The 144,179-nt window shown below is 42.1% G+C and overlaps 1 protein-coding gene and 1 long non-coding RNA gene across 8 annotated transcripts; one reads left to right on the top strand and one right to left on the bottom strand.

The window, feature by feature from the left end:
- Positions 1-56,156: 56,156 nt before the first annotated feature.
- Positions 56,157-140,081, bottom strand: SMAD2 (SMAD family member 2). Of its 7 annotated transcripts, none has more exons than XM_036078170.2 (12): positions 139,787-140,081; positions 139,399-139,482; positions 116,347-116,635; positions 87,697-87,786; positions 86,451-86,644; positions 85,482-85,616; positions 82,592-82,666; positions 73,069-73,122; positions 71,530-71,742; positions 68,657-68,794; positions 68,331-68,475; positions 56,157-64,382 (listed from the first exon to the last, which is right to left on the bottom strand). In XM_036078170.2, the coding sequence occupies exons 3-12, from the start codon at positions 116,580-116,582 to the stop codon at positions 64,259-64,261; spliced, it is 1,404 nt and encodes a 467-aa protein (XP_035934063.1). In that variant the 5' UTR covers positions 116,583-116,635; positions 139,399-139,482; positions 139,787-140,081; the 3' UTR covers positions 56,157-64,258. The 7 variants fall into 7 exon arrangements, with proteins under 7 accessions (XP_035934063.1, XP_035934062.1, XP_035934065.1 ...); XM_036078169.2 differs by having other exon boundaries at positions 139,842-140,081; XM_036078172.2 differs by having other exon boundaries at positions 71,530-71,694; positions 139,842-140,081.
- LOC118526789 (uncharacterized) lies at positions 140,079-143,653 on the top strand. Its single transcript, XR_013443316.1, has 2 exons — positions 140,079-140,315; positions 143,050-143,653. It is a non-coding gene; the product is annotated as an uncharacterized LOC118526789 (long non-coding RNA).
- The last annotated feature ends 526 nt before the right edge of the window (positions 143,654-144,179 follow it).

Here is a 144,179-nt window from a genome sequence, read left to right as displayed (position 1 = left end):
TCCTCCATCATTTCTATTTCCTCCTTTTGGTACTCTTAATTCACATATGCTTGGTGTTGATTCACTTTTCTCTCCTATTTTCTATCTCCTTCCCTTTTGCATTGCATTCCTAGAGAAATTCTTGTCTTTTCAGCACTCTTCCTTCATCCATGTTCATTTTGCAACTCAGTGCAACTGTGAGATTTTTTTTAATGTCAACTAACAAAATTTTAATTTCCATCATCTCTAGTTGATTTGGATTATAGGGATCCAAAAGCCCCCACATCTTTTAGGAGACACCTCGTGGTTGGAAGAAAGTTGCAGTGTGTCCTCAGAACGCCATCATCTGGTACCTTCCTCAGATCCTCCTATTTCCAATTAGGAAAGGAGTCCAGAACTTGTCTCTGATTCTGACATTCACTGCTGTTAACTGCACCCTTGCGAGGCAGCAGGCAATTTGCTGAGCACTTAATGTGAATCACCTTATTTAATGCTATTTATTTAACATTACCATAAGGATGGTAATATTCATATCCCCATTTAATAGATGGGCAAGCTAAGCCAGAGTAGAGTTTACTTGCCACTGATCACAGTAAAGCTAGTCAGTAGTAGAGATGAAATATGAATGTAAGTATGGCTGGTTCCAGAATCTGAGCCTGTGGCCACTCCATTATTTCACCCTGAATGATGTTGCATATGATACCACCCATCTCTAGATATCGGTTGGTGCATTTTTTAATTGTTAAAGGAGAATAGTGTAGAGAAGTGGTGCTCAACCGGGAGTGACTTTGTTCCCTAGGGAACACTTGACAATGTCTGGAGACATTATTGATGGTCACAAAGGGGAAGAGAGGAAGGTGCTCCCGGCATCTAGTGGGGAGAGGCCAGGGAAGCTACTAGCCATCCTACAACGCACAGGATGGCCCCACAACAAAGAATGACCCAGCTTCAAGTGGCAGCAGTGCTGAGGTGGGGACACTGTGGTACAGAGCATCCAGAACCTCTTCCAGGCCTGCGAGCCCATGCTGACTAGTCCAGAATGTCAGGGCTGAGTGCAGGAGAGCAGCCCAGAAAGGCTTGAGTGGGCCGAGGCTGGCCACTGCCATGACAGAGCACACTGTAAGGGTGAGGGACAGGCGTTTGTCCCAGGCCAGAGAGCGGCAGTGTCCCAGAGGTCATCAGCCGCTTGAACCCCAGACTCCACACAAGCCTCTTCGGACCAAGTTAACATTCACTGGGTAAGGCCCTTTGAGACAGGACATGTAGCATATAAATGTGGGAGTTTCCCCTTTGTTTCTTCTTTCTCTCCATCTCAGACAGGCAGCCATGCCCTAGTCCGCTTCTCAGCCCCAAGGAGTCCTGCAGGATGGAGAGCAGAAAAAGACCCAGGGACAGACAGGTGGCCAGGGTGGCAGCCAGATGTGGGGGCAGCTGCAGAGGCTGTCCCCAGGCTAGCAATCCAGCCTCTCCAAAGGAAGGCACGCCTCCAAGGGAGGGGAGCGGGGCGGAGCGGGGAGGGGGCCTACCCAGCTGGGTTCAGGTAAGGGGCTGAACTCAAGCAGCGCCCTACCTGTCTAAACTGTTATGTGAGGCAGTCCCTTGGGAAAGCCTGCAAGCAGAATGGGGAGGGGGTGTCTGGGCCTGGCTCCCCTGCACCCAGCGTGATTCCAGAGCTGCCACGCATCTGGGGCCAGCCCGGGCTGGTGCTCAGGCATCTCCCAGCCACTCTGGGCCCTCCGGCACCCATGGATTTCTCTAAAACTACCTGCCTGCCTCCCCTGCCAACCCCACCAAAATGAATGACGCACAGAGGGGTGAAAAGCAGGGAAGCCCCCCCGCCCCCGCCTTGGAACATGTCCCGGGCCCAGGGTGATCAGTGGCCCAGCAGTGGTGAGGTGAACCAACCCTCCCACTGTGCTCCTCCCTTCCCCACCTGCTGACGAGGAACCAAGGCCAGGAGGAGACGAGCGGGGCTAACACAGTCCCCAGTCTGAGCCCCATCCCAGAACCCCTGGGATCCCGCCACACCTCCCCACAGCCAGTCTGAATCCTGGTGAGCCCCGCTCTGTGCAGCAACAAATGGAGGAATGAAATCTCAGTTCATCAGTCCCTGCTCTTCAAACTCAAATCCCATGTCCCTATTGACCCACCGGAACATTTTGGAGATCGTTAATCTTCATTTCTGATTGATTTTCTGTCAATATTTCCCTGCCTCACCCCCACCCCAGCCTTTCCATCAAGTAGTTAATGAGCTGTAAACAAACACTTGGATGCGCTAGGGGGGTGGTTTTCCAGAAGCCTTCGAATACCGAATCAACGTTGGGCAGCAGGAACTGCCCCCTCTAGTTCTCCTATGGGTGTGTGTGTGTGTGTGTACATTTAGTTTTTCTCACTTGGGGTCGTCACTACTGATGAGGTGAGAATAACCTCTCCCCTCTCCAAGAAGTAACTAGCAACTTCCCATCATGAAGGCAGTGCGTTGAATAAACCCCAAATCTCTCTCCTCTGCCTCCCACCACCCTATCACTGCTACTCTGGGTTAAGGGCTCCAGAAGGAGCATCTATGCAAGAGGTGGTGGATTCAGGGGCACAATGTAGGAATCAGTTTGCCTCCTGGCAGGTCCCGGGATCTAGCTGGGTGGGATCCAGCCTGGAGAAATTAGGAGGGAAGGCCTGGGTGGGGCACCTAAGGAATGTCCCAGGGTGCCACAGGGGCCAGAATGACAGTGGGCTGGAGAAGCCACCCACGACCCCTCACCGTGGGGGTCTCAGTTTCCTCATCCATCAGATGGGGTCAAGAATTCCTTTCCTATCTACCTCCCAGGAGTGTTCGAAGGATGTGGGGACACAGGGCTTGGGAAAAGTCTAGAGGAATTACAGATGTCAGCGAGGTGACCATCCCCCTCCCCCCGAGTCCCTCTGGCCCCTACGCCCCTCTCGGGGGCCCCATCTGTCCTCCCCACCCGCCAAGGCCCTGGAGTTTTTCTGCAGCCCGCCTGAATGTTAACACGCAGGGAAAACTTCAAGGAAAACATACAGCTGATAAAAATTTAATGCTATATGTAACAAAGCAGAATGAATATTTAATCCGTGCTTTTATGCGAAACCACATAACCAACCGGCCCCACGCGGCGGCGAGGACCGCGCGGCCCCTCCCCGCTCGCGGCGCCCCGCGCCCGGCAGCGAAGCAGTTAAGCTGCTGGCAACAAGCAGCTCCTAATAAACACTCGGCTAATTCTGTAGGAAAAGCACTAATTAGAAAAGCAATAATAATCGGTGTAATTGCTCTAAATTACCCTCCTAACAGAGAACGGCGCTCGAAGCCGGGAACGCAGCTGCCACCGCCCAGCCCTGCGCCCTGCGCCCCGCGGCCCCGCGCTCTGCTGCCCCCTGGCGGCCGCCGCGCGCCGCGCCCGCCTGGTCGCCAAGAGCCGCCGCGCGAACCCCGGCGTTCGGGCGCCCCCTGGTGGCCGCGCCGGCGCACTGACCTGCGGACAGGCTGGAGGTCCCGAGCACTAGGGGACTGATACTTGGATTTTCTCCTCTGCCCTCAGCCTTTCTCCCAGGGGACTGCTGACAAGGAACCAACGTCACATTGGCTGGACTCAAGGAAGACAGAGCGGGGTCAAAATCATAACGGGGTGAGTGGACCTCTAAAGAGTCCTCGGGATTCGGGATGGTGTGTATTTGGGGCATTGCTCTGGGAATGGGGTTGAAACAGACAATCTCAAAGAACGGGGGCCTTCCGCAAACGTGGGAGCTCTATATTACAAGAGAGATGGGATGTTCTGAGAAGAGCTTCTCAGAGCCCAGCCTGGCGAGAGCATTGGAGGGTGCTCACCCTGGGTGGTCAGGGAAGCCCTCTGGAGGAGGCGTGGTCTCAGCCAGCCCCGGGAAGCTAATGCTAGAGGTTTACAATAAGGATCCTGGGAGCTTGGATGGATTCTGGTACAGCTTACCCCTCAGCAAAGGGAACAGGGAGGGATGTGTGCCAAAGAAAACTCAAATACTGCTCCCCTGTCCCCCGCCCTCACATGACCGTACCCCCTTCCTGACACCAGCACCAGCCACCCTCCTCTTCACCCCCAAGCCACGGGGGGGGGGGGTGTGCACAGTCTGGGGACCAGACTGCCTGGGTTCGAATCCTGGCTCTTCCATTGACTCACTGTGTGACCACGGGCAAGTTTCTTAACTTCTCTGTGCCTCGTTTTCCTCCTCTATACACTGAGGATACTAATAATAGTAACCTAACTCATGGGATTATTGGGCAAACTAATTGAATCAGCACAGGTAAAGGGTCTGCAGTACAGCACGCACTCAATACGGGTTAGCTATTAATATTGTCTGGTTCGTGTAATAGAGCCGGACATACCACGCTGAAACAAAGACGTGTCTGAAAACCTCTGAATTTAATGATCTCCAAGGTCTCTTCCAGCTTTAAAATTCTATGATTTTAAAATGATTTCTCTTCCTTTACTCACTTTCCCACCTCCGAGCCTCTGCTCCCGCTGGTCTCTGCCCCACACACGCCTCCTACCGGCCTCGTGGCTCGCTGCGACAGCCCTTCCCTGGGCCGCTTCCGACGCCGGCCAGGCAGAGGTGGTCTGCCCCTCCTCCCCCAGGTCCTGGCCCTCCCCCTGCCCCTCCCCATCACCGTTTGTCCCCCTCCTCTGTTTCCTCATCTCTCCTACAGGAGCCCCGGGAACCTGGAGAGCTAAGGGGGTCGCTCACCTCCCCCACACCTGGCCTAGAATAGACTGTTCCATTGACGCTACGTTAATGTTACAGATGAGGAAACTGAGGCACAGAGGCACGGCGCAAATTGCTGGAAACACCCGGTCAGTCAGAGCCAGGGGGAGAAACCAGGGCCCTGGCTCCCGGGCTGGCTCTGGGCTTCTCCTCTCGGCGGGGGGGGGGGGGGGGGGGTTCGTTCTCACCAGCTCAATTCCAGGGCAGGCTCCGGCACAGCCAGGCGGCAGACCTCTCCCCTCCGGGCATGCAGACAAGGGCCCGTGCACGCGCACGCACGCACGCGCACGCGCACGCACACAGAGGCCGTACCATCTCCGAGGGGGTCTGTGGCTATCATCTCACATCCGGACCATAGCAGAAGCTTGGACTCGGTCTCCCTGCTTCCACGGGGGCCCCCGCTCTAGCCCATTCTCCGCAGAGCAGCCAGTTGACCTGCTAAAATCAAGTCACTCCCCATGCAAGACGTCAATGGCCCATCTCAGAGTTAAAGCCAAGTGCTTCCAGCGGCTCCCACGGTCCCGCACGCTCAGACCCCAAGCTCATCTTCCCCCATGGCCCTCCCCCGCCCACTTTGTTCCAGCCACATTGGCCCATTTGATACTTTCAGACACCAAGCATAGTCCTACCCAGGCCCTTCCATCCACCTGCAATGCCTTTCCCCCGAGATGGCCACATGGCTAACTCCCTCCAGCCTTCTGATCGCTGTTCAGATGCCCCTCCTTATTTTAAAATCATAGAATTTTAAAGCTGGAAGAGACCTTGGAGATCATTAAATTCAGAGGTTTTCAGACACGTCCTGGCCACCGTATTTGAAAGAACATCCAATCATGCCTTATCCCCCTACCTATCTTGGTTTCACAGAACTTCCTCACTTGACATAAAATATATATATATATATATATTTCATTATTTTTATCTACCTGACTAGACTGAAAGCCTACAAAAGCAGGCATTTTGCCTTTTGTTCACTCGTGTATCCCCATACCTGAAGTAGTCTTTGCTGCACAGTGTGAGTTCAGTAAAGGTTTGATAAATGTTAAATTAATTGCATAGTGGTGAAGTCATAAAAAAAAGAATTTCTAACGGTGGAATTCGATGCATTGCTATTGAATGGGGCAGAGTGAATGCCAGAAAAGATTTGTAGAATGAAGTGACTTCTTGATGTCTCTGTACGCATCCGGCATCTCCCATGTTAAGGCAGGTGGTTGGTGTGCTCCTTCATTAGAAAGGCTGTCAAAGTACAATCACCATTGTGTTGGTGTTGGATGGTCGGTTTGGTTGTCTGTTTGACTGGTTTTCTGGAGCTGAGTAGCTGTGGGGCACTCCCAGTCTTCACGAGGTGCGGTTTACCAAAGCACACGCAGTAGACACCATCTTTCTCCCCAGTGGTCTCTCCTGACTCTAGGTCCCCACCCCCAATTGTTTCCGGCCCAGCCAAATGGAAAATTTAATTTCCAACTAATTAGCCCTGAATTTGGTGCCCCTTGTCAAGTTACGGGACTACCCCTTTTCCAAGGGAGGCGGTCTCCCCACCCACATGTGACCAACATTTGACACTCCCTCTGGAGGGAGGGAGACAAAGGCCCCCAGCCCTGCCATTGTCTGCTCAGGAGGTCATGGGCAGGCAGATACAAAAGCCTGATGAATTCTTCATTACCCTCTGAAAGGGTGGCTCCTGCAGGCCCCTCTATCACTGGTCACAGGTGGGCCCTTGAATAGAGGAGAAGGACTTTATCTTCTCAACCAACCCGTTTCCTTTCTTGAGTCTTTGAACAGGGCTCCCTCAACCTCCTTCCCACAGCCTCCTCCCCTTAGAGGTGCCAACCATGCAGTTTAGCTGAAACCAGAATCCCTACCACCAGGTCAAGGCAAGGTCGCCCCAGCATCCAGAGAAACTCCCCTTCCTTCCACACCACAGCCCCTGCAGCTGAGCAAGGCTTCAGGGATCAGTGGGTGAGACCTTGGTTCTTGGTGGAGCTGTCCCCTTCCCTGCTCCAAAAAGGGTTTCCAGGGAGAGATCTGCCCCTCCTTCCACATGGACAGGCCTAAGGAGGAAACACCTTCCCCCAGCAGCTTCCCTATCCCCCAGGAGTCCAGAGGCGGGACTGGGCCTGAGTCTGGAAAGAAAGGGGCCACACTCTGCCACAGCGCCCTCTGCTGGTGGATCCCTTGCGTGTGAGGACTGCAGATTTCTCGCCGGGTCGTGACTCTAGTGTCCAAACCACCGTCCCCTGCCCTCAAGTTTCCTCCTCACCCAAGAAGCCCTTCAAGGTGGCACTCCTCTGGCCAAATCTTTTCTCCAGAAATCAATGGAGGGGGAGAAAAGAAAGATGAGGCCTGGGGGGAGGGGCTGGTTTGAGTTAATGAGCTATGTGCTTTCCTTTCCCTATAATCCACGGTATTTGATGTAGTAGCCAATTTAACTTAGCTGTGGGATAATTTGTCATGGGGTTGTTAGGATGGGGGAAGCTAGAGTGGTATGAGGAAGGGTGGGCAAGGCAGGGCCAGAGAGAAGAGGGGACTCTCTCAGCACTTCTAGAAATCCTCCTAGGAGAGGCATACTCTGTGCACCAGGAGCCCAGAAAGAGAAGAGTGGACAGGCTGAGGACTGCTCGGGGCAGAGCTAGGATGGATCGGGGAGGGAGGGATGGGCCCAATGTCCGCAGGACCGAGCCCTGGGCCAGGCAGAAGGACCTGGCCTCTCCCCTGAGGACAGGGCTGTGTCTGTGTGACTCTCCAGGGCCTGGGACCCTTCATACCTATTTACAGGATCCCTATAATCCAGGGACCAGGAGATGGATTGATTGATTGGGTACAGGGACCAATGATTGAGCTCCACACAAAGCTTCTCTGCATCCCAGAATGTGATGAACCAGGACATTCTGGCCTCATTTCTGTGTCCCTGCCTTGTGCTTCCCTTATAGCCAAAAATCAGAGGATGTCAGAGTTAGATGGTCCTTAGAAGGCAACTCATTTTACAGAGAAGCTGGATGGCCATAGGTCCTGGTTTGCCCAGATAGCTGTCCCAGTTTCCACCTATTGTCCCAGGGTAATTGTTAATAATCCTCCCTTCCACTCACAAGAGCATCTTTGCAATGTGGACAGTTAACTGTATGTTCCCCTGCAGAAGAAGAGACAGGTGGTCATGCTCCGGTCCCCTCATGTCCTGTGTTCTTCCTGCTATGCTGAAGCACGGCCAAGCGCCGAGGCCCTGGCACTCAAGTCCACAAAACTGGAGGCCCCCTGCCCACTGGAACCCGCGTCCTGCAGGAAGCCCCCCCCACCCCCCGCCCGCTGTGACTGCAACCTGCAGGGACCCGCCCGCATCTGAGCCCTGCCATCCCAATCCTGGGCACAACACTGACCTGTTTCTCCACCAAAACGTGCCAGAGTGAAGAGTGTGAGCGGAGGTGTGTGGAAGAGGAGGCTGGCCGGGCAGCAGGGGCCAGAAGGCCGGGGTCTGGGACCAATCACTACACATTTCTCACTTGGCACCTGAAACTCAACAGTGGCTAAAGGCCCGACTGGGAGCTGGGGAAGCCACCCATCTAGATGGGACTGGAATTACAAGGTGGATTTGACCATTTGTGGTCCTGAGCAGAGCGGGACGGCCAGGCCCTCTCCAGTAAGACCCTACAGGCTGCTTTTCTGGTAGCCTGTTGCCCTGACGTGTGTCCATCCCACCACTGCAACCTTCAGACCCCACTCTCAGGTCCATTTGACGTCTGGTCCACCCATTTTTCTGCTGGCCTGCTTTCTGGGTGGCAGCGCCCACCAGGCACAAGCTGGAGTGCTGGATTCTCTCTCCTCCCTTCTCTTCTCGGGAGGTGTGCGGTCTCCCTCCTCCAGGCACTCCAGCCTTCCCACTTCTGGATAGACCAGGCTCCTTTCCCAGGGTCCAGAGCTGCCTGAAGCCTGCCTCTTGCGCCAGCTGCCGTCCACTCTCTGGAATGTAGCACCACCTAGTGGCAGCCTGCAGCCTAACAGCGCCCCCCGTGAAATTTCAGTGAGTCAACACATTTTTCAAACATCAACCAACTACCAGGTTGGTAGTCCAGTCCACCAGGGATGGGCAGAAGATCCAGAAGAAAAACCAAGGCAAACAAACAAACAAGAAACCTAAGACATGCTCCCTGCATCAGAAGTCAGCTACCTTTGAGCATGAGCATGAGTCAGACCATCGAGCGTTTAAATCCCTCCTACAGCACTTACTAGCTGTGTTATCCTGGGCATGTTATTTAACCTCTCTGTGCCCCAATTTCCTCTTTTGTAAAATGGTAACAATAAAACTCTCTCAAAAAGATGTTGTAAAGATGAACTGAGTTGAAGGATTAAAACACTTAGCACAGAGCTCAGCAGACAGTAAATGAGTTTTTAAATGGATGCTATTCTTCTTGAGATGATAAAATGATTAATTCAGGCTAAATGTTGTAAGAACTCAGGGGAAGGTCCACCCAGTTATGAATTGGAATCACGACAGACAGCTTAACAGAAGAGGTAAATCACTGAGTAGGGCCCTGCAGAAAATGCAGGGCCTGTAAGTAAGTCAGTAAACCTCTTTAGGCCTTGTCTTTAAATGAGAACAAGACAAAGTACTTGAGGGTAGAGAACACAAGCGGATCATCCTTAGGGTAACAACTTTCGGTGATTAACATGTAACACACATACCATGTGCCAGGCTTCGGGGCTTCAGAGACAAGGAGATATAGTCACTGACCTCAAAATCGCAATTGCAATCTGGCTCACATCACAGAGAGAAGAGGTTGTGGGCCTTCCCCACCCCAATCCCTACACCAAACTCTGAAGACAAAGGTCAGGGCCATTTGTTAGGACTGTATCCACAGCAGGTAGAATCTCCAGGATGTCACACCCCCCCCCCCGAAAGCGTGATCCAGGGGTCAGTGGGGCTGTGGTCTCATCAGATGCTTAACTGGGGAAACCCCCTTCTGGGCTCCCTTGAGTCATCAACAGCATTCATCTTCTCACAACTTATGACTGAGGCCCCAGTGTTCCTGCTGCCTCTCAGCATTTAAAGGTTTCTTTAAAAAAAAAAAAAAATTTATTTCTTTGAGAGAGAGAGAGCAAGCCAGGGGAGGGGCAGAGGAAGAAAGAAAATCCTGAAGCAGACTCCCTGCTGAGTGCAGAGCCCAACACGGGGCTCAATCCTAGGACCCTGAGATCATGACCAGAGCCAAAACCAAGAGTCGGCCATTCACCTACCTGCACCACCCAGACACCCAGACACCCAGACACCCTGACATTTGGAAGTTTCGCACACCTCCCTGCCACATGGCCCTCTCTATGGACCGTTCACACATGTGATTTTGCTTCTTCAAGACTAGCAAAGAAGTCTTTCTCTTCTAGTAGCACAGAATCCTCTGTAAAGAAACATAATCATGGCAGTGACTTCCTATCATCTCTGCCATATTCTATGGATGAGAAGCAAGTCACAGGTCCCACCCACACTCCCAGAGAGAGGACTGTACAGGAATATGGATCACTGCGTGTGTCTGCCACAGTAAGTCAGACGGTGATTCGCTTAAATCAAAGCCTTGAACAGGAGAGTCAAGATACTGATTAGCTTTTGATTTGATTAGATTAAGCATGCTTATTAAAGTTTCTAGGGTAACCACTAAAAGGATAGAACCAAGATATATAACTCCAAATTAATGGAGGGGGGAGTGGGTGAGAGTCCTCAGTACAAAAGAAAACAAAAAAGGGAGGAAAAAAGAAACGAAGAAAATTGAGCAAGTAGAAAATGCAAAATAATATAAATAAATCTGCATTTTATCAGTAGTCTTAACAAGTGTTAAGTGGATTAATTAACTTGCCAGTGAAAAAATCAAGTTCGTATTACTCGATTTTTAAATCATCTAGCTACAAGCTAACTGCAAGAGACATTTTTAAAACACAAAGATGCAGAAAGTAAAAGGGTGGAAAAAGTAAATATACCATCAAAATAGTATTCAAAAGAAAAAAGATTGGATAAATACATTGTGATGTGGTCATCAAGTGGAATATCTTCCAGCAGTGAAAATGAGTAAATCACAGCAATATTGACCAACATGGACAAAGACTACAAGAATGTTGGTTTTTTTAAAAGCAAATAAGTAAAAAATAAATAAGCTAGTCATAAAAGAATGCATGCAATATGATTCCACTCAAATTTCAAAAGCATCCAAAACTAAATAATATATTGTTTGTAATACACACCTATGATAATTATAAAGAAAAAAGAAATAAACAGAACTTTCTCCAGAGATGGGGAAGGGATTTGGAAAGGGCACAAAGAAGTTACAGAGTGATTACAATGGAAACTTGGTAATGTTTTGAATTGAATGATAATACAATACAGTACACGAAAACAATTTCTTAAGCTTAATGCACAGAGGATGCATATTCATCTTATTTGTATTTTTAATATCTTTTATAAGTTCCTGTGTATAATATTCTTTCCAATGGGTTTAAAATTCAGTAAGTAGTTAAAATTTGTTGAAATCCTGATAGTTTACTGTATTCTGGACCCAGAGGAGAAGTATAGCAATGGCACCATGAGAAGAGAGGCCTTCCCCTGGGATTGCTGCAAACTTCACAAACACCAACTTGTAGCATCCTACAAAGTCAAGTCTCTACCCACATAGCCCAATAAAGACACAGAACTGCTCATGTCCAGTGCAGCCAGAAGACACTCTCTTGCCGAGGATTTGAGGCTGGACCAAGGGATCCTTGTTCCTTTTTGTCTTTCCAGTGAACCTGATGGACGTCCACTCCATTCTGGGCATCTCAGAATTCCTGTCCAGGTGAGAAACTTCCCCACCATGCTACGTGATACTATGTGCTTGGGTCCATTTCTCATTTCATACCATTTTTGGTAACACCTGCCATGTGCCAGACCATGGGCTGACTGCCAGGGGGACCAAAATGAAATACGGCACAGTCCCACCCCCAGATGCTTAGAGCCCAGGAGCGCTGCAGACAAGCAAACGGGCAAATGCAATAGGGAATGTTCAATGCAGTGAGGGCCTGAGCTCCGTGCATGAGGGGAGAAGACGAGGAAGGTTTCCAAACTCAGAGCGGAGATAGGCAGCCTGGCTGGACAAAGTGGCATCCAAGCCTAGAAGGCAGAGGGCCTACAATGCCATCCTCCCAGCATCAACCTGACTTAGATTCAGTAATAAGAGTTCATGTATCTATCCCCCAAGGATCAAACCTTTCCTGGCTCCTACTATATAGTTCTCTGACACCCACTGGGGTGATGAGCCCCACTGTTTGACGCTGTGCTTCTCACACCGGCGCCCTCCTTTGGATTGTCCTGCAGCGTGGGGAGCACCCTGCTGAGATGGTGCCCGCAGGTGCCCACTCTGTCCTGCCCCAGGCCTTTGGCAGGGAGTCTGGCCTGTCGGCCTGCTGTATGACAAGCAGAACTGGACAAACTGGAACATGAGACTCTTGCCTTCCCACCCTGAATTCCCTCCAGCAGAAGCACACAAGGCCAGTCCAAACTCTTAAGCCCAGGGAAGCTCAACTTGGGGGCACCAGGAGAGGAGGTGAGGAGGCTGGGAAAGCTGGAGGTGTTCATCTGTAGTGGGGAGACCAGTTCCACAACTGTCTAGCTGTGTGGCTTGGGCAAGTCACATCACATCTCTGGCCTCAGTTTCCTCCTCTGTGAATCGGGCATAAACTATGCCGGCCTCTCAGGATGGAAAGAGGGTGAAGGAGCTGATTCAAGGAAGCCCACTGAGAGACACAAAGCTCAGTCTTTGTTCTCAAATCTGGCCAGAGACTTGAGACTCCATAGGCCAGAGATTCCTCCCTCTCCACCCAAGGCCACTCTTGGCACACCCTCCACCCAAACCAGACCCAGGCTCACTTGGTTCCTGACTCTGGACTCCCATGTGGGCCCCCAGGGGGCTCAGAGGAAGCTGAGTGCAGAGTGGGTGGAGAGCAGGGGATCAGACCCTTTCCTACAACTTGTCCAGACAGAAAGTTGCTGCCCCCCCTGGGGGGGGGGGTTCTCCTATTGCCCAAAGGATGCTATGCACCCCGGCACCACCAGGTGACCCCAAGGAACCAGCCACTGCTTGGATCTCCACTCCAGGGGCTCCTGAGAGACAACACATTATTGTAAAAGTACAGAAGCCTGAAGCAGAGGGACCTCCATAGAGAAAACCCAGGCCAGCCTCCTTACCTTTTTGGAGGCCACAGACCTCTTGAAGAATCTGATGAGAACTATTGACCCTCTACCCACAAAAATCCTCCAGCCCATATACTCAACTTAGGACATAGGAAAGACTTCCCCCTTGTTGGTATCCCTGGGGGCCACTCGGTCTTCTAAAGAGAGGGCACTGAGCAGAGATAAGACTTTTCTCCACATTACAAGGTCAGTTACAGGTTATTTATCCTGCAGTTGTTTACTGGGTGACAGCTCTGTACATGCCAGGCACTGTTCTGGGCACTGGGGATGCAACAGTGGCCATCAAGACGGACATGGTCCCTGTCTTGCAACCTAGTGAGAAAGACACTCTAGAAAATAATTACTCTCCTAATTAATCATGGTTGGGACAGAGGGATCAAAAAATACCATGCTGTGGGAATATATAAGGGAGGATCTGAAGGAGAGGAGAGGAAGGAAGAAAGGCTTTCTCTGAGGAAGTGACGTGTAAGCTGAGATGGGGGGTGGATAGGAGGAAGTCCAGTGGAGAAGGGAAGGACAGCATTCAGGCAGAGGGAACAGCAAAGGTGAAGGAGTGCAGCCGGTGGAAGCCAGTGTGGCTGGAGCAGCGGCCCCAGGAACATTATCAGGGGTGTTCACGGTTTCAGAGGTACCCTCGAGGCTACTGCAGGGGTCGGGGACCAGGCAGAAACACTGCCATCTGCTCTCAGAAGAGATGGGCAGATCTGCCCTGTCGAACCACAGAGAAACACCTCATTAGTGGGTATTCGCGACTAAACTCAGTTGGGTCTTACTGTTCAGAACTGCCATGGAAACATAGAATCATAGACCTAGAAAGCCCCAGTGAGACCATCTAGAGCAGGATGATGATCCTGCTGCACAATAAAATCACCCGAGACACTTGGAAAAATATTTATGCTCAGACCCTACCTATCCCAGACCAACTAAATCAGAATATCTGGGCACAAGACTCTGTCAGGGGTACTTTGCAAGGCTCCTAGATGATCCCAATGAGCAGCCAGGGAAGAGAATAACTATCTTTATTTTTTTTTGAGAGATGGAACGACTGAGGCCCAATTAGTTATCCTAGAAATGTACCCATATTCACATTATACAAGAATTGAAAGTGAAGAAAGAGAAGGGGTCATAGAAATCTCATGTTTAAAATACGGTTGAACTTAGGGAAAAGTGGATCTCACTTTCTCTTGCTTTGTCCAGAAAAGCAGTGTTTATAAGGTGAATGTATAAGTGTTATGGAGAACCACATGCAAAAGAATGAAGTTGGATCCCTTCCTTACCCATGCAAAAAATTGACTCAAGATGGATCAAAGACCTAAATGCAAGAGTTAAACAATAAAAATCATAAAGGAAAACATAGGGGTAAATCTTCATGCCCTTGGGTTAAGCAAAATCTTCTTAGGTAGGACACCAAAAGCACAAGTAACGAAAGGAAAAAATAGAATAAATGGACTTCATCACAATTACAAGCTTCTGTGATACTAAAAATACAATCAAGAAAACAGAAAAAAACAACCTACAGCATGGAACAATTTATTTGCAAATGATGTATTTGATAAGGGACTTGTATCCAGACTATATAAAAAACTTTACAACTCAACAATGAAAGGGCAAATAACCCAATTTTAAAAATGGGCAAAGCATCTAAATAGACATTTCTTGAAAGAAAATTTATAAATGGTCAATAAGCCCATGAAAAGATTTGGAACATCATCAGCCATCAGGGAAATGCAAATCAAAACCACAATGAAATGCCACTTCATACCCACTAGAATGGCCATCTCCCAAAAGACAGAAGATGTGGCAAAGATGTGGAGAAGTTGGAACTTTTATACAATGCTGGGGTCACTTCGGAAAACAAATTATAAGCTCCTCAAAATGTTAAACATAGGGTTATCATGTGATGCTGCAGTTCCACTCCAAGGTATATAGCCAAGAGTGGTGAAGACACGTGCCCACAGCCTATACATGAAATATTTGCATCACCATTGGTCAGGATGGCCAGACAATGGGAACAACCCAAAACCCATCAATTGATGAATGGATAAATAAAATGTGCTGTCTGAACACAATGCAATACTATTCAGTGATAAAAAGGAGAGAAGTATTGATCATGCTACGACGTGAGTGAATTGAAATCATTCTGCTAATTGAAAGAAGCCAATCACAGAAGACTGCATATTATATCATTTTATTTATATGAAATGTCTACAAAAGGCAAATCTATCAGAAAGTAGATTAGTGGTTGCCTGGGGCTGGGAGGATTGAGGGGGAAGAGGAGTGAGTGCAAGTGGGTACGAGATTTCTTTTGGGGTGATAAAATGCTCTGAAATTGATTGTGATGATAGTTGCACAACCCTGTGAACATACTAAAAACCACTGAATTGCACAGTTTAAGTGAGTGAATTGTGTAGTATGTAAGTTATATTTCAGTAAAGCTGTTTCTTAAAAGCAGTGTTATACCCACTTCCTTATTCTGGGTAGGATTGGGTCATTGCTTTCTTACATTTCATGTTTTCCATTCTTTTCCTCTTTCCATCTTTGTAATCCCATTCATCTATCTGGATTTGTTTCTTATGTCTGATCTGGTGATCTCTCTCCCCCTCTCTCTCTTTTGTCTCTTATCCCTCCCCTACTTTATTTCTTTCTCTCACCAAGAAGTGTTGCCTTTGCAGATTTGTTTACATAGAGAGTTGGTAAGTCATCAAGCAAGTGGCTCTTCAGTGACCTTCAGGGCTTCCTCCTTGTCACAGTTATGGGCTATCTAAGTATATTTGGCATATCACATCGATTGTGTCTTCAAAGAAGAACAAAGTGGGGAGACCTCTGAAGGCAGATAGAGCGTATGGCCAAGTTGATTCCTTGGCAGATGGAACCACTTAGGAAAAAGACTTTTCTGAAATCTTCTCTTACTTGGGTACCCTATCCCCTAAAGGGGGCCAACTCAAGTAAGGCAATGATGATGGAGGGGACACCGGAAGAAAGCAGGAAGACTGAGTGGCCAAAATGTGGCAGATCACATTTCCCAAAGGGAGGGATAACAATATTTCTGATCCCACATGCTCTTCCAAATTCTTGGACAATGCTGCTTAAAAAGTAGAATCTAATTCCCCTCCCGTTGAGTACTGCTCAGCCTTGGAGTCTTTCTTCTAATGAAGAGAATGCAGCAGAAGGGATGTTGTACTTCCTGATGCTAGGTTAGAAAAGGTGATATGGCTTCCATCTGGTGCTCTCCCTCTCTCTCTCTCCCTTTCTCTCTCCTTCTCTGTCTCTCTCTTTCCCGATCTCTCCTTCTTTCCCTCCATCTCTCTATCCCTCTCTCTGTCCCTCTCTTCCTTTCTTATGTCTGATCTGGTGAGCTCTCTCCCTCTCTCTCTCCCTAGAGACCCAGCCTCCTTACTATGAGGAAACCCAAGCCTCATGGAGAAACCACACTGTGCATTCCAGCCAACAACGACCTAAGGTCTCAGCCCACAGCCAGAATAGACCTCCAGACAAGTGCAGGAGGGAAGGAGGGCAGAAAAGAGGGAAGGAAAGAAGGAAGGAGGGAGCTTTCACATGATTTCAGTTCCCAGCTTCCACACGCACCTAGCTGACAAGTAAAAGACAGACACACTATCCCTGCTAGTCCTCTCCAAATTGCAGATTCCTGAGATATTAGTCACCTATTACTACATAACAAATTACCCTATAACTTTGTGGCTTGAAACAATATTTATGTTCCCACAGCCTCTGTAGACCAGGCATCTGGACATGGCTTAGCTGGGTTCTCTGCATCAGGGTCTTTCAAGGGCTGTAATCAAGGTGTTGGCCAGGGCTTTCATCATCTCCAGGGACCCCTGGGGAAGGCTCCACTCACTCCTGTGGTTGTTGGCAGGATCGCCTTCAGTTCTGTCACGTGGGCCTCACATCGCACTGTGGCTTACTTCATGTAAACCATGGCAATAGAGCAAAAATGGTAGCAAGATGGAAGCCATCTTATAACCTGATCACGGAAGTGACATCCCATCATGTTCGCTATATCCATTCATTGGGAGAAAATCACTATGTCCGGCCACAGATAAGGGCAGAGGATCAGACAAGGGTGAGAATACCAAGAGCCATAATCAGAAGCTGCTTTAGCACTTAGCAAAATCAATGTCTTGTCCATTTAGTCCACTAGGGTTGGGGACGGTTTGTTATTAGGTAACTGGAAAACACCAAAACACAGGGAGTCGGGAGAGCTGGGTAGGAAAACTGTATTTGTCGGATATTTACTAGGTGCCAGGATCATTTTATAGATGGGAAAATTGAGGCTTAGTGTTTAGTGACTTGCCACCACTATTGTGGCAGAATGGGAATAAAAACCAGTTCTACTGGATGCCATAGCCCATGACCTCTTCACTTTTCCTCTCTTTCCTATCCTCTGAAGAGAAACAATTCCAAACCATTTGAATATCGGATAGCATTTTACCAATGGCTTTTTTTTTTTAAATCCCTAAATTTAACCAGCAGAAATTATTTTTAGCTACACTCCCCAACCGTACTCCTTCAAATCTCAGTTATGAAGGACTTTCCTTTTAATGCAAATTCTGTATTTTATAAAGCTGGCAGAACCAACCCATTATGCTTAGCTGGATTTTCCTCCATAAAAACAAGCTTTCTGGAATACTATTATTGCTTACCCATGGTGAGGACATAGATTCCAGGAAGTTGGTTTCAAAGGCTAAAAAAAGAACATGAGGCAGACATCTGCTTGAGTAGAGAAGAATGTAAAACCCAACTCCTCCTGTTGCTGGTGTGACCAGGCCCTCCCCAGCCCCTGCCAACAGTCCCTTGGGAGGAGGTTCGGGCTGAACCCATAACAAAATCTGTGTTTGTTGATTTATAGTTCCAGGATAGGAGAGAGGCTGACTTTTAATTGCAAAACTTTTTGCACATTTTTTAAACATATAATGTGCATGCTGATTACCTTTAAAAAAATCTGCTTAAAAACTAATATCACATGAGAGATTTCTATTAAGGGAAACTGAGACATTTGCCGGGTTAGATTCCATGATTGTTGTGTCCTCCTGGGTGCTGATTCTGGGATACCCTGCATTTGGTCAGGACCAATTCCATCCTCAGGCCTGGGAACTCAACAGGGGCTTAAGGAGGCAGATGGTCCCTTCAGGAGCACCCTGCCTGGTGGGAAGACAAGGAAGGTTTTTCCAGAAGCAGCAGATAACCCAAAGCCAAACCCTCAATGCTCAGGGTTGTATGATATTCTAAAACATTAACCGGATCAGAAGAATGACCTCACTCTTCTGCAATCCACAGCAATAATAATGGTAATCATAATGCGAATTACTATGTGTTAATTGGAGTGTTTAGTCCATTAATATTTAATTATTGACATGATTGGAATTAGGTCTACCATTTTATTATTTGTTATGCTTGTCTCCTCTGTTTTTGTTTGTTTATTCCCCCTTTCCTTCCTACTTTGGGCCATATAAATATATTTTAGAATTCCATTTTAATATATCTAGTGGCCTTTTAAATATAAATATTTACATTGATTTTTAGAGGTTGCACTAGGGATTATAGCATATACCCTTGATTTTTCAGTGAATATTACACTATTTCAAATAAGATGTAAAAACTTTACAACTGTATAGTTCCATCATTTATCCCTTAAACTAGCCCACCCCCAGCATTGTTTATGCTGTACTTGTCACGTGTATTACATCTCCGTATACACTATTCTAGTTTCTTCCTAAAATAATCGTATGTTTTTTAAAGAAATCAAAAGGAAAAAATAGTTTTATATACTTACCCTGATATTTACCATTACCGATGTTCTTTATTCCTTCCTGGAGGTCCGCACTTCCCTCTGGTATAATTTCCCTTCAGCTTGAAGAGTTTGCTTTTGCCTTTCTTCCAGTGAAGATCTGCTGGCAATGTAAAAGAATGTCTACCTCGCTTTCTTTTTTGAGGGATATACTTGCTGGGTATAGAATTCTAGGTTGACAATTTTTCCCTTGGGCACTTTAAAGATGTTGTTCCACTATTTTCTGGCTTCCAGGTTGTTTCATAAGAAGTCAGTGAGTATCAAAATTACTGTTGCCCACTATGTCATGTGTTATTTTTCTCTAGCTGTTTTCAAATATTCTTTCTCTCTAGTTTTCAGTATTCTGACTATAATGCATCTAGATGTGGTTTTCTTTACATTTATCTTCTTGGGGTTCCCTGGATTTCTCGAATCTGTAAATTTATGTCTTTCACCAGATTTGGGCAGTTTTCAGTCATTATTTCTTCAAATGTTTTTTCTGCCCCATTCTTTTTCTCCTCTCCCTCTGAGACTTCAATAATGTGGATATGAGACCCATGATAGTGTCCTACAAATCCTGGAGGTTTTGTTCATTTTTTTCAATCTTTCTTTCTCTTTCTTCTTCAGATTGGATGATTTCTCTTGGTGTGCCTTTACAGTCACTGATTCTTTCTTCTGTCATCTCCATTCTGCTATTAGTCCTGAGACTAAGGCTTTTCACTATTGGAGAAAGAAGTTACAAATAAGGAAGAGAGAGAAAGGAAGGCTAGAATAAACTTGGTTGTATTAGATTAGTGTTGGAGATATCAGTAGAAACTCATTTGTGATGATGATGAGAAAGAGAGATGGGTTCACATGAGTTAGTATATATACATACATTCCTAAATCTATACACTGAAAGGATTTAGAAACAGTAACACCCCAATAGCAATGAGAACACCTAGTGTTCAGATCTTGGTTTCTAAATACCATTCTCCAAGCAAAGGAACCAGGGTTCCTTGGAGAAATGTTTGGTTCTCGGCTGGGGCAGGGAAAATCAAGATGATCTTTGAGCATCCTGCAGTACCTGAAAGTAAGGAAGTGCTCAAAAAAATTATGAGAGCATGTCAAAGGACACAGGTCTTTCTGAAAAGGCTCCCAGTATATTAGTACTGGATTATATCCCCCAATAATAAAATAAATATCTTTTGGTCCATACTGATATAAACAAATAATTGAATAAATAAATGAATGGGGGGGTGAATGAGACACCTCCTCCTTCATAAGAATTCCAACTAATAAATGTAGAATGAAGTGGAGAAATAGAAAATCACCATTAGAACATCCCAGTAACAATAGCTACAGGCAAGATCCACTAACGAATGTTCAAATTAGTGAGTGAAAGTTTAAGGAAAAAATAGGATATAGCTTCAAAATATCTTCCTCAAAATATTTCTTAATTACTGTGGTGGCATATATTCACAAATTCTTTGATACTCCTCCCTTCAGGAGGTAGACCTTAATTTCTCTCTCCATGAGTGTAGGCTGACTTTAGGCTCTCCTCTAACAAATAGACTATAAAAAGAGAAAAATACTAACTCTATAGTATAGTAGAGAAACCTGGCAGACACCACCTTAACCAAGCACTCAAGATTAATATCACCAGTAATAAGACATATTGACATCATATACCCTGTGATATGAGGCAGTGAGAAGGACATGTCACCTCTGGGGATTCTTCCCCCAAATCTATAATAGCAGCCTCCTTGTGAGAAAGCATTTTACTAAATGAACTTCAGGAAATTCTACAAAATACCAGACCAATAGTCCTAAAAAGTGGCAAGGTCATTAAAGAGAAGGACAGAATGGGGAACTGTCACAGATTAGAGGTAACTAAGGTAAATGTGAAGATTAGTGCAATGTGGTATCCTGGATTAGAGCTGGAACAGAAAAAGAATATTGGTAGAAAACCTGAGAAAAATCTACCTTTAAGATGTAAAACATCTTGAGCATCAAGACAGAGTTATTCTACATCCAAGAGCTTAGTATAAAGCTTTCAACACTGACTTCTAGATGCATTCAAGCCAGACATAACGATAGTAAAAATAGCTGCCACTCGTTGCATACTTAATGTATGTCAGATGCTCAGTTCGGTGCCTTACATACGATTGATCATTTAATCCTCTCCACAACATCATCAACTCCATCATAAGGGTGAGATGTTGAGCACAGAGACACACAGTAATTTGCCCAGTGTCACACAGCTAGTCATCGCAGGAGCCAAGAATTGAACACAGGAAGTTTGGCTTCAGCACTCACACTTTTTAACTATCATGCTTGGTCTGGGGGAATATTTACCAAATTATTGCCTTCGGGAATTAGGTAGCTTAGCTCCGCTACAAGAATACTTTGAATCATCAAAAACAAGAACTACAAAATACTGAAGGAAGAAATATTTAGATAACTCTTTCCAAAGTGGCACAATCTATATCCTAATTTCCCCGGCTGTAGTCAGCCTCCAGCCGTCTCCTTGATTCCGCCCTCACTGCCGTAACCTGTACTCTTAGTCATTTAATATCTTTTAAATCAATTCAATTGTTTTGCTTAAGTAAATTATTTTAAAAGGAAAGTGACCTCATGTCACTATTGTAAATGGAAAAGAGTATCATTTACCTTAAGTAAATGGTAACCTAAAAATAAAGACCATAGAAACAAAACAATGTCAATAAATTACAGTTAGATGTTAGTGCCTGCCAAAGGCTCTGAGCCTCAATGAGTGATGTTCTCTTGGCTGAAGCAGGGGAGATTTAAGCAAGTGTTAGAGAGGTACCAGCACCAGAATTAATCAAAAGAATTAACAAAAAACTGAAAAAAAAATGATTAAAGCTTTCTCTGTAATTTGGGATAAGGAGACAGAAACCCCAAAGGAACAATGGCTTAAGCAAAATGGAAACTTACTTCTGTCTCACACAGAAGTCCAGAGGTAGTTGGACTGGGACTGGTGTGACACCCCACAGGGTCATGAAGAAGCACGTTCTATTTTGTGGTCCCACCAGGTGTGGCTTACAAGGTCACTTCAAGGCCAAGATTGCTGCTCTGATACCAGCCATCACGTCTACCTTCCAGGGAGCAGCAAGAAGGAAAGGGGAAGAAAAAGGAACACTCCTTCTCTTTAAGAAAATGTCCTCACTGTGGCTTGTATCCTGTTGGCTAGGACTTAGTCACACAGCCAGGGAGCCAGGGAAAAGTAGCCTTTGTGAAGTGCAGCTAAGTGCCTAATTTTTTAAAAAAGGGAGGGAATTCTATCATTAGAGAAAAAGAGGGAAGTGGGTGGACAATAGCAATGTCTGTGATTTCATGGCTTTCCATGCTGCACCGGTGCGGACCCCTGAGTCAGCCCACGGCCAGACTGGAAGCAGACTGCTCCACCTGCCTCTAAAGTTGGCCTTACCCCTGCTGCTCCTTTGGACACCCCCTGAGCTGAGGAAGGCACTTCTCTTTCCCCACGAAGGTTATATTTTGTTACTAGGCCCCTTGAAGCCAGCCCTGCCCTCTGGGTCCACCTCCTACAGGCATGGCATGATGCCATCACAGAGAAAGGAGCACTGCTTACAAAATCAGTCGGACCACAGTTTGCTTCCCGGCCGGGCCCCCGACTAGCTGCACCAGCCATCGCTGATTCACCCTCAGAGACTCTCCCTCACTGAGCTTGACACCACAGTGCCAGAGGCAGAGGTCCTGGCCACGGGCTGGAAGAATCCATGGCCCCAGATCCAGTTACAGGCCGTAAATAATTCTATCCCGATGCTCAAGGAGTCGCACTTCTTACGGGGAAGGTACACCACGTGTGACACAAAGACATATTCAAAAGTCATTCTCAACACGAAGATATATACAGAAATTGCCAAGGATGATCTTAGCAACTGGCAACAAATTGGAGATGGAAACCCTTTCATAGCAGATGACCTTCAATTATAACCCAAGGAGGGAGGAGGATACGGCATGACCAGGGGAGGGAGGGAAGTTAGGGGACACAGCAGTTGACGAAGACGGATCACAGATGCTGGGCTCCCAACACCTGGATCACTGAGCCTGAGGGCACCAATCCAGTGTAGGGCTGGGATCACGGGCTTTTAGAGCAGGCAGCAATCTGGGGGCCTCAGCCCAGTTGTTCTCCACCTTTTTAGAATCAAACATGCCTTTTAATAAGACCACCCCAAAAGACTTCTATTTGAAGAGTTGTTTGCCAATTAAATTGTACAAATCATAATTAATTCATGTTTCCTGCCTTTTTCACCTAAGAGGGTCCAGTGAGCATGGGCAAGATCACAGGACCAAGCTGGGCTGACGGATGCCTGACGGGTGGGTGTCCAGCTCAGGCTCATGTTGGAGAAAAACCCACCACTTTATAAGGAAGTTTTAAACACCAAAAATAGCTGGTCAGCCAGCCCCACACTTGGCCTCTTTTACCTTCTTTGCAGATCACCCACCTCCTCCCAGTTTGGAAAGAGCTAATCCTCCCGTCCAAGCCCCTCAAGTTATTGGTGGGAAAACGAGGGCACAAAAGGGGATGTGGCTTGGCCAAGGCCACACAGCTCTGGATGGACAGCTGGCGTTGGAATACGTGTTTGTGGACCCCAGGGGCCCTGTCCTTCCCCCCTCGACACACTCCAGCCGACAGCACAGCGTGGGAACCAGCTGCGTCAGAACCAGAGTCTCAGGAGCGGGGGGGTTGCTCCCAAGGCAAGAAGTTGAGAATCATCCACACCCAAGGATACAAAGCAGAAAGGACGCCTGGATCAGAAGGCCAAGGCTGTGCCAAAATGCCAAAGGTGCCATAAATTAAGCCGCCAAACGTGCCAGACTCGTTCTAATTACCCAGCGCGCTGACAGCGTGTCTGAAGGCTGCAGTCTCTATGACGAGTCCCAGGACATTAATTTGGCTTGTTATATGATCTTGTACAGGTGATAAGTGAAAAGTATTGTTTTCCCCAAATACCGTCTAGATCCAGCTCAGAACAGACCACCCAGAAAGCAGTTGTCACCGGTCATGCTTAATAGAAGAATAAATTGCAATATGTTTTTCCTCCCAGCCCCTGAAGAACTCCCTGACTCCCTCCTATAAAGCGCCAAATATCCTGTGACAGTGTCGAGGCAGTCAAGCGTTAGCTCGGTTTTCTTAGCAGCTGTGTGACCTTGAGCAAGCCCCGCTCTCGGGGGTCCCCAGTTCCTCCGTCATAAAGGGGTACTATTAGTCCCTGGATTAGTTCGCTGTGGCTGCCAGACAGATGGCCCACAGACTGGGGAGCTTTAGCAAAAGAAGTGCACTGACTCCCAGTGCTGGGTACCGGAGTCCAAGATCCAGGCATCTGCAGGGCTGGTTCCTCCCGGGGGCGGTAGGGCATCTGTTCCATGACCCTGCCGCGGCCTCCAGCACGGTCCTGGGCCTTCCTTGGCTTGTCAACACATCACTCCAACCACTGACTTCATCTTCACATGGTGCTCTCTGTGTGTGCACCTGTCTCCACGTCTCCCCTTTTTATAAGGACTTCGGTCATCTTGGAGAAGGGCCCACCCGTCTTAACCCGTTCCATCTGCAATGACTCCATTCCCAAATCGGGTCACATTCTGAGGTTCTGGAGGTTAAGACTTTAACATATGAATTGGAGGGGGGGACCTCACTTCAACCCATAACTCTCCCCCTTCCCCCATCTCAGCAAGGCCCACAAGCATCACAGAAGGCCATGCACGTGACAGTATGTAGGGGTAGATAAAGCAGACAGGATGGAAGAGACCATGGGGTCTCTTCAGGCCACGGGCGCCCCAGGGATGCGGCTGTAGCACCTCCAAGAGGCGGGAGCCTGGAGGTGCCAGGGGTTCGTGGCCATTCTGGAGCTCTCGGCAGAGAGCGTGGGTGGGCAGCGTATCCATGCTTCCCTGAAACTCTTGGTGTAAAAAGGGAAACCCATGAAAGTGTTTTCAGAGGCAGGGCCTGTCGGTTGGTCTGCAACTGGCTGGGGAGTCTTTGCTTTCTTTCCTGCCCCAGCCAAGGGTCTGCTGCGATCTACAGCAAATTTGCTTCACATAGACTCTCTTGGTGTCCCCAGTGAGCGTGCACACACGTTAGGACTGAAACGGAAAGGACTGCTGCTAAGATAACTCAATCCCCCATGTGGCCCTTTCCTGCCGCCACAGAGAAATATGATCTCGTCCGTCTGTGCCAAGTAGCCCGGCTCAGCAGAGGGTGAGGGTCACCTGCCCCCCGGAGCTGCCCCTGCTCCCCTCTCCAGCCACCTGGGCCACCCTCTCTGCTGGCGCTCCCTCCCTCCTGGCGCACAGAGAGCCAAAGGAACTTGTCCCAGGTCCCGCAGACAAGTGGCAGAGCCAGCGTTCAGACCCGGCCAGTGCGGCTCCTAAACAGCATGCTTGCATCAGGCTGACACTGCGCCCTATGCAGACCGACGGTCCTTGGTGTGGGATGTGGTGTTAAGGAAAGGACTCCACGGAGGGGCTTAGCCTGGGAGAAGTGTGGAAGTTTCCACTTTGTGCTTTAGATTCTTCCAACTAAGCTCCTTGAAGAAGAGGGGGCAAGTCCTGGGGAGCAAAGACTGAACCCGGGACAGGTGAGCCATTTGGAGTGGGAGGAGCTTTTTTCATTAATTGATTGATTTTATCGGAAATATCAAACATATGGACAAGCACAGACAATAAAAAATCCTCCCACCACCTGGCTCTATCAGATTTAACACTAAACCATATTTACTTCATATTTTCACTCCTAAGAAGTGGAACAAGAGCTGAGCTCAGGTGCCCTGTGGACCCCTCCCGCCCTCCTTCTCCTAAAGCATCCACTGTCATGCAGTGGTCACTCCCATGAACATTTTCATCCTTTCAGTGCACACTTATGCATCCATACGCGTTTTGTAGTACTGATCTGCGGGTCCTCAAGCTTGGTCCCCGTGGTGCCATACAGAACATTCCTTGCGTGAATTGTTTCCTCCACTCAGCCTTATGTCTTTGTTTGTAACCATGTTGATACGTGTGGCTGTGGTTCATTCATTATCACTGTTACATAAACAGGCCACAAGGTCAAAATTTTATTTTCTGGTTGTTTCCCCCCCGTATTTTTTCTGTTACACATGATCTTAGAAGAAGATTCTCCTCCTGACCAGACTCCCGTGCTCCCCTGTGGCAGAGACCGAGAAGTGACGGATGCCTGGGGCAATGAGGCAGGGGCATCTTCAGCTCTTCTGGCTATCGCCGAACTGCTCGGGAAAGTGTTTCTCCAATTTAGACTCCCACTGGCAAACGTTTGAACTCACCACATCCTTGCCCACACTTAGTATTAACAGACTTTTCTGTTTTTACCAAGCTCATGGGCACGAAATGGTGACTCACGGGGATTTCAATTTGCATTTCCCCTTATTAGCAGTGAGATTGAGTGGCTTTTCACGGTTTTACGTTAAGGGCCTGAATCTTTAGGTATCTCCCCCTGTGAGGTTCCAGGGGAAGTGCAGAATAGCCTGAACTTAAATCTTTGTCCGGGCGCTCAGTAACTCCAGAAACTCTCCCAGCCCCTAGGTGAGATATTCCCCGTTGCCTGAATAGCCTGGAGTCGTTGATCTTGCGGAGGCTGAAGGGGAGGAGTGAGAGAGGAGAGGAGGCCTGTTCCAACCCATCCATTCACAGAGGCTGGGACTCCTGTGTAGCACCCATGGTGTTGACCCACGCATGGGAGGGCAGACCACTGCAGAGCTCCTCAGTGATGTACAGGAGCCCACGACAGTACCGGAACCTTCTGGAGAGAATGTAAACAAGAGAAATAGATCAAGAGACTGCTCCCCCTTGAGCAGAAACCACAGGGAAATTCTGGGTGATATGCTCTAACTAAACTCTAGGGAAATATAACAGAGGATAGAAAAGTACACAATTTTAAGTGCTCGGCCCAATTGATTTTCATAAAGTCAATGTATTTGTGTAATCACCACCCCGATCTAGAAGAGAATATCACCAGCCACCCCAAAAGTTCCTCTCATCCACCCTCCCATCACAATTCCCTCTCCCCTCCAAGATAGGGCTACATATATATTTTTTAGTCTGTTAGTCTGGCTGTTGGAGGGTAGGAGAACACAAGTTTTCTGGATCTTCCCTTGAATCTCACTAGGGAAGGTACCGAAAGTCCTAGGTCGTCATAATACCATATGAATTTTAAAATATTTGAGCGCAGAGCCTCCAAGGATAGCAAGGTCTCTGAGGTCCCTTGCTGGGGCCTACCGGAGGGAGGGAGGTTGGTGGTTGGGATAGGGCTGGAGCCCTGGGCTGGGGAGTGGCTCAGGGCAGTGATAATTTACTAACTGGGAGGACAGATAGTTCTGACATGGACTTGCTATGTGTGTAGCTGAGGCTCAGCAGAGGGTGCAAGTGACAGAAACAACGCCATTAAGAGGCCTCCGCAGTGCAGGTGAGGGAGGGTGGCGGCTTGGCATGATTGTGTAGAGAGAATGAGAGAAATGAATGGCTTGTCAGGATATATTCTGGTGGAAGAATTCACAGGATCTGGTGATGGATTGGAGGCAGGGGTAAAGGTGAAGGAAGGAGGGGTACCCAGGGTTCCGGTACATTTGCCAAGACAGAGTTGGCCCAGAGGAAGAGCAGAGTGAGGGTGAAAATCATGAGCTCTGTCTGGGACACATTACATCTGAGGTGCCTCCAAACCCAGCATGAGGAAATGTCAAATAGAGAATTAGAAATAGGGTTTTGGAGCTGAAAGAAAGATCTGGATTGAAGATTTAAGCCTGGAGTCATTGGCTTATGAAGACTGCTTAAGACCATGAATGTCAATGAGATTCCTAAAGAGAGAACCCATGGACCTAACCAGTTATTGTTAAATAGACTTGAAGTGTGTTAATGATATGAAGGCTATGTTTTTAAGAGTCCTTATCTTTTAGACAAATATACCAAATATTCACACATAAAATAATGGGTAGTATGGTACTTTACCTCAAAGTAAACCAGGGAAGAATGACTATTATGAATATGTAGGCCTTAAGTTGGTAATTGTTGAAGCTGGGTGATGAGTACATAAGGGTTCATTATACTCTTCTTTCTATTTTTATCTATGTTCGATCGCTTCTCGGCCTTTTGGCTAAGATCAAGTGTATTTTTATTTATGTTCGAAATTTTCTATACTGAAAAGATTGAAAGAAAAACAAGGATGCAACATAGAGCCTTGAAGACCTCCAGCATTAGGCAGTCCAATGAGGGAACGTGGAAAAGCCTGTAAATGAAACAGAGGAAGAAAGCCAACCAGTAGAACGGGGTCCCTGAAGTTAATGAGAGGGAGGGACCGAAGAAGGAGCGAGATGGCAACTGGCCTATTAGGGACTCAGAGGGCAAGTCGGACAGATGTTTGGTTGTGTCTGCCGGGTTTAACAACATGGAGGCCACTGGTGACCCCAGCAAAGGGGTCAGGACCCCACCTGGAGTGAACTGAGGATCAGGAGATGTGAGAGAGGGCAGGAAGATGTGTGGAAAGCTCTTGTGACAAGCCTGATTGGGAATGAGAGCAGAAGGCGGGCAGCTGGGAGTAAGGTTTTCTTTTGCAACGGGAGCAACTGAGCATTTTGATCCAAGAGAGAAGGAGAAATCAAGATGCAGGGTGGGGTCAGCGAACCAATGGAGTGAGACTCCAAGGGACCCCTCGCCTCTTGTTATAGGAGGGCAGGGGAGAAGCTGGTGTGGACGAGGCAGGCTGGAAGGCTCACAGGCCAGGGCCCAGCTGGTGGCTGTTCTTCCCTTTTCCGGGAGCAGGACACTGGTCCTCGGATGCCTAGGATGGAAGGGCACATAGGGAGGTTGGGGAGAGTGAGGTCTGCTTGAAACGGTCGTGGAGAATGAGCCGTGGGCGGGTTAAAGGAACCCTGTCAGACTGTCTCCCCCACCCTCTAGTCACCACTTTGTGAATGCAGATTTTAATTCTTGTTTCAAACTCAGAGGGCATGACTGCTCACCAATGTTGCAGGAGGACCAGGAAGAGGGAGGGTCACTGCATTCGGGTTGGAAGTCACTGTGACACCGAAGAGAGGGGACCCATGCCCTGAGAGCTGGAGGCCACCTCTGAACAAGAGACAGGGTCAGAACTGACTCAAGACAAGGCTCCAGGAGTGACGGATGTCCCCACGCTTGGCAATGATGTGTGAAAACACCGTAACTCCAAACTGGAGATATCAAAGAGCAAAGTAGCCACAAAGATCGGCTTGATTCCATATTTCAACAACTTGCCTTCTTCTGTTTATTTCACAAATAAACATTTTACTTTTTTCTCTTTTTCCATAAACTGTGTATTCATATAATCTGGCAGAAGTAAAAGAGATGGGTGACAGTTTCTGGTTAACTACTAGCACTTATCTCTGGCTTTTTCTTTATTGCTTCAGAAAATTGATCTTGACTTAAATATTTGTCATTACCTCCCCCTTTTAAAGGCTGATACACCCCGCAACTGGCTGTCTCCCCCCAGATGGCAGTGCATTTATTAAACAAAAAATGTAGCCACAAGCCCATGTGCGCACACTGCCCTGCACTTTCTAAGTCACGTCTTCAGCTGCAGCGGGTTGGAGCTTCATACAGGCTCAGTTCCATGCAGTTGGCAAGACAGGCTGGTGGTTCTTTTCATTTTTCATTTTAATCTCTACTTGCCAGGTGAAGAACATGGGGGTCCAGGGGGAGACATGATTTGCAAAGACGACCCGGCTTGTTAAAGGCAGTTTCCACTGGAGCCCATCATTGGGCTCCCTGGTCAGGGCTCCAGGAGTCAAGGGTTGGGGTCCGAGGGACGGAGAGGCTGGGGGGCCGGGGGCTGGGTGGCGGGAGGGACCCCAGGATGAGAGGGCTGGCTGGTCCTCGGGCGCCCTCTCCTGGTGTCGCATGGTTAACCAGCCGCAGCGGGTTTGAGCAGGAAGTCTTCTTGTCCCCAGAGACAGCAGCCCTCCCACGGCCGAAAGCTGTGAAAAGCTCCTTCCCTGCCAGAGAAAACCAGCAGCCTGCCAGGCTTGGGCCATCACTTAGATGTGCTCCAAGTTAGAACAGAACTCTGCTTTTCTTGAGCCAGGAGGAAAGGGCCAAAGAAAACCCTAGTGGGACCCCCAGCCCCTCACTGCAGCCTACCCCTCTGCAGAGGGACAGTGACGGATCTAGTGACTCACCCCTCCCCAGGGAGCAGCCTGTGGAGGAAATGGCCCAGGAGTGCATGGGAGGAGCTCCGTATGGACGGACCTCAGGAAGGTCCTGGTCTCCAGGAAGGAAAAACAGAAGGACTGAAATCACCATACTTGGCAACAGTGCTCCCTCCAGGGTGTGCGGGTGCCTGGTGAGCGGCCGGCGGAAGGACGGCGAGGGCCTCGGCTGCACGGGGAGCCTGCCTTCCTGGCCGCGCTGGGACGCCCCCTCTAGCTTGGTGGCGGGGACAAGGACAGACCCCCAAGGGGCCTGCCTGCTTCTACAGGCACAAGATCGTGGGACCACCGGGTCTGGGGTGATTTGCTGATCACACCTGTGGACAGAATCATTTAGATTTCACTTGTCCCAAGGCTAACATTTCTAAGGACTTTCATTTTGGACTTCTTACCAAAATAAAAGTCTGAGTCCTGATTCTTCTGTGTCTCAAACCCCATCTTCGCAGAGAATAAAGCCTAAAGTAAAAATACAAACAAGGAAACAATGCAGACATTCAAAATCATGCTCCCTTATCGCCAGAGCCCATGGAACCTCCATCCCAGACCCTGGGAGACCCGTCTGTGTTGGCTCTCGCTGTTGGCAGGGCAGGACAGAAGAGCACAAGGCCAGCTGTGTGGGGCTCTCGGGACGCTCCGGGTGGTCAGCTTCTCATCCAAGACAGGAAAGTTCCAGGATGGAGCTCCTGGGAGGGGAGCACTCTGTCACCTTTCCTGGGGCACGAGGACGGGAGTGGACGCGGGGAGACAGACGCTGCGGTGCCCGGCACATGTCCGGAAAGGCAGTCACCTCTTCCTGCGTTCGCACAGCCATTCCTTCTGCCACCTGAGGGCAGGTGCCGGGTGCCCTCAGATGCCCAACGCCAGGCTGGGCTCCGGGGGAGATGCAGAGAGCAAGGGGAAGGTCCCTGCCCACGAGTGGCTCCCGAGGCCAGAGCAAGCAGAAGCTTGAACAACCACCGCTCCGGCAACACGACGGAATACAGGCCCCAGTGTTGTCCTTGGCCCTGGGCCGTGCTGGGGGAACAGCCCGCAGTTGCCCTGCCGCTGGGGTATCTGCTCCCCCACCTCCTTCGGGGGCTGTTCCGACTCCTCTGTGCTGGAGGCCTTCCCTGACCACGCCCCACTGCCCCCTGTCCTGTCCCCTGAGCCTGCTCTATGTTTCTGCAAGGCACGTATTCCCACCTCCTGGGCTCACACTGACTGATCATCTCGCCCAGAATGCCAGTTCCATGAAGGCAGAGACACGTTCGCAGCTTGGAGTCCGCAGCTCCTGTGACGGGGCCTGGCACAGAAGCTGCCCAGTGCCTATTTGTTGGAAAGAAGGAAGGGAGGGAGGGAGGAGGGGGGAGGGGAGGCGGGCAGGTGCCGTGACTCTTCAACCCTGGCAGATCCGAGAAGGGCTTCCAGGAGGAGGTGGCCGAGGGCCGGGTCTTCGAGCAGGAGTGGGATTTCCCTGGGCGGAGAAGAGAGGCCAGGCAGTCAGGCGAAGGGAGCGGCGCCTCCAGAGTCAGGGAGACTGGAAGGAGCCATAGGCCAAGGGGGAAGAGCTTGGAGCAGAGCTGCAGGAAGGGAGGCCACAGACACAGATGGGACAGCTCCCCAACAGTCCGGAGGGTCAGGGCCGTGTCCTTGGGCTGGAGGGAATTGTCTAGAGCAGTTAAGCAGAAGACAAGGAAGGGCGGGGTGTGCTGGAACGGAGAGCTGGAGCCCGGCACGGGGGCTTGTTGGCAAAGAACTACTTGATTAACAGCTGTCAGCACCAGCAGAGCGGGGGGACATTCAGGGGGCCGGAGGGTCCCGAGCACAGAGGCGTAGCCCAGGCAGAGCCTGGGAGGCTTTGTGGAGGAGACATGCTCCGTGCAGGCCTCCGGGGGCCCCCGGACCGCACCAGAAGGAAGGTGACCTCTGGCTCAGGTGGGTCCGGGTGCCACTCGGTCAGCAGGGTGGGAGGAAGAACGAAAGGGCTGGAAGGAAGGCACCAGGGCAAGCTCTCAGCAGCCGACAGCCTCCCGGATGGGCATACTCACCCCACCCCGCCAAGACGGCTAACTCTTGCCAGGAAACCCCTGTGTAGACAGGCCCACACCCCAGCCAGCCTCCCCCTCCCTCCGCCTGGGCAGGCCTTGAGTAGCCTCTGCCCACCCCTTGCCTGGTGCCATCTCAAGGCTGGAGACTTGCCCCAGACACAACTCAGCCAACCACCCTGCTCCCGGGGCCCTCCTTGGCTCTGTCCCAGGCCAGGCCCTGCTCCCCACCCCCCCAGCCCCCCCGCCATTTGGAGGACGCTGTGCTTTGGGTCTCTCCAGGCTAAGCGGAGCCTGGGGGAGAGGAGGCACGGGGCTGGGTCTCCTCTTATCTTTTGTAGCTCCCTTAACTGTGTTGCTTTCTCCATCCCCTCCTTCCCGCCCCCACACAGGAGAGCGGGGCAAGATGCACCCCGACACGGGCACCTCCCCCTCAAGACCCACCCACAGCCAACATCAGGCTCTGGAGGCCTTGCAGAACGACACAAACACTGACAATTAGCAAGTCCACAGACGTCACCCCACCCAACTTTGGGGAGTAGGGGAGACACATTATCTTATATATAGCACTGCTCCTTATAGCTCTAAAGTCACTTTTTGGTGCAAAAACATAAAAAATGTATTATGTATGACTTGATATCACATTTGTTATATTTAGATAATTTTTCAGAAAAGAAAACCAACAAAACCTCTCTGGGAAAAAGAAATTCTGTGTTCCCCCAAATTTCCAGGTTATTTTGGGTGCCTTCCTGGCTCTCCTCTGGCGAGCCGAGGGGTCGGGCCCCCTCTCCCAGCCCCAGGAGCCCGGCTCCGGGGGGAGGCGAGTGAGCAGCTCTTCCTCGGGCACACACGCCCCACCGAGGGGTGTCAGATTGATTAACTTCTGGATGGTAGAGAGCTCCCTAATGTTTTTCTTTGCAATGTCTCGGCTCTAAACGATCGTGACCCAAGGCAATTTACAGTTACTTCCATTTTTTGTAATGAAGTCTGATTTAATAGTCGGAATGGTTAATGGCCTCGTCTGTCACACATAATAAAACAGAGCCTAATTGTATTTTAAAAAGGCCCTTTTGGTATGAACAGAAGCAACAACTTGATTGCATTCTGAGAGAGGGTTTTGGTGTGTGCTAAGATGGCTTTTCCCAAGGGCACCAGACACATCGCCCTAGGTTGCCATTCACCCTCCCTCCCCCTCCGCTCCCCTCACCCATAGGCCTTGCTTCTAAAGGAATTTCTCAATTCCCCCAGCCAGTTAAAACCCGGGGCCATCCTGCCAGCCTCCTCAGGACGCCCGTCCTGGGCTCCCAGGGCCTTACACACCCTGCCATAATTATAGCCCTGCAGGCCCTCCCACGGAAGAAAATGACCTAACACCCATTTTACACCTGGGAAAACTGAGGCTGGCTTGCCCGACTGGCCCCAAGCCCCAGGGCGGTGAGTCAGTGCCTCTGGTAGGCTCTGCCCTCAGCTCTGACCACCGACGCTCTCCCCCCCAAGCCAGACAGCCCGCTGGCTCTCCTCCCCGAGGCAGCGTGGGGCCCCTGTGAACCAGGGGGCCCGTCCACTCCGCATCCCTGTGGCTGACCCCCGAATGCAAAAGCCACAAGGACACAGAGGCAAAGAGAAGTGATTCACCCATGAGCACAGAGCTTGTTCAAAGGGACCTGAGGTGAAATTTGGGGTCCCTGAGCAAATAGCACACTTGCCTTTTATAAAATACAAAAGAAGGCTCCCTCCTTCCCAAGAGCCTGGAGCAGGGGCTCACGCACCAGCCCACGGAGGCAGGTTGTCACAGGGAAGGGCCTGCACCACGCTGGGCACACAGTGACCCTCTCCCCGGGACTGAGAGATAGCGAAAGGAACACTGGACCCGGAGTCATGAGGCCACGTGACCGTGGGTGTGTGTTCCCTCCCCGAGGGCCAGCTCTCCCTCTGGAACACACAACCTTGCTCTTCACGCCTGCCCTTCCCTACCGCCCGGCCGCGGGGTCGTCCCCTCCAGGCCCCAGCCTTCAGTGGGAGCATGGCCAAGGGCGGATAAGGGTGCCAGGCGGGCCCACAGAGTCTGTCTGGAGCGACACCAGATTCCTGTGGAAGAAGAGCCCGGCCGAGGGGGCGGCTTGGTCTCGCCGAGGCACGCACCCTGCGGTCCTGGAGATGGGGCCTGTCTGGACATTCCCATCCTGCGTTCTGTCGCCTCTCTTAAGTGCTGGTGCCCAAGTGGAGGCTGAGGAGGAGCGTGGAACATGTGGGCTCTTGTCCAGTGTCTTTGGCCAGAAGGGTGGGTGGCTGGGAGAGTCATCCGGGCAAGACCGCCGCTGTTCCCCGGGGCTGGCTGGGCAGAGGGTCTGAAGGCTGGTGCCAGAAGCTGCAGATGTGTCTGCGGGCAGAGCCCATGGCTGCAGGCTCCCCTGATTCTCTAATAAGGGGGAGGGGGTCACGAGGATGGGGAGCCTTCTAGCCCCTTGCTGCTACTACGTACAGGGGAAAAAAAACGGGCTTGGAGTCGACCAGACTGGGTTCCCGCCTGCCCAGCTTCCAAAATGTGTGTTTGGACAGCCAGTGACCAGGACGTGGAGGGGATGAGCAGACCACACAGGACCCTCCTCACCTAAGCAGAAAGCCCTATGGCTTAGGGGCAGGTAACAAACACTTGGGGGAAATGGGGAGGGAGCATGTGCTCTCTCTCCCTCTCTCTCTCTCTCTCTCCAATCTTCAAGCTGAAAAGGACAAAACAAAAGTGAGTAGCAGAAATGGCTACAGCAAAGACTCTGCTGGAAAGAAAATTAAAATGAGCCCTTACGAAGAGAAAGCTTGATGACTCTCAATATTGCCAGAAGTTTCAACTGGGCACGGGGACAATTCTCCTCGGGGACATGAGAAGGAAAGATTTCCTCCCGATTGTCTCTGGCAGCCCTCCGGCAACTCTAAGTATAGTAAGGAACCTCAGGATGAATCTGGCATCTCCCTTCCTTCCCTCCTCACCCAGCCCCAGCCTCATGAAACACACCCGGTGTGTGTTGTCCTTGCCCCCTGCCCCCTCTAGCATGGCTCTCTAGGGAAGTCCCAGTGCTGGGTAAATCCAGCGTCCATCCTGTCTGCTCCTACACTTAGGGAACAGAGCTGGAGAGAAGCACACAACCAGGCTGGATCAGTCAGCATAGGTCACGCTACGGTAACAAACAACCCCCAGACCTCAGGGCCTTGCCACTGCAAAGGCTCATTCTTCACTCAGAGAGAACAGGTGCACCGCAGGTGGGTCTTCCCCGTCGCCCTCGCTCCGGCATCCAGCTTGATGGGGCGGCCTCTGTCTGGGACAGGGCCAGGCTTGAGGCAGACAGAGAAGAGAACATGGTGAACACACCTGATGTCACAGAACTTCTGCTTCCCCTCCCAGGTCCCTGATGAGTGCAAGTCTCCTGGCCAAGCCTGATGTCATCGGGGCAGGAAACTAGGAGTTCTCCCCCAGGGAGTGCTTGTGACTATTTTTGCAAAATAATACAGTCTAGCCCACGGTGGGAGAACAGTCGCACTTGCAAGGCACGCCACGCACCTCGAATGGGCTCTGGTGCCTCCAACGGGCCTCCATCTGCCCTGTCCATTCGTCCCCCACGCCCCTAAATCTCTGTTGGATGCCTTTTGCATGCTTCTCAAATGCCCGAGCCCCCCAACACACACAATTCCACTCTAGCTGATGACTGTCCTTAAATCGCAGAAGACACTTTTCAATGCTTTCAGCACCAAAGCGACCAACATAAAGGCCCAAGCACGCGCTCCCCGCCTTCTCTCCCCTGTAGTCCTGAGCTCTCTGTGCGTCTATCCAGAGACTCTTCCACTGGGGCACCAGACTTCATCCCCTTCACCTCCTCCCGAACACCCCTCCGTCCCCCTGACACCCCCCCCCCATATTTCCTTCTCTGCTGCATCATTCTCCTTAGACTCAAACATGCTGCTTCATCTCCATCTAAAAACACTCTCTTGACCCCACACCCACCCCCAGCTCCCACCTCACATCTGTTCCTTTTTATGGCAAAATTCCTACAAAATGTTGTTCTGCTCTGTCTCCAATTCCTCAGAGGCCCTTCTCTCTGGGCCCGCTCCACCACCCACAGAAACTGGTCTTCCTGGGCACCCAGCCCACTCCACATGGTTAATCCGATGGTCAGTCTGTCCTCCCCTTTCTTGGCCACCAGCAGCACTTGGCACAGTCCTTCTGTCTTCCCTGAACCTTGCTCTCAGGGACAACGCTATTCCTTGCTTGTCCTATTCCACTGGTCACTTCCATTTGACCTCCTTACTAGTTTCAACTCATCTTTCTGACCCTTAAACTTCAGAGAATCCGGGACTTAATCCTCACCCCTCCTTTCCATCCACACCGGCTTCCTCCGTGGGCTCACAGACACACGGCATGGAGCACCACCTGCAATCCTGATCGTGTCTCCACGGACATCCCTGGCCCCATCAGCACCCCTGAACTTCAGATTCATCTGTGCAGCTGCCTGATCAACAGCTCCATTTGGACACAATTAAAATGTCCAAAACCAAACTCTTGATTTTAACCCCAAACCCATTGTTCCCGCCCCTGCTGTTGACTTAACCGTTGTCTCGGTTATTGGCAGCTCCATTCTTCAAGTTATTCGGGTCAGAAATGACAAGCATTCCTTGACTCCACATCCTCTAACTGTGCTCCCTGCTCCTGTCCTTGTCCTCCTCCAGGAGGGAATGATTCTTTAAGTCGAAGTTAAAGCAAGGCCTTCTCTTCTCAAAATCCCCCAAGGCTATCACCACAGAGTAAAACCAAGTGTACCCGCCATGACCAACAAAGGCCTGTGTGATCTGGTCCATTGCTCCTACCTCTCTGTCCCTCCAGGCCTGCACCTCAGCCATCCTGACATCCCAGAACTCACTAAGCAACTCCCACATGAGGCCTCTGCCTTGCTTTTCCCTCAGCCTAGAATGTTCTTCCCCCAGATATCCCCATGGCTTGCTTCCACGAGTCTCTGCCTAAATGCCTCTATATCAAAGAGGTCTTCCCTGATCATTCCATATAAAATAGGCTCCTCACAACTTCTGTCACTTTATAGTCCCCTGCCTGGCTTGATTTATTTTCATATCATTTATTACATGTGCCCCCCCCTTTTTTTTTGGCCTCTCAACTCTCTCCCCAAAATAGAATGTAAATGCCAAAAGAGGAGGTTTTATTTGTTCTGTTCATTGATGTAGTTCCAGCCCCTAGAGCAGTGCTTGGCATGGAGTGGGCCCCCAATAAATATTTGTTGAATAAATAAATGTGTGAATGAATCCACGGGGAAGATGGCAGAGCACAGAGACAGGAAGCAACTCACTCCCTTGCCACTCAGGGCCTAGGCTATTTTGAGACTTCTATTTTGTGAGACATTAAGCTTCTTTACTACTTAAGCTATTCTGAATGGGGTTTCTGTTCTTTTCAGTCAACAGCATCCTAACTGAACCGCTGCCACATAGACCACTGGACAGGGAGCAAGAGTTCACAAGACCCAGGCAGGAGAATCCTGTCAGCAGCCAAGCTGAGTACAAGTCCATCCATGGCAGCATGGGGTCAGGGAGCTGCCACTTCGGATATGGTTTTAGGGGCCTCTCCCCCAGCTTCACATCTGATATGGTGGGACAGTGCCCTAGACTCCAGCACTATGCTAGCAGGGCACTGCAAAAACCCACAATCACCCAGAGCTCTGGAACCCTGGGTAAGGAGCTTGGAGAGAGAAAAGGTCACACTAGAACTCTGGTACTTTCCCCATTAACCCCACAGAGCAGCCCCCTCAGCCCTGGTCCATTCTACTGCAGGGACAGATCAATGTCAGCCTCCTTCCAGAGAGAGATGGAGAAAGAACCACATAGTAGTAGGCCATCTCTATGGGCCAAGCATCCTACATGCATTTTACTATTTGATCCTCACCTGAAAGGGGGCATAGAGCGTGGGTTATCTCCTGACACTATCCTTCCTTTCTGTACTGTTAAAATTCTCTTAAACTCACTCTGATCAGGCCTTCACCCCCAGCACCCCACCAAATAAACTCCTGTCGCATTTGTCAGTGGCCTCCAGGTTGCTAAACCCAGTGATGCCTTCTCAGTCCTCATCTAACTTGACCTCATAGCATCAGCAGTATTTGACAGGTTGACCATTCACTTCCCCCAACACCACATTCACCTGCTCTTCCTGTTTCCTTTCAGGCAGTGCCCCATCATTCTCCTTTGCTGATTCCTCTTCATTTTCCCAACCTCTGGAAAGAGGAGTACCCAGAAGCTCAGTCCTTGTATGTCCTCTCTCAATATTCATACCACTTCCTTGAAGATCCCATCCATCCCATGACTTTATATTTATCTACTGTTATAGACTGAATGTTTGTGTCCCTCCCCACCACCCAAGTTCATGCTGAAGCTCTCATCCCCAGGTGTGGTGCTATGTGGAGGTGGGGACTTTGGGAGGTGATTAGGTAATGAGTGCGGAACCTTCATGATGGGATTAGTGCCCTTATAAGAAGAGGAAGAGACCATGGCCCTCTCTCTTTCTGCCCTGTGAGGGTATGACGAGAAGGTGGCCATCTGCAAGCCAGGATGAGAGCTCTTACCAGAACTTAACCCTGTGGGCACCTTGATTTTGGACTTCTTAGCCTCCAGAACTATGAGAAATAAATTCCTGTTGTTTAAGCCACCCAAACTATAGTATTTTGTTATGGCAGCCCCACAAAGACACCTGCATACTTACCCATCCAGTGTTCTTCATCCCTTTCTACATGGTATCATTTCCATTCTGATATCATTTCCTCTCAGCCTGAAGAACCTCCTTGACTGTCTTTCCTTGTGTGGGTCTTGCTAGCAACAAAGTCTCTCAGCTTTTGTTTATAGGAAAATGCCTTTATTTCATATTCATTTTTGAGAAATATTTTTGCAGGATATAGAATTCTAGGTTGACAGGATTTTTTCTTTCAGGGCTTTCAAGATTCTTTCATTGTCTAGTAACTTATTTTTCTGATGAGGAGTCAGTCATCATTCCTACTGTGGTGTGTCTTTTTTTCTCTTGCTATTTTTAAGACTTTTCCCCCTCATCTTTGGTATGCTCGTTTAGCAGTTTAACATGTGTATCTAGTACTTTTTAAAAATATTTATCTTGCTTAGGATTCATTGATATTCGTGGATTTGTGGGTTGCTGCTTTTGAGGAAACTTGGAAAATGTGGACTACTATTTCTTCAAATAATTTTCTGTCCTATTCTCTCTTCTGGAATTCCAGCTACTTGAAAGGCACACTTTTTGATACAGGTCACTGAAGCTCTATTCATTTTTTTTTCAATATCTTTTTCTCTGTGTGCTTCATTTGGATATTGACTGGTCTTCAAGTACATGGTTGAATCCAATCTTCTAAATTTTTGATTGCATATATTGTATAATCCAGTTCCAGGGTTTCCATTTGGTTCTTTTTTAGAATTTTCATATTTCTCCTGCAATTTTCCATCTCATTACCAACTAATCCATTATTCCTATTGGTTCTTCAAAAAACTTATCACATTTATCTTAGAGTCCTTATCTGCTGATTTCAACACCTGTGTTATATCTGTGTCTGCTTCTGTCGACTGATTTTTCTTTGACTATTGGTTACGCTTTTCTATTTTTAAAAATTCCTTGTAATTCTGGTTTGTATGTTGGACATTATGAATGATTTATTCTAAGGCTCTAGATTCGGTTATCTTCCTCTGAAGAGTGTTGTGTGCTATTCTAACAAGCTGTTAAATTACTGGCACATCATCTTAATCCTGAGATGGCTTAACTTTAGGATCTGTTATGGTGGGTTTATATCAGTTTTGTCCTTAGTTGTAGAGTGAATCCCTTAGTCCTGGGATATAGCTTTACTTCTAAACTGTGGGCTTTCTGGAGTTTCCATGGAAAGTCTGAAACCAAAACCCCAGTAACTTCAGTGCAATGGGAAGCTGAAATTTCTGCTCAGTTCTTTCAGCCTTCCAGTTGTTGATTTCCTTGAGGCACCTTGGGGTTTTGAGCCCCACAAACACAGCTAAGGAGTCAGGCAAGGATTTGAGAAGAGTTTATATACAGATTATAGGGCTCCCTGCCCTATGACTCCCCCTTTCCTCCTCAATTTCCAGCTTCTCTAAAAGCCTTAGCTCAGTAAGAACTCTGCTTGAGTTCTTTCACTGTGCATTGTGTGGGCCAGTGAGTACCCTCAGCAAAACACTTGTATAAACGTGGGTCTCATTCAGTGTGTTCCCTTCTCTCAAGGACCGAATCTCCTCCAGTAGCTGTTTGCGTTAGGTCACTCTCCCATGCCTCCAGAGTTATCATTATCATCAGCACAAGAGTTAGTCTGCTACAAGCTACTCTGTGATTACCAGAGGCTGGAGGTTCAATCTCTTGGCTTTAGATACTAGCTATTATCTGACAACTCTCAAATTTATATCTATACCCTTGATATCCAGACTTGTGTATTCAGCAGCTTCTATAATGTCAAATAGGAATTTCAAACTATACATGAACATAAGTAATCCCTTGATCATTTCCCTCACAAAATCACTCCATCTATAGTCTTCCCCCATCTCAGTAAATGGTACCTCCATCCTTCAAAGCAAACTTTGGAGACATCTATGCTCCTCTTTTTTCCTCACATTCCACAGCCAATCCATCAGCAAATTCTTAAATGCACATCCAGAATGAAATAAAATACCTGAGATTTGCATAAAAATAAAATGGAAAGGGAAAGGCGGTAAGAGTATAAATGAAACAAAATCAGCCACGAGATGGTAATTGTTGCAGCTGGTTGATGGGTATATGGTTACTTGTTATTCTAGTCTATTGTATAAATGTTTGAAATATCATATATATAATCAAACCACTTCTCACCACCTCTATCTTTACCACCCTGGTCCAAGTCCTCACCATCTCCTGCCTGGATTATTTCATATGGCTTCTATCCTTGCCTCCATACAGATATGTCACTCTCAACTCAAAACCCATCAATGGCTTTCAGGCTATTTACTTTTTTAAAAAACCCACGAAGACCTTAGAATAGTCTACAAGGCTCTTTGTTACCTCTCTGTGTTTATCTTACTCTTCTACCTTCTTGTGATAATTAGTTTGTAGAATGTCTCCAAATTTGAGTTTTTCAACTGTTTATCATGATTAGATTCAGGTTATGTATTTTGGCAGAGAGCTGGTGGTGGCCGAGCCTGGGTGGCAATGTGAAAAGTCATGTGTCCTCCATGGCCCTTTGAACCCCTTGTGCTCCAGAACTTCTGTGTGCTACTTTGTCTCAAGAATGTGTCTGAAGAAGAAACCATGAATCCATCCCAGTAAAAATGCCTTTGTCAGGCCCAGAGAGGAGAAGGGTCTTGCCAAGACCAAATAGCTATTGGTGACAAGTGGGTATGAGACCTTAGGTATCCTGGGTTCCAGCCCAGTGCTGACTCATTTCTAGTTATTACGGTCTTGAAACCAAATCCCATCTGCTTCCTGTCCCACTCTCCGGGACTTTACCCTCCCACAAGCCCCACCTGTTAATCCACAGGGAGCGGCAACACAGGTTCCATGACCTCTAGGGTCTTTTCTCTCTTTAGCCTTCCTTCTTGCCTGCTTTCCGCCCCTGCTGTGAAACTCAATTATCGCACCCCTCCTTCCCTGAGATCCCCCTACAAATATGCACACACATGCGCGCATGCACGCGCACACACACAGCACTAATATTCAAGCTCTCTCCAGGACCACTACAGTGTCTCCACCCGTAGGACCTCCCAGGGTGACCCGTTAGACCCCTAGCCTCTCTCTCATACACTCACCTACATCCTTTTCCACCCATCAGGCTCAAAAGTTGCACATCCTATGTCCCCATTACTGCGAGTCCTTTTTGCTAACGGATCTAATTAATAACAACTCCAGCTTGCCTTGGTAATGGGGTGTTTGTTTCATCACTGCCCTGGGTGAGAAGCATAAGGGGCAGGCTTTTCAAGCTGTTCCTTTCAGATCCACTGAGCACAGGTGCGAGGGCGCTCCCTACCACCCCACCACTGCCCCTTAAGACTCCCAGGAGGGGACCCGGGTCTCTAGACCCTATGCTAGTTTGATGCTCCCTATCCTACTCATTCTTACTCTAATATTAAACTAAGAAGTCCATGGATGAATCCTACCTTGGCCCATAAATATCTGCATGTGAACCAGAGACTTTGGGAGCCACTAACAAGAATGACTAATTATGGGAATGACAGTCACTTGGCAGGCAGACAGGAGTGTTTTTCCTGGGACAGGCTTTCACCTAATTCCAAGGATATCAAACACATCTCTCCACTCTTTTCCTGGAATGTTGCTGGCTAGAGGGGTCTTGGGGCTTAGGTAAGATTTTGTACTCTGGGAATCTTCTAGTATAGATTCTGTCTTGCTCATGCATGGACAACCTCTCAATCCCATGACACCATGTACTTCGACCTCATGACACCATGAAGAAAAGTAGAATGAACAGACCTCAGTGCGGGCGAATAAGAAGCCACAGACCTCAAGGTGGAAATAACTTGCTGTGTGCTCACAGGGGCTTGGGCTCTGAGCTCTAACGTCTCCTTCCTTTGTTCAGTGCGTTATACGGTGTGGCCACAAAGTAACACAGGCAACTATACTGAACTAAAGGCTTTATTAATAATTCAACACATGATATGTTCAATGACATTCCATGACATGTTTAATGTGCTGTCCTTCATTAGCAATGCACAGTTCAATGTGCTGTGCAAAATCACAACCAACACCCTGCTCTAATGCAACATTCCCATCCACCCTTCCCAGTGTGATCGTGACATATTGCCTCAGATAATTTGTATCTCTGATTTTTCCTGAATAAATCTGTGGCTATAGCATACGCCAAAAGAGGCAGTCTCAAGAGGGCTCAATCTGGAAAAATAAATGAATGAATGAACAAATACATAGGTAACATTATCTACATTTTCCAACTTGATGGCCCCTTTCTAGTCTCTAAAGCACTTGTGCAATCATTATCCGTTATTCTTGGTGTTTCTCTTCCATCAGCTATAGCCCGAGAAGAGAACCCAAGACTCACCATAGAAAGTGCCCCGAATACAACAGCCCAAAGTGCTGCTCTGTCCGAAAAGAGTAGAAACCATGCAGATGTTGCTTCTTCCTCCTCTCTACAAAGCCATGTCCATCCTCCACCCTGAACTTGAGGTTGTTCTGATCACCAGCTAGCCGCATGTCTCCAAGGGAGATGAAACTGTAGAGCAGGGGAGGCTAGGGGAGCAGTGGGCAGGACTAAGGAGATGGGGAAGGGGTTCCTACAGGAGGACAGCTGGGAAAACACACCTTTTGACCCTCCACCCTTCCCATCAAACAGGGGCCAAATCCCCCAGATGGTAGTGAAGGGGCTGAGCAGAGCCAGGAAGCTTCTAGTTCAAATCCCAGGTCTGTCACTCAAAACCAGGTGACTTTGGGCAGTTACTTGACCTGGCTGAGCATCTGTTTCCACACAGCTCCGTAGAGATACAAATTAGAAGACAGCCTCTGCCCTCATGGACCACAGGCAGTGTGACTTGAGTAAAAGTTCTTAAATCAATGGATCTGTTATTTTCCCATGAGAGATGCCCCTCAAAGTAGAGACAGGCAATGCAGTGTCAGGATTGAGAGCTCAAGCTCTGACATCCAAAAGTCCTGGATTCAAATCCCCACTCCACCATTTACCAGCTGAGTGGCCCTGGGAAAGACGCTTGATCAGTGTGTGACTCAGTTTCCCCTTCTGTGAAGTGGGGCCATTACTAGGAGTGTTGTAAGGACTAAGGGAAATCATGTAGGCAAAGCCCTTAGTACAGTGCCTGGCACACTGGCTACACCTAAGACTTATCTACATATCCCAGTGAGCCTTGCTCTCTGAACTTCTCTTTAAAGAATGGATATCAGAATCAATTTACAAACCACAAGGAAAAACAGTTTCATTGCCTCAGTTCCACCTTTACTGCTAACACCAAACAGCACCTTATATGGTAATCAACCCAGTCATTTGTGGCTGCTTCCAACAGTCTGCCGCTGGCCCAGCCCGTGTGAAGAACGACTAAAAGTGTCAACGACAAGGCTTGAGGAAGAGTTCTCAGTAATGTTCTCAACGCTAGCATCACTCCACGGTACCAAGTACTGTCCTCTGGCCCCTCTGCGGGAGACGGTGGTCAGTGGGGTGGAGACGCTCTGCACGGTCATGGAAATAGGCAGACTCTACGCTGCAGGCTCACGACTTCTGCTGTCTAATTTCCCTAGTCGTCCCTCTACCCCCGCCCTCCCCTAAAGCCTATGGCAGATGTCAGTTTGGTGGTAAGGGGATGTCACAGTGTTCCAGCCCAGAGGTTGGCAGGGCCAGTGGGGGGGGGGGGGCGGCACTGTATTATCCCTCCAGTCTGGAAACCGAACCGGGCAGAGGGTGAGAAAAGCCGCAGGGGATTGTAAGTGAGCCTAGCCGATCTAGCTTGGTGCACTCATGAAGAACGGCCCACCCCTGGCCCCCTTTCCCAGGGAGCTAAAGAGGATCCAGAACCAGAAAGACAATTCAGCACTCTTGCGTCTGTGCCAGGTCTCCCAGACTCCTCTTCCCTCCAGGTCAGAGCTCAAGAGCAGGGCAGTGACTCCAATCTTTTAAGAGCTTTGTTGGATGGCGTCCAATGTTCAGCCTTGTCTGGCTGTAATTCTCTTTAAATCTTCTGAGGTTTCCCCATTACTGAGCACTCCCCTGACCCTCTCCTTGCCTGATGATTAAGCATGGAGGGAGATGTTATTTATTTATTTTTCCCACCACCTACCTGTTATTTGGGTGGAGATTTCTTCTTAATTCTTCAGCCCAAGAGAACAAGCTACCTACTTCCTTTTGACTCACGGTCTGAGACATACTTGGACGTGGAGTGGAGCAGACTTGCTACAGAAAACCTTTTAAAGAGAAGACTGAGTATAATTTAAATGTGTAATAGATTTCTATCCCATTTGCCAAAAGCCATCCTAAAAGGGCTGATACAGTCTGTTAAACGCTGCTAATTATATAGTGGAAACACATACCCTTGTAGACATGAAGTCAGAGGGCTCCTGCCATCCCGACCTCCTAGACCAGTTCCCCTGAGCAGGGTCACAGAGAGGCCACTGCAAAATACCCCTGGCCAGGTAAACAGGGCCTATGGGATGGCCTATCATCCTGGAAAGAGGTTACCTGACCCAGAAATACCAGGAACCAAGCATATTCCAAACTGTATACTCATGAAAAGAAACCAAGTGGCCAACCATTCAAGCCCTGTTCATTCCAGAAGCTCTTGGGCTTTCTCCTTTTCCCCTCCTCCCTCTTCTCTACCACTCACCCCTGCACCCAACTTCCTCCACGCTCACATTCCCACCGTGCCTCTGCTCATGCTGTGTTGTCAGAGTCAAATGCTAGCTCTCTCTGCCCACCTTGGCTTGACTTAAGTTCTCCTGCTGGGACCCTCTGGCACTTCGTGCCACAGGCTCTGCTTTCAATCTTCTGACTCCACACGGCTTTATAACCTAAGTGGTTATATCCATGACACCTATCAAGGTCCTCCCAAGCAGGTAGTGCCTTTCTCTAACAGTACCCAGAGTGCTAGGCCCAAAATCAGTGCTTAAAAATGCTGGCTGACCCACCAATATATTTGATTTAGAAATGTAAATAATAGGGGCGCCTCGATGGCTCAGTCGGTTGAGCATCCGACTCTTGGTGTTGGCTCAGGTCATGATCTCAGGGTCGTGAGATGGAGCCTGGCATCGGCTCCGTGCTCAGCTTGGAGTCGGCTTGAGATTCTCTGCCTCACCCTCTCCCTCGGCCCCTCCTCCCACTCACCCGCATGTTTTCTCCACCCCTGCTAAAATAAATAAATAAATAAAATCTTAAAAGAAAAAAGAAAGAAATGGAAATAATATAACCCCATGCATCAGCAAGGGCAGCCACTGGGCTAACCCTTGAGGCTCTCACACCGTCATCTGTGCTCGGCATCATCTCCCTTGCAGGTGATCTGGGGGATGCAAATCTTGGTTCTCCTATGCTGAGACAATGTCTGTGCCGCCTTGTTCTCTAAAGACAGTAACTATTGACCCAGAGGTTTTTCTGTTAGGATGAGCACTACCATCCTCCAAGGATCCTTGCACCAAGGGGCGCTCATTAGGACCCCTGTGCAGTGTCTAGAGCTTCAACTGAGACCAGTCTAACCTCTAGCCCCCAGACCCAAATGTACAAGAAAGAAGGTAAGAACTAGTTGCTGTCTGCCTGGCTTTCAGGGGCAGGGTGAGAACCACAGAGCTCACGGCTGCCCACGTGGGAAAGCCTACACTGCTGACAGGAGCTGTCTCTGAAATCCGCAGGAGTGCTTCTGCATCCTGCACCGGGCCACTTCCCTTCCAGGCGCTAAACTGGGTTGGTCCCCAGTCCTGCCTCTCCCCACTGCTCCCACCCCAAATGCCCATTTTAAGGCTTGCCAGAAGATCACAAAACAGAGAATGAGAGCGGCTGATCAAGACGGGATCTTGTGGAAGGCAAAAAGAAGGTGGTGTTGGTGGGGAGGGGGGGAGCACACCGAACATTTCAAGGAAAACAACTTAAAAATTAATGGGCTCTCAGGAAAGGAAGGCATCGCAAGAAAATCAATCGGGCTAGGTTTTCTGAGCACCTGTCAGTCGATCAAAGACATTCACTGGCTGCCTGCTGTGCGTAAGGCACTGCCCGAAATGCTGAAGTGGACGCAGAGATGGAGCATATATATAAAAAAGAAATGTTTGGGAAAAACTGATTTTAGCCTCTGCCCTTCAGGAGCTTTAACTCAAGTGCAGGCATCAAATCTAAACCGCTCTTCCTGAAGGCCCCTATACTTACCCACTCGCTGCCCAGGATCCTTTCTCAGATGCCCGTGCCAGCGTCTCCCAGGGCCCCCCGTCGCCCAGGGCTCCCTGGCGAGTTTCCGCGCATGCGTCTCGTGAGCATCCGAGCGCGCGGCCCGTGACTGCTCTGGGGGCAGGTCATTTCCAACAGCAATGGTTAGGGAAGACTTCATAGAGGAGATCAAATTTAAATGGGGGTCTTGAAGAACAGGTAAATTTGGAAGGCCGGAGAGCTTTCCAAGGCAGAAAGGAGCTCACGATTTCGCTGTATGTTAGGCGCAGATAGGCCTATTTAGAATGTGATGAATGCTCTCTCACCGGGATAAACAGATTCTGAAGGAAGTGCTGGGAAGGGGCCTCGAAGTGAGGGAAGAGCCGGCAAAGCTCCGTGGTGGGGGTGACATCGGAACCGGGCCTTAAGGAACGACCAGTGTCACGGCAAGCTGTCAGGGGAAGGACTTTCAAGGTACTAAGACCAGAACAGGCAAACACGGAGGCTGGAAAGAGCAAGTCCGGGGCAAGAGTGTCTACGTGGGGCCAATACTTTGATAATATTAAAGACCCCATGTTCCTTGTAGATGTCTCTACCCACCGCCCCCAGTCTGTCCCCTAAAGCTAGGCCATGAAGATTAGTAATGGCATGAAAGGAAAGGAGGTATAGTAGGGTAACAACAGTCACTATTTAGCTGTGACCCTCAGAGTCTTTTATTATTTTACTATTCTTTGGCATCTCTAGGAAGATGATAAGGAGTCTTGAAAGTCAGGTTTTATTGAGAATGAAAAGGGAGTTTTACATTTTAAGAGCCCCATTCCCATACTAAATGTAAAGCTTGGACGGCTGAATGTGCAGTTTGTCTCTAAGCTGTAGACAGAGGGAACTTAGCCTATGATAAAAGCAGAGCCCCTTCGTTAGGGAGAGAGTAGAATGACTCCTAAGACAGGGAGAGAGACTTGGAAAGGAAGAGTAGGTTGTTCAGTTAGGACGCCTGTGACTGCACCTGCATTCCTGAGGCCAAACCTGGAGTATGCAGTGGGGGGCGGGGAGGGGGGCATGGGTAGGGATGGAGAGTGAGGAAGTTGCACGCTGGGGTCACGGATTGCTTTCCTAGGCACACCCAGTATGGCACAGAGACACTAGCTCAGCACTGGTAGAGGGGATTGTCTAATTAGTCTGAGAAAATACCGTTGGCTTCCCCAAGCTTGAGCAAGATGTTCAGGATGTTCCAAAGTTCCAACCTCCTTCCCCACCCCTGCCCCCAAGGGCCACACTGATAAATGGTCCTAACGTTGGAAAATGGAGGCCGTCAAAAGTGGAGACCTCAAGACCAAAGGTGATGGCAGAGTTGTGGTCAGCGGCAGAACACACCAAGATGTATGTGAGCAAAAGTCAAGGAGTCACCGACGTCAACCAGGAGATTCAGCAAGGACAGAGCCCGATGACAGAGACTGCAGCAAGACTGTCCAAGGACCTGAGCCCAAGCATTGGAGAACCCACTTCCCATAATCTCTACCCTCCCATCTGTCAGATGCCATCTCAGGGAGGAAAAGAGGAAGAGGCTCCGAGAAGCTGAGCATTTCTTCTAAAGAGGCAGTCTGAAGCCCAAGACAGACTAAGAGAATGAGTTATCTTTGGTTTGCAAGTTTAAGGCCGTCCACTTCTTCCCACCCCCTCCCAAAGCTTGATGGTGCTCATGAGAGATTTTAAATTAGTGGCATGAAATGAAAAAACTGCAACTTTGTTTGCACAGTCCGAGTCTTAACGTGTGGGAGGTGGGAAAGGGAGCAAGGTCTGAAAACCCACAGGGAACACGGTCTCATGCAGTGGTTTGCTGGCTGACAATCACTTGGAGCTTTCTAAAAATGCGGATCCCACTGTCTCAATTCCAGACCTGCACAGCCAGCCAGAATCCTGTAGGGGAGGCCAGGGAGGCTGCATTTTAACAGCTCTCCTTGTGACTCCAATATGGAAAGCACAGTGAAGGAACCAGCCTGGGACAGAGCATCTCTTCCTCTGACTCTGAGGGAAAACAAGGGCACACCACAGCAAGCGGAGGTGAGTGCAGTAAGGGGGGGGAGGGGGGAAGGAAAGGGAGCCAGCTGGGATGAACTGGTCTCAACCCATTGGATTGCACACAGAAGAGACAGGAAGTAGTTATGCAGGTTGTGAAGGAATTTTGTTTTCATTTTCCTGTTGTTTTTTTGAAGTGAGAGTCACGGAGGCTGTGTAGGCTGTGGGGACAGGCAATGGCAGGGAGAATGAAAATCTGAGAAGGAATGTCTGATCGGCAGTGATCTAGAGAAGCCTTGCAGAACTAACTAGGGCTCCGAGCACATGGCTTAGCCCCGACATAAGACACCTTTTGCTCTGCCACCAGGCTGAGTAGGGGAGCAGGAAATGGTGGTGAGGAGGATGGGATTGGAGAGTCACTATGGGAATAGCAGGGGGTCACCTAGGGGATGGTAAAGACCCAGGTCACAGGGGGGCTTCTCAGAACCTGGAGACAAGTTCAGCTTCCTTGGAAAATGTTAGCTCCCATTTCACATTTAGTACTAAGATAAAAATACCAAAAGGCATTCTTCAGGGAGGGCAGTAGAGATAGGCTGGAATGGAAGGAAATTTAATTTCTTCTTTAACTGTACCTATGGATTATTTAGAAGTTTTGGTTTTTGTAAAAAAATGTTCTTATATAACCATGTAGCTTAAAAAAAAATACCCAAAGCATATCATCACATTTTGGAATTATATGTGGAATGTATAATACTTCTGGGTAATACATTTTATAGGTTGGAAAAAAGAAGACAGATCTTGACTAAGTGCCTAACAATTTATCAAAACGTTACAAGGAAGTAATCACAAATGTTTTAATGTAATATTACTATCTGATCAACTTGGCATCTTTAATACTCCGTATGTCCACTATACTTTCTATACTCATTATATCTGAACACTTAATGCTAGCTGATCAATAAATTCTTTGGTTCCATTGCACACTTTTATTTTAGAATACTTAGACGAGACAAAGGAATGTTTTCTTCCAAATACAGTAATCAAAATATATACTCAATTTAGGTACATTAAAAAAAATCATGCATGAAAAGAATGTCTAAAATTTTTATATTTAATTTCAAACTCCAAAATTTTTTTTTAGGACGCCTGGGTGGCTCAGTCAGTTGGGCATCTGACTCTTGATTTTGGCTCAGGTCATGATCTCAGGGTAGTGGGATCAAGCCCAGTGTTGAGCCCTGAGTCGGGCTCCACGTTCAGCGGGGAGTCTGCTTAAGATTTTCTCTCCCTCTGCCCCTCCCCACGTGCTTGCTGTCTCTCTCTCAAATGAATAAATCTTTAAAACAACAAAAAAAACAAAAAAACAAGCTCCAAATTTTTTTAAAGACTTATTCATTTGAGAGAGAGAGCACGTGTGCTTGTGGGGCAGGGAGAGGGGCAGAGGGAGAGAATCTTCAAGCAGATGCCTCGCTGAGCTCAGAGCCCAATGCAGGGCTCGATCTCACAACCCATGAGATCATGACCTGAGCCAAAACCATGGGTCGGATGCTTAATCGACTGAGCCACCCAGGCGCTCCACAAACCCCAAATTTTAAGTGGACCAACACAGATCTTTTGTGTTCCTCAGAGCCAGTAAAAAGAAATTATATTACATGTCCATTATGGCTTGCTGAATGGATTAATGTGTTTTAGAGATTTTTTCTTATGATTTCTAATAGCTTTCTCTAACTGAATGTGCTGTTAGAGAAGCTTCAAACACTTCCTATTAAATACATCTACACATCCGAAGAGTGGAAAAAATATACACCAGTGTTTTTCCTGATTGTTATAATCTGGATTTTTTTTTTTTTTTTTGGTGGTCTTTTTGTATTTCACAAAAATATTGGGTGTATTAGGGGGAAAAAAAAATTTAAAAAAGCCCCCTTCACTGGGTTGCCAGTAAGACTACAAAATACCTTTGTGTATTTACATGAATGTGATAATCAAAAGGACTCCTGTGACCATTAAAGAGGAGTGTGGGGAAGGGGAGCCCATTTAAACATGTATTCAAGGGGAAATATTCAGTGCTCTGAAAAATGTAAATAAATGTTGGGACACAAAAATGCTGAAGGCTGAGGTCAACTCCACTTTCTAGGGCTACCAAGCATAGCCATACCACCAAAGAGATGCTCACTTCCTAACTTCCTCCATAGCAGAGACTCAGACTCTCCAGACTATTCTTGATTCGTAATATAAAAATGTAAGATAGAAACAGGGCACGGATAATTGCAGTGTTTCCTTCTTAAAAATCTGTGTCAGAGTTACAACATACTGTGATCGTTGCTAGTGCATGATCATCGGTGAAGCTTCCCTAAAGCACTCCACGCTTCCAAAGATGGCCACCACGGAGTACAGCAGGTGTATAGATACCATCTTTGCATTGAAGAAGTCCCAGAAATGTTCTGGAAGTGGTACTAATGAATGTAAATGCTTATCATTAAAATTTTCTCTGAAGTGAATGCTGCTTCCTTTTACCTCATTTATGAGGTGGACTGTTCACATGCGAGGCTGAGCTTAGTGGGTGTTAATTCCAGTCATGGGATAGTGGCAGGAGCAACCCCGATGATCAACCTAGAGCAGACGGAAAATATACTCGTTTGGTTCTAACTCACCTTCATGGTGTATGTTAAAATAGGCTTCTACTGAACGCTCCAGAAATTAAAAAACAAAAAAACAAAAAACACTTGAACCAAGTAGACCCCGGCTTGGGATCTGTTCAGCGTCTCCACACTTCTCACTCCTCCCTGGCAAACAGGTTCACCGGTGGGACGACACAAAGCCCGGGTGTGGTGGATGGAGTGCGCGGAGAGTCCCCATTCTTCATCCTTCCGTGTCACTGGCCCTTGGCCACTCCACTCTGCGGCCTAGCCCTGCGGCTTGCTTCTGGGGGGCGCCGGTCAGCAGGCAGCACGCAGACTCGCAAGGGGCTGTGGGCTAGAGGATGGAGGACGAGAGGGACGTGGAAGAGGGCTGAGTCACTCCAGGCAAGGCCAGCTCCAAGGTGAGGTCTGCCCAGAGCCACCCGGCCCAAATCACGGACCGGACTCCCGAACGACGTAAACGTCTACTGTTGCACGCCACTGGTCTTCCTGTTTGTCCTGCATTACTTTAGGGGCAACAGAATTGCTGCAGTAGGTTTTCATTGGACACCTCAGAGTGTGACATCTGTCGCAACTGCGAGAGAGAGGAGCTGGTGGTGAAGGCTTCACAGTTCCCTGCTCCTCCCTCTGGCAGGCCCCGCAGATTCAGTCATCTGCCCCCGAGCACCGACTTCGTGCTGAGGGCTCCTGTTTAATCCTCACAGCCGCCCTCAAAAGTCACTTCCTCATTTCGGGGGATCTGGGGAAATGAGGAACTGGAGGCAGTCTGATGGCATGGTTTATCTAAAGTCACCATCCCCTGGCAGAATCAGGGCCCAAACCCAAGACCTCGGATTCCGAGTTAGTTGCATTTTCCATGACGTCAGAAATGATAACCAAGGCTTCAAACCAGCAGAATGTTATTCTGTCCAAAGTCATTAAAGACAGAAAAAGTTTGTTTAAAGAACGCAGCGGGGGTTTTTATTCCATCATCCAAGATAACTGAAGTATTTGACCGTGACAGGGCGGTCTCCTTCAAGCATTCCACCCTTACTTAGCATTCCTGTGGCTTAAATGACCCTCAGGATACTGCTATTCCCAGCTGAGAAACACCCAGACCACCTGAATTATACAGATCCTCTATTTCCCAGTGTTATCGTAAAGGATTTTATGTTCAACACCCCTCTTCAGCCAATCACTAAATCTGTAAATTGTAAATTTGAAGATCAGTTGTTTCTTGGCGGTAGTACTGATTAGGAAAAAAGCACACCCACGGGCAAATGTTAAATGAGGGAATGCTGGACACACAAAATAGGTACCAATTTTCACAGGTGATCTTTTAAAGAACGTAGTAACCACCCAGATTCTTAGACCTCTCTCCCGTTTGTGATTTCAGTTCTTAAAAAATATAGGAACAAATCGACGAAATAGTCTAAGAGAAGGCAGTTTTTTCTAAGGGTTTACGTGCAGGGATTATAGGGGTAGAGCAGAAAAGGGGGAAACAGGACACAGAGAATGAAGCTGACATTTGGCAGATGAAAATCACACCACGAGAGGTTATATAGACATTGCTAGAAACTCCAAATTTAGTTTGCCAAATCTCACTTGGTTTTATTAACGTGTTCGATTTTATATTTATGTAAAATTTAAGCACCTGGATACTGAAATGATAAAAGACAAGAAAATAATGCTTTAGTTAATAAAATAGTTAAGCTCTTTAGAGTATAACAGTTTGTCAGTGGTTGTCATTTAGAGTTTAAAAACTGAATTTCCCCTGCCTCATACTTCTTTATACAAGTTACTTGCAGTGGAAAAGTCCTTTTTGACAACTTCAGAGCATAGGAAGAAATCACGGCGGTTTGCAGGCCACTAATTCTGTTACAGATGAAAGCATTCAATTATCTCTATAAAATTCAATTCCTTAGAAAATGTGTTTGTGATTGACTAAATACGTTTTTAAAATGTGGTGCTACCACACACTATTATTCAAGATCTTGATTTAAAAGTTGGGACGATGTAGTTTGTGGTTCTTGGGTAAAACAAAGACAACAAATCTGTTTTTCTCAAGACAAATATTTTCAATATAAAAAGGCAACCTAGAATACTTTTATTCCAGAGGTTAAGCTAGGCTCGTTTAAATCTTACTTTTTCCCACTGCAGTCCAAACATAAAAGCTTCAATCATTTCAAAGTGGGTCATCATTTGCATTAAAATCTTATTTATATGGCATTTATATTTAAAAGTGGGATCAAATCTAGTTTAGAGATAAGGTGTCTCATGAATAAAACTTGAACAAGATTTAAAATTGGAGTAAATTCTAGCTGAAGTTCAAGATAGGTGGTCTCAATGGAGAATCACTGTTGGGAAGTGGTTAAGGCCTCTGATGATTGCCACTTTTCATCAGAAAAATCTACATATACACAAAATCCTGCATAAAATTCCAAAGGGTTCTCTAGATTAATAATCTCTAGCTGTACGTGAGCAAAAAGCTGTTTCAATTAATACACACACACACACACACACATATGTGTTTCAACACCCCATGCCAAACAAGCATCCCCTCTTTGGCTGAGGCCATGGCCGGGACTCTCCCATCCTTTGCCCCAGACGGCCTGCAAGGTGGCACAATCTCACTGTCGATGATAAAACTCAAGGTGCTATATAGCTACCTCTGGCTTTTGCCTCCTGGAGACCCAGGCTCTATTATTAGGTGTGGGCTAGCAGCTACCTAGCTTGTGGCTGTCCATTTTCTGCTCACCGTACACAGCAGTAGCTCAGCGGGGTCGTCCGGCTTTGGTGCACATTCAAAGCCACAAGCATGTTTGGTTCCAAGAGTTCTCGAGTCCTCTCCATCCGTCCACATTCAATGCATTCTTGAATACCGTGCTTCGATGGGATTTTGTCCATCCTCTCACTGCACATTATTCAGAAGCACCTCCTTCCTCGGTGATCATCCTTCCCAAAGGGCTTTAAAAACTTTTTAAGCAATCTTACTTCCTCTTAGCAATAAGGTAGGTGCAGAGGCAGCTGACAAAACTACTGAAGACAGAAGGTAAATGTGGTGGTCAGTCCCTATCTCAAACTCCATCTACCCCATAACCAATCATAAGGTCACGGAGCTCACCCTGGAGCACAGGAACGCATTCTTGCTGCTTCCTGAAGGCAGGCTTAGTCTGTTGTGGCTTATCCCTGAACTTGTTACCCAGACGTGATTCAATGTTCTTGCCTTCTAGTATTGTGGTTGATTTTAAAAATGTAATTGTCTTCCTATGTGCAAACCAGCATGACATTTGCTTTTTTACAAAATAACCATTAGTTAAACCAATTCTACAAATATTTCCAAACCTATTCATCATTGCAGAAAATAGCTTTTAGGTAAGCCTTTGACTTCTTTTGGATTCCTACATTTGTGAATTTTTAATTTTCACTTTGGGCTCATCTTTATAGTCTGATGAAAAGGATGAGTCTGTTAAAAAGGAAGCTGGACAACTGCCTGCTGCAAATAGGTTCTTGAGTAGCAAATGAACACAGCCTTCACCTTGGACGTATCAGGTGCTTAAAATGACCGCACCGGAACACATCAGTTTGATGGTAACAGGACTGCTTCCAAACTAAAGGGCTTTCAATCTATTTTGAAGCAAGGGGGAAAAAAGGATTTGCCAAATGGGGATAAAAACCCAAACGTACCACATACATCCCCCCTAGTCTTCAGCCCCTTGATGAGTATGTGCAATTATGGACACTGGTTCTAATGAGAATCTCCTGGTGCAGAAAACCAGTTTCACAACAGGTTAATGAGCAGGAATGTTCCCAGGATGAGGTGACGGTGGAAAAGGATCTCCTCTAGCCATCTGTCAAGTGCAGTGATGCTGTAAGGTTCCTTTTAGATTGTTTATATAGAGTTCTATGGTGTGGCAATTTAAGTAGGATCTGTTTACATAGGCTTTTACCAATGTACCATGGTTGATGAAGCCATGCCAGTCCCTGGGCCGTTCAAGGCCAAGCAGGGCAGTGGATTTCAGCTTCTGAGGCTCCTTGTGTTGCATCCTAGTGTGTCTGTTTTCAATGATTTGAAGAAAGCAGTCTGCTAACCAGAGAAGTATTGATCCATCCAAGGAGCTGAGCTCTTGCAAGGCACAAAGGAATTGGCTGATCTAAAAAGTTATTTTAGCGTTTTCAATTATTTCATGTCAATATAACTAATTATGAGTAAGCTGTGTCTTACCTAAGATTTTTCAATGGAAATCTTACAAAAGTTTGTTTTGTTTTGTTTTTTGCTAAGAGTGTATTTGGAGAGTAAGTGTGAATTTCACCTTCTAGTCTGTTTTTGTTTGCAGCACAGATGATGTGTATCAGAGACCATTAATTCGGCACAAGCAGGCTCCGGAATAAACTAAAATGTGTAATTTACCAGCACTGTGGGGTGGCATTACCTGTGTGTTTTGGGGGGGGGTTAATTAAGCAGTACTATCTGTCTGCCAGGGAGGGGAGTAAACTTTTTATATAACGCTAAACTTAAAAAAGATGATCCCTTAATATCATACTGCCGGTATGTGAAATACACACACATTTCTCTGTTTCTGTATCATTGAGGGCATGGACAGCAAAATGTAACCCCCTCTAAAAAAGATCAGTTTAAATTAAAATCAATTAAAACAATTAAAAATTAATCCCATAATAACATGGTAAACAACTCAAATGGCTTTTTCTTTTTAATGCTAGGAAAAATGTTCACCTTTCAATGGTGAAAGTACTGTTAACACAGGTAGAGAGCAAACAAGGTAAAAAGTGAAAGCACATACAGACAACACACAAATATATATATAAAAATTGACCAGAAATCACAGGACATTTAAGCAATGTTTTCTTAAGTAGAACTATTTTTTTTTTTTTTGTACTTTAAATAGACTAAAATATTTGGTGTGGGCGGGGGGAAGGAAATCAGTATTTCGCAATTTTAACTTGAAAACCAGCTGCAATAAAGCCTCAGCTCATCGTTTAAAAAAAAAAGTGGAACCACGTCGTACTTTTGACAACCACAGGATTAAAGCTTACAAAGAACACATCTACCGTCTACATCACAGTGCACAGAGGATGCAGGCTCTGAGGACCACAGGCAAACAACAACAGACTCTGCATCCGGCATATTGCATTACAGAATTAATGCTCTAGTAGAAAAATCTCACCTCCCGGGGTTGGTGTCCTAGCTGGTAAGCACCTGAGGGGTCGGGGGCCACCAAAACTGAGGGCACTGCTCAGTCTGGATCAGGACACCCCTCACCTGCCATTGGCTGATGCATTCGGTAATCTCAATACAACATTCACTGAGAATAAACACTACATTCTGGCTTCCTGAGCAGGACAGTCTGGGGAATGTAGCAGAGGACAGAGCATGAAAGGCCAGATTTTCCCTCAAGCGAAAAGAAATCCACAATACCACTCAGTTTTCTCTTACTGTTAAAAAGTCAAACTTCAGATGAGATTTAACCCCATCAAGACATGATTTGTACTTCCATACACACCCAAGTTCTGAAGAACTTCGCTATCTAGTTGCCTCTTCTCTGTTTCATTAAACCCCCGGTTACCTTCCCTGGATTCCTAAGTGTTTGTCTCACCACCATGTTGGGTCCATAGCAGTTATTGGTTACGAATCTCACATTCCACCCACAGTAATAAGTGATTGGAGGACGCCTATCCAAATATTGGAAATGTTGACAACCCGAACACAGCTGAACGTAATTCCAACGATTACAACGTTTAAGGGAGTGAGGGTCAATCACAAAAACACCTAGGGTGACCCTTCCTCCCAGTGTGCCCAGGACTTCCCCTGGTTTGGAACAAAAAGTCCTGCAGCCAGGGAATGTCTCAGTCCCAAGCACCCCGGGGCCGTCGGTCACCTTGGGCGCACCACTCACTCTTCCCTTAGGATCACTAGGGAAAAGAATTCTCAAGAGCAGAAAGCTACCTACGCGGGCATCAGCTCAAAAAAATTTTTGAGGACACTTACTAATGGCTAGCTCCTAGGAAGTCCACTCATACCTTATTGAACGGTGTCGATTTTAATAGTCGGTTACAGTACCCTAAGCAAATGACTGCTCAGTGTATATAAAAGTTCATTCTTGAAACCTGTTTTCAGACAAATCCTCTAAAGGTCCTTCTGGTTTTGTCCAGTTACATAGTATTTCATGAATCTTTTTGAGATTTTCAGAGCTAAATGAATAAATCAGTTTTATATGTCTTTTCATTCTCTTTTTTTAGGTGAAAACACTCTTTGCCAAGTATTTCCCACATTCTTGCTTCATATACTGAAAAGACTGCCAACTGGAGATATTCCCCTCAGACTATAAAGGCCCTGAATTGTTACTTTTAACAGCGTTCTGCCAGAAGGTCTGGCCTTGGGAAGAGATGGCAAAGAGTATTCTCAGATATGAACATTTTTATTTTGCCTACAATGCTGTGATCTAGTTCAACAACTGCACAACTGCTTTCATCTTACCCTTTAGTTTTTCTTGTTTTGCCCTCTTGTATAAAAATGGTTAGTGTCACAGCTTCACTATCACTAATAAAAAGATACAAATATTTATGCCTTAAAGGTCAGGGTCAGAAAACCAAAAATGAAGCCTGAGGTAAAGTTGGTCTAAAAGTGACCAATTTGGGTTCTGCGTTTTGCCAGAAACAGGATTAAAAAAAAAACAAAAACAAAAAAACTTATATCCATGCAGGTTACCTACTTGCTACATATGTGATTATTTCCCCCAATTTTCATTAATCTGTATGTATATTAGTTACATAAACCAAAAAATGACTACATTCTTAAAGCAGGTACATACACTCACCAGAAAAGCACCATATTCTTTCTCACCAATGTATCTTTTTTGTTTGAATAATCCAAGAATGTGAATGATGAGACTGACATATTTCTTAAGGGACTTACTGAAAAATGGAAAATCTCTTTGGGAGAAAAGACTTTAGTAAGACTTCTATCCCTACAGACAGATGCTGAGAATCAACTTGCTGCTACGGCATTGTAAAGGGTAGAACTTAATATAGAACCAGAAATATGGCAAGTTATCTAGTGACTAACAGCATAAAATAGCCAAGAGCTTTAAAGCCACAGAGAGAAAGAAGAAAAGTGGAGTGTGAGATGGAAAATACATAATGAAGTATTTTTAGAATTCTAAAACTTCACTTTCGTCCTTTTATCAATATATTATGGATTTCATTGTTCAATAAATTATCTTTAATTAGAAATAGGAAGTAAATGCCTAACCCCCCACCCGAAAGAGCAAACTGAAAATGCTGGAGAAACTAAGAGCTTTTTTATTCTTTCCTCTTTTTTTGGAGGGTAGGACATCATTTTCCAGGAACTGTTTTGAAGAGAAATCTAAAAGTCCTTTGTCTGATATTCACGAATCCTTCTCACTGCCATTAGCCATCAGCATTATTCTTCCAAGGGCCCTTACATCTCAACCAGTGGCTGAAATTTGGGGTCTATTATGGATCTCATGGCAGCAAACCAATCGATGCTGAAGTTAACCTAGGCTAACACACTCTGGTCAGATCCTCTGTGAATCAGAGATGACCCAAAGAACTTTGGGAACTCCATTTCTGTTGAGTACAGCTAAGAAAATTAGATCTGAACCACCTTCGGCCAAAACTACAGCAGAACTTGACTTGGTGGTGCTACTTCCCACGGTATCTTAAGCAGCTTAGCAATCTTAAACCAAGAGGAAAAGAACAGGGAGAGGCAATCCAACATTTAAAAAAAAAAAAAAAAGTTAATGCTAAACTAGTACCTTCCAGAGACCACTGGATATATAATAATTTAATGAGTGGGTGTCTGTTGCCGTTTTGATGTTCATGAATTCCAGTTATGATTCTTAATTATCAAGCTGCCTAAAAATGGCATACTAACTAAACCACCAAATCACGACTCTGGCAGAATAAATAAATTACTCTGTGAAGATCTGAAAGGAAAATGTCTGCAAGCATATTAGGAAACTTTTACTGAGATCAGAGATTTAAACAACAGAATCATTCAACGGTGTTAAAATGTAAGCAGATAAATGACCCCTACTGTTCAGGTTTTTCTAGGAGTGTGTATGTATACATAAATCCATACACATGTTATACAATTTATTTCCTACTAAAAAGATTTAAGGCAGTTATGCTATATATAAAGTTACCTATAATATCCAAGAAATTACATGAACACATTAGACAAGTTATCATAAAGGCTATTATGAGGCTGTCTGTCTCTAGTACAGCTGACATTTCCTGGTTGAGGCTCCAAACACAGGAATTCCACTCCAAGAGATGATTTGTCCCTCAATCCCCACGCATAAAAGGTAGTCTGAACAGATAAAATATTCATGAAAACTTGAAAAGGAAGATATAAAAGGAACTCAACAGTAGGATTCTGACTACCTCTAGAGACCACTCACTACTGTCATTACTCTTGATTGTACTAAATACAACAATCCAATATGCTCCAAGGTGGAAATGGGCTAGTATTATAGGAAAATCATTAGCTGCAACTGCTGGAAAAGTTCCTAATCCTAAACAGAACTTAAAATACAATCTATAATTCATGCCCTTTGTTAGTCACAAAGACATTTAACTGGAGGAATTTCTGAGCCATTTGTAAGATTTAAGTGATTGACCAAGTGGAACAACATCTACTTTCATGGTGAAGAAATTAGGACCCTGGGTATGAAAAGCACCATCCTTTTTGGTCTTTAGTAAAGTTCAATGGAGAGAAACATTCTGATGTCTGCAGATAAAACATGGTTGGCAAGGAAGAGGGCAACCAGCAAGACCACAAGGGATACATTCTGTTATGAGAAGGGGAGGAAGAATACAGTTCAGTTGATGAATATCAAGAATTTAGCAAAGTAAAGCTCATGAAGCAAAGAAACTGGGCAATAATTTGTCATGTCTGAACCATCGATGAGTTAGATCAGAGTAAGAGAAAAGATCATGTGTTGCTTATGTCCACAGACTACCTAGTTATCTAAAGAGATACAGGAGAAATGGTGTGGAAGGGGGGCAGTCTGTGAAATTATCATGTGCAGCTACGAAAGTATCTGAACATAAAGACAAATTTTAAGTAAGGTGAACATTTTCTGTGTTACTTTATAACTCACCATCAACCAGACCAGGAGAGTACTGAGTACTGAATAAATGCTCAAGTGTTTAATTATTAAATAATAATTAAAAAAAGGCAGAAAGATCTTAAAGGTATATTTGGACAGCTTTCGGAAGAGGTAGAGAAACCAACTGGGCATATATAATCTTTTACTTGATTTCAATTAGCAAGAGACCAGACTGATTGTTTTTCACCTTCAAAGTCTTAGTCTTGATTGAAACCAACCTAAAAGGCACAAATAAATTGAAATTAAAATTATTTTGACAAAGGAGAAAAATCTGGTAAGTTCAAAGGCAGATGAATCAAGCAAAACTGATATGGTTTAAGGTTAAGAAAAACGCTAGATATTAAACAATTTGCAATTATGTACTTAGAATACAGAATAAGAGTACCGAATAAGAATATTTTTTCAAGAAAAATTAGGGAGATTTCCTTCTGGCAGAGTGAAAGGTCCTGAGAGAGGAGTAACCCCACAGCTTGAGGGCCAGGACTAAATCCTAGCCATCTTTTCATTACTCAGCACCTAGCACTGTGGCTGGGTGAAGGGCAGACATCAATAAATGTTTACTGAATGAATGGATGACATAATGTATAATTAGTATAACTGGTCTAGGTCGAACCTCATCAGGAAGGTTCCCTGAAGTAGGAGAAAAGAACACAAGCAGGGTTGTTCCAAAAGGTGGGCCAAAGTCCACTCATGTGTTTTAATCCTAAACAGTGCTTACACAGACTTTTCAAACTTTTTTTTTTTAGCCGTAAAACTCTTTTTTAAAAAGAAATCTATATAAACTCCATTACAGAATAAAAACGAAGCTGCCACTGGTTAAACCAAAGTCAATGGGAACGTCATCAGCCTCCGATTCCCTACGGCGGCTCTCAACGGACTTGACTGCAAACCACTGTCCATCTTAGAAATGTGATGGAAAAACGTGTTCATTCAGTTCTCACATGAAACCAAGAAAGTTACCAGCCCGGTGGAGGGGGAATTCTAAATAATGCTGCTCATTTAAACAGAGACAAAATTCAACATGGAGAACTTATCACTCAGAAGAATGAAAACAACCCCAATAAAGGGGGGGGAGGGGAATCAACAAAATTTAAGCTGCAGTAGACAAAATAGAATGCAAGAAATAGCGTCTCCTAAAAAGGCATGTAAGATTACTGAACACCAGTGGAGTCAACTGCTGGACAGGTGTTAAGTGCTCAGTATAACAGGTATTTCCAAAGAGCTGAGTCCCAGTTTAATACTGTAGGGATGATGCCCAACACAGTTGTAGGGGCATACTCACCGCTGGAATGCTGTCCTCGGCACTGCTTCGCTAAACACCTCCATCCAAGACTGACTAACTGCCAGGTGCTTCTGCCACTTTCAGAGTTGTTCTCCGCCCCCAGCACTGTTCCCTGACATCACTGCAAGTTCTTGAGGAAGTTAAAGCCTTCCAAAGGGCAGAGGCTGCACTGGCTCTCTCCAGCCGGTCTGACAGTAGTCATCCGTGGGACACAGGAAGCCATCTATCACGAAGTAAGGCCACCCTCAACTATTACATATTATAGAACCCTTCTGGTCCCCAAGTTTGGATCTGGGCAGAGACTTCTGTGTAAGCATGAAGACCTAATAGCGAGTTTCCTTCAAATGAACCTTGGCATTTGATGCCTTTCTCCTTGCCGGGAGTGCCAATCTCCCAGGTTCTCCCCATGGCCTGCTCCCCTTCTCACGTCAAATGTCAGCTCAAGCATCACTTCCTTAGAGAAGCCTTCCCTGCTATGCTCCACCACAGTCCCCTGCTTATCTCCTTCACAGACAAGTGAGCTAATTAAGGGTTATAGTAACTGATGTCTCAGCCATGGCCGGAACCGGATCGAACTTGTTCACCTTTACCCAAAGCAAAGAAAGTTCCTGGCGCACACAAACAGGTGAACAGTAACTATTTGTTGAAAGAATAAAAAATTACTATACCAAGTCTGCATGACCACATACATGTACAAATATAGGAAAATGGGGGAATACCTAGTAGAAAACAATCAAATGCTGAGAGTACTGAAAATGATACAGTAGAGGCAGCTGAATATGGTTTCAAAGAACAAGTACCAAAGGTATCTATCTCCAAAAATCTGAAAATTTACTAGGAGGGGGTCAGGAGTGGCTATTTTCCTTTTCTCAAGAGACGCAAACAAGAACTATTTAAACGGCAGAGTCAACATCAGACATAAGGATTATTTGCCACCGAATGGACTACCAACAGAGCTTCTGGAATCTCCTCTAGCCACAGAGCATAAAATGTCATTGGTTATAATAGTCAACCACACATTCAGGATTAGTTAAGAACAGCTCAGACTGTAGGTAATTATAGGCTAAAAAACTTGCTCAACTGCTTCTCCCCCAATGTTTAAAATTCTGAATTCATAATTATGTAAAATAACATAGATTTTACAAATTTAATACAACATACTTTAAAAACAGATGGCCCTTATCTGCTGATCATACCTCAGCATCACTTTTGTAGGTATTCTGCAGAAGCAATTACATTTACAAAAGGTCCATTTCATAATACAATCTGGTAATGAAATCAAATGAAAACTCAGAGAGCACTAGGTCTGCTACTGAAATATTTTAAAATAGCTTTTAAAAAAGAGTGTTTATATCTATAGATTGGCTTTAAAAAAAGGATAAATATACTGAAGTAATTGTAGCATTTCCCTGAAAATAATTATACTGCCATTTGTGTTTTGATGAGGTGTCAGGATAAATCAACAGACTGCTTGGTTACACAAGTCTATTACTATCCGTTGAAATCTGATGTAAGACAAAGGGACTTACCCCAGAATGAACTCGTACTGCGCCCCAGAACTAACTGCTGCTGGCAGTATCCGAGCCACCATGACTAGTGATGGATGTCATGCTACACAGTTTTGGTATCAGGGCAAAAGTGGGAATGGAAAAGAGGTCTGGAAAGATTTTCTGCAAAGTTTCCATCTAGTGAGATTTAGCAGTAAATAACACAAAATGAATGTTTAAGACCCACTGAACACATTAAGGTCAAGGATTTCAAAAGTTAATCCACTTTTCTTCCCCCAAGGGTTTATTTTTGGTAAAAGGCAGAAAAATTAGTTTTTCTACAAGGGAAATCTGCTTCTAAATGATAATTTGAAAATCTTGATATATATTATATATTAAAAAAGACGCACAAAAATAACGGAGAAGTGGGAATAACAGATTAGGTACTGTAACTTTATAAAGGCTTGCCTAAATCAAGAAGCAGCACACACACACCTAATTTATGCGAACTAAAAATGTATATAAACAGCACAATACTGTGATACTGGATCATGATACATTACCTGTACACATAACTACTACTGTTATTAATAAACCTTTGGGACACTCAGTTTTATGCCCAACAAGACATCAGTGAAGTCTTTAAAATCTTCTCTTTCTCCTGTATGGGAGGGTATTTCTAGACACTAATTTTCCCATCTAATATTCGAATATAGGAAACTGATTCCACAAGGTGCTTTAATTGATGAGACCTCAAGTGCTGTTTTCTCTCTTGAATTTTTGGACAGTAAACAGTCCATGGGGACCACACACAAATACTATGACAGAAGAGTTGTTACATTAAGTCTTTTGATGGGACTTGAGTGGTGACGAAGCTTTATGACATGCTCGAGCAACGCACTGAAGGGGATCCCATCTGAGTTAATACTTTGTCCAACCACTGTAGAGGTCCATTCAGATGAAGCTCAATCCAGCAAGGAGTGCTCGTTACCGTCTGCCTTCTATTTAAAAGAATACAAGAAAAGAATTATGAAATTAAAAGACCATGGCGATGTTTAGCGACATGCATTAAGAATTTAGATAAATTAAAAGGCTGTATATACTAAAACCAACATTCTTTTGAACAAGTATTAAGTCAGGATAGCTATTACTTTGAAAACTATTTAATCCTCAAAGTCTAACAAAATATTTCTAATGACTTTTTTTTTTTTTTGCTTTTAAAGAAATTAACAAAAACATTCTTTTCTCCTCAAATTAAAATTAGGAGGGTGACCTGACTACTTACCATCCAAACTGACACACCTTTAAGAGTGAAGAGAGTCACTACTGATAATCAGGCTAGGACAAGACTCAAACCAGGACTGTCCTAAGCAAACCAGCAGATACAGTCACCCTACTTACTAATCAACCACAGAGCAGAGGATCCTCAAATACCAAGTAAAGTCTAAATGGAACAGGGTTCAAATTTCAAGCATACCAAAAAAAAAGAATTCTGACCGAAGCTTATCACAGAATGTTCAGAGCTAGAGTTCGGCTTTCCCTGACTAAGCCAATGAGCAACATCCCCGGCTTTTAATAAGAAACACCTCTAGTACTTCGACATAATGTGACTGTGGGAACTATAAACTGTTCAATGACATCCTGTCACTTGCACGTACTGATCTGCGTTCTGCCTTATTTATTACATACAGTAAGTCGGTGAGTCAGCTTGCTCCTTCAGTGTGACGGCCCTTCAAGTAGGAGAAAAGGCCATTATCAACTCTTCATCTCCAAGTGACACATGTTCAATAAAATTTAAAACTGTATTTCAAAGGATGTGGTTTTCTCTAGTCAGCGCCCCACTATACCCTTCAGAGTTTTCAGTGTTCTCTAGCCAACTTCCAACGGTGCGTGTCTGCCTTTCTGTGCCTGAGACCTTCTCTGCTCTGGCCACGTGTGCAGCAGACCACAAGCGCTAGGACATGAAGCTCCCCGGTAGCAGCCCCCACCCAATGACACGGGAACTGGCATTTAAATGCCCAGTTTCCTTTCCTTCTGGGTGGGAGAATTCTGCATGTTCGTTACTGTTTCCCATGTTTTCTTAGGGGAATAGCTCTAATGACCCACCCAATACAGCAGATGGCTTAATAATGCTTTTGGCTGCCTTCCCTCCCCTACCTCACTTCCCTACTTCCTCCTTCCTTACCAGTGCTTCCTCCATTTCCTGAATAAACTCCTTGCATTTGAATCCTTGTCTCAGGGTCTGAGACACACACTGTGAGACATGCTGATATGCGATCATTTCTAAAACATGATACGTGGAACATAAAAGCACAATCTCAAATCTGACCCGTACAAACTCACTACCTTATTTTGATTTAGATAGTACACTTTGGTTTATGCAGCTTAAAATTGCACCAGCACACTTCACAAGTTAACTCACATCATCCAGGAGGTAGAGGCAAGACTGACCCTTATCCATCTTCCCCTCCTCTGTTCTTCCTGTTGCTCCTCAGAGAAAGTTCCTCCTGCCTTCTAGCTCTCCCTCAGATCAGGCCTTCTGCGGGCTTATGCCAAGACCGCTTTTAATTCTGATTCTGTCATTTGCTGAATTCTGCATATTTCTCAGTTTGTCTTCAATCAGATCATTTACTACTAGATTAGCTGAATCTTCAGGAATAATTCTTTTTTTTATTTTTTATTTATTTATTTATTTTTTTAAAGATTTTATTTACTTATTTGACAGAGAGAGACACAGTGAGAGAGGGAACACATGCAGGGGGAGTGGGAGAGGGAGAAGCAGGCTTCCTGCGGAGCAAGGAGCCCGATGCGGGACTCGATCCCAGGACCCTGGGGTTATGACCTGAGCTGAAGGCAGACGCTTAACGACTGAGCCACCCAGGCGCCCCTTTCAGGAATAATTCTTAATCCAGGCCACTGAACAGGGGAGTAGGTTTCAGAAGGCTGTCACTCTTTTTATTTGGGCACAGAAATGCACCCGAGACATTATTTATCCCCTACCTATTTACTCACTTCAGTACTGACTCACTTAACTCAGGTATCTTTCTCACTTAAATATAAATTCTTGCACATCTATATTTCCTGTTTACTACATTTCCTGATCTTTATATCGGCAAACATGCCGGTATTACAGAAACTGAAAAATAGTTTTAGAAATCTACCCATTAGCTCTACCTCCTCAGCTCCAGTGTCAGTAAGGATAAAAGGTTTCTGGCAACCACCAAGAGTTCACAGATCTAGAAGTACCTGACATTATTCAGATCTGTAAATGTTAAAGGAAACTAGTTTATTACCCAAAGTAGATATAGCTCTAACTCTATACCAATAAAAACATATTGTATATTACTGCTTCTCATAATTACAGATTTTAACTTCTCTCTGGGTTTAAGAATGGCAGAGTCCGCAGTGCACGAAGGGCAGCACCTCTCTCCACCAATTAAAACTGTCCTTAGCAGGAGAGCTACAAACAGACGTGGAATTCTCCCCGCAGTTCATGCTTAATTGCACTAAATTTCTACTACCATGTTCTGTAATATTCTCATCTTGTGAAGAAAAAAAAAAAGTGTGACCTAAACGCCTGGTATCAGATAGTACCACTGGAATCTAATTTTTAATATCAACTCAGGCCAATTCAAGTCCACGGCAAAAAGCAACTCTGCATTCTTTAAAGGCATCATACCTCAAAAGGGAAATGATTAAATGAATTATTCTACTAATGTAACATCTATATTATTGTAACTTGGACAAAATAATGACAAGTCTTCAATCTAGGATAAAAATATATAATACAATATATATTTTTATAAAAGTATTCAACCAGCAGACCTCAAGTCTCACACTCTCAAGAGGCACACACCTCCCAAAATTTGTTGAAGATAGAAAATCGAGTCCAAATGAAATGAAATACATTCTGAAGGGCCCAAACTGCCAGATGAAAGAGGAATACTATTGCTCTGCTATATGAATGCCTTCATATGCAGGTGCTCAGAGAGTAGCAGTATGAGCTGGAGAAGGACTAAGTATTTTATTTATAGTTCTAGCCTTAAAAATGCTAAGGAAGTCTTCCCTTTCTCTGATGTGGAATCCAATCCATTGTTTAATATGGCAATAACCTAATCTATCTTATCCCCTGATGACAAATTAGCTTCTGTAGAACTCAATTATGTAACTGTTACTACTATCCTTGGAGAGGGTGTTAAGAGTCAAGGAGAGCTTTCTTCAAGTCCCAACTCCACCACTCATGAAGCGTCCTCGGGCAAATTATCAAATCTTTTCTAAGCCTATTTCCAAATAAGTATTAGTTTGAACCATTTTTTGCAACCGTATAAAAAAAAAAGAGCACAGAAACAGTAATTCTTAGCCAGGCTGAAATGCATGATGTACTGCATTGAAAACACGGCCCAGTGCCTGACGCAGGACAAGTACGCCCTTCTACCTACCTCTCAACCTTATAGTCAGCTGGTCTCAACTCAGCTGTCCAGCCATATTCTTCTTTCCCTTCTGAACTCCAGTCAAACTGAACTGCATTCTCGTGTCAGGATGGTAGTTTCCCAACCCCTCCTGCCTAACTGAAATGCCACACATCTTTCAGAACCTAGATCGTGTGACGTCTCTACCAGAAGCCTTCCCAGAGCCCCAGTGAAGATGTCTCTCCTTGCATGAACTGACATACGCCTTCAAATATACCCCTTTGATGGTATTGCACACCCTGCATTACGTTTCAGTGCGCGTCTGAACAGGTCTTAAATCTGCCTTCCGCAATGCCAGCCCAGGCATTTGCAGGAGTTGTAAGTGCAGAGACCTCCAACTCCCTTTTGTTATTTTGCATAAGCTCTGCTGACTCCATAACCTTAAGTAAAACAGATACATGGGAACTTCAGGAGATGGAAAGAACGGAAGAAAAAAGAATTACATTGTGGAAATTTAAGAACTGAATATGTATTTCATACCGGTATTCTGCTCCCCACCCTTTCACAAAACTCATTCTTATGGTGCACATTCTAGTTAGCTGATACACGGCTTCAAAACCCTGATTAACAGACTGAGCCAGAAGAGCAGCAAATTCCTGGTTGTTGAAGATCTTCAGATTACAGCCTATGATTGAAAAAAGTAAAAACTGTGTAAAAAGAATATCATCGTAAGGCAGTAATTTTTAAAGGGCAACAGATCTTAAAAAATGAGCATGCAAATCATCCCCCGATTCCTAAAATTAACGGCAACTAGAAAAGCTCAGCAAGTTGACAGGATGGGTCGACCGACACTGGTGTATCCGTACCTGGTGGGATTTTACACACTGTTGCGGGGTGCCACCCATATCTCTGATTGCAGTTGGGGCTCTGCACAAAGATTGCACTATCACTTAGGCACTCAGCAAAAACTTCTCCACCTATGTAATATAAGCGCACTCCTCTCCCTAAAACAAAATACATATGGGATTAGTTAATGGGATAACAAATACATATGGGATAATTAGATTAATGGGATAACATTTCCTGTTTCAGCATGACTTTGGAAGAGTCTCTTCTTGGACAAGTATTAAAATGATGGAAGCTATTTTGATAACCCTTCCCACAGCGATGCTTTTCTGAAGCCTAACTGTGAAACATACCACTCTATATTTTTCCAAGTATTTTTTAACAAAGATTTTATTGATTTCCAAATATAACACATGCTTATCAAAAGTATTTTGACAATGCAGAAAAGTACACAGCTAGTAAAATAATTTCATACAAATTATGTATTATTTTAAAATAAGTGAAAGAAATTGAGTAAAGTTTAAAGGAATTAACTCTTTGGGTAAATATGCCTTCACTATAATAAATAGTATTTCCTTAACAATCCCACTAAGGTTAAGAAAAAAAGCAAATAAAAATCAAGACATTGGAATCATTTGCCCTTTTTAAAATTATATATTAAGGTGACAACTAAATCCCTAGACAGATAAGCAGAATTAGGTAAGGAAAGAATAAGCTGGAAGATTTTAACAGACTTCTTTCAGAATCTAACAAATCAAATACATACAAAATATTTGACACAAAAGGATTTAAAAAAGCCAACCATGAAAGGCAGAGATCTAAGACAGCACCTAAGGTTCTCACCCCTGGTGTGTATACATCTCTATTAGTCAGTCAAGCATGAATCTAGGTGCCGGTGTTAAGGAGTTTTTCCAGATGTAATTAAGATCTCAAATCAGCTGACCTCAAGGAGAGGCGATTCTCTCTTGGTGGGCCTGACTTAATCAGGTGATATCCCTTAGAAAGGACTGGGCTGTCCCTGGTGAAAGCGGATTCAAAATGTGAGCGAGCGGGTTCAACAGCAGAGATTCTCCGTGGCTCACTGTGAAGACTGAGGGTCCATGGGGCAAGGAATGCTGGTGGCCTCTAGCTGCTGAGAACAGCTTCTAGCGGCCAGGCTGCAGGAAATGAGGCCCTTGGGGCTACAACTTCAGGGAAGTGGACTGTGCAACAATCATGAGCTCAGAAGAGGACCTCAAGCTCCAGACGAGAGCACGGCCCAGTCCACACCATGGTCTCCCTTTCTGAGACCAGGAGAAGACTCCTAACCCATGCCTGGACTCCTGACCCGCAGCAACTGTGATATCACAAATTTGTGTAGTTTCAGGCTGGTAAGTGTGTGGGAACGTGTTATGCGACACAAGAAAACTAACCTACAGTCCAGATTTAACACATAAACACAGAACCTGACACCCACCTCTCATGACCACAGACTATTGTAAAACCACCAAACATGTCCTTGACCATCAGGAAAAGATTAAATCCAAACAGGAGAGATTTTCCAGGCTATAGTCTCTGATCAAAACCACCCGGTAAGTTAGAAATCAAAAGTAAAAAGACAATCCAAGAATTACAGCAATCTAAGATTGTGTAGAGAAGTATATATGGTAGAGAAAACCTTCTGTTATCTGTATGCAGAACCCCAATTAAAACACAGGCAGAAACAGAACTATTTTAGTTAAGGGTCGGGTGAGTATTCAGAAGCCCTCCTTACCCACAAGACACCTAAGATTACATAAAATTTACACACCACACAAGATCTGAGAAATTCCACACAGAGCCACATCACAGCCCTGCATAGAATCACACTTGCTGTTTAGTGACCAGCATTATTTCTCACAAGAAGCGATGGTTAATTCATCAGAAACAGAAGCAAACCATTGTTAAAAGAGGTTCCTTTAAGGTAATGAGAACTATGTTCAGTTATATTAGTGGCACTCAAACTTTTTTTTTACCTCACTGCCAAAAAAATACTGGAGACCCCAAAGAGTCGCTGTTTATGTGGATTGCATCTATGGAAACTTACCACACTCGATATTAAAACTGAGATTCAAAAAAAATGTATTAATTCATTTAGAAATCTAAATAATAAACCTATTACATATTCACATAAATAACATGGTTATGAAAAATAACAATTTCCCCTCCCCCCCAAAACTAGTGAGAATAGCAATGCTTTACATTTTTGCAACTCTCTCTAATGCCTGGCTTAACAGAAGAGAGTTGGATTCCCGGCAGATCCTACATGTAGTCGCTTGCAAAATCACGTCTTGTAGCTTCTGGAATATTTCACTGTACATTCACGAGTGAATGAGAGTGAAAAAGGCTAATAGGATCTTAGTAGCATTATGAAAATAGTTTTGACCTCACAAACGTGCTAAAAGGATATTGGGACTACTACCTTTTGAGATCCCCTGATTTATTTTTTCGACTATGTATTAAATAGCAGTTCTTGTTTAAAATCTCTTGCTTCAGATTAATGGTGAGCGGATTTAATTACTTAATATATGAACTCACGGGAGGGAGAAATACTAGGAGATGTCAACAAACTGAAAAAAAAGTCATGATTTGTTAAAATCATTATTCTGAAATCTGAACACGACAATCCTACGACTGGTAGAGACTCAGCAAAGTAATTTTAACACCTTTTTTTTAACTGACGGACCTCCCAGTATCAAGGGTGCCAAATACAGAGAAGCCGGCGGCCAGAGTGGGCTCTGTGAAAGCAGCGGAGCCGTGCACGGACAACGACAGAGGCAGGCGACCGCACACAAGCCCTTGATGCGGTAAACCACACGGTGCTCCCACTATGAGTATGCGGCATCGGTTCTTCACACAAGGGAAAAACACATACCTATGTGTCTTCTTGTCATTTCTACAGTCGCATTTCGGTTGACGTTGGAGAGCAACCCCAGGCAGAACCTCTCTGAATTGGATGGATCTGTGAAACCGTCTACAGTGAGTGAGGGCTGTGACGCGTGGAAGGTCTCGCCGACCCTCTGGTTTAATTCATAATAGGCTATTGAACACCAAAATGCAGGTTCTGAGTAAGTAACTGGCTGCAAATCTGGGGAAAAAAACCAAACCCATAAAAGCAAGAAATGTTGTGTGAACAGTTCAAGCCAAGAAGAGACTGAGTATCATCAGCTATCTGTACGTGCTCTACCCCAGACTCCCCTGGCTACTGCTCAGGAAGCGCACTTAACATCTACACCACAAACTCCGGTCTCCATTAGATCATACCAGATTTCCAATGTTTCAGATTTCCCCCATCTCACACAGTCATCTAACCTTCAAACATCTTCTTTAGACTTTACGGTGGCTCATGTTCTACTAGTAGTTTTATCCAAGTTCATGTTCAAATATAAAACCATCGCAGGCAAAGTACGTCAACTTGCATAATAAAACTAATTTTGGGGTAGGATGAAGTGGAAGAAAGCTGGAGCAAGGACTGGACTTAAAAGCCAAAAGATAGAAGAAAAATTCTATCATAATAATAGGATACAAAATACGACATATTTTTGACACTGTCTATTTTAACAGGAGATTCTCCGTGAGTTACCCTAGTTACAAAAATAGAAAACCCACGCATACACAAGGAACAGAAAGTAATAAAACACAAAAAGCATGCAAGTGAAAACAGAATACGGAATCAAAAGAATTTACATATTTAATGGGAAAACTAGGGCCACATGAATTTAACTTCTATAATTTTGATTAAAAGACACAAGGAGGGGTGCCTGGGTGGCTCAGTCAGTTAAGCGTCTGCCTTCTCAGCTGGGAGTCTGCTTCTCCCTCTGCCCCTCTTGTGCTCTCTCTCTCTCCAATAAATAAATAAAATCTTTTAAAAAAAGACATAAGGAATATCATGAAAAATATGAAAATTTTTCCTAATGCGTGTAGAAACTGAAGAGACATTGTGAAATACTGAGGTAAACTGAAGGCCAAGAATTAACTACACAACGTACACACACACACACACACACACACACACACACACACACACACCTCTCCCATCCCCCATACACGTGTGTGTATATACATACATATACACATATATAGATATACACTTCATATTAATAATTGCTATTACAAAATACATCCTAAAATAAACATACCCATATAAATCTAGCCATAATAGGTCATAACACTTTCCATGAAGAATATGATTTCCACAAATAGAAAGATTAGGTCTGTATGCTCATCTATGCCAGGAGAAAACAGTTTTAATAGTATTAAGGCAAATTACCATTTTTAAAAAGCACAAATTTGAACAATCATTTGATTATTCATTGGGATCCGTTTCTCATATATATGAAAAGTAATTATCAGAGAAGACATATAATTTACTCACATAGTGTAAACCGGTGGGGGGAAAGAATTTGCAACTTACCCAAACTATGATTAACGGGGGAAAGAGTAGTAGGAGATAGTTCTGCTGGAGATCCTGAAACAAAAGGATTCAATCTTATAATAGATGTGCAAGTATTTCCAGAACTTCTGACCAAATAGTAAATAAATGAATAAAATGAGGATACATCTGGTTGTAATTAATGATCACAAATAATACAGATAAGTTACATCCTAAGAATTCAAAATACACAAGTGCTATATGGGAATTTAATTTTGAAGGTTTCAGTATATACAAGGTACAAAAGAATATAAACAGTCCCGGCTTCTAGCCACCCAGTTCCCCTTCCCAAAGGCATCCAGTGTTGCCAGTTCTTTGTGTTTATTTCTCTTCCAGAAATATTCTATGAACCACACAAGCAAATGTATTTTTCTGTACTCCCCCACCTTGCTTTTTATATACAAATAGTAACCGTTCTGAACTTTGCTTTTATTCTACTTACTGATTCAGGAATGCTGATGTGTCCTTATTTCTCTCTCTCTCTCTATATATTAGCCACATAAGCTTAAATTATGGTGTATTATGATCCTATATTGATAGATACTCAGACTATTTTCAATCTTCTGCTTTATGAACCAAGATTGCAATGACTGATCTTGTACATTTTGCATACTTTCAATCCTATCATTCTCTTAACAGAGAAACCGCCAGGTCCAAGGGCTATACAACCGTGATTTTGGTAGATTTTGCCCAAACTGTCATCTATAGGGGTTGTACCAGTTTACAGTCCCAGTAGCAACTGGTGTTACCAGGATGAATGGTGTTAGCTCATGTGTTAGCACTGATCGGTGAAAACATGGTTTCACAAGTATAGTTTTAATTTGTATTTCACTTATAAATGACATGGAGCAAGCAGACTTATACTTCTTTATATTGCAGTTCCTTTGTGTGAATAGTCTCTTGGCTCACGTTTCTATAGTGATGTGGATCACTCTTCTCACTGATTTCTAGAAGGCTCTTTATGTACTGGGGCTATTGGTCCTTTTATGTTATGTGTTGTAAATATTTGGTCATCTCTCTTACGACTCTTCGTAATTTTGATTAAGCAGAATTAAAAAAACCTTTCATGTACTTTATCAATCATTTTGGGGTGTCACACTTTGATAAAACGGTCATGACAGCTGGATATTCTTGACTTACTCTTAACTTTAAGGAGATACTTCTAGTGTTTCCCCATTAAGTATGACGTGGATTTGGGGATGAGAGATAAAATTCCTTATTCAGCATTTTTGCATCAATAATCTCAAACAGGGGTGCTTGGACAGCTCAGTGGGTTAAGCATCTGCCTTTGGCTCAGGTCATGATCCCGGGGTCCTGCGATCAAGACCCGCATCGGGCTCCCTGCTCAGGAGGGAGTCTGCTTCTCCCTCTGCCCCTCCCCCTGCTCATGCTCTCTCTTCTCAAATAAATAAATAAAATCTTAAAAAAAAAAAATCTCAAAAATACTGGTCTACAGATTTACACTGTAAGTGCAATGTTACACTGCCTCAAGAAGACAGTCTAGAAGCTTTATGTCTTTTTTATGTTCTGTAACAGTTTGGCACTGTAATAAAACATTTTTTAATAGTTTGGTACAATTCCTGTGCAAAATTGTTTGCAGTGAATAATTTTCTAGGGTTTACCCTAGGACATTGCTCTACTTCTTCTATGAAAGTTCACTGTTAAGATATTTTCTGGAGTCAGTTTTGGTAAATTATATTTCTTAGAAAATTATCCATTTCTTCCAGTTTTGGGTAAACAGGTTAAACCTAATCAAGAAAATAAGGGGAGGGGGCAGAAATACATAAAATAAGAAAAAAGAACAACCACAAACACAGAGAAAAAATAGAATTATTCAGAGACTACTTCACTCAATTCCAGGTAATTAAATTTTAAAACACATTTGTAGCAAATGTTGTTAATTAATGTAATTACAGAATACATTGTTTTCTGATCATCTTTTCTACATATCTTCAGAAAGTTATGTAAAAAAACATGCATACTTCAAATATCACAGCAATGGTGTGGCTGTAGACTAAGACAGGTCAGACCCCCACTGCTACCCCCACACCACAACAACCACGACATAAAATAGCAGGTGACACAGGTGGAATGGCAACCCCCAGATAAACAGATGAATCAAAACTACAGAACAGGTGATAATCAGAACAATCTTCCATAAGAAAATTAAGTTCTTTTTTTGTTCTTCAGTTTGAAAAATCTGTTGGCAAGTCACAACAGGTCCAACTAAGAAAGGTCAAAATATATTTAGAACAATGAACTAAAACTCACCATTTCCTGAAGCTGATATAAAATAAACAAAGCTACTGTGAGAAATGGAGGAAACTGCCCAATTATTCACATCTCTTAACTATTGATTCCTCTACTAAATACTTATCACTTATCAGAAGTGACCAGTTAGAATTACAGATTTAGAAGAATGGTTCATTATAATCATACATAAAATTTTAAAAAGTTAAACAATTCATTAGAAACTTTTTTTACAAAGACGCAAATTAATTGATAATTAACCTATTAGTTACTCATATATTCATGCTGCTACTGAAGTCTGCAACTTCTGGTTATGAGAAGCAATAAATACCCTAGTATTTAGGCAGTGGTTACTAGCAGTATTGGCAGCTAAAACATCTAGAGGAATCCTTGTGTATTTTTGTATACAAATTTGCATATAGTTGTAGAATACATTTTTCTTTTTTCTTTTTTAAAGATTTTTAAAATTTCTTTGTCAGAGAGAGAGGGAGAGCTTGTACAAGCAGGGGAAGCGGCAGGAAGAGAGAGAAGCAGGTTCCCCACTGAGCAAGGAGCCCAACACAGGACTTGATCCCAGGACCCTGATGAGCGAAAGGCAGATGCTTAACTGACTGAGCCACCCAGGCATCCCAGGATACATTTTTCAATGAGGAAACTTTAGGCCAAAAGGAATGTGTATTAAATTTTTATAACTGCCAAAGTACCTCCCCAGAATGTTTAGTCCCACCAACAATTTATGAGCTAGTGTTTCTTCACGCCGGGTCACTACCTTCTGACATTTGCCTATTTGATTGATAGGGTGAAAGAGACTACTCTATATTTTTTAATTTTTATTTTTGTTGTAAATAGTACATTCATATAGTTTTTGTCCATTTTTCTATTATTTATTATTTTTCTTCTTAATTTGTAAGTGGTTTTAAATTTTGAAATCAATTAGACTGGTCATTCGTTTGCAAGTATTTCCCCAAGTTTTTGGTTTCTTTTGATATAGCTTTCAAGGTGACATTAAATTTTTAAATCAAACATTACTTTTTAGAGCAGTTTTAGGTTCACAGCAAAAGTGAGCGAAAATTACCAAGAACTCTCATATAGCCATGTACACATACATGTATAATCTCCCCTGCAATGAGTACCTAGCACCACAACGGTTCATTTGTTGTTATAAAGGAACTGACATGGACACATCGTTATCACCCAAAGCCCACAGTTTACATGAGGGTTCATTCTTAGTGTTGTACATTCTATGGGTTTTGACAAACATATAATAATACCTATTCACCATGTAGTATTATACAAAATAGCTTCACTACCCTAAAAATCCCCTGTGCTCTCCCTATTTATCTCTTCCTCCCCTCTGACCCCTGGGTATCACAGATCTTTTTATTGTGTCTATAGTTTTCCCTTTTCCAGAATGTCATATAGTTGGAATCATAAAGCATGTAGCCTTTACAGACTAGCTTCTTTCCCTTGCAATATGCATTTAAGGTTCCTCCATGTCTTTTCATTACCTGGTAGCTCATTTCTTTCTAATGCTGAATAATATTCCATTCTCTGGAAGTACCACTGTTTATTTATCCACTCACCTATAGAGTGCTTTCAAGTTTTGGCAATTATGAATAAAGCCGCTATACACATCTATGTGCATGCTTCTGTGTGTCCATACATCTTCAACTCATTTGGGTAAACACTATGAGCGTGACTGCTGGATCATACAGTAAGAGTATGTTTAGTTTTGTAAGAAGCTGCCAATGTGTCTTCCAGAGGAACTGTACCATTTTGCATCCCCACCAGCAATGAATGAGAGTTCCTGTTGCTCCACGTCCTCACAAGCATTTGGCATTGCCAGTGTTTGGATTCTGGCCACTCCAAGAGGTGTGTTGGGGTAACATTTTAAATTTTATTTATTCAAATTTGTCAATATTTTCTCTGATGGTTTTATATTTTACATATTTCTTGCTTAGTTTATTTTAAAAATTCCTCATTGTCATGTACTAAAAATTATAGGGTTTCATTTTTTACATTTAAGTGTTTGCTCCAAATGGAATTCATTTAGTATGAGATGAATTACATGTTTAGCATTCAATTTTATAATTTTTTTGAGGAATTTTAAAATTAGTATGAATTTCCTAAGCAAAATTAATGGCTAAAAATATATTAAGTTTGAGTAAATTAGCCAACCATAAATTAATAGCACACAAGTGAAACAATAAAAAGAGAATTATTCTTTCAAAAGGCACATACAAAAGGACTTACAGGTCTTAAATTCATTCCTTTGCTTTCCTATTACAGAGAAAATCCGAAAGAACTGAAATTATCTACTATTTTGCTCTTAGACCAAAAAGGCTTAAAAAGCAAGCTTTAAAAAACCTAATTTACTGAGTAGAGACCCATCGCTTTCACAGACCTTTCAGAAAACTGGGAATCATGCTGGGGTACTCCTTCAACCTTGCCCTACCTAATCACCAAGCAAGTCCTACACCTCAGCAATGTATCTCAAAAGCATCCAGAAACCAGCCAGAGAAGTCTACTGCAGTAGTCAGGAATAGGGTGTCCAGAATCTCACATCCTAGGTGCAAATTTCTGTCACTTTTTAGCTCTTTTTTTATGATGTCCACTGCAGTGTTGTGTTTTTATTTTTAGTTTTTATAAACACTGACCCTTTTAAAATTAAGAGTATAATTATTACTAGATGAAGGAAATTACATGGAATGCTTATATTTTTTTGTTTTACCTAACTTTAATTTTTTTTTTTTTAAAGATTTTATTTATTTATTTGACAGAGAGAGACACAGCAAGAGAGGGAACACAAGCAGGGGGAGACGGAGAGGGAGAAGCAGGCTTCCCGCTGAGCAGGGAGCCCGATGTGGGGCTCGATCCCAGGACCCTGGGATCATGACCTGAGCCGAAGGCAGACGCTCAACGACTGAGCCACCCAGGCGCCCCCTTAACTTTAATTTTTTATAATAAACATCCACTTGGTATAGAATTCAAAATGTTGCAGCATAATTTCATCTGTAAAATACTCTCTTTTATTTGACATAGAATGGTAGAAATATTAGATAAAGCAAAAAAAGAAAAAAGAAAAAAAGACATTACATGTAATATGTCAATTCCAGCTCAAAAAATATACATTTTCCTCATGTTTCTTTATTACGTGTTACACATTTTCAAATTTTCAATGAGCATGAATTCTGTTTATAAGAATAAAGGTACTTTTCTTTTGCTTTTATTAATAACTTCTACAGGGTTCCCCTTATAATTAGAACGTGGAAGACTGAGAAAAACCCTGGCTCCCAAAATAACCATAAGAAAATACTGGAAACACTAAAACAATTTTATTTTTCTTTAGAGTTACCAAAAAGCTGTACACCTATTTAAGTCGAAGTGAGCTAGTTTGCAGAGGGGGATGAAGTCTTCCTATGGAAGCAGAGAGTGGGGACCATCTTCATCACTGAGAGCGCCTGCCAAGTCTGGACACAGACACACAGGACTGGGCTTGTCAAAGGAAAAACCAACTAATATTCTAATGGCCAAGCACAGGCAAATGGAATCTGAGAAGCCCAAGCATGGGCATAGTCCTCCTCTTCATCAGCCAATTGTAACCTGAGTTAGCCAATTCTAGCGGAGTACAGGGTAGCACAGGAAGTTTGGGGAAAGGCTGGAAAGCAGTGAGAGATCCTGCAGTCTTGCCATACCCGTATCTAAAAACCTGCTGAGGTAGGAGGCTGCCCCTACCTTCAGGCCTGTGGTGATCTAACATTAATTAAAACATCAAATCATCACCCATCCAACTCAACTCCTAATCATGTGGAAGATATCAGATTAAAAGGGGAAGGCTTTCCAGGGGAGAGTATTATCTATATTACTCTCTAGTATTATTTTAGACGTAATACCCAGCATGCAATTAAAAAAACAAACATGAGACGTGCAAAGTAGTAGGAAAAACTGACCCTTAATGAAAAGATAAAAGTCAACAGAAGCAGACTACATATGAAGCAGGTACTGGAATTACCAGATAAAGATTTTAAAATGGAAATTGTAAAATTAAAAAATAGATAATCTGACATGAATTCACTGAATTGGCTTAACAGCAGACAAAAAGCTAGACCCAAATATAGACAATGGAGCCAAGGTAAATCAATGGAGAAAGGAACGTCTCTTCAACAAGTAGGGCCAAAACAACTGGACACACATCTAGGGGAATGGAAGAAAGGGCAGAAATGGTAAATATGCAGGTCAATACAAAAAGTTACTTTTTAATCCTTTAAAAATTAAAAAAAAAAACCAAACCTCAAAGTCTAAAGCAAAAATAAGATACTCTGGGGTTTATATACACAGATAAGTAAGACAAATGACAAGGGCAGCACAAACAGGCAGGTGGATGGAATTAGTGTTATCAAATTCTTACACTGCGCATGAGGTTGTAAAAATATTACAACTTAACAACCTAAGCAGTCGATGATGAAATTGGGATATACGTTGTAATCATGAGAACACTCACTGAGAGAACACTACTAAGTGGTACTGTTAAAAAGTCAAGAGAGTAAATAGAATGGATTCAAACATAAATATATTTGATTAATCTGAAAGAATTCAGGAAAATTAAGAACAGAGGAACAAAAACCAGATGGGACAAATAGAAAAGAAACAGTAAAATGGTAACCCAAACTCAATGACATCAGTAAAGACACTACATAAAAACAGACTAAATATTCCAATTAAAAGAGATTGATAAGGACATGCAATGCTGTCCAGAAAGAACACATTTTACATATAAAGATACAGACAGGAGATACATTTTACAACAAGGGTCAATTAATCAGAAGGACATAATCATTCTAAATGTGTGCCGGTTAAAGACAGAGATTCAAAATACATGAAGCAAACACTGACAGGACCAGAATCAGAGCTGGAGACATTAACACTGCTCTCCATTACTGAGTACAAGTAGAAAAAAATGAGAGGATTAGGAAGATCTAAACACCACCATCAAACATGCCTTAAGTGATGTAGAGAACTCAGCAAGTGCAGAACAGACATTCTTTTCAATTACACATGGAACTCTTCTCAACACAAATAAGACATATTGTGGCATAAAATAATTTTTAGCAAATTTCCAAAGACTCACATCATGCATAGTATATTTTGGACTGTAAGAGAATTCAGTTAGAAATCCATGAAGTATCTAGAAAATCCCCACAATTCTAAAAAACCAGAGTTTAAAGAGAGTTCCATTTTGTTCTAAATTGGGGTCCTACATCAGTTAGAACTTTCTTGCCATGGCACCGAGAGAGGAATGGACAGCAGGTAGAAGACTGGTAGTTAAACCAACTTTTAGCATCTCATGAATCAAATATGCACATTATCACTGTAAGAAATAATTTATATGTATCATTTTGAAAAAGTAACAGAATTAGAAATATTAGATTAGGTTCAAAGCAAGCCCCCAAACACTGAATCCATTTTAGTTGAGTCCACTTATTCTCCCCTTCTCAAATTTGACCCTTTATCATAACCACTGATTATCTCCACCTTATTGCTCCTCCCCTGTGTCAGCTCTATGATCAAGTAGGGATTTGTGCACTAACTGGAATCCTTGTGGCCTTCCACATCTGGCTTCTTTCACTTAATATAATGCTTTTGAGGTTCATCTGTGTTGTACCACGTATCAGTACATCGCTTTTTTTATATAGTTGAATAATATTTTGACATACAAATATACCTCATTTAATTTGTCCAGTGATCATCTGATGCACAGTTGTGTCACTTCCACTTTTGGACTAGTATGGGTAATACCTAAGTGAACATTTGTGTACAAGTTTAGTGTGGAGGTCTTTTCAATTTTCTTGGGTATATACCTAGGAGTGAAACTGCTGGGTCATACTGTTTTTCTATATTTAACGTTTTAAGGAACAACAAACTTTTCCAAAGCAACCCAACCATTTTGCATTCCCAACAGCAACACATGAAGACTCCAACTTGTCCACATCCTCACCAACGCTTCCACTGTCCTTTTCTGATCACAGCCATTGTAGTGGGTGTGAAGTGCCCAAGTACCCAAGTGAAGTGGGCACTGTGGTTTTGATTTGCATTTCCCTGATGGCTAATGATGTCGAGCATCTTTTCTTGGCATTCACTTTTAAATGTCACAGTGGCAGTGGTCCATCAAAAAAGGAACATGGTTGGTTCAGGAATACCGATCTTTGGCATATACGGGTGTATTAGGAAGATATATTTAGAAAGCCAAATATCATTTGCAATAAGACATCTGCATTAAGATGTACATGTTTGATTTCCAGTCATCATTAGAATATCTACATTTATTGGTTATTTACAGTTACAAGTATGATTAGCTACAGCAGAAGCTTCTTAATCTGGGAGTCTAATAACGGAAAGATTTAAACAACAGAATTATTGTAAAAGCCAGTCCCCAGGCCCCCCCCCCGCCAATATTAATTCATTTAAAAATAACTTAGATCATAACTACAGAATGCTTTAGTATAAACTGTGTAGAAAAACTGATAGTGTAATTTGACAGGCTGTGATATTAAAGTATCCAATCCTTAAGATTACAGACAGTGTGGAACAGAGCAAACCAGACAATGACAGTGATACCACAGCTACTTCACTGGTAACCCAATTAGTTCTGGTGGATTATACATTTTATTAGATAATAACTGTTTTAAAGCTTTGACATGTGTAATATTTATTCCATGCTAAAACTTTTTCTCCACTGTGTCTGCAGTGGATAGCTAAAAGTTAGAAATTAATTGAATTAGGTCAGGTACAAGGTATTTTGTGAAAACAATCTACTATCATTCAGAACTCACTATCAAGTTAAAGGAGCACTGAAAATCTGACCCTTATCCCCCACCTCCAAATTTCTCAGAAAATCTGTTATTGGGCTCATTATGGTTTTTCATCACAAAGACATTTATTCATCGGGTAACTAAAACTTTGAACAGAAGCACACAATACTTAAACAGAAAACTACTGGAGTGCTCTCAAACTCATTTAATCTAATGAGAGGAAATTATAACAATTATTCTGCAGAGTAGCATGTGTAACTTTTTCATTGACAACAGGGCCCTCCTTTGGATGGTTCAAATATAATTACGTCAATATAGAAGGTTCTTTTTATGATATATGTCCCAACTTCTCCACACTGAAGACTCACAAATAACACTTGTGGGGTTTTAAAGAGGGCAAAAATGTCTATGTCATTACTGAGGAATTTTGAAAAGTTAAGTTTTACCTGTATCCATACTTTGGTTCAACTGTTGATCGCTTGTTTCTCCATCCTCACTGATATATCCAGGAGGTGGCGTTTCTACAAAAGTTTAGAACAAATCAAGCACAGGTGCAACTGAATGAATCTCACCACTTTTCTCCTAGCTACCAAAGATAACCAAAGAATCACTCTGAATAATAAATATGAGTATTATATAACATTATTATAAAAGATAATATTTGGTACTGAGGACTTATGATCCAGGTTCTGATCCAAATCTTACAGGTGAATCCTTAAAGCCTACTTATAATATAATCAAGCTCTCTAGGCATATTTTCTTAGCTATTATTTACATATCTGGCTCATTCCCATATGTATATTTTCTGGGGCAAGAGCCAAAAATAGAACTTCCAAGATGCCTCAGTTCTGAATCAGTATGCTTCAAAGACATTAGTACCTACTTTTTTCTTTTTTTAAACTAATGGCCATCATGGATGGGTACATCTAGGAGATGATTAAAGAACACACAACGCACATGAGATTTCGGATTACAAAGTAATACGGGCTTACCTTAGGTTCTATGGGGCAAAATATGGTAATATGTTTCAGGACAGGTCTAGTTTGAATTCCACCTAAAAAGTACATTTCTCCAGGGATTTCTAACCAGTAAATCCTGAGTGTTTGAAGGAGAAATTTAAATTCAAACACAGACTACTGCACAAACCTGAGGCAAAATACTCCCTGAAAAAAATACTCTAATGTGTCATTTCCAACATGCTTAATGAACAAAATGTTTATATTCAAGAGGCATCTGAACAGCTGAATAAGCTTCATGTAAAATAAATACATGTATATAATTTTACCAGTTAGAATTTCAAGGAAGAAAAATAAGTGATTATCAACAGTTTAGCATTTTCATGGCTGGGCAGTTTGAAGCAGTTCAAGATAATGTAATTACCAAAAGGGAGAGGGAGACATGTGGGTGAAAGGGCTCATTTGCTGAACCCTTCACACTCTCCCTTCAATAAGCTAAGCGCAAATCTGAACCTTAGTAGAGAACTCTTCATTCAGTGTCAGTACCCCAAAATTGTTACTGAGGAAATTCCAGGAATAAAATAAAATACCTTCGTAGACTCAAACAATAAAGAACACAAAAACAAGATTAATATGTATCAATATGTACTATCTTAAAGGTTAAAGCTAACAAAATTAAACAGGGGGACGTTTTGTCAGTTTCACCACCCATGTCTCAAAGGTCTAAACAGGAAGAACTACTGAACTTTTAAATACTTTATCCTGTTTTACTTTTCTCCGTTATTATCTGTAAAATAATAAAGCTATTAAGCATTTTGGAGAAAATACTAAAATTTCTCTTGAAGTGGAACAGAAAAATGAACCCTTGGCCTGCACTGTCAGTTGGCGCTGGGTAAAGCCCCGTTGTCCGGAAAAGCAAATAGGTGTGACCCACTTTTGATTTTCTACTTTATAAAATAAACCAAATCTAAACAAATAAAGAAAGGAAAATAAACCCAAACATCTCCACAAGTAAAAGCCACTAGCCACTTTGATTAACATCCTTCCAAATAATTATTGGGGAGGTGTCTTACAAGACTGTGTGCTGACACCTGGGTTTCCTGGTATTGCTGAATAATACAAATTCCCACATCAACGCCTTAAAGTGCACCCCCCACACCACACACACATAACCACCTCTGGCTAAGGCTTCTCCTGAGCAAGGGCCTGTTTCAGTCCTGCCCCCCACCCCCTGTTAGTCCTCATACCCCACCTGCTCTATACCCTTCCCTCCTGACTTCTCAAAAAGTTTGTTTCCTATCAACCTAAAAAAAGTCTTAAACCCTCTTTTGGAATAAAATAATAGTTAAAAAAAAATGCACATTAAAACAATCAGGAAACACTTTCTACCTTTAAAATTAGCTATTTTAAAAAATCCTTCTTTTTCTTATGTTTTTAAAATTGTCTTCAATAAACAAGCATTATATCCATGAGACACATTAACGAAATCTTTTTTAAATGTACTTGAAACTAAGTTCCTTATATATTTTCTGTCATATTAAAAAAAAAAAAAGTGGGGTGGAGAAATATTACAAAAGGAGAACAAAATTGAGACACTAAAATATCCAATGTATAGCTCAATCCTCATCCTAGTATTATATCTTTAGTTTCTGCTAGGAAAAAACCCAAAAAACAAAAAAGGAAAACACAAAGTAAGAAAATATTAGTTGTTCTTCTAAAAAACAATAGTGAAAACTAAAACTGCATCATGGAATATTATTACTAGGTCACATAATATAGTAATTAAAGCCATAGTAATAGTATAGTATAGTAATTTGAGAACCATGTGGTTAAATTCATTTATTTTTCAGCAGAGGTTCCTGAGGCCCAGATGAAAAAACTAAATTAGAGGATTTCTGATTTTCAGTACAGCAGTGCTCCTACATCTTAGGAATTCTATCTCCTATGGGAATGTTACATTTCTCTCAAACATTATCAAACTATCTATGAAAATGATTATTGGGTCGATTTTCAGTGACACTTGTTTTAGGAATACTTTTTTCCTGTACCACTTATTGTGCTTACATTCTGCCTCTCTCTTAGCTTCAACAACTAAGACAAAACTTACTAAGATCTTTTCTTTTCTGCTTCTCACAGTACTTTGATTAAAGCCACTGCAAAAGAAAATGAAATATAAAGTAAAACTTTTCTCCAGACAAAAGCGTTTAAAGTATGACGAGGCTTCTACGTGTCACAAAATCATCAACCCACAAAGTAGATTTTTCTATTCAAAATCCAGAAGCCCTTTAAAAAGTCAAACCACAATTTACAAATACTTGAATGTTTAGGAACAAACTTGGTATCTATCCCAATTTTCAGGAGATTCGGAAGGCAAAAATACCTGGGATGTAATTACTCTGTGGCTCGATTCCCGCTGGGAAATTAGTGTTTTCTGGAATGGAGTGGGTATAATCGTCCAGAGGAGGCAGTTCTGTCAGGATCTCAGTATGCCGCGGCACTAGTACCGGAGGCAGAACTGGAAGAGGCAGAGGGGTCCAGGTCAGCAGCAAGAAAGCAGGGATGGGCACTGGGGGTGGGGGACAGACCAGACCTTCGTCGAAAAACTTCACACACACACGAAAAGAAGAAAGTAGCCTGCTTAATTTTTAAAATTTAGGGTTCACCACTTTGGCATTATACTAGCTACTGAGAAATTGACAAATCTGATTGGTTTTAACTTGCCATGTAGTCCAGAATCTAAATTTCCAATTTATCCTGTACTTTGACGAACAAGGTCATTCTGGTAATATTATTACCACCATAAGAATTCATAAATCCCCGCTGGAAAAGGTGCAGAAAGAGCTGTGAAGTCAGATTTAGGCCATTTCTAAAAACATAGCTGTCTTCTCTTTAAAAGTTTCAAGTACACAGCTAAGTAAACTAAACGTCTTGCCATGAACTTCACTAGTCTGCTTAGATGCAATCAATACCATTAAAGTACTTCAAAAAGATGCTCAAAGAACAAAACGACTCAACACAGCTCAGGCAACAGACAGGTAAAGAGGTCTATCAGTTTAGTTCCAAGCAGACTGGGAATCTGGGGATTAGAATTTCCTAGATATGTAACTCTGAGGTCAAATAGTATGCTCTCCCAAGAAACGGACATATCTGACTCTCTAAGGGTTTATTTTTCCTATTTAAAACGTTTAAAAACTACTTTTAATTATTAGCAAATAATACACTGTATTTTTAGGTAATTTATTAGAATTTTACACCAAAGTTTCCCAGGGGCAACTGCCTATGAGTACCTAACATACTTAAGGTCAAGCATTAAATTTAAAACAAGGAAAAAAAGCCCCAATTTTTCTACCTGGTGTCTCAACTCTCTGGTAGTGGTAAGGGTTTACACATACTTCATCCTTTTTAAGATTAAAAGCATATTCGCAGTTTTCGATTGCTTTGAGCTCATGGTGACTGTGAAGGTCAGGCCAGCGCCACAATCGGCAATATATGACGTGTGGCAGTCCTTTTCGATGAGACACTTGTAGACGGCCATCCAGAGACCTGTTGAGAAGCAAGGGGAAAGAAAGGTGGGAACTTTAAAAACAAAATAGGCACAGTCGACCGGGCTAAATTAATACAATAAGGGCATAAAGAAAGGAATGACAGACATTTAGTTAGTTTCAGTGAGTACAAGGAAGAAAAATGCACTATTTAATGGGGCTGCTATAAAAGTAAGCAGCAGCACTAGCAGATGTTTCTCATAAATACGCTACATAAATGACTCGGATGTCAATGAGTGGCTAACCACTTGGGAAGAAACTGATGTTTAAAAAAGGATCATACAGTATACTTGAAAAACTTTTTGCCAACTTCTATCTTGAGTAAATCAAGCTCTTATTTAGGGATGCTTTGGAGGGCATTAATACTGTAGGTGACTGAATTATCAAAAAAAGGAACTAGTGTGAAGAATGGTAAATACCAACAATGATGTAAAGTAACTTACTCAAACTAATGTAGCTCATTACCCAGTTGTGATTGTTTTGAGTACCGAGGTGTAGTTCTATAGCTCACACAGTAATGCAGATGGTGATGAAATACAATGAGATGAAATGGACAAATACCAATATGCTCCAAAAGAGAATAAGGTGATTTAAAAAAAAAAAAAAGAGAACATAAAATGAGTTAGCCTAGCGTTAACTGTGATATAAAGGGGTTTGGTAAATAACTATGTATTTATTAGTATAAAGAAGATGAGATTTAGATGACAGCAAGAAATTTAGCAAAAACTGGTTATAGATCTACTTGAAAATTAGGCCAACAACAGATTAAAATCTAATCTCAAACTCAAATGAGAATATAGTTATCAAAGTTCCTATTTTTTAGGGGATGCAGTAATTTAAAGAAGATTCAAAACTAAAATTTCATCGATCAAAACATCAGCTGACACATTTAATATATCGTTAATACCGGCAAGCAGGTATTTTAAATGCCATGCCTTATTTACATTAAGGAAACATCCTAGGCAAAATGATACTGAGCAACCCATAACAGGTCTTCCAAAACAGCCCCCCGCCCCAAGATTGCTAGGATTCCATAGAGGGCAGAATATTCACCTGGTTTGTTCAGAGAAGCTGTAAAGGCCTGTTGTATCCCACTGATCTATCGTATTTGGTGTACTCAGTCCCCAAATTTCAGAGCAAGTGCTGTGCATAAATTGAAAAACAAAAAATTGATGTGAACATGGAAGCATGGTTATTCAAAATACCATGATGTAAAACATGGAAAATGTACAGAATACTTCCTTCACCCAGAAAATATATATATCACTTCACTTTTTCACGGGCTTTTAGTGCTAGTTTCTATATTTTCCATATGAAGGAAGCCAATAAAATGGAACATGTGACTCCAGGTAAGTTATGATTATGTTTTAAAAATGTGAACACCAATGCTCTCTAGCTTCATGAAATCATACCTATAATGCCCTTTCCAATTTCCTCTACTCACGACAAAAGACTAATACCTGTGCCTTTGGCCTTACTGAGAGTGCTTCATTTTATAATCTTGTTTTTTTTTTTTTTTTAAAAAAAACTTATCTAAAAATGGATGTCAACTGGTCTTTTCAATACAGGAAAAATTTCACCTAAGTTAGATACATATCCACAGTTAAGATTTTCACATCATTTGTTTGAGAAACTTATCTATTCAGTTTTACTACTACTACATAGGAGAAGGAAGTGCATTCTGAAGTCATTCAAACATAGCATACCACCTTAAAAGCTTTAAGAAATTGCTGTGAGGACTAAAGATATGTGAAAGCACCAAATTCTTAAAAAATGACATGAATATGAAAAATCACCTATATCTAGTTTTTCAAAATTCAATACACCTGAAGGACACAGATCAGGAAGACCTCAAGCTTCTTCTTCCACATCTCATGCCAGACCATGGGCTGCCCTGAGAAAATTCTCCCTACTTCCCTGCCATGGCTTTATGTCACAGTCACTTCTCATTGTGGGAGAAGGAAAGAAGGGCTTCAAAGGCAGTCTGGAATGGACCTTTTGCCTCTCAACAGGTCTCAGGTCAAAAGTTGCGCTTTTTACAATTAAAGTCAGAAGGTAATTTCTGAAACAAACTCAAACTCCATTTCTTACATCTTACAAAATCATCAAAATTTCAAAGAAGAAGAAGAACCATTTCAAAACAATTTTTGGAAATAAAATCAAACAACTGATTAAACTCCAGATGTACACGTTGCTAATGAACTAACTGAGTCAACATTTCAGAGGACACTGGTGGCAAGTGCTGTCTTCCTGTGGCCTGGCAACACCCCTCGAAGGGGCTGCTGGGCCACCGCAGAGCCACCGGGCTACAGACACATTTCATGACATGCCCTGGCGGCTACAGCAGCCAAACTGGACGATTTTTACAAATGCATTTGCAGACACTACCCAGCATCCTCTTAAGGTATTTTATAGATTCTCTTGCTTCTTAGGCTGTAGAAACCTTTCATTTCCCAAACAACAAAAGTCAGAAAAGTCAAGAAACTGGAGGATAATGTAAATCTTTTCTTTTTTCCCCAAAGATGTATTGACTAAAAAACCCATAACATACATGGTTCTTTTATTTAAGATATTTATCAATTATCTACCGAAAACATAGAGCACCAAGTTGTTTAAATCACAATAAAATCAACTACATTCTAGAGTGTTATGAATCTGAATTTAAACCTCAGAAGGGAAAGTATACAGCTTACTCTTCAACCTTTGAAAATAATTCGAGGAAAATGACTAACAAAAGATTAGATCAAGAGGCTATTCTGCTCTTATGAGTGTTTAATGAAGATTTCACTCAAGTAATTCTGACACGGACACAGAACCAGAATCTAAAAGAGAGCACAAAGAGCTTAAGTTGGGCTTGAATCAAGCCTTGAAATATATCAGACAATAATAAACAGTCCTTGCTCAGAACATGCAATCAATCTAGAGGCAGGCCGACCTAGATCCCACCCCCAACTCAGCCAGTTTCCAACTTCCATCACAGGGTATGGATAAGCCTCAGTCCTACTGTTTACTGTAACATCCTTCTCCAAATTAGAAGATTTACTTAAAAATATTAAATTCGCTTCTAGCTAGTAAAATTTTTGCTTGTTTATTTAAAAATGTCTTTTTTTAAAAGAATAAATTTATAACAAAATACACAAAGCACCTGGAATAAATGAAAGTATGAATGTGTCAAAACTACACAAAGAAACATTTTAATTATTATTAAAGAACACAAAGGCAAAGTAAGCAAAGAGAAAAGCATCTACTTTCCTATTCAGGAAGACATCATAGTGACATCAATTCTGCCAAAGTTACGCATTTCATGCAATCTCAATACAAATCCCAGACAAAATTACTCCAAATATAACATAGCAAAATAAATAAGAATGACCAGGAAAACTTTAACAAAGAAGAACAGAGACTGGCCCTACCAAATTCTGAAAATGTTATAAATTCTCAATAAAAACAGTATGCAATTAGCAAGAGTACACAAACAAAACAGAAGTCCTGCCTGTAGAGCAGCCTCAATTAGGCAAATCTTCCTTCAGATAAAAATGACAGCCTCTCAACAAAATATAATAAAATCAACTATTTGAAAACAGTGGAGAGAGACCAAAAGGACAAAAATCAAAAGGAAGTCAACCTTTGTAAGGGGGGAACTATAGTGGATGAGCCGCATTTAGGTGGCTTTGTATCTAAGGACAGCCCACAGTCTGAGCTTGGCAGGACATCTAGACCTTAAGCAGAAAACTGCAGTTTGACTGGCACAAACAATCAGAGAATGGACATGGGGCTGCCAGAGAGGCTGGAAAAAGAAGGAGAAAAATCTTGTAAGAAGGAGTGACAGGGAGAAAAATATCAAAATATGAGTGTGAACTCTGCCCAAATCTTTGACTGACCTCTCAACTACATATATGGGAGAGACTATACGGCCTGCTGAAAACTAGCACTTGGAAATCTAAAAACAAAATCCTGAAATCTCAGCTGTTGCTTACATCAGAGGCAAACAGTTTGGAGTTTGAGGCTGACCAAAACTATCTGCTAGAACAAAAATCAACTCTTCAGAGGAAGACAGCAGAGTTTAGAGTCTCTAGAATATTTCATCCCTAATTATTCAGTACAAAAAGCACAAATTACTAAACATATGTAGAAATAGGAAAATGTTACCCCCTAGTCAACAGAAAGAATAGCCAGTAGAAACAGACCCCCAGAATGAAATAACAGACAAGGATTTTAAAGTAACTACTGTGAATATGTTCATGGACTTAATGAACAGATGGGAATCTCAGCTGATTAATGGAAACTATAAAAATGAATCAAATGGTAATTCTAGAACTGAAAATTATAAAATCAGAAATTAAAAAATTAACCTGATGGTTGGGGGAAGACAGAAGAGTCAATATGAAGATGAGTCAACAGAAATTACCTAAGCAAAAGAAGCAAAATGAAAAAGACTGAATAACAAAATGAACAGTCTCAATAATGTACAGCCCAAGAGGAAGCAAAAACAAACCAGAAGAAATATTTGAAATAGTGACGGCTGAAACATTTTCAACTTCAGTTTGAAACTAAACTCATACTTTAAAGAAACTCAGTTAATACCAAGCAGTTTAAATACAAAGAAAATCACACTTGGGCACATCATTGTCAAAATATTAAAAATAAAAGATGAAAAGAAAATCTTCAAAGTGGTGAGAACTACAAAAACTCTTGGCATAAAGGACTCCATCTAAAGCCCTGCACTAAGAGACTTGATTAAGCTCTAGCCTGGCTTCTAGGAGCCTACGGTCAAGTCCCTGGTAGGATCCAGACCCTGTTGGGGAAAAGGTCAAGACGGCCAAAAGAATTTACCATTTGTTCCTGCCAACACTTGTCCATAGACCCCTGACCTCCTTTTAAAAAACTTGCACTTGTAAATCCTTCCACAGTCTCTTTGAGATGTACTATGTGTCTCCTACAGCTCAGGAGTCTTTTCTCAAGTACCTGAAATCTGTTCCTTTGAAATGTAATCAGTCATCCGAAAGGACAGATCTGTCTCCCAGATTACCCTCAGAGGGAGGGTAGAAGCCTAACTTCGAGAGAAACGCCATTTAGCAGACACAGATGGCCCAATCACACTGATACTGACCAACCCTCTTACCCATTTTTTTGCTAATTTTTCTCTTCCATGACTCTGCTCAAGCCTCTACTCATTCCCCCAGCCCCACTCCCATATTTTCCCAGTCACCTCTATGCAAATCGAAATTGAGCTCAGCTCTTCTACCACCATGATTACTGAATAGTCTGTTTTTACCACCTTTAATCAATGTCTGGCTTTAACTTTGACAGTAGCCAGAGTAGAACAATCCACATATGTAGAGGAATGAATACATGAGTAACAATTTCTCATCAGAAACAGTAGAAGCCAAAAGACAATGGAACACCTTTAAAGAGCTGAAAGGGGAAAAAACCAAACTCAACCTAAAATCTATACCCAACAAAAATATCCTTCATATAAGAAGTCAAAACAAAAACATGTCCAGGTAAACAAAAACTGAGAATTCATTTGTAGCAGACTATGCCCAAAGAAATGCTAAAGGAAAGTTCTTCAGGGTAAAAAACAGCAATAGATGAAAACTCTTAAGTCACTGAGAAAAATTAAGAGAACTAGAAAGCATTAAGTATGCAGATAAATGTAAAAGACAGTATTTTTCTCTTAATTTCTACAAAAAGGAGATGGCTATTATAGCAAAAATTATAACTCTAAAAGTATGTGGATGCAATTTGTATGACAACAGCCAACAGAAACAAAAGGATGTGTTAAAAACAGCTACACTGTTGCAAAGCTAAGGATTCATATTGTCACTGAGAAAGCAACCCCTGCCCAAAAAAAGGAGGAGGGACATAGCAAAAAAAGCATAGAGAAAATTAAAATGAAACACTAAAAAATAATTAACCCCAAAGGAAGGAAAGAAAAGGAAGAAGAAAAATCAGATGATAGCAGAAAACAGAGAATAAAGTGTAAAGAGTAAAACAAGAGTAAATCCACCACATCAATAATAACATTATACATAAATACACCACACATTCCAATAAGTGGCAGAGACTTGTCAGAATGAATACAAGATGTAAAATATCTACAAAAAAGATGTACTTCAAATAGAATACATTGATTAGCTGAAAATATAAGAATGGAAATACACAGTTCATGCAAGCAATAAGCTTAATAAAACATAATATCAGAAATAATAAGGCTTTAAGACTAAGAATATTACCAGAGGTAAAAAGAGACATTTCCTAAGAAGGTCAATTCATCAGAAAATATTAACCATCCTGTATGCATCTAAAAATACATTTCAAAAGACATTAAACAAAAACTAACAGATCTAAAGGAAGAAATGAACACATCAATAATCAGAAACTTCAGTAACTCTTTGGATAATTAGACTGCAAAAAATAAAAATCCATCTATCATAGAAGAGCTGCACAATACAATCAACCACCTGATCTAACTGACATAAACAGAATCCTTTTCAAGTATACACGGGACATTAAGAAAAAGAGAACCATATATTGGGGCCATAAAAAAGGGTCAATTAATTTTAAAACTTTGGCATCTTATAGATTCTGTTCTTTGGCCACAAGAGAAATTAGAAACCAATGACTGAAAGATTCTTAGAAAAGTCCCAAATATTTGGAAATTAACAACACATTTCTAAATAACCCATGGGTCAAAGAAGAAATCACAAAATAAATTAGGAAATACCTTCCATGATAATGAATCTACGATACAAGAAATTTGGGAGGGGATGCTAAATCTAAACTACTGCTTAAAGGGAAATTTATTGCTTAACAACTACATTAGAAGGAAGAAATATTTTAATGACTTAAGCAACAATGATATGATTCTAATTAACACTGTACCGGAGGTCCTAGCCAGCACAATATGGCAAGAAAAAGTGAAAAGCAAAATTGGAAAGGGAAGAAATGAAACTACTTTTCACTTTTCTTTTTTTGAAAAAAGCCAAACTCAAAGAAACAGAGAGCAGAATGTTGTTTACCAGGGGCTGGAGGGTGGGAAAAATGAATATACGCTGGTCAAAGGATACAAACTTTCAGTTATAAGAGTTATAAATTCCGGGGATCTAATGTACAACATGGTGACTATAATTAACAATACTGTACTACATATTGGAAAGTTGTTAAGAGAACAGATCTTAAAAAGTTCTCTCTCCCCACACAAAAAACGTTATGTGAAGGGATGGAGATGTTAACTAACTTTACTGTGGTAATCATTTTGCAGTATATGTATATCAAATCATCACATTGTACATGTTAAACTTACATGTTGTATTGGCAATAATCTCAAGAAAGCTGGAACAAAAGCCCTGCTTTTTTTGGACAATGATATAATTGTTTATATAGAAAATCTCTGAAGCAACTTCTAGAACTCATTAGTAAATTTAGCAAGCTGCAGGATATAAGGGCAACTTATAAAAATCCATTATATTTCTATATACTAGCAATAAACAATTTGAAAATTAAAATTTTAAATTCCATTTACAATAGTGTCAAAAAAACAAAATATTTAGACAAAAGGTTTAAAGCAAAATATACAAAGCCTATATACACTAACATCTGAAAACTGTGCTGAAAGATATTAAATAAACCTAAGTATACAAAGAGATACACTATATCTAAAGATTAAATGACTTAAGATTTCTATCTTCCCTAATTCCCTAATAATATTTGGTCTATTTTTTTTCCAAATCCATTGCAATCATGATTTCAGCAAGGTATTTTTATAACAATTGACAAGCTGATTAGAAATGCAAAGGATCCTGAATAGCAAAACAATCTTGAAAAAGAAGAATTACAACACGGGTGAGATGTATTTATCTCAGAAATACTTAGTTGGCTAAAAGAAGCTGAACATAAAAGACTAGATATTGAATGATTCCATTCACATGGAAGTTCTAGAAGGGGAAAAAAAACAAATTGAAAGCAAAAAAAAAAATTCAAACAGTGGTTGCCTCAAAAACCATTGGGAAAGCGCAGGAAAGAATGTTCTGGATGATGAAAATGTTCTATTATCTTGATACACTGTAAACGCATTTGTCAAATATCATCTTATTGTGCACTTATGATTTATGTACTTCGCCATTTGAAAACTGTACCTAAAAAAACTAACAAAAAACCCAAGAAAAAAAAACAAAAGAACTCAATTAGACAAAACTCAGAATGAAAATCAGCAACAAAAAAAATTCATATAATAATTTAGTATATGATAAAGCTCCCTATGAACTTATAGGGAAAAATCTCTAAAAATCGTATTAAGTGAAAAAAGCAAGCACAGTATGTATAGTAAGCTACTCTCTTAAAAAAAAAAAGAAATATCTACGTATATGTGTATGCCTCAGGACACACACACACACACACACACACACACACCATGAATGGGTTATCTGAGGTGGAGGAGGGGAAGAAGACTTTTCAATATATGTTTGTTTGTTCTGTTTGTATGTACACATGCATGTCTATATGTGTATACATATACAGATTTTTAAACCATGTGAATATATTGCCTTTTTCCAAAATTAAACAAATGAAACAAAAGAAATATACTGCCACAGAATTAAATGCAAGTCATCTTGACATTTCTATAAAAAGATATGCTTCTAACCTTAGGTAACTAAGCATAAGAAGTACAGACTGTTATTTCCTATTCTGCGTCATTTCAGCTCACGTTGGGCATTACCGTAGGAGACGATAAAGTGCCAGTGAGAGAGTCCTGTTCATTTTCCTCTGGCACAATGTCTTCTCTCTCTAACATAGGCCTTTGGAACCCATTTTCTTCCACATGCATTTATGTCAATAGCCCCTTCCTAGCCACCTTTTGACTTAACTACTAATTCTTTAGGTATGCCTACCAATCCAGGGCAATTTTTAAGACCTAGCAATCTAGGGGATTTAAATCAGGTGGTTTTAATCACCCCCTCCTTCCTTAAGCATTGATTTTCTATAACCACATTTTATTTTGCCCGTAAGACCCTGAGCTCCCAAAGATGTCTGTATACCTACCAATGAGCAACAAGGTGGACTAAATTAGTATTTGTTGAGCATAAAAACTGGATCACAATACTCCTAGTGACACTAAAGCATATATTTTAAATAACAGTGCAGAAAAATGGATCTCTCAGGTTTTCAGTTTGTTAACAAGGAGGGGCAAGTTACAATTTCAAGTATGGACAGTTCCTAAAAAATATTAAAAGAAACGAATGCAGGGCACCTGGGTGGCTCAGTCGTTAAGCGTCTGCCTTCAGCTCAGGTCATGATCCCAGGGTCCTGGGATCGAGCCCTGCATTGGGCTCCCTGCTCTGCAGGAAGCCTGCTTCTCCCTCTCCCCCCCCACCCCCCGACTTGTGTTCCCTCTCTCGCTGTATCTCTCTCTGTAAAATAAATAAATAAAATCTTAAAAATAAATAAATAAAAAAATAAAAGAAACAAATGCGGAAAAATGTTAAAGAGCACTAACTGTAACAACTATATAAAAGCTCTTTTATACATTCCCTATTCCAATAAATCTAGAATATCATCTATTTAAAATACATTATTTTGTGTTAATGTAAAAGAAAACACCTCTAATTTTATTTACAAGATGCATCCCAAAGTGAAAATATGTTCATCTCAGAATCAGTGAAATATGTAGTATAACAATTACTTTCATGCGTTAGCGACTACGTGTCAGGTACCGTGTAAGACTTTTACATCATGGACCTTTGTAATAACCTGTAAGCTATGTATTACTATTTCATTTTAAATTTGGGAAAACTCAGCCTCAGAAAGAAAATAAAATACCCTCACCAAGGTCATACACCTAACAAGTGGCAGGGTCAGGATTCTAATCCACATCTTACCAAACAATGCTTTCCACTCTACCAAGAGCTTTCTGAGCTTTTACTTTAATACCAACTACACCAGCATTTCTAGGACTAAAGCCTAGGGATCTGTGGGCACCTCAAATATAGTACTTTTTTCAAGGGTCTGTCTGGTTCCTACAATAACTTGATACATTTTTATTGTGAGAAAACAGTAACTTCTATATCCCCGTATCCTGGGTCACTGGATAAGCACCAGTCTTTACTGCTTCATCACGGCAGTGTCTGGGCTTGGGTCTGTTACAAACACCTCAGCGCCAAGGGTAAGTAGAGAGATTGACTTAATATGGAAATGATGACATCACACTATTTGAAAGGCCAAATGAATCAGGGTGTGTGCTATTTAAATGTTTCATAGTAGTTGCAGAGAAAAGAAGTAGAATTTAGCAACACAGGGCACAGGGTAGTACACGGACCTCAAAAGAACCCTAGTCATGGGTAGCATGCAGTACCACAATCACAAATGGAAACAGAAAATCAGTATTAACAAAAAAAGGCATCATTTGTTAAAATGACGTTAGAATTTTCTTAGTTACAGAGCTCAGTATAAATTAGCCTTTTCTGATAAGCTTAAAGTTTACACTAAATTAGTTTTTTGTTTTTTTTTTTTTTAGAATTTATCTGAGAGAGAGAGCACAAGAGAGCTCAAGCAGGGGGAATGGCAGAGGGAGAGGGAGAAGCAGGCTCCCCGCTGAGCAGAGAGCCTGACACAGACAAGGGGCTCGATCCCAGGTCTCTGAGATCATGACCTGGGCTAAAGGTAGACGCTTAACAGACTGAACCACCCAGACTCCTCACTAAATTATGTTCCTATATATTTGAACACTATTAAGGGAAGCCACAAGAAATGTCTGCACATTACTTGAATGTGAAAAGCATCTACATGCATATCAAACTGTTTACAAGTAATAATAATAGAGGATAGGTCTGAGAAGGCTAAACTAATACACACACTTGGTGAAATCAACAATATATCCCGAAGAAAGTACTGAATTTTACTATCATTAATATTATCTTAGCACTATCCCAAACACATTAGCTCAACACTTCCTAAATTTATTTGACCATCTGACTTCAGGACATTCTAAAAATTGAGTACTAAAAAATATCATATTAATGGTTAAAAACATGAACTTGTCTCAGATAAATTCCGACCGATCAAAGCTTGATATTGTTCACTAATGCAATTAACATAGAATATTGCAAACATGTTTAAATAGGATGTAATAGACCATAAATCACCTACAATGCTGTCTCTGCATCAATACACAGATGAGCAAGCATGCCCATGTGAGGATCTCATGCAAAGTCCTGCAGTCTTTGTATGGAACACAATTTCTTACAGGCAGATTATCCCCTAGCAATTGTGTAAGCTTCTTGCATATACTGACTGAATCTTAAAAAATCTGGAGAAAAGAGGTTAAAACAGCTATTACAATCATCAAGACACTAAAGTGCCAAAAAGTTTGTGTGGCACACAATGTATTACTGATCACTGGACTAGTCAGATAATTAGCTAGGTTTACTTGCTAGTAAGTCTGGCAGAAATTCTTACAGAATTTCCCTAGTAATCACTTTTATAAATATCAGTAAAATTAACGCTTAATGCTTTTCTTCATCTAAGAATAAACTGACCTTTGAAAACTGAAGTTAAAATTTTAAGTCTAGTGTACAATTTACCAACTATATACATGCAGAGGTATTTTCTATACGCATCTACATTAACATTTTGTACTTCTTTCAAACAGACATTATGTTTGTTAATATACTGTCTATATTAAGGACATGTATATTTATTTATATACTTGTTATCAGGAGACAAAAGAGAAATGATGAAAACTAAGTTCAAGACTGAAGGCTCAGACCACAGAATCCTATAAACTATGAGTTTTATTGTTCTTGTCATATTTGCATGATTTACTGCAGCAGTTCAACTACCAGTGTCAAGTAATAAACCTTACACTGTTTTACCAATTTATTATTTTTCAATACCTTCTTGCCTAAAGAGTATATTTCTTCCACAAATCAAAAGGAATAAGAATCCAGCTTGTCAAGATTATAAAGCATGCTGAACACTAAAATTAAAGGGGTTAACAAATTAGCAGAATGGTATCAGCAAAAGAAACTTCACTCGAGGCTCCAGCTCTTGATTACAGATATACTCAAGAAATATGGACTTCATGGAACAATCTGTTACTACCCATCTGTAATTATTTCTCCTTACAACAAAACACCCCTTTCATTTCATATGTAACTAGCAGGGACTAACGTTTGTATTTTAAATAGCTCAGGAATCAAGCACTGATCGTTGTAATAAAAAGACCATGTGTCTCTGTAATTACACATACTATAACTGTCTGTGTACTTCATCACCACTCTGCAGCTAAGGGGTGGGAAACAGAAAAAAAAAAAAGAAAATGCCCACCTCCAGATTTTTTTTTTTTTTGCCTTCCTTCTATCAGAAGCTTTAGGAACAATCTTGTCCTTAACAAATCAGCAAAGGGTCCAAGTGAACAATTAAGAAATTTTCATTGGTTGGGGCGCCTGAGTGGCTCAGTCGGTTAAGCAGCTGCCCTCAGCTCAGGTAATGATCCCAGGGTCCTGGGATCGAGCCCCGCATCGGGCTCCCTGCTCAGCAGAGAGCCTGCTTCTCCCTCTCCCTCTGTCTGCCGCTCTGCCTACTTGTGCTCTCTATCTCTGTTAAATAAATAAATAAAAATCTTTAAAAAAAAATTTTTTTTTCATTGGCTACAGAAAACTTTAAAAATTGCCAACACTTAGGGGTGCCTTAATTAAGCATCTCACTCTTGATTTCTGCTCAGGTCATGATCTCAGGGGTTGAAAAATCGAACCCCGCATCTGGGTCTGCGCTCATCGCAGAGTCTGCTTGGAGATTCTCACCCTCTGCTCTTCCCCACCACGCGCATGCGTGCTCTCTCTCTCAAATAAATCTTAAAAAAAAAAGAAAGAAAAAAGAAAAATTGCCAACACTTATTTTAAGCATTTGCTATGTACCTAGCATATTCAAAGTGCTCTACATATACTATCTTTTATACTCATATCAACCCTATAAAGTGAATTCACATTACCATTATTTTCAAATAAAGAAATAAATGTGAGCAGTTAAATAACTCAAAAGGTCACAGAGCTATTGAAGTAAGAGCCAGGACTTATATCCATTTCTGGCTGGCTTAAGAGCCTAAATTTTTCAAGGTACACACTTGTGCAGAATGATAGTGTAAATGAATGATTTCAAACTTTTATAGTAGTATGTACTGAGTATATTTTCTTCTTTTCTGTATTCTTAATACTCTGGCATTTGGGGCCTTGATGGGGAGGTTGTTCATCCCAGGGCTAATTCCTAGAGAGAGCAAGAGACTCCCTGGGGAGTGCACCTTTCTCACATAAAAACCAACCTCTCCAGAGCCCATACCCCTAACTAATAAACTCTCACACATCATGCCAATATTCCTCCTGCCGTAAATCACCCTAGAGCTAGGTACTGGACAACTAGGAGTGACCCCTAGTTCCAGAGCCTGCTGAAATTATTCAAGCTACCCAAACCTAATCTCTCTCAGCAGATCTACCTGGAATTGCCCATTCCTTCCCTGGAAAATTCCAACAAAGGTTCTGGGCTGTGCTTGGTCCTTGCCCCTCTATTTATCAACCCACCTTATTTTTTGATATATTAAAATTTAAGTTGCAGATTCCTCAAATCTAGACACTTAAACATACATTATTAACTAGAATTCATTGCTCACTTGTGTGTTTTTTTTTTTTTAGGTAAAATTACATAACATGAAACAAACCTTAATGGTGCCATCTTGTTTTATCCGTTGCATAAAATGTGTTAATCCCCAACCCTGACAAGAATATCCACCCAGAAAGCCCCTAATGCCCTTTTATCAGTCAATTCCTGCCATCCCCTCTCCCATCCTGAGGCAATCATGGATCTGTTTTTTTCACCATATCTTTAATCTCTTTTAGAACTTCTGCATAAATAGAATCATACAGTATATTCTCCTTTGGGTCTGGCTTTTTTGACTCAGCATAATGATTTTGAGAGTCACCCATGTGACTGAATGGTGCTTGGACTTTCCTTTACATAAACAGACCACAATTTGTTTAGTTATTTTTTACCAATGGACACCTGACCTGTTGCCAGATCTGCGGTATTATGAATAAAGCTGCCGTGAGCATTCAAGTAAGGGCATGCCTTTTTGTGGACACATGTTCTGTCTTGGGTAAATACCTAGAAGTGAAATTCTTAGAGGTTATTGGGTAGATGCATGTTTAGTTTTAAAAGAAAGTGCCAGACCTTTTCTCCCAAGTCGAAAGTACCATTTTATATTCCCTCCAATATATGAAAAGTTTCTGGTTGTTCCACAGCCTCCGCAACATTTGGTGTGGTCAGTTTACTTAATTATAGCCATTCTGGTGGCTGTGCAGTGGTATTTCATAGTGGTTTCAATTTGCATTTTCATGATGACTAACAATATTGCACACTTTCCACTGGTTTACTGGCCGTTGGTATGTCTTCTTTTGTGAGTATCTAAATTTTTTCCCCATTTTTAAAATTAGATCCTGAGTTCCAGAAATTCTTTATAAATTCTGGATACAATCCTTTTGTCAGAAATGTTTTGCAAATATTTTCTTCTATTTTGTGATTTGCTTATTCATTTCTTAATGTTTTCTGAGATCCTTTTAGTATTAATGAAGTCTAACTTATCAAATTCCTCTTCCTGCTTTCTATATAAAAACCACAATAACCTTTGCCTATCCCCAACTCACGAATATATTCTCCTATATAGGCTTTTAGATGAGAACTATGATCTGGAATTCTTTTTTTTTTTTTGAATGGCATAAGGTGGCATCAAAGTTCATTCTTCCATATGGATATCCAGTTCTTCCAGCATTATATGTTGAAAAGACTCTCCTGTCCCTATTGGATCACTTTGGCATCTCTGTCAAAAATCAAATAACCTTATCTCTTTGGGGTTATCTATTCTATTTATCTTTTTGTTTTTATGCCAGAACCACACTGTACTGATTACTGTAGCTTCATGGAAAGTCTTAAAGTCAGATAATTTAAGTCCTCTTTATTTTTTCTTCTCAAGATTGCTTTGGATATTCTAGGCCCTGTGCATTTCCATGTAAATTTTAGGGTAAGTCTGTACATTTCCACACACATGAGGAAAAAAAAAAAAAAAAGCTCTTTAGGGAGATTGATTTGGATCAGACTAAATTAGAAGAAATTGACTTAATATTCCTGAGTGTTCCAACTCATAAATATGTCAATTTATTGCATGGTAGTTCCAACATGTAGGTCATCTCAGGGTTGGTCTCCATTGGTCTCCTATTGAGATAGGGTCACATTTTCTTCGTTCTTCATATGTTGAGTAATTTGGGACGATATGCCGGACACTGATTGGTATGTGACAGAGATGCTAGATTCTGTTATTTTTCTCCAATAAGGGTTAATGGTTTTTGTTTTGGCTGGCAATTAATTTGTTTGCACTTAAACTGCAAATTCTGTCTTTGAACAATTCAAATCCATTTTTTACCTTTAGCTAGGCTGCACTAAGTCTACCCTACATATGTGTGAGTTCAGGGGTCAGCCCAGTGATTTTGGTGACGTTCTTAAGCAGAATCTGGGACTCTCGCATTCTGTTCTGTAGCTCTTTCCTTGCTAGGATTTTCCCCTCACTCTTCAGCCATTATGGTTGTCCCAAACTCCAACCTCTGGTTTATCAGGACAGAAAAAGTGGGTTTTGGAATGAAATTTTAGCTACTCTGCACATTCCGCATGGATAAAAAAAAGCTTATTAAAAACAAAATTCACCTTTTCTTCTGAGAGTCAAATCTCCTCCAAAAGAAGTCTATTTTTGTTTACTCTCTAGTGCCCTATGTTTTTCTTTTTATCTTGTGCAGTTTATAACTGTAATCTGAGGGAGTGGCATTCTGGTAAAAGCCTGTCTGTATAAGAATTCTCTCTCCATTCATCTTTAATTTCCCTCATCAGGGTTTTGAAATTTCAGTGTAGAGATCTTGTGTGTCTTTTAAAAATTTTATTGAGACTATTTTTAAGTTTGATACTATTCGCAGCACTGGTTTCTTAGTATCACTTCCATGTTTATGAAAAAATGGATTTTTAGACACTGGACCTGTAGAGTGCAGCCTTGCTAATAAATTTAATCATTTGTTTTAGATGTTTTTGTAGATTGCTTTTAAAAGGTTTCTTACATGATCGTGTCTACAAAAACCAAGTTTTGACCCAATCTTTCAGATCTTTATGCCTTTTACATTTCATATTCCACTGGCTAGGTCCTCCACTAAAATAATGAATTGAAGACACAAGAGTGGACAGACATCCTTGTCCTGATTCTGATATTGGGAAAACACTATTTTATGATTCTCTCAGCTGTCAGTTTTTCTTAAATGTCCTTTATCACACTGAGGAAATCTCTTGACATTTCTAGTTTGCTGGGGGTGTTTATCATGAATGGATGAATTTTGTCAATTGCTTTTGACCAAGTGGGGTGATCTTATGCTTTTTCTCCTTTGTTAGTGCACTGAATTACACTAATTTTTGAAATTTATAAATTAAACTTGCATTTTTGGGATAAATCTCACCTATGACGTATTCTTTTTATATATTGCTGTTTATTTTAACAATTTTTTGACAAATATTAATCCATAAACTTTCTCCTTTGGATGCTGTCTTCGCCAAGTTCTGGCACTGGGGTTATGTTGGCCTCATAAGAGAACTTTTTTTCTGAGTTTCTGTAAGACTGATATTATTTCTTGCTCAAATGTTTGAAATTACCAGGAAAGCCACCCGGACCAGTAGTTTTCTTTGTGGTAAAGATTTTAATTATGAATTCAGTTTTCTTTTTTTAAAGATTTTATTTATTCTTCTGAGAGCGAGCGAGCATGAGCGGGGGGGGGAGATGGCGCACAGAGGGAAAAGCAGACTCCATGCTGAGCGGGGAGCTGGACATGGGGCTCGATCCCAGGACCCCGAGATCATGATCAGAGCCGAAGGCAGATGCTCAGCCAACCGAGCCACCCGGGACCCCATGAAGTCAATTCCTGTAATTGACACAGAGCTACCCAAATCTTCCACTTCTTCTTGCATCAGCTAGGGTAACAGTTTTTAAGAAAGTTGACCATTTCAAACTTAATAGCATAAAGTTATTTAAAATATATGCATATTAGGCTTTTAATGTCTGTAGGACATTTCATTTCTAACAGAGGTAATTTATGCTTATGGTCTCTATCATGTTCTTTCTCACCATTAGTCTAAGAGGGGTTTACCAACTTTTTGCTCTTTCTAAAGAACCAGCTTGTGGCATTGATAATTACCTCTACTGTCTTTCTTCTAATCACTGATTTCTTATTATTTTTTTTCCCTTCTACTTACTTTCCATTTTCTTTGACTTTTGTTTCTACTTTCTTACATGAAGTCTTAGGTAAGTTTTCTAATATGGTTATTTAAAGCTATAAATTTCCCTTTAAGCACCGTTTCAGCTACATCCCACATATTTGATACGCTGTAATTTCATTATCACTTAGTCTGAATTATATTCTAATTTCTCTCATGGTTTTCTTCTAAATAACCCATGGGTCAAAGAGTTGTGTCGTTTAATCTCCATTTTTTAAGATGTTTTATTGGTATTGATTTCTAATTTCGTTCTGTTGTTGGCAGAGAATATACTTTTTTGATTTCAACCTTTTAAAATTTATTGAGACTTCTGCCCTGCAAATAGTCTTTCCTGGTATAGTTACCATGAGCACTTGAAAAGACTGTATTATACTGATATTAGATTTAGTAGTCTATAAACATCAAGTCAGTGGTTAACAGTGTAATCTAGATCTTCTATGTCTTTACTGATTTTTTTGGGCCTAACTGAACTCTCCAACTGTAACTGTGGATTTGTGATTTTGACCCATTAATTCTTCCAAGTTTTACTACACATATTTTGAAGCTTTTTTATTAAGCAGGTACACATTTATGTTTATGGCTTCTTGATGTCAGCACTTCAGAGAGGTCATTTTACAATGTACGTATCAGCACTAAGCCCTTACACATATTAAATCACTTGACCTTCCAACAACCCACGAATCAGGCACTGTTATCCCCACTGGACAAATGAGGTAGTGGAAGCACAGAGGTAAAGTCACATGTCATCATGCAGCCAGCAAGTGGCCAGAAGAGGTTGCATTCTTAATTACCAACGCTATTCTGCCTCTTATATAGTTATTAAAAACAAACAATAAAAACACAGCAAGACAAAACTAAAACAGTAACTTTAGTATAGTATCCCAGATAAGTAAAACCTTCATAGAATGTGCTTAATTATAAAAATTAGAGATTTTGCGATGAGTTAATTTTCCCAGGAAAAAAAAAAGAATTTTTTTTTTTTTTAAGATTTTATTTATTTGTCAGAAAGAGAGAGAGAGAGAGAGAATAAGCAGGCGGAGCGGCAGGCAGAGGGAGAAGCAGGCTCCCTGCTGAGCAAGGAGCCCGACACGGGACTCGATCCCAGGACTTTGGGATCATGACCTGAGCTGAAGGCAGACGCTTAACCGACTGAGCCACCCAGGCGTCCGGGGGAAAAAAAATTCTTTAGACAAGTAAATTGGCACAGCCACTCCCAAATCAAAATAGGAGGAGACAATAGAATCCCTATGGTCAAAGTCCTAGAAGGATAAAATTGGTAACTCTTATTCTTCTTTGGTTTGATATAGCTCTTAGAAGCAGAAGGACCAAGTAAGGATTGAAAAAATATTTCACCTTTACCTCTAAATGTTATATTGAAAACACTACTTTGAGACCTTGCTAGATGTTCCAACTGCCTTTGAAAAACATCTCCCACACAAATAAAATAGTCCCTATCACTGAAGTCCCTACAATTGATTTTAAGTATCAATTCTAGGGGGGCCTGGGTGACTCAGTCAGTTAAGGGTCAGACTCTTGATTTTGGCTCAGGTCATGATCTCAGGGTTGTGAGATCGAGCCCTGCATCTGGGTCTTCGATCAGTAGGGAGTCGGCTTGAGATTCTCCCTCTCCTTCTGCCCCTCCCCCACCCCCTCACACTCACTCCTGCTCTCAAATATATAAATCTTTAAAAAAATTTTTTTTAATTAAGTATCAATTCTAAAAATAGTTGCTCAAAGACTTTTGAGTCTTTTCAAGTCCATCCAAAAACAAACTTTTCACTTACGAAAAAAAAAGCTAATAATAAAATGGGCTCAGAATATTTATTTTAATAATGTAGCTAATAGATTTTCAAAATTTTTATATATTTTTTTAACAATTAAAAATGTATCCTAAATGACAAAAAAAAATCCTAATGGAAAATATAAGTACGTATCATTCCAATCTTTTAAATTAAATAGATAAAACAAGAATTAAAATACAGAATAGAATTCTGTATGACTTTCTAAGTCATACATTTTTGTGGTGCTTGTATTTGGTTGTAAAGAAAGGTTTTTTAATCTGACATTTTTAAAAATTAGCATCCTATAAAATAAAAATCAACTCACATTTGTAAACACTTTGAAGTTGACAATATGTTTTTACATGAAGAAGTTATAATGTATAGGTAATATACATAGACAAATGTATTACTTATAACTGTTAATGCAAATTATATGAGCCATCACATAAAAACAATGAGGAAAAAATTCTCTCAAGTTCTTAAAATATTTTTCATTATAAATTTTGTTCAGTATTGAACTCTGAACTTTCACACTGTCCTTAACACAAATACAGCCTCCCTTCACCTGCTCTCCTGCACTGGCCTAGCAAACTTGGAAGTAAACCAAGTCAGGGAGAAATTATATCTTCTTACAAACATATAAAATCATACAAAGAAGCAAAGTTCATAAAAGAAAAAAGTACGGGAGGTAATCAAAAATCTTACATAGTTCTAATGTAACATTATGCATGATCAGTTTCCTAAGGGCCTGAAGACCACCATTCCGCAGTGCTTCCCATAATGACTCAACAGCAGAGCTACAGCTGGATTCTGAAAGACTAGTATAACTGTTTAAAGGGGGAAAAAAGATGGTAAAAGAAGAAAACTCCAATTATAATAAAATCGCCTCTTGGGAAATAAAGCCTCATTGGAAAATCTGACAGGTATCATGGTCAATTACATTGTGTTCAGAAAAGAAGTTTCATGTGTTGTGAAAATGGTAATGTACCATCCCTTCACTCTCATATATTCTATCCATCGCCAGCCCCACTAACCTTGGACTCCCAAGTTTTCAAAAACAAGAACATAGACGGCTTCTTCGACAAGCAGACTCAGTGAACTCCGCCCACTCTCACGGCCTTTCACGCTCCAAAAAGCTCTTGTCCACCTGCTCTCCTTCCAGCAGTCACATTTTGGAATGATCCTAAGGCTGCTCGAGTCCTACTCAGATGTATGGAGTAACAGTAGATCTCTTCAGAAACTAACATGTTACCCTGCTCAAAATGAAAACTTTATCCTCCCAATCTTGCTAACCCCACCTCCTCCGGGATTCTGCAGCTCTTATTTTTAAGAGGGGGTTTTAGAGGAAAAAGGAGCAGCCTTATGGGGCCGACCAGATTGAGAGCTGATGTGACAGCAATGTGGTGCTGACGTCCTGTGAGGCTCAGAAGGCCAGTGCTGCCTCTTACCTGCAGTCAGCTCCTGGTGCAGGTACTTCCCTGGCTGGTCTGCCTGAGCCACTGCAACACTCCAGGTTGGGCCTCTTGATCATTTTGAGACAACTTCAACTACCTTAAAGTCTGGACCTTGGGAAAACTTGTGCATCTCTGATCCATCAAACTGAACATGCTGGCTCTTCTCACTGTGCCTGCTCTTCATTCTACTGATGCAGGGGCAGCTCTATCTGGCCTCTCACTTGTTAGCCATTTTCAGGTGGAAGGCAGGTACCAGTCTTTTTATTTCCCAAACCTCAGCAAGTCAAATGGGTACGTTCTCCTGAAGCCCCTCAATGTGGACGAAGGAAAGGGGAAATGCCACAGCATATACTGCGTTCTGCAAAGAAATTCTCATATGGGATCCCTCTTACAAGCTCCTGCATTTCTTCTATATAGCCTAGAAGTAAGTGATGGGTTAACCATAGCCATAACTGTCTCTGGAATCCCGTCTGCAAGTCCTGCATCTGAATGGTCTACTGCACCTCAGTTTTGAATATAGGTTACTTGCAATCTACTGATCTCAGATTTGGGGGTCTCTGAATAAATACCAGAGGAGTTCCCATTTGAACATTCTGTTACAATTCTACTTCCAGGGGCGCCTGGGTGGCTTAGATGGTTAAGCATCTGCCTTCGGCTCAGGTCATGATCCCAGGGTCCTGGGACTGAGTCCTGCATCAGGCTCCCTGCTCGGAAGGGGGCCTGCTTCTTCCTCTCCCTCTGCTGCTCCCCCTGCTTGTGCTCTCTCGCTCTGTCAAATAAATAAGTAAAATCTTAAAAAAAAAAAACAAACAATTCTACTTCCAGGTAAGATAAAAGGTCATAGCAGGCTAATGTCACTGTTGCAACAACTAGAGGAAAAGAGTAACAACAACAACAAAAATTGTGCAAAAAGACAAGAAGAGCTGCTAACATAACCAGACCAGAATGAATCGAAGTTGTAAGAAGAAGAGGGCACCTGGGTGGCTCAGTCGGCTAAGCGTCTGCCTTGGACTCAGGTCATGATCCCAGGGTCCCAGGATCGAGCCCCACATCTGCCCCTCCCCCTGCTCGTGTTCTCTCTCAAATGAATAAATAAAATCACACACACACACACACACACACACACGAAGGAGAAGGAAAATATTCTAGGTGAACTGAGGACTGCCTGTCATTCCCTTCCCAGAGCTCATATGCAGATTCTAGGAATAGGATGAAGGTCAGGCTTGGTCTGGGAAGAGAAACTCTACTGAAGAAAATAACAAAACTTTGAACAATCACAGGATTCTCCTCCCTCAAAGATGTTTGCCAGGGGCACCTGGGTGGCTCAGTCGTTAAGCGTCTGCCTTCAGCTCAGGTCACGATCCCAGGGTCCTGGGATCAAGTCCCGTGTCGGGCTCCCTGCTCTGTGGGAGGCCTGCTTCTCCCTCTCCCACTCCCCCTGCTTGTGTTCCCTCTCTAGCTGTTTCTCTGTCAAAAAATAAATAAAATCTTTAAAAAAAAAAAAAATGTTTGCCAGATTGTAAAGATGTAATCCATAGGAGGCTCAAGAGCCAAACTCAAACCATGGAAAGAAGGACAAAAGTGAATCTCCCATGGTGTTTGTGGCAGGTGACAGAGGCCTGCCAGGCTTTCAATCACAATCCCAGGGAAGCCCTATTCAAGGAAAAGATACGAGCCAGTGGTAGACTGAATCACAATAAATGGCAACCGAGCCCCAATCCTGCTCAATCCCCACTTAGATTAAGGGGATCAGCCCCTCTATCTACCTGACATAGGAAAGGTCAAATACTTTTTGGGGAAAGCATCACTTGCAGCACCTGTCATTCCCTCATACACAATAATATGGCATACCATCAAAACTACATGGCACATGAAGAGGCAGGGAAATATGATAATCAAAAGAATGAACAGACCATGATGGAAGCGGGTCAACAGACGATCCAGATATTAGAGCTGGCATACGGACTTTAAAATAACTATCATAAATATACTAAAGAAAATTCAGGAAAACAGAGATGACGAATTTCAAATGAGAGTTGGAACCTACAGTATCAAAGGAACATACCAAAACAGAAAAATACAGTATTTTAAATTAAGAACTCATTGAATGTGTTTAACAGCAGACTAAACACGGCATAAAACAGGATCAGTAAATGCAAAGTTAGGTCAACAGAAAATATCCAAATTGAAAAAGGAAGGAAAAATAAAAGAGTGAAATGAACAGAACATAAGAAACATGTGGTATCCAGTCATTTTAGCCCAAGTACCACAGAGGATTTAAAACCAGATTGCAGGATATCCTAAACTGGTGTTTTACTATTACTTTCCATCTCCATGGTCCATGTGTGGTGCTTTCTATTTCAGGTCCCTTAGCTGGTGGTACATTTACTTGTGAATCACTAGTGGGGACCACAGAGGCCTGGAAACACTCTACCGCAAGACAGGAAAGAGAAGGAGTAAACAGTACGGTTAAATGTTGTCCCCAATAATTACGATCTTCCCAGAATGTGGTTAGTAACACAGAAACGGTCTGGGCAAGCTGGAATGGCTCCAGATACAACTGGAAACAGACCAAGGATGCTGGCAAAACAAAAAAATGGTTGTAATTTCTTAAATGCCTATTATTTTAGCTAGGTTGATGAATGTATTCTTTAAAGCCAAGACAGTACATTAACAGGGCAAGAAAAGTGGAGAGGATATTTAGTGCATCAGGTGTTAAACATTACATTTACAGAGATTAATTAATCTGGGTACAATTCAGTAATTTTATGAAGAGACAAAATTCCTACAGCAGGGTGTTTTCCCTGATAAGGTAAATAAAAATGTCCTATGTAAGAATATATCCTCTACACAAAAGAGCTCTCAATACCAGCATCCTGCAGCAAGAGCATCCTCAAAACACCTAACTGTAAATGTAGGTACGAGATAAAGGTTAAAGCACCTTTCAAACTTGTTTCACAGGGCCCTACACCTTCCTCAGAAGGGCTTGCACAGCTTACACACAGAACACACAGAAAATGACAAACTGGAGGCTGATAGAGGATAGCTGTGACCCGCAATTTCAAAGTTCTCATTTGCAGCTATAAAAAGTTTCACTGTTCTGATTTTATGAATAAATGTTATACATTTGAATAAACTAAATTCTACATAATGCAATATCACCTGGCAGAAACTTCTTCTAAGCATAGACAATACAATTTAATGTCTACAATTTAAGTCCTCTTAGAGAAACTGGAAGGAGAATGAAGACATGGAGTATCTGTGAATAGCTCAAATAAATCACATTCATGATTATAGAGCTTCACAATTCACAAACCAAATTTATATTATTTCAAAGGACCCAAAAGTAGTACTGAGGAAATACTCAGGCAGTACCTACCACCCCTTTTTCACAGATGAATAGTAAAAAAGTAGTCACGTGCCTCAGGATCCACATTCACCCAGGACTGAAGTGGACTCAAAAACAGGTTACCAAACCTCAAATTTAGAGTTCTCTCACATTCTCTCTCTCTCTCTCACACACACACACACAGAGATACTAATAAGTTGTATGTACCTATCTATGAATGAGGGAGAGAGGATAATTCTTACTCTCTTCTGAAAAATTAAAAGAACTAGTTTAAGAAGAATTGAAGAATACCACTGTTTGGGTTTTTTTAAAAGACTTCTCTTTAATTCTTCCTGGGTTATACAGAAAAGTAAAAGAGTAGGAATATGAAGTTAGAAATAAAAGTTGACAATCCACATTTACTTTAAGTACTCTGATGTTTAAAACTTTAGAAGATGGAAAACAAAACCAAAAATCAGTAACAGCATTAAAAAGAAACATATTATCCTGAAAGGATACATAAAAAGTAGGTAATACAAGGATTTCTGAATAAAGTGGGCAAGGAGATGGGGGACACTAGGGTAGGGGAGACATTTCCCACTGTATCACAGGTGGGTGAATTCTGAATCATGTATACATACTACTTTTTGTTTTTAAGGAACATACTTTTTGAAGGAAAATACAGATATAAATGTATATATTTCTAAAAGAATGTTAACAAAATGGAAATTTAATTGCCCTTTAACAGAAAAATGACTTCAAAGGGTAAAAAAAAGTAAAGACAAGAACAGTTTAAGTACTGGAAAAAAAAAAAAAAAAAAGAATAGTTTAAGTATCGCCCAAAAATCCTAAACATTTAATTGTGCTGGCTATGAAAGTAAAAAACTTTTTTTTTTTTTTTAAAGATTTTATTTATTTATTTATTTATTTGAGACAGAGAGAATGAGAGAGAGAGAGCACATGAGAGGGGGGAGGGTCAGAGGGAGAAGCAGGCTCCCTGCCGAGCAGGGAGCCCGATGCGGGACTCGATCCAGGGACTCCAGGATCATGACCTGAGCCGAAGGCAGTCGCTTAACCAACTGAGCCACCCAGGCGCCCGAAAGTAAAAAACTTTTAATATATATATATATATTAAATATTAATATATTAATATATATATATACACACACACACACACACACATATTAAGAAAAAACTATAGGACATTCCCTTTTTTTAGATTATCCATAAATAACCACTATTAACAACTTGGCGTATTCTCTCTAAAGATTCATGGTTAAGTGTTAACATTTTCAGAAGTATGTTTTATCAAGTTAAGAAAATTTCTATTTCTAATTTGTTAACATGAATAAATATGGAATTCTATAAAAATCTCTTTCTAGAGGGCGCATGGCTGGCTCAGTCGGTCAAGCATCGGACTCTTGGTTTCGTCTGTCTCAGGTCAAGGTCTCAGGGTCCTGAGATGCAGCCCGGCAATGTGCTCCACGCTCAGCACAAAGTCTGCTGGAGATTCCTTCTCCCTCTCTCCCTCTGTGCCTTCCCCACCCTGCCCATGTGCAAGCTCGCTCTCTCTCTCAAATAAATACAATCTTAAAAAAAAAAAACCTTTCTAGATCCATCAAGATAATCAGAGTTGTTCTTAAATAGGACTATAGAGTATCTCATATTAATAGATTTCCTGTAGTTGAATCATACTTGCATTCCTGCAATAAACCTTTCCTAGTCATGATTTTGTCACTTTGTTTTTAGTAACTCTAGTTTCTGATATTTATTTATAATTTTTCCATCTATTTTTATAAGTAACACTAATATAAACTTTTACTATTCATGTTCAATTCTGGTATAAAATGAGCTGGTAAGTTTCCTTTATTATTAGAGTTAAGAAAACTAAGGGTCAGGATCAGGATTTTTCTAATTCTTTGCTATTACAAACAAAACTGAAATGAACACCAGCAATCTTTGACCATATTCCTGACAGTTCCCTTAGGATGAGACATCAAAAATGTGATTTCATGGTCAAAGCACCACCCGAGCCCTTATAATTTATGTTTATGAAAATGAATTCTTCATTCCTACACATTTACATATAATGGGTATTATAAAATTGCCATGTTATACCTCATAGGCCCTTACTTTTAACTTTAGAGTCTCCAACCCTACAGCAGTTTGGATTTTGCTTTATTGTAGATAATACACACTAAAAGCTTTTTCTTCTTCTGGTTGATTCATTACCCAAATATCAATGCCGTTCTCATTTCATGACTGAGTTGTCTTCCATTCCTTGGTCTCAAAAATGTTTGAGATATAAAAGCCTCATGAAGCTTTATTTGTACTATTCAGCTCATTGCAGCTTGACAGGTGAAGTTCTACCAATGAATCACTTTGTGTCACCACATTCAACAACGGGGAAGACGTAGTGACATGTGTGTGCTAACGAGTTTCTATCCCTTCAGAGACAAAACTATGAAGGCTGAGTAATTATATGAGGGGTGGGAGGGACATGGAGCCAGGACTGTTTCTGCCCTAAATTTAGTCTCACTTTATGATTCAAAGAAAGGGGGTCGAGGGTGAAGAAACAGTTAACAGTCAATACAACAGATATTTTAACAGAAAACATTTGCCATTTTTAAAAATTAAGTAATTTATGTTTCATGTTCTTCATCGGATGAACTTATTTGTATTTTTGGGTTTGTAAAACCTTAAGATTTTTTATTAACAACTTTCTTGCAATTTTAAGTACATAAATTTTTACAGTAAATCCATTCTGTATTATATGTTAAATAATTTTGCCTAAACTACAGTTTGGATTTACCCATAATGGACCTTTCCTGCCCCCACTCCCCAACCACTATTTAGTAGTTAAGAAATAACTAATAATCTAACACATATTAACTGTTCTCCTACTAAAAACAAAGCCAACTCTATAAAATATATGGGACCAAACCATAGTGTAAGAAGCTTAAACTTCTTGACAGACAACAAGCGGTATTAACAAATCTACATCTCTTACCAAAAAATCCTCCAAAACACAAAAAAACACCCACCAAATCAGACAAGCCAAGTTTCCAAGCTTCAAAGAACTTCTGACTGTAAAAAACATAATAATGGTCAACCACCACTTGACTTTCACTGTTCAGGTAAAAGAGTAAAAAAAAAAAAAGAAATTGTCTTTAATGATCGAAAAGCCCTAGAATACGGAAAAGTCTTTAAAAATAGGCTATAAGAAGAACGGAGAATAGGAAAAGAATGCTGACCCAGGTGACCTGCACATATCTGAATCATCGGGCGCTGCCTACTGTATCACTGTCTCCTTAAAGGAGGGGATGGTGCAGCTCTCCTCTCAGCACCGCTCAGGCCAGAACCGCTGCAATGCAATGGCAGCCTGAGGCGGGCTGCGCAGAGCCGAGGCTCCCCGGCTGCCGGCACACACAGCTTCTCTGGAGGAGGAAGAGAACCTACCAACCGGTCTCCCCGTGTCCACTCTCGACGGTCTCACAAACCATTCTCCTCCCTGCAGCCACATGCCGAGCTGAGACTCTTCGGTGACTCCACCTTCACCCACGCTCAGGTTGAGGTGCACCTTGTGGTTCCTTACCATCTACACAGCCTCAGCCGCGGCACATCCCGCCTCCGCTTTACAGGCGCCCAGGACACCAGCCAGCTTAGCACCCTTCAGCAGTGCCCCCTTAGCGTCACTCTCAACACCGCAGGGCCACTCTGGGAGAACCCAGCCTCTCCTGACTAAATCCCTCCTTTACACCCATCAAGATTCAGCTCTGGCATCAATCCTTTTCCAGAAGGAAACTCTCCACAAGCTGCAGGGTGGGCAAAATTCTCCTCCTCTGGACTAACTCCCTGAGCACACATCTTTCTTAACACCTATACTACTTACGAAATGATCTTCTTTATTTTGTAAAGTTTATCTCCCTTACTAGAAAGCAACTCAAGAGCAAAGACCATATTTTAACTCTAGCGAGGAAGAGCATATCACACATGTAGTGGGTGTTTTTAATAAATGTTTACCGAACTGAAATTCCAGGCACTATACAATGAAAAATTAGCAAATGTAGCTTGACTTATTCTTAGCCAATTCATTACCAAGTCCTGTCAATTCTACTCCATCAAATCTGTCCACTTCATGTGTTAGCACAGCCACCGTGCCAGTCTACCCTCCAGCATCTCTCATTTAGACTACTTTACTAGCCTCCTGATCTCCCTCCTTCCAGACCCACTGTCCAGTCTACTACCTACAAACACATACACACACACACAGCCCCCACTTCTTATATAAAAAAAAAAAACTGTTTAAAAATCCTTTTTTGCTTTCTATTATATTTAGACTAAAATTCAAACTCCCACTGTGCCTTACAATGCCGTATTATCTGACTCCTTCCAAGTTTTATACTCATTTTGTATTCCTCCATCTCTACTGGGCTCCTTTTAAAATCCTCCAATACAATAAGCTATTTCTCACCTGACTGTCTTTACACTAGCTCCTTCCTCTCCTAGAAGACTCTCCCTTCAGCTAGCTGCTACTTCTCAAAGCTGTTTAAGTGTCACAATCCAATCCAAGGCAGCTTTTTTATCCCTCAGTCATGGTCTTCTTTGTACTCATTACCATCTCAAATTATATCAATTTGCCCACTTGCTTAGTAGATCTACCAGTGTAGATCTATGCCTTAGAAGAGGAGGAACTGTGTGTGTTTTGGTCAGACTGTACCCCCAAGGGCCTAGAAATAGCGCCCTGCATTCAGCAAGCCCTCATAAGCATTTGTAAAACAAAAGCATAAACAAAAAAAGTGACTCTTATTTAAGATATACATGAAACAAGTAAAATAAAAGAAATGGATAATTAACCTACCAAATAAAGCAGTGTTATTTGTCCTACTGTCAGTATCTGCGAGTAGATAGGCTGGTGTTACTGGGATCTAGTATCAACAAGCATCCAGACTGTATTTTCCAAAGCTCACCGGGAATCTGTCAGTCAAGCAGCATGGTTCCATGTGCTGTATGCTAGCCCACATGTCTGACACCACCAGAAGTCATTTTAGAAAATGCTATACGCTGCCACTCCCCAAAACCCTGTAATGTCTACCAATAGTAGTGAAACACTTAAAAACCACTTGCTACTTTGTTAAAGAAACGGCATTTCTGACAGTGGTACTTATCTACAAGTAATTAAATTTACACTAATAAAACTTCAACCTCTTAAGTAACAGGCCCTTCTAAGACAAGAGGTAGGTAGGTCTTTGCGCCAGGTTCTAACTCTCTGGACATCTAAGAAGCTGCCCCCTAGACTGTTCTTTCTAAGAAGTAAAGCTGCAACTCAAAACAAAAATTATATAAATAAAATTCACCACAGTGTTAGCTGCCTCTGTTAACTCTTATATTGACTGGACTTTTGACCAAGGTGGGAGAAAACTCAGTCACCACTGCACTATGAGAGGAAAAGCCTTGACTCTTTATTCAAATGTTGTTCAATCACAGAAATGAGGATAAGCTGCAATGAAGCATTTAGGCAATGAGGGTAAATGAACGCAGTGAAGATAAAACAATACAACTAAGTATTTTATTTTGCTTGATTAAACTTCATTGTTCAAGAAAATGACTTGTAAAACAAACAAGTCTTAACTAGTCAAACAAAACTGAAACGCCAGGTTAAAAAGAGTGGTCATATGTTTTAATAATCACTATTTACAGGTGACTTGACAGTAAAAATTTCAGTAACTTTCCTTTGGCTTCCTTTAAGCAATTGTCAACAGTATGAGCACAGAAGTTCTGCTCTATCGACACTTACCTTGGTATGGTGACACACTTAGTATTACAATTTTGAGTGGTGATGGCTTTCTCAAGCTCATCTAATCGTCCTGTTTTCTTTAGCTTCTTCACCAAACTTTTAACTGCTTTCTCACACCACTTTTCTTCTTGTCCGTTCTGCTCTCCTCCGCCTGCTCCTCCAGACCCACCAGCTGATTTCTTCCATCCCAGCAGCCTTTTCACAACCGGTGGAGTGAATGGCAAGATGGACGACATGCTCTTACCAAGGGCCGCAACCCGCACTGAGAGAAGACGTTCCTCTACCTAACCTAGAAAAGATACGGAAGGGATCGTTTAGAGGCTAACTTTAAAATCCAGTCATAACTTCAACATTGTCTCTAAAGCAAATTTGAAAATGAGACAAATTCAGATCATCAGAGCAGACTTTCAGAAGTCATCTTTTTCTCCCACGACAATGTCTTTATGACTTTAAAGCAATTGTGGAAATAAACTCTAAAAAACAAAACCATGTAATAAGTGGACAAATACAATAATTTTGCAAGTAAAATCTTTACCAACACTGGGCAAACTTATCACTACAAATACTACTTCATTTTTAACTTTTAATAGTGTCAATAATTAAAATATTTTCACCGAATAATGAAAACCAATTCACCAAACATTAAAACTTTCACCAGAAAGTTTTTCTCACTTTTTAGGACACTTAACAAAAATATTTTTAAAATGTATTAAGTCTACTCTCCCTGAAGTTTCAAATTTTCATAACTAAGCATCATAAAGTAAAATCTAAAGTTGTAAGAAGGGAAAAGGCATCATGTGTGAAGTAAACAACAAAAAGTAAAAAGTAAAAACAAAAATTAAAAAAAATAAAGGTAAATACAGTTTGTGAAGAAATGGTTTGGTTCACTTTTATGATCCCTTGAGAAGACTTTAAGTTAGGCCTCTTTTCAAAAATATTTTTTCATTTTTATCTAAGTAACAAACAATACGTGTCCTAACTAAATTCAAATATATTTCCTCTTCTCATACTGAAGTACAATTCCTTAAAATCTTTTAACTTTGATTCTTGCTATTTATACTTCAAGTAAGAGGCTCATGATGGTATCCCTTGAAACATCAAGTTTAGGTATTATCTACTGTTTTTGGAAAATGAGGATTTACACGACAACCGCTCACTTTCCTCCAACCTGAATAATTATCTCCCAAAGGTAGTTTTGTGTCTGATGAGACTGGTAGTAAACTACTATATAATCTTCCCTTTTTGTACAACTCTTTCTTTTCCCCAGTTAATGATCTCAGTTTTTCATGTGCTTTTAGTTTTCTATGCGCCTACCATAAATTCTCCCCACACTCTTCACAAGCCCCGTAATTAAATTTTAATGTGGATGACTTTAATCTCAAAATAAGAGACAAGATCATTTACCACTTGAGGATGGAACTGGAGAGCTGAGACTTGAGAAGAATGAAGATTTAGAAATGTAGCTCTAAGAAATACCTACAGGGGCACCTGGGTGGCTCAGTCGGTTAAGCGTCTGCCTCCGGCTCAGGTCATGATCCCAGGGTCCAGGGATGGAGCCCTGTGCTGGGCTCCCTGCTCAGCGGGGAGTCTGTTTCTCCCTCTCCTTCTGCCCCTCCCCCTCTGCTCCTGCTTTGTCTCTCGCTTTCTCTCTTTCAAATAAATAAATAAAATCTTAAAAAAAAAAAATCAGCTAGAATGAAGCAGGTATTTCCAGGCTACAAAGTAAAAGGTGTAGAGGAGCCCCATTTCTAATCAGGATGTAGAAATGACAACAGACCATCATTTCACCCTAACAATCAAAACAAGCCAGATAAGGCTACAAAATCATGTTTTTTCTGAACCCATCAGAGTTCAGGATGCAAAGTAACCTAAGTGGAACTAAATTCCAGAAAGTGCTGAGCTGTGAAAGAGGCCCACAAATGGTTTCTTACCTGGTGGAGCGGCTAAGGAGGAAGAATCCCACCCTAGAGGAGGGTAAGGAGAAACCAACCTACTCTTTAATAAATTTCAATAGCAACATGTATGCTGACAAGACATACTAAAATTCCGAGGATTTCACAGAGCAAACCTGTACCACCCAACCACTCATTCCCACTACATGCTTGTCAAAGTATGCCTAAGGTAGGGAGAGAGGCCTAGAAAGCTGAGAGATGCCCTAAGAAAACTTACGGTCTCCCTCAAATGCAGGTAATCTGTCCTCTAACAAGGAGGGCAAAGAATGGGCAGGACAAGTGAGAGAAATCAACCCAAGAGATCTCAGACATTCAGCTGCCAAGGGCTGAGGTGGGACAGCAGAGCTAAGAGAAAAACTTCCATCCAGATACTCTGGACACTGAACTACCAAGGCTGGATTAGGGAAGGGCTACTGCAAGACACCCCTGGAAGGTGTTATTAGCAGAGAGATATCTCACTCTGCACAGAAGCCTGGGGTAAGACTAGAGCAAGAGGAAATCCAGAATGACCAAGGGACTGACAACTGGGCTGTAAAGCAGAGAAATCACCCCAGGTCAAGAAAGCTGAAGGCTCAGATACACAGCACAAAGAGGTAGCCGGAATTACACTCAGACAACAAATCTTCGGGAGGCAACGCCTCAATCCTGCTCTCAAAACACTTGAACTAAATCAGTCTAAAGTTGCAACAAAACCCTGAACTAGCCCAACAACACAGCTTACTGATTTAACCCCACCACCTATTAAACTAACACAAGAAATGACGGGCAGTTTTCTGGAAGTAAATACTATTTACTTCAATCTGTATGGTTTTTATATAAATATTCACCATTCAATCAAAAATTACAAGATACAGGGAATAGCAAGCCCCAGGCAAAAGATGAAATTATGAATATAATCAGATTAGAGAAGGCCCAGATATCGGAATTATTAAACTGACTAAAATGACTGAGACAAAAACATTAAAGGACCTGATGGAAGACACAGACAACACACATAAAGAAATGGGAGAATTTCATTATAGACACTGAAGCTGGAAAAAACCAATCACAGGGAAATGTTAGAAATGAAAAATACAGTTTCAGAAATTAAAAGATTTCTTTAGATGGATTTAATAACAGTCAGTAATGAACAGTGAGCTTGGAAAACAGGTCAAATTAAAGTACCCAAATTGAAACACAAAGAGGAAAAAAAAGCATGAAAAAAAACCCCAAAACCCCTGAATATCCAAGAGCAAACGTCTACTGGGTTTAATTGGAGTTTAACTGGAGTCCCAGAAGGAGAGGAAAGAGAGACTAGGGCAGAAAAAAATACATGAAGGGATACTGGCCAAGAACTTATGAGAAATGATGACAGATATCAACCCACAGATACAAAGGAAACACAGTCATAGTCAATGGGCTGAATGTTGGAGACAGAAGTAAAGATAAAGGCTGAGTGTCGGCTAGGATTGACAGTTAAGAATTTATGGAAGATCCAGACAGAAGAAAACTGCACTCATTCACAAGCTCTTCTCCAAGGGCTTCAACTGGATCTCTTCAAAGACTGGCATGGAGCAAGAGATGGGGGAGACAGCTCTTCCCCCTTACTGGTATCTCCTATGAAACAAAAGCCTTCAACTAGGAGGGGAGAATCAGGAAAGCCTTCCACACCCAGAGCCCAAGGGAAAGAATGGAGCAAAAGCTATGGTACTGTTGGGGGAGGAGGAGAGGGGGCAGAACCTACTTGCCCACCTACCACACACAAGTCTTTCACCATGTAACAATACCCACAGTCTCCTCTGCTAGAGGAAGGCAGGAGACACTGCTACCACCAGTCCCAAACATACACTGATGCTAAGGAATGAGTAGAAGAAAAAGCAACCTGACCCCGGCACAGGAGCAAGAAACTGGCTTGGACCCAAGATCCTGCACTAACACAAAGCAAAGGTCTGCTACTCCTAGATGGAAAAATCCGTAACAAATATTAGCAAGTCACATTCAGTAACATATACAGAAAAAGTAATATCACCCAGTGGGGTTTATCCCAGGGAGCAAAACTGACTTGCCATTTAAATTAAAAAAAAAAAAAATCAAGCACCTCATTTATAGTGTAAAGGAGTAAATCCTTATGATTCTCTTAACCGATGCAGAAAAAAAGAAAGCATTTGACAATATTAATTTAATATCCATCTATGATTAAAAAGTCTCAGCAAACTGGAAATAGAAAAGCAGAAAAGAGGAAGAAGTTCTTTAATCTGAAAAAAGACATCTACGAAAAACCTAGAGCTAGCAACATATGTAATGGGTGAAACATTAAATTCCCCTTTCCTTATTACTGGAAATAGGACAAGGATGTCCACTGTTGCCATTTCTATTTAATAATGCACTGGATGTTCTAGCCAGCACAGTAAGGCAACAAAGAGGAAAAAAAAAAAATGAAGGCATAAAGACTGGAAAGAAAGAGGTATATTCTCTGGTGATATGACAGTCTCCACAGAAAACTGCATGGAATCTGCACGGTAGTAAGGTTGTTGTAATAAACCTATACATTTACTAAAAAAAAAAAGAAACAGAAGTATAATTCTCAAAAAAGGACTTGGGATTCTCAAAAGACCATTCTCAAAATGGTCTCCCAACTGAAGATATTTAGGCCTTGGTATAGTTTGCTAGGAAAAAAATGGTCACAATCTAATGAATAATCCTATTCATTCCCTCAAAAGGGAAGAACAAGTAATGAGGTTAAGGTCCCCCAGCCTCAATTCAGGAGACTGTCCCAAGGGTCTCAGAAGAGGCAATATAGTATGCCAAATTTCATAAACTGATTTGGCCATGGATACACTTTTTAAGGGACATCTCCTGGAACTCCACATCACAATGCCGCCCAGGCACTCTTGATAGCCCAGCTGTGGTTTAGACACTAAAAATTTGAAAGGAGCCAATAAGCAGGATTATGGTGACTTTCTTTAGCAATACAGTAGAACTGGTGAGAAAGTGAAGTTCGCTCAGAGCTAGAGATCTGTAGGGTAAGTAAAGAACAGAGAAAACTTGAGATTAGCCCTCTTAAGCTGTCCACAGTGGTAGACTCTGCCATAATACACATCAATAAGCACTCCAGTACATAAAACTACAACTTGACAAATAAAGCAAACCCACAAAATTCCATCAAACACACGTAACAATCCACCAAAGTCGATGTTTGGGACCAGCAGGCAGCAAAAGGTATAGCTGGCTACCTTGGGCTTCTGCTGAATTCCTGCTCTGCCACAAGCATGCTGAAGGGGAGCCAGCCGTATAAACCTCAGTATCAAGTGATATAGTCTTAGCCGGGCATGGAGAATATGCTTATTAATTCAACCTTTAGAAGGGAGAGGTATCACAAAAAAGACACCAGAGCAGAAGCCTGAAAAGACAGAGAGGAGAGAACATCAGGCAGAAAGTTCAGCACGTTTTCTGGAGACAGGTAGCATTTTAGGAGTTACAAAAAAATCCTGGTATTGCTACGCTATGGGGTACAAGGAAGCAATGCAGCAGGCCACTGGGGAGAGGAAAGCCGGCTCGGATTACAGAGCTGGACAGAAGTTAAGAGTAGTATTCCTTCAGTTATCTGTGAGACAATTCACCCGTTATTGACCAAGTGGATGTAGACATTTTAGGGAAAAGGAGGATTTGAAGACAACTACCACTAAGGAACATAACTGAAGAGCATGTGATGGTAGACACATCACCACCTGGAACAGAGAAAGAGAAGCAAATCTGAAGGCTGTTACGGGGTGAGCATTATACAGGCCTTTATGTAAGTCCCCGGGATCATCACATGACCAGAAGACCACAGAGGCCCGGGAGCGGGTAGTCAGCACACATGTAAAAGTGTGCCCAAGCAAGGCAGACACTTAGTCCTGCTGAAAAACAGAGGCAGCCAGTCTCCAGGCGTGGTGTCTAAGGACCCTCCAGGTCCAGTTCTGGCCCCACACCAATTTTAGCCTTAGAACAAAACTCTTTGTGCATTCCATGAGGGATCCCTGTTCCTTGTGAAAAACTGACAGAACAAGCAAAATACAGCAAGAATTTATCTAAAAGTGTCTACACCTTTGGTTCAATTAATTCATGTATGAGGATTCAACCTAAGAAAATGAATAAAACTTAAACTTCCGTATAATCAGCAACACTGAAAGGGATTCTCAGCAGTAGGAAGAATCTGAGCAACACGTTCTCTGTGACACTTTTGTTAGGAGAAATGCTTCTTAGGAGTTCAGATGTGTTCTTGGGGACCTAAAAGTTTTCTATGAAACCTTTTAAATTTTTTTTCTTCATGGAAATAAACACATGAAAAGTTTAAGTCTACTCTGGGTCATCTGAGTGACCTCATGGCCTAGTACAACCACATGATCTCAGTGTCCCATGTCTTAGAACAGCACTTATGACCACTTTGGAACGATGTAATCACTGAAAGTTACCAGCCTCAACTTGTCATGTCTCTGTAACCATGGCTGGCTGACACCTGGCTAATTATCTCTGGAGAATTTTTAAATTATCCAGTAAAATATTTTTCAGTAATGCTGATAATACATTTCAACCAGTTGAGCGTTTTAAGTAGCTAGGATATATTTAGCCAACAGTCTTGAAATAATAGACTGAATTTAAGTTTTTACAAGGAATCCATGTCAATATGCTCCAAGCCGAAGACGAAATGGAATAAGAAAACTAGATTTATGATCAACTTATTGAAATATGAATGAGTCATTTGCAGAATATACAGATCTCCTTCCGTAATGTGGCAGCAAGCGCTGTACTGAAGTTAGAATTTTTTTTCAACATCTGCAAGAACTGAAAAACAAGTTCAGATACTAATTCTGTTCCTAATTTCAGCAATAAGTGAGACATACAAGGCAGGATTCATTAGAATAGGAAGACCTTATCTGTACAGCTCAATAAGAAAGCTTATCAAGTGATCAGTAAAATTGGGATTCAAAGATTACTCACTGGAAAGTTTCAGTTAAGTAAGAGGTCTGATTATCCTGAACTCACAAATAAAGCCTGCAAGTTATTAATCATAGTATAACATAGTTTTACAAATAGGATTCTCTACATTATTTCCTTAAACTACAGCTCATGTTCTTTGTAGTCTTCAACCCTGCTGTACTTTGCTTCTTGTTCGTATTCTGATATAAACCCTATCACTGCACATGTATTAAAAAAATCTCCAAAGCCTTACGTTTTCTCACTTTCATATACCTTTACAGTACACAAGTTTATACTTTAGAATCTTTTATGATTCACTTTGCTTCTTTCTAAAGAAACCCCTTTCTGCCCCCAAACACAGTAGAAAACACTGAGTGCTTACTCTATGACACGACAGGTTAGTCTCAGAGTCCAGGTAAGCATTAAACTCAATTCTCACAAGCACCCAGCGGGGTAGATAGCCTTATTTACAAATGAGGAATCTGAGGCATGAAGGATCCAGATCTTACAAAGATACTCCTCCCTAGATATTCTTGTGGACATTTTAGTTCTGCTTTTCACATTTAGGTTTCTAATATACGAGGAATTTGTTTTTGGTTAAGGGCTGAGACAGTGACCTAAACACCTCCTGGAAGGATAGCCCACTTTGTCAGTGCCATGTACTAAATAGTTTATCTTTTCTCTGGTAATTCACGCAGCTCCTGTCACTACCTAATCCCTATAAACCAACGTCTGATTGTGGGCTTTGTATTCTGTTCATTGTACTTGTTCAAACCTACACCAGTGTCACGGGATTTTACTTACTCCTGCTTTCTAGTAAGCTGGTTATCTGCAGAGTGAGCCCCTCTCTTATTTTTCAAATTGATGTTAGTGATCTTAAGTTTAGTTTAAGTTCCACCAAAACTCCATAGGATTTTGATTACAAGTGCAATGAACTTACATTAATTTGTGAAGAACCAACATATTTATAATACTAAGTATCCCTATTAATGAAAATGAGATGTTTCTATTTATTTTGGACTTAATATCCATCAATAAGTTGTACAATTTTCTCTGGAAAGGTCTCACACATCTTGTTGAACTTATTCTCCCAAATAGCTTGGGTTTTACTTATGGTGTTTATCTTAAAAAGTTAAATATTTCAGTCATACCAAAAAAAATATGGAAACACCCTCGGGCCTCCCACCTAGCTCTGTCAATTCTTAACATTCTGTGGTATTTGATCAGCTGTAAGAAATAAGACATGATAGGATAGATATAGCTCAAGTCCCTTATATATACCTTTCCATTCCCATTCCCCTCCTCCTTGCTTCTCAGAGATAATCAGGACCCTGATTTTCCCCCATTGTCACCTAATGGTTTTGCTACATATTGTATTCATAAATCTTTGCATTTTATAAATTTCTATGAAACTTTAATACTGTTCATGTCACATTGCTTTTTTTCACTATTATTACTATCCATGCTGATACAATATATAACCCTGAACTCTAGTTCATTCATTTCAGCTCATACTGCATTGCACTGTGTGACTATTACAGCTCACTGTCCATTCTCCTTTTGATTCCTATTTAGATTGTTTCCAATTCTCCAACCTTACAAGCTGCCATGAGTAGTCTGATGTATATCCTCTTATAGGTATGTGAGAGCTGTTTAAGGGCAGAAACTTTCAAACTTCTTGATCAAAAAAGACCCACAGTGAGAAATACATTGTACACTGCAACCTAATTCTTGGTCTCTCTCAATTAAAAGAGACATTTTACTGTATGTTATCTCTGCTATTTCTCTAAATTCAGGGCCGTGAACCATTGGTGAACATGAAATCAATTTAGTTAATTCTGAAAAATATCTTTCAAAAAGCAAAAGAAAAAATAGGCAAAAAATAATAAAACTCATAGAGTAAATAAGCCAGAATACAGTAGAAAACAGAGTACACTTATTTTAAGATTTTTACTTCAGTTTTTGTCACATGTAAAATATTATTTTCCACCAGGGTCCGTAAAAAACATATGATAGCCACTGCCTTAGGAGCTGCATAGGAGGACATCCACATATCCTTTACCAAATTCAGTCAACCTGATAAGAGCAATTGTCATTCCCACCAGGGAAGTAGGAGTTCCTACTTTACCCAACATTTGACATTATTTGGTACCTCGAACTTTTTCCAAAAGGATGGGTGTGACACAGAGGGTTGCTGATGTTTTGCACTTCCCTAAGAAGTTTGAGAATATTTTCATGTTTATTGACTTTTCAGGATTCTGTTCCTTTGAATCATCTGCTCATATTCACCATCCTTTCCTTAATTCACAAGGTTTACATATTCTGGATGATAATCTTTTGTTACACATGCCACATATCTTCACCCAGCAAGTTACTTTTGATGGCTTTTTATACTTATGATTTCACTTTAATGAGCTCATCTTTAATCAATATTTTAAATACTGTATTATGTATACATTAGGATCTTCTTAAAGATCCTTCCATATGTTGTCATCTTTTAAAAGTCATAAAGTCTGAAGTTTTGCTTTTCATCCCTGTAACTTATTTTTGTGTATGCTGTGAGGCAGGGACCCTCCCCTCCCCAACAAAGATAACCAAGTACACCCGTACCATATATTGAATCTTCCCTAGTAATTACAATGCTACTTGTTTTTCCAGGCTCTTTTTTTTTTCTTCCATTAATCTATATCCGAGGCAAATACCATCACCTCATAACTACTAAAGCGAAAGAATATGTCTTGGTATCTGATGAAGTGAATCCTCTTTCACCTCCTGGGATTTTAATTGGAATGACACCAAATATATAAATAAGTGGAGGAAAACGGACATATTAATGATAGTGTCTTCCATTCATAAACACTAGTATGTCTGCTTAAAATTTGAATTATAAGGGTGTTAAAATTTTCTCCATTAAGGTCTCACACGTTTGTTTTATTTTTCCCTAGGTATTTTGTAGTTTGTGTTGTCATTTTAAATAGCGACTTTTTTTTAAATTTTCTGTCTTGCTGGTATACAGAAATGCATGGTTTTTACATACTGTTTAAAAATCAACTTTATTGAGGCATAGTTTACATACAGTAAAACGCACAGATGTTAAATGTATAGTTCGATGAGTTCTGACAAATGTATACATCCACATAACCATCATCCCAGAAAGTTTCCTTGTGTCCCTTCCTCACCCCAGGCAGTTACTGATCTGATTTCTATCAAAGTAATTTTACCTGTTCTAGAAACTCATATAATTGGAATCATGCCTTATATACACTTCTGTGTCTGTTTTTTTTTTTAACCAACACTCTTTACTCAAATTAAGCAAGTTCTCTTATACTCCTAAGTTTTCTAAGAATGAGTACAGAATTTAATCATATGCTTTTTTCCCCTTCAACCATGAAGATTATCATATGGCTTTTCTCCTTTGATGTGTTGATTTCATTTACGGGTTTTCTAATGTTTAATCATCTTTACATTCCTGAGACACGCCCTTATTAGTCATGGTATTTTTTAAGCAAATACTAACATTTTACCCAAAATTTCTATTGCCACGTTCATTAGTGAGATGTGGCCTGTTCATCTCCCTTTGCATACTACACTTGTCCCACCCAGAGTATCAAGATTACAGTAGCCTAACAAAATAATTTTTTGTTATTTTCTATAACATTTTGTATAAAACTGGAATTACTGATTCTTCATGTTTTTTTTTTTTAAGATTTTATTTATTCATTTGAAAGAGAGACAGCACACACAAGCAGGCAGAGGGGCAGAGGAAGAGGGAGAAACAGACTCCCCGCTGAGCAGGGAGCCCAAAGTGGAGCTTGATCCCAGGACCCTGGAATCATGACTTGAGCCAAAGGCAGACACTTAACCGACTGAGCCACCCAGGTGCCCCTCTTCATATGTTTTATACAACTTGTCCATCTGGGGTTTTCACTTGGGATTTGGGTTTTTGGTTTTGGGTTTTTATTTAATCTTATTTTGCTGTAGGTAGATGTCTAATTTAAGTCTTTAAATTATAATCTTGTCAGTACCCCTGGGTGGCTCAGTCGGTTACACACCTGCCTTCTGCTCAGATCCTGATGCCAGGGTCCTGGGATCGAGTCCCCTTCACTGGGCTCCTTGCTCAGTGGGGAGCCTGCTTCTCCCTCTGCCTACCACTCCCCCTGCTTGTGCTCTTTCTCTTGGACAAATAAAATCTTTTAAAAAAATAAATAAATTATAATCTTGTCAGGTTTCTTATTCTTAAGCCAATTTTGGTCATTTACTTTGCAAGAAATTGTGCATTCTATCTGTTTTCAAGTTTAAAGACAAAAAGCTCCACAGTGTTCTCAGTTTTTAAATCTCAATTTGTCTGTAGTCATATCCCTTTTTGATTTCTAATACATTTGCGCCCTTTTGTCCTCCTCTATCAATCTTGGCAAATGTACCTTTCATTTAGTTGATCTGATTAAAACTTTTTTTTCATTAACATTACTCAAATTTATTTCTTTTCTTTTCTTTTACATTGTATAGTTAGCTCATTAATTTTTAGTTCTTTACTAACAAACATCTCCTCATGAGTGGGATTAGTGTCCTTATAAAAGAGACCCTAGGGAATTCCCCTGCCTCCTTCCACCATAGGAGGTGACAGCAAAAAGAAAGGTATCTATGAAGTTGGAGGAAGCAGGTCCTCACCAGATACCAAATCTGCTGGCACGCTAAATTTGGACTTCCCAGCCTCCACAACTGTGAGAAATAAATTTCTGTTGTTTATAAGTGTCCCAAGTCTATGGAATCCTATTATGGCAGCCCAAGATGGATTAAGACATAGATTATGTCTAGTGTATATTTTTTTTATTCCTTTACTTTGAAACTATGTCATCATACTTTTAGGTATGTCTACTAATAAAAAGCATTTAGTTTTTTTTTTTTTTTTTTTTTATGTTTCATTCTCTTTTACTCAGCAAGCTTTACCTGAAATTATGTATTAGGTTTATGAAAATACCTCACTAATTTTTATCATCTTATTTTGTGTTTTCTAATTCCCAAGCATCTTCTTTGCTTTTTTTCCCTCCTCTTCTGCCTTCTGTTGGAATGATCAAATTTATTTCCACTCCCTCATTCCGATTTGAAGTTATACATTCTAATTCTTTCAGAGAGTTATCCTTTAAAATTTAATGGAAAACTTTAATCAGTAGGTTGCAGGTGAAAACAGCAGCCTATTAAAAACCATAATAAAACAATTAGAAAAAGCAAAAAGAATCTCATGAGGATAGAGAGAAGGGTTAAAAAGAAAACAAGCAAAATTTTGGTAACTGGAAAACAAATGGATGAGTAGTCACTGTTGAAGAGATCAGAGAACTACTAACTCTAGGCGAGGTGTGGGGAAACATCCTGATTTTCACAGCAGAATCCTCAAAGGATTAAGTAAAAAAAACAGCACCAGTCACAGCAAACACTGAGGGCTGAGAGAAGAGATGAAATAGGCAGGATTGGGTGAGAGTTATTTGAGAAGCAATGACATCCTCAGACCCGCTCCCCCACTTTGTCACGGGGTCCTGTTCCTCTCCCTCTACGGAAGATTGAATGTTTATTCTCAGCAGAGAGTAGAACAGTCTCACTGGACTAGGAGACGGCCTGGGGACCACTAGGAAAAGAGAGGGAGTAAAGGAACAGGGGGAGTACATTGTATGCTAAATATGGACTCCTAACCCCTTCCTCCACTGGGTTCTGGCTCCCAAAATACTAGCAGCCAGACCTTTACCCATTTAGTCAGATCAAGACTCTTCTCTGGGGTACCTGACCAAACCCAGGAGGGAAGACGTACAGATACTAATACTGAGAGTTTACCAACAAACAGCCCCCACATATCACTCTACAATGAAACTGAAAGGAGACAAGACTCACCCACGTGCTCAGTTTCCAAGCAGTTTTTTGGACCCCTACCTTTGTAATTAGGGATGACTCTCATTACCTAAGGGAAAAATGGCTAAAAACAGAAAAATGTAACTCAAGAAATCTGAGACCATACAGAGAAAAAAAAAACATTGTAAAAATCATCAACATAGCTATAGAAACAAGAGAGAGCAACCCTGAAGAGCAGCTTGCTTTACAAAAGACACATTCAAAGAATAAAAGAGTTCTAAGATAGCTTGATAGTTTTTGATAGCAGAGATGGGAGGGGCAGGGGGGCGGGGGGGGGGGGGCGGCGGCAGGGAGGAGGCATCAATAGAAGGGTTGAAAAGTAAGGTAGAGGAAATCTTCCAGAAGGTAAAAAAAACTGTAGGATGGAAAATAGCAAAAAAAAAAGTGAAGAAAACTGGAGGACCAATTTAGGCGGTCCAATATCCAAACAGGACTTCAAAAAGACATCAGAGATTGCCGTGGGGGGGGGGGGTGTTGTCAAAGAAATCTAGATATAACCTCTGAATTGAAAGATGGGAGTTTCCAGATCTAAAGGGCCAATCAAAGATCAAGACCTCAGGACAAAAGAAGAAAACATACCCACATCCAGGCTGGTGGGGGTGAAACTTCAGAATGCTGAAGACAAAGGAAAAGCCTAAAGGCTCCTGGGAGAAAGAGCAGGTTATTTAGAGAAGAATCAAAAGAACTTTGGTTTTCTCAAGAGTAACACTGTAAGTGAGGTCAATAGACCGATGCCTTCATAATTCTGGAGAAAAAAACTACTTCCAACCTAGAATTCTATTACCCAACCAGGGCAGAATAAAGGTATTTTCAGGCATGTAACATCTCCACATATTTACTCAACACATTCTCTCCCAAGGAAAGTCTTGAAGGGTATGTTTCATCAAAAGGAGAGAGAGCCAAAAGAATAAGAGATCTAATAAAGGAGAAAGTGAAGAACGCTGGAAGAGGACAATGAAGAGGAATCCCAGGATGACAGCCATGTCCTAGGTGTAGAGGCAACCAGTGCAAATTAGAGTAGGTTCAAAAACATAGAGCCAAGAATAATGTCAGGCTTCTCTCCAAAGTGCACAATGACTTTCATTGATGAGACCCACAATGATCATGGTAAATGGATAAGAGTAAATGAGACAGTGAAGAACTGCCTGATATGTCTCTTTTAACTATCATCTCAGCAAGAGATTTATGCTCCCACAGACTACAATGCAAAAGAAAAAAGACCTGCCTGAGAAGAGAAATTCTCATATATTCCTACATGTTTGTATCCACATGGAATTTCTTTAGGCCAGTGCTGCCCAACAGAAATAGGATGCCATCCACACACGCAATTGTAAATTTTCTACTAGCCACATTAAAAACCTAAAGTAAAAATGTTAAATTAATCATTTAAATAATTTAATTTATCCCACTATATCCAAAATATTATTTCAATGTGCAATCAGCATTAAAAATTAAAATACATTCTATTTTTTTGTACTGTTATAAATCTCCTGTGTATTTTACACTTGCAGGCCATATCAGTTCTGACTAGCTACATTTCAAGTATTCAGTGGCCACATGTGGCTAGTGGCCACATGTTGGACAGAGTAGCTCTAGAAGGATACACAAGAAAGAAGCTCATTAACGGTGGTTCCATTTCTGGAAAGTGTAACTGGGTAGCAGGAGGTAGATCTTTTTTTTTTTTTTTAAGATTTATTTATTTATTTGAGAGACACAGCATGAGCCGGGGGGCGGGGCAGAGGGAGAGGGAGAAGCAGACTCCCCATGGAGCAGGGAGCCAGATGCGGCACTAGATCCCAGGACTCTGGGATCATGATCTGAGCAGAAGGAAGATGCTTAACGGACTGAGCCACCCAGGCGCCCCAGCAGGAGGTAGATCTAAGGGAGACTTAGTTTTCACTATTTACTATTTTGTTCCTTTTGAATTTTGCACCATGTGCATGTACCACCTACTTAAAAGGAAAAAAAAAAGGAATAAAGTACATTCCCTAAAATAAATCATACAAATGTAGATATCCTTTAACCTACTTCTAGAAATCTACCTCATGCATGTATAGAATGATGAATAAACAAAGTTTACTTGTTGCGACACTGTTTTTAATACCACAAGACTAGAAATAACCTAAATGTCCATCAATGGACAACTGGTCAAATACATTATAGGCACCCATTCAAAGAATACTGTAAAACTGAAGTAAAAAGGTACTTATTATGTCCTGATGTGAAATAATCTACAAGATACACTGTTATGTGAAATATATGACCATTTGTACTAAAAGGTAATATATACACAAAGTTGCTCATATATGCACAGAGCTTCTGGAGCATTACACAAAAACCTAGAAATACTACTAGCCTTTGGAAAGGCAATTGGGTGGGGCAAGGGACAGGCTGACACAGACTTTTCACCATAAATCCTTTTGTACCTTTTGAATTTTGAATGACAATAATGTGTTACCTATTTTAAAAGCCCATCATTCTACATCTAGCTGGTATCTGCTTTTTATTTACCATGCTTGACCTTCATATTTAAGTCCATCTATAAAGACTAGTGGTTACTACTAGTTCCTTTATGAGGTTTGAGTCTTGTTTTTCCCAGAGACCACAGATGTTTTTTATGTTTTTTATTGGAATAGTTTCTAGACACACACACACACACACACACACACTTAGCATATAGTTCCCTGAGTCCTAGCATTACAACTCCATCCCTAGCTGCTGGATTCTTATCTAGTAAATTCCCCCAAAACCAGTTTTTCCTTAACACAGACTGATTTCCAAATTTCTGGTACCTGGGAACATTTCTCTCCCTCTTCTTTCCTCTCCCTCTCCCGCTCTAGATCAACTATATACATAAGAGAAATAAAGTCCATCATTTCATTCAGTATTTGTAGCAGGTGGAATGGGCCTAATCTGGGTCTGTTTCAGCAGGCCTGTGAGATTTTTAAGAAACCTAGGTAGAGAAGAGTATAGTCAATAGTGGCAAACACTGAAAACAACAGTATAACTGAAAAAGACTGCTAAACTTGGCTGTTCAGAATTCACTGGTGACTTCTGAAAGGGAGGTAAGAAACGGAATATGAAAGAGTAGCAAAAAAACATTTCGCAAGGTTCAAGTCTAGAACAAAGGAAGTGATTAAATATAGAAAACAAATGCAGGTTTCAAATATCTTCAAATTGCAAAGACAAAATATTCCCCAAATACCTATATGAATTTTTATTTCAGATGAAAATCAAGTTAGATATTTCAACATAAAACACTTGAAATGTGATGGTACTATCTCAAAGAACACCTAAGGTCCTTCTAGAAATAGTGTAAAATCACTATTAGATTTTTGGCAATTCATGTTCAAACGTATACCACACAGGTAGAGAAAAAAGCAAATTACTAATGGCGTGGATTTTTACAATGGTTTTCGTCAAAGAAATGAGGATCATAGAAAGCATTAAAAAAAATAAAGATACATAAAAACTAACTGAAAAACAGATTCCTCAATTCTCACTGTTACTATGCTTTTTTCCAAAGTTGTAAGCTAGTAAGGAAAGACACTGCCATTGGAAACCTAAGGTGGCCCCACGGGATGGAGAACGATGGGCACCTTTTAAACTAAAGCAAATAGAAAACATTCATGTATTCAGTTTTATGGACTCTCAAAACCTAATGTGAGAGCTTGAATTTAACCCTGAAAGTAGGTCATTAGTTCAGTGCAAGTCTACATTACATAGGGATTGCTGTGTAAAGAGACTTGACTACCTGATCTTGGGAGTTCTATTCCTTTCACCTTGAATGAGTTGTATGGAATCTATAGGTCTATAATCAGCTTGTAAACATAAAATTACATGCTGGTTTTATCATTTCCAGATTATTTAAAAAAAAAAAAGAGGGGGCATCCAATTATTAGGGGACCACACAGGCCCAGGCCCAGACTTAACTCAGCAGGAATATTCAGTACTCCAACTGCCCTTCAAACTCCCAGAGTCTGTCTTGACCTTCTGCTGAAGCAGCCACTTCAAGTGGGTACAGTCCTCAGGCTGTGAAAGTGTAATCAAAGCCAAGTCTAGAATAGGGTTGTTCCACAGAACTTTCTATTAAATTAAATTTAACATTTATTTCCTCAGTTACTGTAGTCACAGTTCAAGTGCTAAATAGCCACATGTGGCTAGTGTCCACCCTGTTAGTTTGGGTCTACAGCCAAAGTTTTTCTCCACGATCTATTATTCTTCAGTGGAGCTCCAAAGGCTTCCTGGGGAAGAGGAAAACCAAGCAGGCAGGGCTTCAGCAACTGCCCATTCCCCTTACATTTTGAGATTCTGCAGAATGTTTCATTTTTAGTTTTTTTTTTTTTTTTTTTGCAAAGCCTTCTGGTTGTTGTTGTGCGCATAGGTGTTTGTGCGCCTTCAGTCTGAAAACTGCGGGTTTAGAGCAGAAATGACCAACGTACAAATTACAGGCCAAAGCTGGACCCTCCTGATACTTAAAACATTTTATAAATAAAAGTTTAATTGGCCAGTTTACATGAACTACACCCTAACCACCTGTCTAGGAAGTAAAAGGTTGGTCTAAACATGGAAAATTTGCATTCACTGCCACAGATAGAACAGCTCTAGTCAACAAAAAAGTTTCCATAGTTCATTCAAATCAAGGGAGAAAGCTCATGGGTCCAGCTCCCATTGCAGCATTTATCAGGAGTTTATTCTGTGAACTTTGCAAATCAGATTCACTGCCCCACATTTTGTAATGACGGATGGGATTAAGATAGAACATTTCCTTCATATTTACAAAAGCTTAACCATTATCTCTTTACAAAATTGTTGGAAGAGCTGAAGCAACATATGAAAATGTACTTTACCTTAAACACGGGCAAATTACAGGATCACAGATTTCCCATGTTACTTCCTGAGATCCAGTCTTTTTTGAATTCAAAGACTCAAGGTAATGAACTTGATGGACTTCCAGTGGCTCCCCCATGATTATTCTTCCTTACTAACTGAATACATTAAGCCTGAAACTTTGCCCTCCCCCTACCAAGTTAGGAGTAGGACACCAGATTTAAGGAAATGCAGGTTTTCAGATGCAAACTGGACCCGTGGACTGAACAGATAGCAACCAGGGTCTACACTCACTTTCCATTGTTTTCATCTTGAGGCCAAAGTAATTCAGATTTTGAAAAAGTACAGAACTACCCAGGAAAATCAGTGACCATTTTATAGTAAACTCACAAATTTTAATGGTATTAAAATCACTGACTTTAGGATTTCTGTTTTCTTACAAGCACAAACTAAAGACAGATCTAAATTACCAAGCACCGGTTCCACCACTATGGCTCCGATGCATTAAGAGGAACCCGTCCACTCTAGAATGTAAGGCAAGTATGTAAATCACAGAATTACCCTAATGTTTCTGGCTATCTGGCCAAATCGGAGGCAGTGTCTAAATTCAACTAGCTTGGCAAAATTATATTCTCCCCACATGAAATTACTGAAATTGAAGCTGAGAGCTATCCTCGATCTGTCTATCTAGAATCAGCACTGAAATGTATCCTAATTGAATATATTACAATTATAACAATCTGGAGTAATGATCAAAATTGATCAGAGACAAGCAATAAGCCGCAAACTGCATTTTTAAATGAGTAAGACTGAATTACTTTTGTACTACTGGGAAAAAAAAAACCTTTAAAAAATAGCTAAGGCTATGTATTACAAGGTCAACAATTAGCATTTAATAGAGTATATGATTTAGAAAGTTAACTCAGAGGTAGGAGGGAGAATAATTCAAAAAAAATTATTAAGGCTAATACTGGGTCAAACTCACACACATAAGCTGCAAGAAGCCCTCAACAGACAGACTAGCCAACTGTCCACACTTGTTCAGTTCTCGAAATCTCTAGCACACGGTCTTAAAGCTAGAGTGAAACATTTTACATGACACCCCTACAGACTGACAAATAACTTACTCTGAAGAAAAGGGGTGGCATGGGGTGCTACACCACTTAGATCACCTTTCTTTACTACTGGCCTAAAATGAAAGGCTTCTCAGACTGGAATCGTGGTGCTGCTCTAAATGGCAAAACAAATGACAACCATGTTGGTCATAGTAGGTACTGTGGATCTTTCATGAAATAAGTCATTTGAGGAGCGCCTGGGTGGCTCAGTCGTTAAGTGTCTGCCTTCGCTCAGGTCATGATCCCAGGGTCCTGGGATCGAGCCCCGCATCGGGCTCCCTGCTCAGCGGGAAGCCTGCTTCTCCCTCTCCCACTCCCCCTGCTTGTATTCCCTCTCTCGAAGTCTCTCTCTCTGTGTCAAATAAATAAATAAAATCTTAAAAAAAAAAAAAAGAAAGAAAGAAAGAAGTCATTTGAAATAGCACAACGTTCTACCCCTTTAGGAACATTTGTTAATCATCCTGAATAACAATCTAAAGTATACTATGTAGATTACTGCATTCTTAAAAGATCTTCCCAAACATGGTTTAAACTAATTGATGAACATTCATTACTACGCTTTCAGGTCTGGTCCTGTACTGAATGGTCCCAGACATGCTAGTTAGGCTCTGAATATTTGTTTTGTGTCTTGTAGATTAACTCTATTATCCTCACCAGGCTGTTATCTGTTTTTTCTTACAACACAGTAGGCTAACAGTTCCCCATCCTCCTACCCCACCCCCCACTACACTCCCCTAAACCTCCCACATTACCCACAATCTACTTCTTTCTAATCTGTGGGCTTAGAAGCTAGATAACTTTGTTAGAAACATCTGAAATATATGCCAACAGGTTCTGATGAAGGGTCTCGATGGCTCTCCTGTGACTAGAACTTTAGGTGTGGACTTAGGACAGTTTACGGCTATTTCAGGCCTTTTTTGCTTAGTGTCTGGTTCTCAAAAGCATTTTATAATAGGTCAAGAATAAGAGTGTAGGCAAATCATCTGGATTAGAAAGAAAACAACTAAAAGCCACAAGGAGAAGAGAGCAAGTGATCATCTGGGAGGACCCTATGTCTGAGGCAAGTTCTAAGTATTTCAATCACAATCATTTAATCCTTGTAATAACGGGAAGAGGCAGCTGTCATTACCTGTTTTCAGTCAGAAAACCAAGGCTCATGAGTTAAGTAATTTGCCCAACATAGTAACTGAGAAACCAGCCATTAGCCTAGGCCTGACTCCACAACCCATGGCCATTCCACTACATGAGGCTAGTCCAATCCTTATTCTCGATGCAGCTCAGTTTCTTTGCACTTTATTTCCAATTCTTTCACTGGAACCTGTCCGATGCAGATCTGCTTTCTTTCTTCAGCCAGTTTCTAGAACTAAAGGGCAACGTATAATCAAACTAAGGCCTAATTAAGCTTAGCTCTACACGTGTTCATCTGTTCAGCAACAAGTATGTTTCTGAAACACTGGCCATATCCTCAGTTTGTATAGATTGTGAAAAAATGGTGACAAGTCTCCCCCCTCCCGCCCCCAAATACAGACTGTTCCCAGTTACACTATGAGTTAACACCTGACATCTTCCCTGGTGATGTCCTCTACAGAAAGCAATGCAAGCATACTTTAGGAACTGGCTCAGTAATGCATCACAAGCTCCCTCAATTTGTACAATAACATGATTTTCTTACTCTAAAGACTGGAGGGCAGGCAGAAGATAGGAGTTGTTTCCACTTTTCTAATTCCATTAAGGAACAGGGGTATACTTGTTCCTTGTTAGATCCTTTATTACTGAGTCCAGGGCCTGACACAGCAAAGGCTATTTTATTTGTTGAATAATTGAATAAATGCTACTTGTTCAATAAATACAAGTTATTTTGTTGAATAAATCTCCTGATTGCTTTTGAAATCTTTGGATTTCTCATTTCTGACATACCCTTGCAATACTTGGTGGAAAACAGCTTTCATCTTATAAAAACTAAAAGCTTAAAACGGTTCCTCTCCTCCCATCAGAAGACAAGGTATCTTAAAGACATGCCCCTCTCCATCCTCTAAAAATGACTCTTGTCCCAAGAACATGAATAAGCCCCCATCTGCCAGACTGCACTAAATACAGCTTTTATATGCATTACAAAAACACCTGTATAAAAAGCTGCTACAAAACAAGGTCTTTGGAGTCCTAAAGCACAAAGCCAACAGAATGAAAACTAAACAAGAATAAAGAGAGCTTTCAGACATTTATAAAAGCCAAAACTGAAAATATTTGCTCAATGTAAAAATTTAATGGGTCTTTGATCAGCAGGTGATGCAGCTCGACTGTTTTTCACTCACACATCTCCCCTCAACATGAAGTAAAAAGATTATAGCAATAGGATTCTAATATTTACAATATGAAAATGAAAAGGGGACCTTTTGCCATCCTGAAGTAGAAACCACCTTTGTTCCTATTAAAGAGAATGACTGCTGAAATACACAAAACCATCCCCAAATTCCTACTTAGTTAAAACACATACCAGGCCTGACAAGCCACAAACAACAGGAAATTACCCTGCATGGTTTCTTATAAGACTATTATTACATGAACCTTACAGACTGTGTAGAGATGTGATCACTTACTTACTAGGCACAGGTAAGTTTCAACCATGAAAAACCAAACTTTTGCTGAACACCTACAATGTGAAATCACTTTAGAAGGCATAGCTACAAAATACAAAAGCGACTCTAAGAGCCATTTCTTCCTGAGCAAGCCCAAAAATGGATGTTTCCAATCACATTAATAAAAATTTGCCAATGGACTACTTTAAACTCAGTTTTAACATTAAGAGTACTAAGTGGGCATTTGGACTCAAAATATCCTTATCTACTACCACAACTAATTTTATGGCAAAAATCAGGGAACTTTAAAAAAAAAATCAGTGTTACTTTCTGAATTTAATATAAATGTTTGCTAAATGACCTTCTGACTGAGAAAAATTCCACCAATATCCTGTATGTTGTTTTAAGGCAAATGAAAAAAATCCTCAAACTAGGATGCATTTATGAAATCCATTTTACATTATTTCTCCCATCTGTGTTACATTTGCTTCACTTATCTCTTTATTTACATTAAACTCCTCAAACTTCATTTAACTATTTAACTTACACTTCTATCTAAGGAAAACTTTTTAAAGGGGGTCAAAACTAGAATACCAGCAAATGTATTTTCAGAGTAATAGCAAATTTATTATCTTATTCGGCTCAAGGAAAAACATCCTTACATCAGAAGTACAGTACGGTTCAATTCATATAAAATCAGAAGAGAGCAAATGAAAAGAAACTAAGATAACAGAATTATCAAGAATTCTATAAATTAATTCAAATTTCTGGGAGCTCTTTTGAAAGATGGAATTACTCCAAGTAGGTTTGCGTGACCATTTATTTATTCATTAACAGTTACTCTTCGTGTGTCACTTTAGAAGTCTAAAACAAAATTTGGGACACTCCAAACTGTAACAAACAAGACACAATTCTGATGGAAAATGCTGCGTCCAAACTCGTTTTACCGGGAGATGCTTTTTTAAATAAAGGTTTAATTGACAACAAACCAGTAGTATTTAGCTTTTAAGGGGTCAAGAGGAAGGAACAACAAAACCAACCTAGGTATTGTTTTTCTTTTGTTTCGGATCAAAAGGAAACCATAACCACAGAAAGGTTAAGTAAGTAAAAGGCCAAAGTACCCAACCCCAAGGACGGTATCCCCCAAGAGAGAGCAAAACAATTAAAGTTGCGAATTTGTAAACCAAGTTTGAAATACGTGAAATCAATTAGCGTGCTTTCTAAAGGCGTGTGATAAAAACTAATAGGCTCCACTCACAGAGCAACTTTCACAAGTGGGCGCAGAAGGATCTCGACAGAGTTATCAGCCGTGTGCGTGCTTGTGTGAGAGTACACACAAGCAATTCAGACCCTGGGACTAGAATGGTTAACAAAGGTTACAGGACAAAAAAAAAAAAAAAAAGTGGAAGCAAAGTATCGCACGCTCCTAACACGGCTTGCCAACAACTCCCGAAACAAGAGCTCGGTCCCTCCGGCTTTGAAAATCAGAACAAACTACTAAGCGTGTTCGCGGCGGAGGGGACGGGCCCCGGCCGGCCCCCGCTCCCGGCCGGGTAGCTCGGGTGCCGACCCCTTCCCCTCCGGCCCGCCTGGCCCCACGCCCCCGCGCCCCGACCCCGCCACACCCCGGCCCCCCGGCCCCCGTGGCGATGTGACGCGGCGAGCCTCGCCGACCCGAGCCCGAAGCAAACACACCCCTAGCCCCGAGGGCCCGCCGGGCGCCGCCGGGCGCCGCCGGTTTACCTGCACCGAGGCTCCGGGTCCCGCCCCGTCAGAGCCGGGGGTCCGGGACCTTTTGTTCCTTCCTCTTCCGAATGGGATGAGGGGCTGGGAGGGGAGAGGGGAAGGGGCGATTGGAGGCGGAACTGAAAACACTCTCGCGGCCGACCGGCCCGCCCCGCCCCGCCCCGCCCCCCAGCCACTGCCCGGCCCGCGGCCCGCGCGCGGGGAGGGGGCGCGGGCTCGGCCACCGCCCGCGGGAGGGAGGGGGTGGGGACGCGCGTCCCGCCGCCACCGCCGCCTCTCCTCCCCTCCTCCCCTCAGGCGCGCGCCCGCCCGCATCCTCCACCTCCCCCCCGCGCCCGGGCCGCCCGGACGGCCGAGCCCTCCCCCGCCGCGCCCGCCGGCCCACCTCCGCTTCCGCCCTGCGCCCTCCGCCGCCGGCCGCAGCGGCGCGGCGCACCCACCTCCGGGCAGCTCTATCGGCGCTCGCTGGCTGCTGGCTGGGAGCTGCTCCGCCGCCGCCGCGGCCGCGCGGTAGACCCGCCTCCCACCCCGGGCCGCGAGCCCCGCCGATTCGCCGGCGCAGCCCCGGGGCTGGCACCCTGCCGCCCGCTGATTGGCGCCCCCGGCCGCCCGTTAGGGCGCGAGGCACGCCGGCCGAGCGCAGCGCTCGGCGCGCACGGAAGACAGGGCGAGCGGAGGAGGGAAGGAAGGAGGCCAAGCGCCCGGGAAGGGCCGGGGCGCGAGCGGGGCTCGGAGAGTCGCGGGCCACTACCTCCCCACCTCCTTTCCCTTCGGCCGCCCCGCCCTCCCGGCCGGACCGGCGGCGCCCGCAGCCAATGAGCGCGCGTGGTGCTCGGGGTGTGAGCCGCGCGTCGGGGGCCTCGAATCGGAAGGGAGACGTCGCTCGCTGATTGGTCCCGCCTCCCCCGTAGAGCGTGAGGCGAGGCGCGGCCGGGCGGGAGGGCTGCCGGGCGGCCGAGGACGAGGCGGGGTGGGACGCTCATGGTTTCGGTTGACTACGTCTCGGGCGCGCTCCCACGAAAGGCTCTGGGAAGGGAAGGGATGGGGGCAGGCGAAGGGAAGGCACGTAACCTGCCGCGCTGCCGACCACCCGTCCCTCATCGGCTCGGCTCGGGGTCCCCTCCCCGATCTCCTGCCAGCGCCATTGGGTGGGGCCTGTGGGGGCCGCCGCCTAGTCCACCTTCCGTACTCTGGCCGGGAGTGGACACGTGCTCGTCCCTGGGGGAGGCCCGAGGGCCACCTCGAGGACGGGACGAGCTGGGGCAGAAGAGAGGTCCGCAGAAGCCGGGGGACCCGACCCAGCCTGGGCCCGCCCAGAGGCGAATGAGTGGGCGGGGCCCTCGTGGTGGTAAACGGGGCGGGGTCCGAGATGTAAATAAGCCCAAGCGGGGATCTTTTATGGGTATTATTAGGAGCCGGGTAGGGGATGCCAGGTATTTTTGAAGAACCGGAATCTTGGTTTTGTCTTCGTTAAAAATGGTGCTAATAATGCATGCTCTGAAAGGTCCCTGCGAAGTCTAAAAGATAAGCGCCTAGCACGATACTTCTTAATTGCTGGGTTGTCTTCCCTTCCTCTAAGTTTCTCCAGTGTTCGGGCGATGTTCTTAGGCCCCAACCTCGCACATCAGCGATACAAGGCCCTAAGCTGCTGGCTGCCCAAAGCTGGTGGATGGGTATCCACACTCCGGTAATCTTGTGGCTTTTACCCTATGGACGCTCAAGCGTCTGCCGGAAACATTGAGCCCAACTAATCACATAAAGTATTTATTAAGCACCTACTATGTTTGGCGGCGAACACCGTAGAACCACAGTTGAAAAGAAACTGAGGTCTTAACAGGTGCCAGATACAAGACTAGAACACAATTTTCTTGGATCCCTGGCCAGCAATCATTCCCATCAATCTTTACTTCGTGGGTTCAGTTGGGAACTCAAGATAAACGAGGGAAGTGGCACTAGCAGTACAAATCTGTTTACTAACGGGTAATAACAGACGACCATTTCAAACAGCAAGAGTTCTTGAAGCATACTCGACGAAAGCGTCCCTGAAGAGAGCACCTCAGATAGGCCCGGAGACATATTTGGCCATTCTCGGTGTCTCACAGCTTTTCCAGGCTTCCTTTCAAAATCTTCATTTCTACCATCTCTCTCCTCAAATATGGAAGCCCTGGGGTTAGGCAGATTGTAGTTTTGAATGCTGCTCTGTTCCAAATCTGTGAGCTTTGACAAGTGGAACTCACCTGCAATGATAGCTGTTTAAATATAGTTCTGTGGTGATTAAATAAAACAATAAACATGAATAGCATTGGGCTTTGAAGTTAAAAGAAAATCAATAATCGTTATCATTTCTTCCCTTCTGTTGCTTTCGTGGGTTTGTGCTAAGATGAACCTACTCAGTAGAAATCCTTCCTTCAAAAGTTTACCTCTGCCGTGGTTTCTTCCATTGTCCGGTTACAGTCAGCTATATTCACCCCTTTGAAAAAAATCGCTTCTGAAGGAGACCCAGGAAACCAATTGGTGGAGCTGTTCCACCTCCTAAGATTTCTGTTTCCACTCCCAGAGACACCAGGAAGGATAGTCTAGGGCAAAGGCTGTTCAATTTAGAAGTAGAAAGGCTGTTTTTGGTTTTTAGTCCTTCTTCCTGCAGACACAAGCCAACAGTTTTAATATGAAATAACTTATAAAAAGCTTACCCAGGATCACACAAATCTTTTCTCCTTTGTGACCAGTATGTGCATTTTGGTGTCCGCGTGCGTGGGAGAGTAGTAGAAACAAAAGCAGGACTGGCTGGAATTCCAGAAGAATCTCCCAATATGGGAGTTTGGTGCTTTGGGGTACATTAATTCAATGGATAATATGCTTAAGGTCTACGTTAGAGCATCTCTCCAAAGTGTCAGAATTTGGATTCCTAACTCTTCCATTTAGGAAGCTTTCCAGGATTTCGGATTGAGGAAAGGAGAGGAGGGGGCAACCTGACTACAGTGATGTCCCCAAAGGTCTTAGAAACAGGAGCATGCCCTACTGCCCCCCTCTGCTAGAAATGCATCTAAACCAAAGTGGGTCAAGACAGAAACTAAAGGCAGATGGAGAAGAGATTGCTGTGGTGACAATCAACTTGGAAATCCACTGGGGTACCTCAAGACAGACCTAGATAGACAGGTCGCTATTGCATAAATTACATTGAGTGGGTCTTATTTTTATGTGGATAGACAACAATTTAACCCTTCATTACGCATGACCTCTCAAAATCAAAACAAAATCAATTCAGAATCAATTTAAAAGTAGTTAAATGTACTGGAAAGACCTATAGGAAAAACAGTAATGGTGGTTGCTTCTGGAAAGAGATCCATGGAGTCATGAGTGGAAAACTTAAAATTTCATCATTAATTCCTCTGCAGTTTGAATTTGTAGAAAACATATCCTTGTTGCAATGATTTTTCAAAAGATGTAACTCCTATTCCATATCCTCTCTGATAAATCTATAAAGCCCTTCCTGGTTACCCTGGCCCAGAGAATCTCACCTCTGAATTTTCTCTCATGGTCACAGTGACTTACATACCATGACTTCGCTTTGATTAATGTCTTGATCTGTTAGTTTAGTCTTGAACAGTTTTTTAACTTCTCATGTGTATGTTTTGTCTCCCCGTTTAGATTGTAAATTCCTGAAGGACAAGGACAGCATCTTGTTCCCAGCTGTCTTCCCACACTCTAAGATAAAAAATACTAAGTAACTGAAGAAAGGTGAAATACAGCATCAGGATGGCAGAAACATGCTCTGTGTGCGTCAGGGGTCTGTGGGCGTTCTACACAGCTTTGCCCCATCCGTTCAGTTGTCCTCCATACAACTGTTAAGTATGTTGTCAGCATCCAGTCTCTATATTCGCTCATCCTGATGGAACCAAATTGCAGTGAGCATTACTGCACCTTAAATAAAGATCCGGTTATTTGCAACTAAAAGGACACCTATTAAATGAGATAACCTAAGTAAAAATTGTAAGGAATAGATGTGTGGGGTTATTTTTGTTGCAAATGATAATGAAGAAATCCAACACCAGCTGGATTTTTATCTCAATATAGTGAAATGTCATGTTTTAAATGAACTTATGTTGAAGATGTGTATACCTGCTATGCGGTCCATATTGACATGCTAGTTTTTATTAAAAATAAAAAAAAATTTAACATCTGATGGGAAATGCTGGAGACAAGTATAAAGCATGTACAAGAACAAAGAATTAAATTTGACATTTAGCTGGTATCTGTGATGTGCTTATCGTAAAAGCATGTTGGAAAATTCTCATTTCATGGCCAAAATCTCTCAAGAGAAAAAGACATACATGTAGGGTTTTTGAGATTTAAAGAGAGAAAGGAATTGAGAAGTTGGCTCTGGTTGAAAAAAACATATGTAGTGAAAACTAAAGTTATATATCTCATCATTCTCCAGGCATCTGATAATTAATATTATATTTCTTATCTATACATTTAAAAGCATAAATAATCATTGGATTAATTAGTTATTGGGATAGCTAATCCAATGATTGCTGAACTATTACTTGGTAAATTATAATACAATTTTAATGCAATGAGCACACCCATAAAGCATTTAAGTATTATTTGAGATCTACATATTTGGGGAAAAAATAGACAAAGGCCCATCCATGTCTAAACGCTGAAAGAACAATGTACAAATTATTTAAAGTTCTATTGTAAAGAGGGATAATTTGGTAGTCATATGTCAACAATAGGGCCTTATGCCTTGATTATAATTGTCTGTGTGTGACAAT

This window comes from Halichoerus grypus, chromosome 13 (genome assembly GCF_964656455.1).
Source record: "Halichoerus grypus chromosome 13, mHalGry1.hap1.1, whole genome shotgun sequence".
NCBI classification, from domain to species: Eukaryota; Metazoa; Chordata; class Mammalia; order Carnivora; family Phocidae; genus Halichoerus; species Halichoerus grypus.
Note: the sequence above shows the minus strand (reverse complement) of the source record. Positions and strands in the feature narration are given on the sequence as shown.

Coding starts and splice junctions, on each gene's coding strand:
- SMAD2 (XM_036078170.2), bottom strand. CDS start 116,582: ATGTCGTCCATCTTGCCATTCACTCCACCGGTTGTGAAAAGGCTGCTG. Junction 71,743..73,068: donor CCCCGTTAATCATAGTTTGG/GTAAGTTGCAAA, acceptor TTTTTTCCCCAG/ATTTGCAGCCAGTTACTTAC. Junction 68,795..71,529: donor AATGACAAGAAGACACATAG/GTATGTGTTTTT, acceptor ATTTTGTTTTAG/GGAGAGGAGTGCGCTTATAT.